Here is a 144,179-nt window from a genome sequence, read left to right as displayed (position 1 = left end):
GCCGTTTTTTTGTTTTTACGAATGAAACCACACACACATGCCTGCAGAGAACAATACGCTATAAACAATAACAAGGGCGAGTCGGTGATATTTGTGTGGACAGACGACCAAGTTGGATTGTTATATAACTCTGAACCAACAAGTCCCAGGAGAATATGGACGGGGAGGCATGGCGCTCTGGAGGCTGCCTTTGTTGCACATCTCGTCATGCATGTGCAGAGCTATTTACGAGAACTATTTCATAGAATGTTGCAATTCCCCCTGTTCCCATAGAGACAGAGTGCTTTTTGAAAAGTTCCATCATGGGAGCCGTTTTCAAAAAGTAGCATTTTCAGTGGTTGTTGTGTAAACAGACACCTAAAACGCGACGAAAGTTTTCCGTTTTCACTTGAAAACTCTGCCTCACCTGCGCTAAACCTCCACCCACACCAGCTGGAGCCGGGAAGAAGCTTTACATCCCGGCAATGTTTGAGTATTGACAAAATATTATTCGATGAACATGAATATATGTCTAAAATTAGACTTTCTTCTTCAAGAAGTGAAAGGTTAACCTAATTCGTCACTGAAATAATCTGTGAAATCCTGTGCTCATTTATTCAGATTACTGGGTAGCGCCACGCGGCCATGAGGCCTTTCTGTGTGGCGATTCCGTATTCTCCCCGTGCATCTGTGGCTTTCTCCCATTCTTCTTCTCACGGTCCAAAAACAAGGCTTTTAGGGTCACTGGTGACTCTAAATGCGGCTGGCTGGTTGGAGGCGTGTCCTGATTTCACCTATAGCTGGTTGGGATCTGCTGCAGTGCCTCAGAGTTAGATTAAGCCGTAAAGAGAATAAATAGTTGCTGGTCTGTGAGCAAAATTGTTTCTGATTGCTCTTTTTTTTTTTCTTAAAATCCAAAGTGGCTTATATTAGTTACTCGGAGTAAGTTTTTCTTTCTTCCCTGCAATAAAAGTGAACAAATCCAGGATGTAGTCATGTTTTCTTGCACTAAAACTAATGCAAAAGCTAATATGTGATCACTCATCATCATACCGGTCCATCCCAACTCAAATCAATCCAGGCTTCATGTGGCCATGAACCAGCTCGACACCCCGACTAAAGACCGCAAAGCAAAAACTGCCAGGTCTCCTTGGATTCTGCTGAGCAGCAGTTTAGCTCGCTTAACTTAAATAATACGACGAGCACAGTGCACACCATAACAGGTTAATACCCTCATTTAGCCAATTCTATAAAAGAGATGTAGCCTGTCGTTTGTCTTTAATAAACGTCTGCCGTTGGACAGCGATGGCATGCGCTGGTGTCTGCACAGCTGATTTCGGAGCTTCTCTCGTCATTTTTTCCCCGCAGGAAAAGCCTGGCTGTGTCATTTGCAAACCCTCCAGACTTCTGCTGCATCGATATGAACCCCGCTGACTCTTTCCCTCTCCCTCTGCTGCAGCGCTGGAGCATTTGGAAATCGTGTTTCTATACTTGTGTTTATACCAACATCAAAAGCAATAAGATCACTACTTCTACTTTATTGCCCTGTCTCTGAATTGCCTTTCTTCTTCATTTTCTTTTCTTTTTTTTTTTTTTAGGTAAAGCGATATCGCTGATGTGAATGTCTTGAATTTTGTCTTTTGCCTTTGGGGTTTCTTGCCTGACCCAGCAGTTTCCCCCCTCCTCTACGTCCTATATCAAGTTGCCAGCCTTGGCTGTCCACCATGTGGGATTCATGCTTTCGTTTTCCCATCTGTCTCTGTCTCTCTATCTCTGTTAATCCGGCCCATTTCCATCTTCTTCTTCTTTTTTTTTCTCTTCCAAACATTCTGGTATTAATCTACTTCTGCAGCAGCTCGCCAGCACAATAGAAGCTTTGAAATCCAGTTTTTTGTGGCTTATTTTCAAGTAGTTTCACTTTAAGAAAATAGGGATAAATCCCAAAGTCAAAACCTAGAAATTGACTGATCGTATTATGAGGGATCTACACTGAATGCCGATCATCTTCATGGTTTAATAGTCATGATCAAAATTCCAACTGTGAGTATCTTATATTATAAATTAGCAGGAAAAAAAAAAACTTCAAGAAAAATAAAATCACTTAAACTGTAGCCAGACTTAGTCTGCATGACTCAGACTTTCCATTATCAACGGCGCACAGGGCGAAGGTTTGATTTTTGAACTGAATACCATTATTGTTGAGGACCCACCAGTAACCCCTCCCCCACTCTCTCCTATTACTTTGCCATTAGTCCAATCACATTATTGGCATTTCTGCTAAAGTGCTGCAAAAATGCAGCTTCAAACACCAGTCATCAAGTTTTTCCTCCCCCCCTTTTCCAAACAATAGCTTGTGTGGATAGACAATGTACAGCTGTCATCTAAACCCTCCTCCTCCTCTCCCGTCTCTCGTCTCCACCTCCACTAACATCTGTTGTGTCCAGTCAGGCTTTAGGAAGGCTGGTGAGGGGGTGGTGGCTGAGGTCAAACCAATCTCTGTGCAGATTATTGTGACTTCCTCTGTCCACCCAACCCATGCTTTCCCCGGTCTTCTTCGTCTTCTCTCTATTGATAGAGCCCCCGGAGGGATTCTGGGGAAAGAGGTCTGAGAAGTGAATGGCTTTCTGTTACTGACAAACTGTTTTCCAGCTTGATTCCCACCATCATTACCACAGAGAATGAGGATCGGAACAGGATGTGTGTATGCAAGAGTTTTCTGTGCAGAGAATGGCCTTGTGTACAACTGGCAGGGCTCCACCTCCCTTTTCACAGGGCTCTGAACCATATGGCCATGACAGTCAGCACAAAGTATTTGGTGTACACTAAGTATCAGTTGCTGCCTGATGGTCAAGGCAAGCATTTAAATCCTCTTTGAACAAGGATCAATAATTTGTACTAAGCAGACTGTGTTTCCTGAACCTCCTGGGACGGTCACCGGATGTTTGTAGCTTCAGCCGCTGCATAGTCCCTGTGGAGCTTTTGGTGATACATGTATCTTTTGTAAAGCGGAATAGGCCTGAAATGAAAACAAAAGCAAAATAACATCTGTTGGGTGTCAGGCATAGAATTTGACGATTGGGGACAGCTGATATACTTCTGCATATTTAGCAGTGCCCCTTTGCAACTAATGAATCCCACCAACGTCAGGCCTTTGGTATCAATGTTGGCTATGCTCTAATTATCTCAATTATTTCAAGGACGCAAGAATAAAAATGGCAGCACTGTAGTGCAGTTGTTGACACTGATAGGAAGAGGTCTGGGTTTGAACTGGAGGCATTTCTGTGCTGAGTTCTTGTGCCCATGTGTTTATTCTTTGAAGCCCAGCATCAACATCTTCTCACAGCAAGAGACAAATTTGTTTGGATGACTTGTTGGCTCTCGGTCAGAGATGGCCAACTTCAATCGATGTATGAGCCAAAAAGACTTTGTCCTCACTAACAGGGTGGCAAACTGTGACCAAGCTGTTCAACCACTGATATATAATAATCATGGCTACTTTTTCATAAAACAAATTGTGTATTTGTCTTTTATTACTATAATTAATAGATGTTTTTCATTCTAAAGGATGAATAACTTTCCTCTCTTAACCAATCAATGCAATATTTGATTCACTTTTGAAAATGGTCTCACAGGCCACAGAGATCTGGAGGAGTCTGGATTGACAATAGTACTTGTACAATGGCCTTGAATGGACTGATGATCGAACCAATGTCAGACAAATAGAGGAAGTCAAAGTGCAATATGGACATTTACAAATAGGAAACTAAACTATATATATATAAAAAAAAAAACTTCTGAGAAAACTGATGTCTACCCAGGCTACATTCTTGATCAGCCCATCATAAGGCAGACGGACACAATCACAAATAAGAGGAAATTATAGACAGCAATTACACCAGAAGAGGAATTCTTTGAATAGACTGGAACCAGGGGGCCAAATATGCTCAAGTTTATTTTGGGAAAGTTGTTGTTTTAATTACGTCCTGCAGTCAGACTGATGGAGTAATTCAGAATGAAAAAGACCTTTGGATGACTTGCTGCTTCAGTGTTAACTTTATCTCCCTGGTGTACTTTAACTTTCCTTGAAGCACCTTACCATATGTGGCGATCCTTCTTAGCAGGCTTCAGGTTACATGACTGCGGCCAACCCGTATTCGCTCCAACCTATCGGTGTCCCGTGAGGTTGTACCAGTAGCCACAAGTTCAATTTAGGTGTGACGACAGACAAAGGCTCCCGGAAATCCTCTCTCAGATTTTGATAATGTACCTCTAATGGACAAAGATCTCTTGCAGAAGATTCTCTCTCAACATGAAAACCATCCTCGGACTGCAGCTTGTTGTGATTCCACCTCACTGCTCTCTCACTGCATCCCGTCATTCGGCGATCTGATTGATTGAAGTTGGTCTGTGATGGATGGTGATGGACAGATGGTTCATCCTTTGAAAGCGCTTGCCCTTTTTCAACTAGTTTCCAAGGACGTCATCTCTGATGGTTCAGAGTAACTGTCCATCTGGTGAGTCAGTTTATGTAGTGCCACCATCAGGCCACAATTTTAATTTGACCAATTTGTTGAATTTTCACTAAATGTCTTAAAAATCAAGACTTACTGTCAGATTTTCAGCACAGCAACAAGTTAAACTCACATCATCGCCATACTTACAGACACACACACACATCCAAAGTAGTTCACACGTCCAAGAAAAACACCTTTTGCTCCCACAGCTTCTCTTTACTCCGACAAGACGTGTTTGGGTTAAACCTGTCATCTCATTAAGAGAGAAATGAGAGCCCCAAAGGGATCTGGCTCAACTTAAGCATAGTAATCTCTCTTAAAGATACCCACAACCTCCCGTTCTCCTCTGAGCCTCGTCTTTAGTTGTAGTGACGCCTGATCCCCCCCCCCCCCCCCCCCCCCCCCCCCATTTGTCTGTCTGGCTAATCAACAAGACCATTCACATGGCGATGGCAGCTATCCACCAAGGCTCCCCAGCAAGGGCGACCTGCTCATTACCATGACTCCTTCTTAATCAGCCGTTCTTTTTATCTCATAGTCTCTCAATGTCTTTTAGGAGTGCCTTTATTTCTCTAGGTTCTTTCTCTTCATTTTCATTCTTGCTCTGGCTCCATTACTCTGTCTGGCTGAAAAACCACGGAGGACCTGCCAGTTCTTGAAGCCATTCGGCTGCGTCTTATTCGTCTGCCTCCAAGTCCCAGCTTGGTGGGGGTGAAGCGGAGGACACCGTGTAACATTTGAGTTAACAGCCAGTGCTGGCGGGACGCATCGCCATGGGCCCTTTCTGTAGAGCAGCCACTGTTGCTTAAGTAGAACTTAAAGTATGAATGACTGGTGACAACATTGAGATGATACCACCATGGATACTGGTTAGCCAGCTGTGAGGGCTGGCTCCAAGCAGTGTTAGTGTCTCAGGTCTGCCACTACACCAAGATGCTATTGACCTTGAAATATACTGCTGGTTCTGCTAATGTTGTGTATATGGCGGGGGGGGGGGATATCAAGTTGAGTCCTGTTGAGGCAGATGTTTTTTTAATCAGACACAGCCTTTACACAGATAGTTGTGCTCTTGCAGCTTCGCACTGCCGCTATGTGTGCGTGGCTGTGGCGGAGGGTTAAAGTGTACACGCTCGTCTGGTGTCACCCGAGGACTGCAGGCTGTCATCCAGGAACTGTCATAAAAATTCAAGTTGTCTGTGAGCCTGGGGTGACGAACTCAAAATAAGATCACATTGCTCCGGTCCTGGAAGTTCTCTCCTCCCCGTCTTTGTCCCATATCGTCCTCAGCATGGCTGAAGGACATGATGCCGTTCTTGCAATTAGAAAAAATTAAGTTTAGACTCAGAGGACTCAGTGATCCAGAGACACGGTGACCCTTTGTTTTTTTCTTCACTAGTTTAAAGGTTCTTCCTCCTGATTGACTCTTTTTGCTTCTGCTCAAAAAAGAGGCGTTATCATAATGACTGATTCCACGTCCACACGAGCCAAAACAATTTTTCTTTCTCCTCGGCTTATCAAAAAATTATTCCGTCCGCATGTCACCATGAACACAATTCACCATGATGCCTACGGGCATGTAGTACATATGCCAAGCCTTTAGGGGCGCTGTGACTCACCAAATACACCAAAAATGCAGAAGAAGACACGGAAAACATAGAAATTTAGAAGTAGAATCCGGCTCATAGACTTGTATGTAACTCTGACTTACATAATTCTATCAGTATCAGTAGCTTATGCGGCGCCACCTTGAGCATGTAGTCCGCCATTGTTATGGCTATTAGGTGACATTGTGTATTGTAGTGGGGGTGGGGTGGGGGACAATGTGATGTTAGATTGTGGGAGGGCAGGTTGGGTGGTGATAGGTTATGAAAAGTAAAATGGATCGCTTGTAATGCAAATGATCATTCTATATGCATATGCTCCCATTAATAAAATGGTTGGAAACAAAATAATGCTACTTTTAAGTGAAGTGAAATGCGTCATTTACACATTGTTTATATATACCAGGAGTGTCAAACATAGAGTCAGTGGGCCAAAACCAGACTGAATAAAAAGTAAAAAAAAACCATAGGATTTTCAAGATTACAGGAGACAAAAAAATAAGAGATGCTCGAGAACTCCCAACACAGAAACATAGAAGAACCTTAAACCAGAACTCACAGAAGACGGCCAGCACGAACCAAAGCCACTAGGTGAAGAAAATCAAAAACACCCAGGTGAAACATATCAGGGCAACAAGCAGCAATCAGACACGAGGAGGAGAGTCAAGGAGCCTGAGGGCCCGTTTAACGATTTCAAGTGAAAATGCAAAACTTTCATTGTACTGTTTGATCTCAGTTTACATGACAACGGTGCTCAAGGTCACTAAAAAGACAACTTTTTTAAATCGGCTCCCAAAGTGGGACTTTTCAAAGCAACTCGTTTTCAACAGGCATCATTTCCAGAATGTTGCCATGGAAACGTGATTCTTTTTGTGGAACAAAAACACAAAAACAATGCGTTTAAACTTGAAACATTGTGTGAACGGGCCCTGAAACAAGACAGAGTTAGAATCTCCAATATAACACAAGAACAAAATATGTATCGTGACATACAGAGGAGTTATTATCAATTTTTTAAAAATACTTTTAACCTTAATCAATCACGGTGAGAAAGGTCAAAGAAATCTCTCAGAATTTTAGGGTACAGAGAGATTTCATGTAGTTATATAATTAAAATTTCTATTCATACTTAAGAGACAGAGAACAGAAGAGGTAATTTTGAGTAAACTTTGAACATCATTAAAGTATCTCGAGGCAAAGCTTGCTCTTTTCTTGGACGTGAAAATATGGTCACCCTGCTGAAACTAATCAGATGATTAGGGAAAGTATTTGTCACATTTCTACAGTGAATGATAATAAATGGGTGATTAACAGGAAATAAGACTGAAACAAAAAACAGTAATATGGACAGAAAAAGATGGTTGTAACCATAAAAAGCGTTCCTAGCAAACTAAAATAATTCACAATATCCAAACTGATCAAAACACCACTAATGATCAAAAAAGGTGAGACATAATTCAGTGAGAAGATTACCTAAACATTTTTTAGGACGTCATAATGATCATTACTGATACCACTTTTTTTTTTGAAAAAACAAGTACAAGTATGAATCACCTTTAGTTACTTACTACTACTACTGAAACTCTTTAGCATGGGGCATGTAGCATGTAGCATGTAGCATGTAGCATGTAGCATGTAGCATGTAGTACAGAATCCTTTCTTGTGCTCTCAGGATTTCTGCTCCTGACGTTGCTCACGTCATGTAATAGACGTACGTACGTCACGTACTAGAGATCTGTAAGGAGCGGGACTACGAGTACTCTGTGCAGTATCGGATTCAGTGTCAGTATCGGTGCATCCCTAATCGTTACCGTGTCTTTACAACCTCTGAGTGTGACACTGTCATTGTTTAGAAATTGTCTAAGAGGTGCCAGTTTTCGCAAAACCAGCATTTCGTTCATTATTCATCCTCTACCGAATCTCAATAGATGTTATTGCTGCACAGCCTTGTTTAAAAATGAATCTTGTTCAGCATTGGTCATGGCCTTCTTACCATCATTCAAAGCTGAACAAGATTTTGGTAAAGAGTCATTGCCTTTATAGCTGGCGTATAAAGGTCTGGGGCATTTCGCTCACTGAAACATCGTCAGCATGGGATTAGGACAGAAAAAAAAAAAGAAAAAAAAATCCCATTAGCGGTGCCTCATTTGTTTTCTTGGCTTCAGAGTCAAATGTGTTGCGATATCCGTTGTCCGTATGAGCTTTCTCATGGAAAAGGTCTCTGTATGTAAACAAACCCGGCTCCACTGCCAAGCGTTGACTAAAATTTGTGGGCAGGTGTGTTATGTGATGTCTGACAGGTGTTAGCATGTGTGTGCAGCGTGTTCAGCAGCTTGTCACAGCGGTGGGCAGGCAGATAGCGGCATAACAGAGCAGAGGAGACTCCCAGTTGTTTACTCCAGAAGAAAAATGGGGATTTCAGAAGTGGTGAGGGCGGATAAGCAGCCGTCTTCTTAATTCCTCGCTGAGAAGGAGCGTCTGCCTCTGCGAAACTTCTCGTCAAAAGCCCCTCTTACCCTGCTGTCTGGCCAGCTCTGACTTTGTAACGTCAGGAGACGGGAGGAAACAGATTACCGGCGAAAAAATGGGCGTTGAAAGGAAGGAGCGGGACAAAAAGATAGGAAAAGGAGACAAAGACGTGGAGAAGGACACAAAAGGCGAGGTGTGGCTGTATCACTTCTATATGTTCATACAGGCATTTAGAGTGAGAAGGGGGATTAGAGAAGACAGGAAAGTAGGTTGGAGGATGAGGACCGAATTAGAACAGGACCCCTGAGAAGGAGGAGAGAGAAGGGAGAGACTGTGGGGGAGAGAAGGATGGGATGGAGGAGAAAAGGGGAGACGTGGCGGAGGACAGAAATAGAAGACAGGGAAAAGACACCGCTCAGCCTGGCGGAAGAGGAAGGACAGAAATAGAGGGAGGAGGGAACAGATGGATGGATGAAGGGAGGGTGGAGTGGAGGAAGCAGACAAAAATAAGTATTATTATATCCTGTAGTATTAACATTATGCGGACAAAGATCTGTGAATCATTAAACTTCGTTGCGGTTTCAACTTAAATAAAGGAAGCACCAGTTACTTTTTGAAGACTTCCTGCGATGGACAAAGCTTCAAGTCCCTCGGATCATCTGACCTCAGTGAGGTTTTATGCACATTTCATACAGGATCTATGGACAGCTTACTTATTACAGCTTATTCTGGCCACACTGTATTGGATATGGCATATTTCAGGGGTATATTGCTTTGTGTATTGCTCATTTCAGTTTTTTAAATTCTATTTTAAGTGTGCATTTTCTGTTGCCTGCGTTCTCAGACGTGTTTGTTTTCTTTCCATTTTTGGCGATATGATTTGTCTGTATTCCCTGATGTTTTATTTTGTGTGACGTGTGTCTACATCAGAAGAGGGAAAAGCAGAAGTTTTGATTTCACTGTGTGTCAGAAATGTCAATGACGCTCACATTGACTTTGACTTTGTATTTCAGACAAGAATAAATAGATTTGTCTCAAATTCCTTGCAGTTAACATGCATGCAACACTGAACTAAGTATTGTGTAGCAGAAACATATCAAGTGAAGATTCACTTGGGTACAGCAAAAATAATAAATTCTGAGTTCTTAGCACTCCCACCTGAATACCAGAAGACCAAGTCGGGCTTGGAAGCCTTTCTGTGTTGAGTTTGCATATTCTACCTGTGTGACTTTTTTCCACCTCCTCCTCTACATCCCCACAGTCCAGAAACATGCATTTGACCAACTGGAGGCTATAGAATTACCTATAGTCGCAAGTGTGTGTATTTGGATACATACTTGGTAAAGAAGATGAATGAATGACTATTCATTTAATTCATGCTCAGTGCAAAGCAAGCAGTTATAGCGTCTGTCCCTTTAAGTCCCTCTCCCTCATTCTATGTTATGAATTTCAGCTATTGTGGAAGTAGGCGCTCAGCACAATCGTCCATTTTCACACCCACAGCCAGCCACAATAAATAGATCTGCTGGAATGAAGTGCAGTTTAACCTTTACAAGTGATAATGGCTCTTTAAATGCTGGTAGCTCTAATTTATCACATATATTTCATCACATACATTACAGTGATGCTATCTCAGTCATTATTAACCTCTTGCTGCAGCACCTTCGGGTAAAGCGACTGTAGTGTCAATGAAAAATACCCTTAGCTAAACCTTAGGTTTACACAAAAAGCTTCAAAATACAAATTGCGATCCTGGATGAGTGCAACGTGGCCTGATGAGGTCATTTATTCATAAAGTCAGGTGAGGGAGCACCTGCAGCTGCAACACTTCACTGCACTCATCTCCTCAACCATGCCAGCTACCAGTAGTGGTCAACCCGGCGAGTACTGAGCAAATTGACCATCCTGCCAAATTGATTTTACAGCTGTCCCAAACTGCCGGGTCCACGGGTCAGCCTGTACTCATGCCGACAACCCTCCGGGTCGTCACGTTTTTACAATTCCTTTGGATTTAGTGAGGAAAAGACAAATGTGTTAAATCTTTTGCTTCCTTTGCATTTGAGTTCCTGAAACACATTTAGGGCCGTTTACACCAGAATACCAATCAGAAAAGGATTTATTGCCAAGCATAGTTTTCACAATATGAGGAATTTATTCTGGTGGGTTGGTGCCAAACAGTAAAACAGTAAATTAGTGCAAACAAGAAAAAAAACTGCAAAACATTAGTAAAAGAAATAATATATAATGACAACGTTCAAGTGGAAACGTATTGTTTGAGTTTTTCCTTCAGAAAAACTTTGCATTTACACAGCAATGTTTTGAAAATGATGTCTGTTTACACAGAAAGTGCAGAAACACTGAAAATTAGGTAGTTTTCCTGTTGGGCCACTAGTGGGTGCTGGTGTTTGTTTTTGGAAGCCGCCATTGTTGTTATTGTCCATCTACTCACGCATGTGTAGAACTATTTGCTACGGCCGTGGTGCAGATGCGTATTGCAGCGTTTTCAGACTGTTTTCAGAAAGTTGCGTTTTTGCCCGTCTACGCCGAGACGGTGCTGGAGCGTCTTCAAACATTTTCTACCTGGGGAGCAGAGTACCGTTGTTGTGTAAACAAACACCGAAAACACTGTGAAAGTTTTGTGTTTTCACTTGAAAACCTCAATAAGACCAATGAGAACAACTTGTGGGGTTGAATTGCAGAATGTCGCCTGGGATATCAAACATCCCCAAACTCTACGCCACACCGATGAACTGCGTCGTTATAGGAAACCCAACTCTGAACGCTGTTCTCCCACAACTAGCCGTCTTTCCTGGTGGTGCTGTCACAATGGGTTTGAAGTGCGGGACATGAGGGTATTAACCAGTAGGGAAGATTGACTGTCAGATAGTTGCTTTGTAGGATGAGCGTAGAGTCCACTTCTCAAACTTCTCTGTGAAATCACAGTCAGAATACCTTTTCCTCTGCCGCTTTGATTCTGTCCATTTTTTTAATTTCTTTTTTACCACTGTGACTCTGCCAGCTTTATGGAGGTGAAATTCAAAAACCACTTTAATGTTATGGTCTGAGGCAATTCTCCCAAGTAGCCTACGGCCTCCTCCCCGTCAATGCCAATACATGGGAGGGTTGGACTTAAAAAGTCATCACGTCAACATGTTGAAGAATGTAGAGGCTGGAAATGAGGTTAATACAGATGATTGTCAGTCTCACTTTATTCATATTGTTGTTCTTTGCTCATTTCAGTTAAACTGCCTCAAGGAATTCTTCCTGTTCGCCTCAACTACTCAGATGTTTTCATGAGCCACACTCAAACAGCTCTTTTTTTTCTTCTGTTGCTGTCAGTTTTCATTTCAGTATCAGGCTGATGCAACAGACCTTCACTCCATATTCCACAAGTTTCATCAGAACGAGCTGACCATTGGGTCATCAGAAAGGCTTTTCTGCAGTCTTTGACCAGTACGAGTGTCTCTTACTCAGTCCTGTGTGGGCTACTGTGTGACCATCAATCCACTCTATCAAATATGGACCAATATATAGCCAGAAAAACCCAACAATACATGCATACACCAAGTTTTTTTTTTTTTTTTTGTTTCTTTTTATCAAGAAACAGCCAAACTGTCATGTCTCAGTATTTCCAACAGTTCATTTGTGATTTTTGAATTAAAGACATTAGCAATAATAAATCTCATCCTTCAATAGTAGATGTTTCAATTCTTTTTTGATTGAGCAATATAATTCAAATGCAATTAAACAGGACAATATATTGTCTAAGCTACGTCTTCTGAAATGTAAAAGAAAACCCCACCTGCATTGGGCTATGGCTTAAGCTTGGTATTGGATTCATTTTCTGGTGATTTACAGTCGAGAAATTATTGTTTAGAGATTTCTACCACCCGTTTTTCACCACAATTTAAAAAAAATTAGAAATGATTTATTCCCCGCGTTTTACAGGGGACACATTACTGTGCATGATGGGCTGTTTAAAAGTCATGTGATTACCAATAAAACCTTCCTGCGTGGAAACCATTAAACGTTTCAAGTGAGAATTTACAGTATTCATGTTGGGCCACTAGTTGGTGCTGTTTGTTTTTGTTAATAAGACCAAAAACACATGCACACAGAGAACAATATCTCTGATAATATCTGAATTTCATAACAGGAGAGCGTTTGCTGTGACGTGTAGCGGCGACATTTTAATAAACCGAGTAAAAAAACCAACCAGTGTGCACAAAGATGCTAGTGTGAACGATTACCGGAGGGTTTACGGCAGATAAGATATTTGAATATTGCGAGCCAAAACTTTTATTGAAAAGATTGAACTGAGTCATGCGGTGATAAAATATTTGTAGGAAGCTGCTTCACCTGTGTAGTCCAGTGGTTGTGATTCTGATGTGTGGGGAGAGTTTCAGTCCTCATTGGTGCATTCATTTATTTAGATATGTTCAGTTAATTTTAAAGGGGCTGTTTTGTTTATTCTTTTTATTTTCCATCCGTCAGTCCTCATCATTTTTGGCGTAGCGTCCAAGTTAAAATAGATATATGCAGTATCGTCTTCATTTTGACGTCAAGAGGGTTTTGCGGCCTCCGGTGTTTCTGTTCGGCGGCAAACGGGTCCAAATGGCTCTTTGGGTGTTGAAGGTTGCAGACCCTTGCTTTAGCTCAGGGGTTGCCTTACCATTGCCTTACCGTCCCGTCCCGCTCAGAGACGTACTGCAGTGGGACCGAGGCTCAAGGAGCCGCAGCAGAGGGACCAAAGAGCCGTGGGTTGCCGACCCCTGCTCTAGCTGCTGCTCCACTCGTGGCTGACTGCAAACAGGCCACAGGTGGGACACCATCCTGTCTCCGACTTCCCACAGTCACACAGTACTACATTTATATTCCAACATGACTTTTCAGTCCCCTTCGTCTTTTGAAAACAAGTGAGAAAATAAATCCTTTGCAGTTAAGACAGTCTGTACTTCCTCTGTCGGTTGTGTAATAATAGTCACCTACCCCCCCCCCCCCCCCCCCCCCCCCCCCCGCAATGACTTTGCTTATAGATGTTCTTACATGTTTTTGCACGGTTATTGTATGAAACCTTGGATTTACAATCGGTTTCTGGCTCAGGTTTGTGGGTTAGGCCTCTGTGTGTTGACGGCCGGAGTACAGAGCTTCTCCTGGGAATCAATGTAGTGCTTGTAAAAGTGACAGAAAGTTGGTGTGTGACAGAGGGAGGGGAGCAAATAAAGCGAGGGTATATAAAAGTAGTCAAGTTGAAGGATATTACTGAAACTGCTGGTGTGTGTGTGTGTGTGTGTGTGTGTGTGTGTGTGTGTGTGTGTGTGTGTGTGTGTGTGTGTGTGTGTGTGTGTGTGTGTGTGTGTGTGTGTGCACGCGTGTGTGTGTGCGTTCATGCATGCGTGCGTGCCCACAGAAATACTTTTTGTGAGTGCTGACAGTGAATGGCCTTTTCCCGTAGAAAGCACAGCTCTCTCTGCTTTAAAAGCCATTAACTGTTGGGGGAAGACAAGGTCAAACTGGGGTTGTTTGTTGCCGAGCGCGCCGCAGCACGAACACCTGGCGTGAGTTTAATAGCAGGTGATGGAATCCAGTTTGAAAGTTCTGATTGAGAAAGTAAATTTTCGCCTGGTTTCTCGTCATCGTTTTAACTCGGGAGGTTAATGTGCTCTCGCACAGCCTCACACCATCCAAAATAAAACTGGCGGTTGCCAAAATGTTGATCATGGATCAGTAGGGGGTCGCCCACAAATTACAAAACAGACATTTGCAGCTTCAGAGTTCAAATCAACTGTAGGAGAGTGACTAAAACAGAAACACTAAACAGGACTAACACTTCCAACACTTTAATTTGTGCACAGACATTTACGATATGGATTGATTGAGTGAATATGAAGTCTTATTGTGGCCTTCTTGGCAGGATGATGTACGTATGACATGCCCCACTGACCATCCTCCAGAGAATAAGGAGATGGGAGATGAGACAGCTTGTTTAAAGCAGCTCAATTAGCGTCCTGGTGGCAGGTTGTAGTAAGAGACACGAATCCTGCTCCGTCTGTTTGCAAACATGACAGGAAAACTCATGAGTCAAAGTCCAAGTCACATACAACTTCCCAAAGGTAGTACAAATGTGGGTTTGGAATTATTTGACCATAACGAAGGAAATGAAAGAGTAAACTTTAAACCCATGTTAACTATGACACTGTACATGTCAATACGTATGTAGTTACCATGCCAGGTCACGAGTTGGCGCTGTTGGTTGTTTTTGTAAAAATCAACTACACACATGTTCAGAGAACAATATCCTATAAACATTAGCAATGGTGAGTACATGGACATTCGTATAGACAGATGAGTCAGATTGTTTTTATGGCGACTGTCAAAATAAAACGACCAAGTCGCAGGAGAATCTGGACTGGGAGTCACGACACTCTGGAGGAAACGTTGTTCTGATTGTCCATCTACTGAGCGTGTGCAGAACAACTAGTTACTCCGGCATTTCAGAAAAGTTGTAATTTCTCCATCGACACGGAGAGTTTTCAAAAACTTTCACCTTGGGAGAAGTTTTTCAAAAAGTTGTGTTTTCAGTGGCTCCGAGCACCGTTGTCGTGTAAACTGACCTACAAAACGCACGAAATTTTTTTTAAAAAACCTTTGGAATATACTTCCCATAAAAAGTTTTACTTCTGCACAGAGAATAAACCAACGGAATCGATCTCACCAAAGGTGATTTGTTTGCAAACAAACCAGAATTTGTGGCCATCAAACTGTGTTTATGTTTTGCTTACCGACGTCATCTTCGAAAACCTGCCGCAAGGGTTTCTGGGATATCAAAGATGGCGTTGTGGCAGTTTAAGTGAAAATATCAACATCTGACTGATTCAGCACGAACCAAGAAATCCAGACTTTCTCAGAAGAAGAGTCTTCGAGTCACGAGAATAATCTGAAATGTTGTGAAAGTGATCATTGATGGGTTTTCCAGCACCAATGATCCAGATCTTGCGATGTCAGGTCTACAAACGGGATCTTATAAACAAAGTCGTGGGAATTTTCGGGAGTTTATGTGCCGGCAAGACGTCAACCAACCTTCTTGATGTATGTTCCATGAAATGCATAGGCAGGAAATATGTTTATATGTGAGTGGAATGAGGAATCTTCTTCAGAGAGGTGTTGACAATGTATTAGAGATGTGAGTTAACAACTAAACCTGGGTCCTAAAGAATTTCATTTGTCCTGTGTGGATTCTGGTGGAGTAAGTTTAAGTTTTCCAGATCATTAAAGAAAACTTAATCCCCCCCCCCCCCCCAAAAAAAAAAGGCTAAGGAATGTTGACAACGCCATACTAGCACCATATAAAGTCAAATAAATTCAAAACGAAGGCTGGATTTTCATCAACTTTCCATGGTTTGATGGTTTATAAACATAAAAAACAGACCAAAAAAGACCAAATTTACATCTTCAACTCAAGCAATTGATTGAATCGCTTTGACATGTTTCCTCCACTGCAAGGAGACAAATCTGTAATCGCTGACTCAGACTGAAGCTGATTTGTACACGAGGTTACACTTACTAAAACTGCATTTTTCCTTGGAGGTTCCTGCTCAGACGACACGCAGGTGGATTTGGTCGTTTCAGGAGCTTTTTCAAAGCACGTCAGCTCACAGTCGTATTACACCTCTTAATATAGATCCACCCTGAGTATTCAGCACGAAAACGCTGACTAAGCAGTATTGTATTTGTGGATAACATGGCATAAGCAATACTTTCAGGAGTCACACTGCTAATCTGAGCATTGAGAGACCGTCTCTGGGTTCAACATGATGCTGCATTTCACTCAGACATTCACGGAGTTTGGATTTCACCCAGAGCATGAACAGAACTATCAAACACTGTGTTTTTTGGAGGGATTTATACCGTCAACAGTGTGATGGATGTTAGTAAAGCAAACTAGAGATCTCAGACCTTTTGAGCCTACTCCAAAATGTTCTAGAAACTCGACATACATTTTCACAAAACAAGAATCTGTTTAACAGAAACTTTTGATGAGGAATTTTCCCTCAACTGGTGAATGGAAGTGTACAAAGCAACCTCTTTCCCCTTCGCTAGTGGAGATGCAGGCTCTAAATTGCCTCTTTGTGCCGTGACTCAGAGACTCCAGGGTTTTAAGATTTACAGTTCAATGGGCAGCTGTGTGGAGCAGAGGGCTGGGTGGGAGTGCAGGCTCCAGTCAACAACAGGTGAATTCAGGAAACAGGCAAATGGGTTCAAAGAGCAAATCCCCAAAGTAAAAAGAAAATAAACTGGAAACTTTGGCGCATGGCACTGGTGTAAATGAGGGAAAATGGTTTGTAGAGGTTCAATGCTGTAATCGGAGAATGTGAGCAGCTGTGTAAGACTGGGTTCTGTATTGACACGAGAGTAAAGTAAGTTCTGGGCCCGTTCTTGACCCAAATTCAAAGAGGATGAAGCCAGCAGAGGACGGCCAGCGGGAGCTTTATGACAGGCAATTAAGAATTTGGAGATGTTGGACAAAGCAGAGGCAATACCTCCAATACAATGTCATTCTGCTTTATGTGTCAGTATGTAAACTCTAACCCTAACCGAGTGCCATCGCTCTGCCATCAGCACATAAACCGAGCTATGTGAGACCAATCCACCAATCTGCACAGCTTCTCCGCCTCAAACCTTCATTTCATTGCACAGAACTGGAGAGCGCATGTACTCCTGCCTTGTTAGCATATGATCCCTCCACATGGAAGGCGTTTGATGCTTCTACCGGTGCTTTCAAGTGCACTACAGCCACCCACTTACTCACCTGGCAATAATGAACAAGAAACTGCCTGCCTTGAGGAAGTCTACAATTTACTGGCACAGGAGGGCAGGGCAACTTTGATAAAGGTGAAAACCACAAAAAAAAAAAAAAAAAAAAGTAATCCCTTTACCTGAGGGCCAAATTGCACTAGATTGTTGACAAACGGAGCTATATTAAGCTTGCTCACTCAAAATGCTGATAACGTCCACCTTGAAATGTAGAAAGTTTTACAACTTTCAATGAATAATTGTGATTTATATCAGGTTCAAATGTGGTAACCGTAATTTCCGGATGATCAGCTGCTACTTTTTTTCCCACTCTTTGAACCCTGCGGCTTAAACAATGACGCTGCTCAGGATTTTTACGGGTTAACGAGCTTCATGCAGCCAAATCCTGGGTGATGCGTTCAGGTGCATCACGTAACTCAGAACCTTCATATTTTTCTTTTTAAATTTGGTGGGTGCAGCTTCTATTCAGGTCTGCTCACTTGTCTGCAAATGATGGCAATCAACATACTTACACCTCGGAAGACAAACAGGTGGTGCCAGTCGGGCCTGGAAAACAGCGGATCACAAACACATGTACAGCCCATGCAGGGCCACCAACCCAGAGACCCCCTGTCCTGCAGACGTCAGCTGTGGTCCTATTTTAACACATGAGTTCATCGTCATCGTCAAGCTGCTAAGAAAGCCTGAGGTCCTGTTTACATCAACAACGTTTCACATCGTTCATCCATTTTATTTCAGAAAAATCTCACCTGAAAGGCACGAAAAACGTCCTTGAAAACAAGGAGTTGGCACTGATGGTCGTTGTTGTGACGAAACCACACACATGCGATAAAAAGGGAAAAGAACAACAATATATGTAGGATTGAGTTTGTTTACCACAAGTCCTCAGTGATCGGACACATTTTTGGTTTGACATCCGAATCGACCGATGCCACGAAGACGAGAGTGACGCAACGCCACTTCTCTGTCGCTGAAGCGTGCTAAACAATAAATCAGATCACGCTGGAGGTGGTGTATTCTCACAGCATCCGTGCACCACTTCATCCAACTATTTTATCAACACCTTCCCAGCAAATCAATATGTTTGCAGAGTAGCTGCTTGCAGAAATCTTTTATAGCGCTGGAAATTACATCTCTTTCTTATCGACCTCGGCCATGTAGACGCTTTGGCGCATGATTACGCTCTCAACATAAATCGCCGTGGACAAAGTTATCAAATTAAAGTGTGTCGTCTAATGTGGTGAAAGTCTTGGGGTGGCAGGAGAAACAGCCTGAGATGGTTTTTTTGTTTGTCTTTTCAGAGTATGGCTGGATTTATAACACTCGCCTTTCCGTCTGCTATTGGTATGTAGATAGAAACCTCAGGCACTTCTTTTTTTTTCTGTGTTGTAGCAGTGAGATAAAAACATATCTTGATGAAAAATCAATGAAAGATTCACGCTCAGCCTTGAATCTCTAATATGTCTGCGCTTTATAATAACTATGTCCTGGTGTACTATATTTTCGAAAACACCACACAGGATTTTGTTTTAAATGTGATTATTTGCTTGTACCTTTCTGAGGAAATTGGAGCTCAAAAGTTTCCAAGGTAATGATAGGAAGGAAGCAGAACAAACTCCGCTGGATAATACTGCAGGCTGAGAACTCAAAGAAACCACAGAAAGACAAAGAAACACAAAGAAATCACAAGCTTTTCCTCGTTCCAAAACAAAATGGCAACATGGCAACAAAAAAGGCTAAAGGAGGAACTACACAGGATTTATTTCCTGCAATGTCAAAACATACAATCCACGCAACACAATTTCTCCCAGTCGTCCTCCGACAACGAGAAACAAACACATCGTGCTGCAGTTTATTTAGATTTAATTTTCCATATTTTATTTAGGGACTCCAGATACAGTTTTCAGTGCTCCGTGTACTTTCAGCTGTAGTTATTGTCTGTTTCCTCTTCCTTGTCTTCTTTTGTGATTCTCAACTTTTATGTGGAGCCCGAATCACCAAAGTGATTCCCTTAAGTGTCTCCAATTAAAACGATTATGCAAGTCAAGTGAACGAGATTCCATTCAATGAAGAAGCAGACGATGAGAGAGAAAGTCTTAGAAAACTGTGAAACGTGGAAGCAACAAAAATAGAAACACTGAGAACAAAATGCTTGATAATGACTTCATAGTTTGGGGTGAACGCGCTGTACTTTTGAGCCGAGTCACAAAGTCAAGTCCCAACAGACAAATGAGTGTGTGAAGTTAACCCTGGCTTGCCTTCAGCGCATCAAGACAGAACCACTTCTAAGGTTTTACCATTCATCACAAGGAAACGGTCATAATCATGATTGACGGTTACACTCAAGGGATTTTCCCCAAATTGAATGGGTGCGTGTGTGTGTGAAGCGATTTCTCACATTGTTGAGCATATCTTAGTCAGTATTTTCCAGATGATCTTATTCAAAGTACAGTGCTGTGAGAAAGAAACAGACCCCCGCCGATTTCTCCTATTTTTGAGAGTATCTCATGCAAAACTGTGTCAGATCTCCAAACAAATGTAACATGAAACAACCTGAGTAAACACAATACACAAGTTGAATTAGAGATGTATGAATTGGATGAAAGGTATTTGATACCCAGTGGTCCTTTATAGAGACATTTTTGGCCTCGTCGTCAATAAAAGTAACAAAAATAAATAAATCTAGATTAAATCCATTGATAACCATTTGCAGCGAGAACAGACACAGACCCTGTTTCATGAAACGTGAGACCGCATCGTATTGGCCTTTCTGTTTCAGAAAAATGGAATGTTTTCATGGCAACGCTCTAAAAACAATGTCAGTTTACATGAAGATGATGTAGTTAGCATGCCAAGCCACAGGTTAGTGCTGTTGTTTGCTTTTGTAATGAAACCGTTCACACTTGTTTACCAGAATAAAACACTATAAACATTAACGATGGTGAGAACACGGACATTCGTATGGACAGACGACAAAGTTGGATTACGAGTGACATAACTATAAAACCACCAAGTCCCAGGAGAGTATAGACTGAGAGTCATGACTCTCTGGAGGAGACGTTGTTGTTGTGGTCAATCTACTGAGCATGTGCAGAAGAACATAGTAGCAGCGCTTCCGCTGTCTACTTGGACAGAGCCTGAGCATTGTCAGAAAGCATCATTTTTATCAGTCTACATGCCGACGGACAGTATTATGCGTGAACGAGTTCAGTGAACGCTCGTTCATATTTTGGGCGACCGTTAACTGAATGTACTGTATTTTTGCCTGATGATCGTCACTGTGAGCGGCGCTCATTCTGGCGTTTGTGAACGGCGCTCTCACAGTTCAACGCTGTTTCAGAGGGTACCAGATTTCCATAGAGCCTTCTAGTGGAAAACCCAACTAAAGCTCATTGTAAACGGGGCTTATCATGTAGATGGAAAACAGCCAATCTGGCAACAACGACCACCAGAGAGTCGCAGCGCTGCATACGTCATCAAAATGCGAAGCGTCGCGGCAAAAACAAATGGAAGACAGCAGCACTACCTCAGATTCATCTTCGTATGGTTACCGTACTTTCCGGACAAGCCGCTACTTCTTTTTTTTTTTTTTAACATGCTTTGAACCCTGCAGCGGACGACTCGGCTTTTTAAGGGTTAACGAGCTTCATGCCGCTCAAATGTCGGTGATGCGTTCAGGTGCATCACGCAACTCCGAAATTTCTTTTTCTTTTTTTCCTTTTGAAATTTAGTGGGTGCAGCTTATAGTCAATAGTCCGGAAATCATGGTACTTAAAGTGTAGGGGTGGGAAGCTGCAGCTGGGTACTAGTGTGGACTGAATGGGTGGCAACAATGGGGAAAGGCCAGTATTCTGAGAGTAACAGCTCGCAGCAACATACTGGAAAAAACAAAGGAACTATGAACTAGTTCATTTTTAGAACTGTGAATTTAGTTCCAAATTTTGAATTCTGAACTATGAACTGAACTAGTTCATTTTATAATCTGTGAACTGAACTTTGAACTAGTTCATGTAGAAACTGAACGTTCCCAACACTGCAGACGGAGTCAAAGTACGGAGGTATTATTGGTGAAAAAGTTTTGAGCACTTGCAAAAGTGGAATTTGTAGTTGTGTACCATGAGTTGTGTATTAGTAGATTTACATTTCTCTCCATAAACACAACACAGCACATTGACTCATGGTGAAGAACCTCACATTGATTCAGGTGCACAAATATGTGTTTCACCAAATTTCAGCCATGTTTCTTCTTTACTTCCTCTCTGGTCAGTGTTTGTGTCAGGTGACAGCGCCCCCAAACTAGCAGCTGTTGTAATTGCGTGACATTTTACAGATGGTTTGGTCACAAAACTGAATGTGAACCACCAAACCAAATGAAGGTGCGAAGATTCTTGGCTCACCCCTCCCAATTGAACCGAGTCCCGAACTATCCAATGTGAAAGGCCCCTTAATTTCTTTTCAGGGTTGAAGGGGTGTATGTATGTATGTATGTATGTATGTCTGTCTGTCTGTCTGTCTGTCTGTCTGTCTGTCTGTCTGTCTGTATGTATGTATGTTGGGAATTGGTGGGTCTAGATTTCCGGTATGCATAAAAAACAGTACGTGTGGTCGTCTATCACTTTGTGTCATCTGATCTACCGAGGACCTACTACTTAGACACATGTCATGTAGGACATCTTGTTTAAGGTGAGTTGAAAACATGGTGGGATGGATGGAAGGATAGACACAGATATTCTTTCAATTGACCCAAGTGTTGCCTATGACGAACTCTGTTTAAAACTAACAGAAACCCACCAGACTGGAAAGAGTACCTGGTATCGTGAGGTCTAAACTAAACACAGGACTCAACAAGAAGCGCATTGTACCTACGGCCAACCATCAGGGAGTCAGTTTAATATTGCAGGGATGTTTTGCTCCTTGAGGCCCACTTTCTACAACTGAGGGAAACATAAATTTTCTTCTCTGACAGAAAATCCTGAAGGAGAATGTCAAGTCATCAGTCTGTGAGTTAAGGCTCAACCACAACTGGGTGACGAAGCAAGACAAAGATTTCTGGCCTGTGAGCGTGTCCATTTCCAAATGGTGCAGAAGGAATAACATGGAAGTTCTGGGGTCGAAATAAAGTAAAACCCATTTCAGTTGATTTAATGTGAAAAATCCAAAAGGTGGTAGTTCCTGCTATTGAATCCAACTTGGTAATTACTTTTTCTCAATGGATATCTCAGTATTCAATAACCATTTTGCTTCAAAGAAAGCATTTTAGCCGTTAACGTGCAGATTTGTGAGATTTTTCTTGATTTGTCCCTGGGTGTCATTAAGATTTAGTCTGCCCCAATTCACTATGACACACAAATAGAAGAAATCAAAAGGGCTTGAAGACTTTCCAAGGCCCGGTAACTGTAATTAAGTAAACAAGCAGAGGCTTTAGCATGTTTTCAACACAATGAGAAGCTGTGTGTGTCACTTCAAAGGGTTTTTTCTTCATCATACAGTTGTGGAAGATGGAAAAGAGGCAGGTGGTGAAGCACGACCAAAGTCATGAGTCAGATAAACATAAGTACTACAAACACATAGCCTTTAGTTCACCCTCCAGAGGATCCTCCGCTTTAATGAAGAGGCTGACCGAGTCCAGGCAGCCGTCACAACAGTGCTATTCATCTGCCAATTGGGAGAGCAATCTTTTCAGCTGCCCAATAATTTGAAGTGGATTGTACAATACTATGTTCGAGGTAGGGATAAGATGTTTTAAAAACACCTATCTTTGGCTATTTTCAACATCACATTTATACTGGCATTTCTCAAAAATAAGCTTACTGTCAGTCATACACTTGGCGAATAGCATCTTATTCTATTATATAGTGAAAAAGCACTTTTTCCAAGAGGTCAAACTATTGATTTACATGTCTGCACAAACTTTACCGTCCAGCCAGGAGGTTTGCTCGGAGCAAGGAAAGATGAAAAAACATACTTTATTGATCCTAAGGGAGAGTTTAATGTCACAGCAGTGCAGTCAACAACCGACCAGGCATTACGTCATCCATCCATCCATCCATCCATCCATCCATCCATCCATCCATCCATCCATCCATCCATCCATCTTAGAGTAAATCTGAAAGGTTTTACACAAACAGGTATACATTCTAAATATATTGTGGGAACCGAAGGATCATAATATTTTGACTAAGCCTACATCACTAACAGATTGAACTCAAGACTCAACTTAAGTAGTTTCTTTGTACTTCCACGCTCTCCTTCCATCCAACCATCTTGTCTATGTTGATATGTGACTGTAAATGGTCAAAATCAGTCTAGATGTTTGATATGTGGATGGATGTGTAGACTACACACTGTGTACACTGAAAAAGACAAGCTGATATACTGAGAGAAAATGGGACATTTCTCCAGATTTGAACTGATTAAAGGCTGAACCTTCGGAATGAGTTCCTTGATCCTACTTGAATCTCTGGCACTGATGCTGCTCCTTTAGAAGTTCAGGATTACATGAGTCAGGACAACAGATTGGTGAAAGATCCTCAACATCTTGTTGCACAAGCTGAAAGATCCCGGCTTCCTCAGACAGAGCCTGCTCACCCTCCTCTCTTACACAACATCGGTCTTGTTTACATGTATTACACCATTATAAACCTGGATTTATTTTTAAATTTTTTTAAATAACTACAGATGTGATACAGACATTTTATACCAAAGTCTATTGCCTCAAAACTATATTAGTCGTCATTAATATTTGATATCCTCTCCTACATCTGAGGCATCAGCATTTCCAAGACCTCCCTTTTCTGTCAGTTGAGATTCTGTTTCTGTTTCATATTTCAAAAACTTGCTGAAACACTTGCAAATGTATGAAATATGTGGTTAGTCATGCATAAAATAGCAAATGATGGCAGAAAAAACATGGAGAGAATGCCATCCTTGGTGTGATCGCACATTTTGAAAAAAAGTATCTTTGATCGCACTACATGTGAAATGTATTATTTTGCATTAATGAAACCATTAATCACAGCCTTCAAGTGAGCGGAGGAGTGGATGGAGAGGTGTGCAGTGATACAGCTGATTCACATTATAGGAGGCAATGGAGCGTCTGCTCAGCCCCCGCACATGCTACCATGGCAGCCGCACGCCGGGAAATGATGGATACACTCAGCCCATGAGGTGTTAATGTGATAAATAACATGAGAAATACACATGTGGAGTACACACATGTGCAAACATGGCTGAGTCTTGAAAGACACGCCGTCTCTCTGAGACTGGCAGACAGCTCTGTTGAATCCCAATCGCCAGCCGTCAGTTTGATAAATAGTGATGAGAGAAGTCGAAAGTGGCGCCGGGAGCCCGACTGTTCACAGAGCAGGAAGGCTTCTTGCTCCCGGTGATGAAGGATCAGATTTTTGGAGGGTTAAACGTTGTGGGACTGGCCTTTCAAGGGGATTCTGACTCACTGCACTGGCTTGCTGCTCACAGCCACGTTCCGACGGTCCCGCATCAAAAACACTGACTGCGCTTGCATACCACAGTTTTAGGCAGCGAGCCGTCCCGCACTCATTTGGACGGTCATTTTTTGAAAAAGACGGCTGAGAAAATAGCGGAGGTGTTGCTCAAAGCCTTTAAAATATGTGTTTATATGTACTTATATGTATTTGTGTTTAAATATAGAAAATGATTGACTTGAGTACACAACTCGCAGCTGACTTCCGGTTAGCATTACACCTAGTAACGAGCAATGTGATCGGTCAATTGATAGTGTTATATTTCTTTTGAAAGGCGGCCTCTGATTGGTTCGTAATTCTCTGACATTCTGATGCGCTCCGGGGCAGACGGGAGGGATTTGGATGAATTTTCTTTTCAAAATGCTGAGGAATTCTATCTGCAGAATCCACACAAGTAGGACTAATTCTATGGACCTATGATCAATATCATTTTTCATTTCCAAAATGTTGACACATGTCTGGATAACTGCACATCATACATGCTTTTAATAGAAAAATAAAATATTCTTTGCTGTGAAAATGCTGATTTTGACACAAGTATTGACAATCATGCTTGTTCCATCAGCAATTTACGTGTGATTGTGACATACTAAAGTCTTGGGACTGAGCTGAGGCCTGCAGATAACAAATAAAAACTAATGAGGATAATAGAAACTATTTCACAGATCATAGTCTACAGGTGCTCAGTTTAGGGGTGCAGGCGGAAGCAATGTGAAACTACCGGGGGCATAAACAAGTACATGTAGTGAAGTTTGGAGTGAGGTGAGTCAGGTACAGGTTCAAGTACAGATACAGGTAAAAGTGAAAACCATCACCAATGAAAAGAAGCTATTACCTTAAAAGAAAAACTTTTTAATAAAGAAAGAAAGTATATTAGATGCATCAGCAAAAATGTCAAGGAGAAAAGGAAATATATTACTGTTAAGATGCAAAATCTACATGTCACAATGTAGTATTAAGTACTACAGAATGCATTAGAATGACACCCCCCCACCCCCCACCCCCACCCCCATCCCTGGTCACTGATCCCCAAAATGTTTGTGATGGACACCCAAAACATTGATTTCTTCATAAAAACATGTTGCGTACAGAGCAATATTACTTGAGATTTATGTTCTTAGCTGCTGGCACATGGACTATTAGAAGAGCTCTTATTTGACTAACTGTGTGGGAAGTGTTTGAGTAAAATAAGGCGAAAATCAATAAGTGAAGTTATGAAGTAAGGAAATTGATTTCCTTTAAAAACTCAGTGAAATTCCCTCACTGATAACTTGTTTGAGCATTTCTTCTACTTCTTCTTCTTTAGGTTTTTTTGCTTTGTAGAAGCTATTTTTAATTTTTTTTGGCAGGACTAGAGTTATGCAACACTTTGCAAATCACACTGACCCGAAGGCAGAAGGTTCGTACGCAACATTATTACTTGATGCTGCCTATAAAACAGCACCAACAAACAAACAAAACAAGTCCACAGAAGATAGAGCTGGCAGCTCAACATAGTCAGGATTTGTCTTTTGAATTACAAATCATTTCCAAATTAAAGGACTAATCCATTAACCTTCCATATTTAATTCCCCCTTGGGTTAGGAATCCATACTTTTACCTTAAGGTGATAAAAGGGAGATGTCGATGAGCTACATTGGGAGAATGATAATGCCCGGTCTTTTAAAACTGCTTTGGCTTCTACTTCTTTTATTACTGTGTCTCTTGACTCAGCTGATTGACAAACAATTCAAGATTTGTTGAGTATAATTGCCTTTTCACAGCCTACATAAGCAATCAGGAAGGTATTGTTTCCAGGTAGGCTGGCAGGTGTGTGCATGTTCTTCTGTTTATCAATAATAATGCAGTCTGCTGAACTCATTTATACATAACATCATGGTTCTTTGTAACAACACAACGGGGCTGGAAGCTTCTGAATTCAGGAGGTGTGTATAATAAACACAGAGCAATACTTTCTTCATCCTTTGCTGATATTCATGAAAAAGACTTTGATACGTTAACATTTGAGGAGAAACAGTGAATTATCCTACTGTGGTCTCGAATTGATAGCAATACTCGAATGTATGGATTTCATATTTTTTTTGTATGCCATTGTGCATCTGTTGTAGATTTGAGCCCTGCTCAAGATGATCAAAATGATTCAACTTAAGTGCAGTGGAACAAGACAGAAGGCAGGATGAAAGTGAAGAATAAACCAGTTTACAAAGAATAGAAGAACAAAGACAGTTCAGCTCTAGTTGGGGAATTGAAGAAAGGACAGTGGTACGATGAGACTTTAATTGATGGCGACAAGTTTACTTATGAAATGTCCTTAAATGCGACAAAAAAGAAAACTCTAATCGAAAAATAAATGGCAGAACATCATGGATTGAGAACCTTTGAGACACCTTTTTATTCTGCTTTATTTGTTGATAAAATAATACCACTTGGACTGTATAATGGCGTAGTCGTCTTGATTCACAGTAAGAATATCCCTGGAAATAGTATTTTCCCCTGTGAATTCCAGTGTCCTGGTTTTCTCCAACAGTTTGACGACATGTGTTTTGGGTGAAATATGAGGTTTTCAAGTCACAATGGAAAAATGTAGTTGTTTGTTTTCCAGCACCTTTTTGAAAAAGCTCCCAAGGTGGAACTTTTGGAAAATGCTCTGACTCGATCTCCATGGAAACTGGGTAAAAGGCAATTTTCAACTTTTCTAGTAAATACTTTTTCTGCAGATGCGCAACAAGATGGACAAAGACAACAATGGGGCAGCAAAACCAACCCCCAGCGCCAACTCGTGGGCTGGCATGGTAACTACATCATTTTCTGTATTTCTGCAGGTCAAAACGTTGCCACGGAAAGTTTTCTGGTATGAAGAGGAAAAATGATGTGTATTTAATTAAAATGTTGTCTTGTAAACAGAGCCCAAGCCTCTTCTAACTGCATTTGGTTATCAATGGATTTTGTATAATGTATTTTTATTGACGAATAGGCCAGATATTTCAGTATACATGCAGGACCATTGGGTATGGAGCGCCCTTCATCAGTCTTGTATGTCTCTAATTCATCTTGTATATTGAGATGTAAACAATGTGTTTTCACTTGAAACATCGTCATGAAAATGGGACCTGGCATCACTTCTATTCACTCATGCTTTATATAGTCAGTCGCATTCACCCTCAAAATCCCTCACACACTCGAACACCAATGGCACAAAGGTGTTCGTTCACCATGCAAACAATTTGGGGTGAAGAGTCCAACCCAAGTTTACTTGTACACACAAACGTCTTTGGGTGAGATATCAAACAAGCAACACTGGGATTGGAAAAAGACCAAGTCTACCAAGTTGAGCCATTTCTGCCCTAAATTGAGAATTAGTTCCTCTGGATTGCCGATGGGTGTGTCCAGGATGTACCTCGCCTTTTACCCATTGTAACACGGGAACGATGCCAGTACCATGTGACCCTGAGTACTGAGAAGAGGATTAGATGATGGATGGATGGATGGATGGAAATTAGGTCCTAAACTTCCTGCAAGATATTTTAAACACTATTTGCCATGAGAGGATGAGGCCGTGACAAAAAACTTTCACTTCTGTTATTCTGTAGTGGTTTAGAGGTTTATTGAGACTGAATAAAAAAAGTGTTCTTGGTTGGAAATGGAAGCATGATGGTTAATGGAGGTCAGTGGATAGTTTGTACTAAATAATATGATCAAGGTCATGATTTCACAGAAGAATGAACAGAAGTATGGAACATTTGTAGAGAGATTTGTAGTAATTAAAAAAGGACCTGCTGGGAGCATGTTATAGTAATAGCCTGCTCAGTCTTTCCATTCTTAATTTCTCTTTTGATGGAAACAATGAGATCTTACCCAAATTTAATTCAATAAAAGACAGTGGGAAAGCTTTAGGCCACAACTAAAAAGCTCCAGCATATGAGTAGTTTGAAGCTTTCTCAGAGCTGGCCCTGAAATGCCGAGCATTAAAACCAAACCTCACATTCTATGGGTATCACTAGAGAGCTGGTTTCTGTCAAAACAGCCAGAAGGGAACTTTTATTAAGTGATTCATCTCGTATTAGATTTTATGACTGTATTTACCCATTTCTTTTTCCTGCTTGCTTCATCCTGTTTATGGAGCCTGGGTTTAAATTCTCCTTTTTCTGTGTACCTGGCTCTGAAAACCCGGGAAAACCAGACTGCAGCTGACACTTTCTTACAATTTGTAACTCTATCTTTGTGTGGCTTTCTATGAGACCGGACTTTCAGATGTAAATGCTTGATAAATCATAGATTACATTTTGGGCATTACTTTCCGGAGGGAAGATATTTCTTGGCTGCGATCGCTCACGCGCTGGATCGTGCTGCTGGTGGCGACGCCGACATCCGAGTGCGAAGCGGCAGGCAGTGTGCTACAGGTGCAGCTAATTAGGTTAATAACCAGCACGCTGATTAGTGATTAGCTCCTTAGTGGGTTAGAAAGAGGACTTTTAGGTTTACTTGACTGGATTATGTGAACCAGGAGGGAGTCGCCACTTGAACTTTAAGCCGATGAAACTGTAAACTCTACATGAGACTTTCTTTCATCTCAAAACTAATTATCATCTTAATAGTAATTAATGTAATGATAAAAGATAATAATGCTCTAATCTGATTATAAATGAGACGCGTGTGTCTACGAGCGTGAGTTTGCATACGATTTGAGGCTCGCGGAATCAGACGTACACTCATCAGTCTTATTATTAGGTACACCAGTTCAACAGCTTGTTAACGCAAGTATCTAATCAGCCAGTCACTCAGCAGCCAATAAATCTAAAGCAACTCTATAATCTAGACACGCAAACATGGCAAAGATAAACTTTTAAACTCCTGCCTATCAGATATATTGAGAGAAGTTGTTGGAGTACATTTGAATGTTTTTTTTTTGGTTGTGGGTTCGAGAGAACCCGATTTGAGTTTCTTTAAAAAAAAAACTGTAGCTGTAAGTGTATATTTTCATTTGCAATCATCCTGGGAGTTTATAGATAAGGGTCAGGAAAACAGAATATATCCAGTGAGCAAAGCTGAAGACGTCTTGTTGACGCCAGCGGTCAGAATCAACAGCCTGGCTGGTTTAAAATGAAACAGAAGCAAAAGTAACACAAATAATCAACAAACAGATGCAGACTGAATGCCCACCATGACATTCTGAAAACAATGTCCGCTTACACAGGAATGGCAGAAACGATGAAAACAATGCAGTTTTTTTTTTGTTAGGCCACTAGTGGGTGCTGTTGATGGTTTTCGTAAGGAAACCATCAACACACACGTGTGCAGAGAACAACACGCTATAAACATTAACAATGGGAGTAGACAGACATTCTAGTGGACAGACGACCAAGTTGGATTGTTATTACGGTGACTCTCAACTATAAAACTACCAAGTCCAGGAGAATGTGGACTGGGAGTCGTGACACTCTGGAGGAAACCTTTTTCTGATTGTCCATCACATGTGCAGAACAACTATGTACTATGACAGTAGTGTGCATGCACAGTAGCAGCCTTTTCAAAACTTTCCACCTCAGGAGCTATTTTCAAAATGTTGCGTTTCTTGTGGATCAGAGCACCGTTGTCGTGAAAACGGACACCGAAAGCACTATGAAAGTTTTCTGTTCTTACTGCTATATAAACATAAACAATATAAACATTCACATAACAAGGGTAGAATTTTTAACAACATGGGAAAGATCTTTCCGTTATGCCTTGAATCGTTGGTTCAGGCTTCTGGTGGCGGCGCACTGCAGTGAAACAGACTTTACAAGCACAATATGAAGTCCTCATCATCAACCCAGCACCATTTAAGGACAAAAGCCCACTTGCGTAGGCTCTTGTCTGCCTTCAGTCAATAGATCAGCAGGCTTGTGGTGGTACAAAGGTTTGAAGGACATTTTCATTTCACAGCTTGAAAGCAACTCGGTGTCATCTAAAGACCTTAGCTCACCTGGACATGACCACGAGCAATATTGTACCATGTTATGCATCTTAAATAATCTTAAAAAAGGTTTTTTTGAACCTTGAACATAACTGCCACAATCACCACATTGCAATCCAATAGTATGCCTTTGAGATGTGGCTGAATGGGAAATGATGCAATGAAACGTCTGAGCATCGCTTTCAGCACCTTGTTGAATCAATGCTAATAATTAAAATGGCAGTTTTCAGGACAGATGGATTCTGATTCGTTACAAGCATCTAATGGCTGACGGGTAAATGTAACTCAGGCTGATTTAAAATAAAAGCAATGATGGGATTCTGTTCTTCATCCTTGGTTGACAGCTGAACTGGGCAAACAAAAACATGAAAGGTCCAATAATTCATCCATCTTCAAATGTGGGTGAAGACAGGTTACACCCTGGACAGCTCACCATTTCATCACAGGGCAAATACAGTCACATCTATAACTCCACACTGAGGGAGCTTTCGAATACTTACCCCAACCTGGATGGATTTCTCCTCACGTTCCCTCATGACGCAAGGTTACAGGGCTTTCCTGGACACACGAGTGAAGTGTGTGTAACTATATTAAAGAAGGAGTATCCCTCCATAAAAATGTCCCTGGAAGTGTGAGGTGTTTGAATATAAATCCACTTTACATCATCATGTTACATAACGTGGTCACGCTTATGAGAAGGAGGCATGACGAGGTTGAAAATCAGTCGGAATAGATTCTTTTGAATTCTGACCTGAATTTTTAATAGTGATGATATGTGTTTCACAAGACTTTGGTTATGTAACTCCTCCCAGTCGTTCACACCTCGAGGGAGTGGGTGAAAGTGCAACAAGCATCATTTGATGTAGGCTTGTTATGTAGTCGGAGTGGACGGCAGAACAATTTGGTTTTTTTTTACAAGCATTAAATGCTTAATTGAAGCTTTTCAATATGACACTGATGCAATGGACTCAGAATGAACAGCTGAAGAAATTCACTTTTTTTTTTTTTTCCCTAAGTCCACCAAAGTGCCTGAGGCGGTTTTGCTGCCCTGAAAGTCATTCTGCGCTGGGCCTGGAGGAAGTGGAAGGACCATCAGTATTCACTCTGGACAAGTACACTGGGAAGGCAATGGACAGCTGAGAAACAGTGTGTTCCGAAGAAGGGTATTTACTGCTCAGCGGATTAGGGCGGCGGCAGGCGGAGAGATTGAAGACATGACAGCAGGGGTGTCGGAGAATGATTAGACTGCCAATAAGCCAATTGGGGAAATAGGACCATGGCCAGGAAGACATGAAGAAATGTAGAGTGTATGAGTTACAAAAAAGAGCTTTGGTAAGCAAGAGCGAAAAAGAGATGTGGACAGAGGAAACAATAACAAGCTTGGAGGAACGAGCCGAGGAAAGATGACGAAAGCAAAAATGAAATAAAAAAACGAGAGAAAAGAGACATAGTGAAGCTTCAAGGTGGAGGAGGAACGCAGAGCTTCCAGTCGTTGTTTTTCCACTTTGTTCTCTCCAAACACCGGGATCCACGGTCACCTCTCCGACGCACTTTCCTCTCGTGCCAATATGTTCTCCAGAAATATAACTGTGGAGGATGAAACGACTGAGGGGAGGTTTTTAGGTCGTACTGCCTTGCCTTGGACCGCTGGCAGAGGTCAGAAACCCTCTACATCCCATCTGTCATTTTGTGAGCGGAGGGTCAAACCTGAGGACACTTAGAGAGGGCGGATAGTTCTGGAGGTAAACATGTGGGTCTTTATTTGAAAACAAACGATTGCAACAAACACTGAGTGAAAATCTGCAAACTGGCAATTCAAGTGCTTGAAAGACAATTTTGCACCTGTGGTTCTTGAGCGTTGGCCTGCATACTTGAAATAATTACACATATTTTGCTATTGCACAAACCCTCCAAAACCTATCACCTAGTTGCAAATGCAGTAAAGTACTTCAAGTGCTTTTGCATTTTTTAAATGATCCAGATGATACAATTGCTTTCGCTTAATGACTCCAATTCAACTTTATGTTATGAGAGTTAGAAAAAGGGGGTTTTGTTTTAGACAGCCTGAGGCGTAGCTTGTTGAATGTTTAGTCAGGGAATAAGAAAAAAGTGGTTTCCTTCGATTGGAGCCTTCTGGCAACTTAATCAATTCATTGTAAAAAACGAAGACATCTTGCATTCACAGCTGGGCGACATGCCATTCGAATAGCGCGACAGACTGTGTGCAAAGTCCCACAAGAACCATTAACTGTCATTTGTGTCCAAGTGGAACAAATCTTAAAACTAATTAAGCTGCGCCCCATGACGAGAATGCAAAGACAAATTTTGCCATGGGGAGAGGGTGAATGAAGAATCAATGGCCGACAATTCCCAAAGTCTTGTCCGGAATTCAAGACGTGGGTGTGTGCAGTGGCTTGCAGAATCAATCACAGAAAATGGAGTCCCCCCCGTAAACACGGACAGCGTGATTGACCAAAACAGAGTGATTCAGACCGGCAGGGGGGCGGGGGGGACTTATTGGCTGCACACTCTATTCTTTTGGAGTTTTTGCCAGGGAAACGGACAGCCGGTGCCATTTCGAAAGGTTAGCACAGACTGCAAGTGACTGACACCGAAATGAAAAAAAAAAAACTGAAATTCCTACCAACACACATATACACTGTTTAAGGTATTACGTAAAAAAAAATGCAGCATATGCAGTCATGCTTATTCGCATTCCGTGTCTCTGACATGCACTAAGCACAGACAACCAGTTTAATGAGGCAGACAACAGTACACACACCCTGCGAGAATGAAGCCAATTACGTAAAGATTTCCTGTCAAGTCATTCTCTTATAATGATGTCTTCAGGCATTTATGCAGGAAAGGGGGAACACCGAGCTCATGTAAACTCCAACAGCAGGAAACGGTTGCACCTGTCACAGGTGGTTGGAGTTAATTGTGAGTGTAACATAAATGCGTGTATTTTTAAGGCAGCATCTGGCGGCGCTGGTTGTTTGTTTACAGTGACTTTCGGATAACAGCATCCTACAAACGGCAAACTAAATTTGAGGAGGTTTATAAATACATATGGCAGTTTTTGTCACAATAGCCACATCTTCCAGCACGCGGTTAATTCGATGTTTGCTTCCCAGAATCAGACCGGCTCATTAGTCTGGAGTGAAGCTTGATGAGCAAGGTATGGTTGCAATCCCCATTTGTTGTCTCGTCTGGAATGTGTGTCGGAAAGTTGTGCTGATTGGAGACACGTTGTTGTTTTGTTCATAAAAGCACGTGGCGAAGAGGACAAAGGAAATGTGAAACGGCAAAATAAAAACAAGCATTAAATGGCCTATTATCAGTGACCATCTGTGACCTATGTTTCTGATAATGGAACTGGAGCGTTTTAGAGGTTTTAAGTGCTACATTTGCAGGAAGTCTTTGTCAATCAGCTTTATTTGTGATTACAGTCCTCAAACAGACGGACGTTGAAAAACCTGACATTTTTCAGTACGTGCGAGTCTAAGAAAGTCACGGTTGTATTCTGTATACCAGAGAGAATTAAAAAAATAAATAAATTGCAGAAAGTGACAAAAACAGCAGGTAAGTACAAACGGTTCATCCCACAGTGCATTAGTGCCGTTGGCTATAAGCTCAGCCATTCTGTGTCATCAAGTTCAGTGTAGTGGAAGATTGCTGCTGAACCAAGGTGACGCCTGAAAGGAACACTTCACTTCAAAATGATCACTTCCATATGAATATCCTCCCATTTGTTGGTGGCAGAGCCGGCTAAAAAGGCCGTATTCACATTCTTCGCTGGTATATGACCTTCGTAATGTGGGAAATGAGTTATTATTAGGACGGTGATCATGATGAGCAATTGATTGGAAGTTTTGAACCAACCTTTCTCTGGTTAAAACTTTCTCTGTTTATTATATCAGTCAGTAATCCTTTGCACTTAGTTGACCCTTCTTGTTTCAATAGCAACATCTATTTACAACATTTACTAACTTATCTCCAAACTTATTTGACTTTGCTATAACGTGGGCGATGCATAATGAAGATTATTTTCAATATCGCCTGAATTCATGTAACAACTTATACATTTTATGTTGTTATTATTAATAATTAAAAAGACAAAATGTTATTGTCATCTGTGAGTGAATATCATGACAGAACAGGTGAAAACCTGACAAGATGAAATGTATGAATGGTCCTTCCACTGTTTCTCTGTGTTGTTGTTCTGTCGCTGTCACGGATGGTAGAGAAAGGATCCAAGGTACATACGTCACATGGCTATAGACCAAAAGCAACTCCTCAGAAACAAACTCCAAACTAATTAAATAAGAACCCCAAAACATCCAAGAGGGGTAAACAACAACAAGAAAAATACATAAATAGCTGGCTGTTTACAAGGTAGGACTCCAACTGGTGACCGATGAGTGTGAAGGGAGAACACAGAGAGATAACCAGACCTGAACAGACAAGAATAAATAGACAAGCAAACAAAGAGACAATGACAGAGTGAGGTTTCTGTACAAACACCAGGAGAAGGTAAATGAGACCCAGCTAGCAACAATCAAGAGGTGTAATCAAGGGGAAAACGTGAGAAACAAGAGAGGAGACAACACATGAGGACACAGAATAATACGACAAGATAGAAACTGGAATTGGGAGTTGAGACAGTTTTCAAGGTTTGGTGTATGTCATAGGGTGTAAGTCCAACAGGCAAAAGTACAACAGCACAACGAACTATGAAGCAAACTAGCAGCTGAATATATATATATACATACTGTATATACATCCTGGTAATGGAGAGTAACTGAAACACAGCTCGCAACACTCAAAGGAAATAACAGTAAGATGTGTAAAAAGCGAAGCCATAAGATTCTCGAAACTCGGGGGAGACAAAACACACAACAGGCAAGGAACATGAACGTGGCTAAGCTGACATAACCAGGTGAGAAAACCGTCGACACGACTCAAAGAACCACGACGGAGAGAAAAAGCAGAAAATACTAGGAAAACAAACCTTGAAGACAGAAGATAGGGCAGAATATAAACGACTCCAGCTTCTTGACAACTGGTAACTATTGATTAATGCTGGACTGGGGAGGAATGTAAAGCACTCAGTGTCTGGAAAACCAGTTGGAATCAGTGCAGATGAACCAAAGCGTCAATCTACTGTTCAGTACAAGTCTAGTCGACCTCAGCAGAAGTGCATGATTGTGATCATGTCATAGAAAGTGACAGGCAGCCAACAGCTGTTATCCCATATTGATTCAAAGACTTCAACACCTTTCCTCTGCTGACTTCCACCCACCTCAAACTGGAAAGGAAGTGGGAGCAGCGTGAAACTTCAGAAATTTCCCATGTGCAAAAAGACAACAAAACATCACAAACTAATGGAAGTTTAGGAGAAACTTTCTGTTTTCTTGTCAAACACTTTTCGTCACGACGAAATGCTGACGGGGAAATCAAAATCTCAGGATCTTTATTGGTGATGGCAGAGGTATGCAGTTTATAACTGTTTTGCTACCCACCGTACAAAAAGGGACAGCAAATCAAATTAACTTTACTTACATTACAGAAACTCTTATCATTTAATCCCTCTGCTTCAATATGAGTCTTTCATTTCACTGATTGAATACAGATATAGATTCCTCAGCCCGGAGTGCCTGTGAAGCCGCTTCAACCTTGCTCTTGCCGGGTACACAATAAAAATGTCACCAACCATTTACGTAATGCTTGTCTGAAAGTATCAGTTTGCCGAGGTTATGAAGTCTTACTTTCCTACTTGAAGATGCCAGCGGAGTGAGACGTGGAAGAATGAGGCACATCATTCCACTGGCGGGGAGCAGCCATAGTCAGCCACACACCGCGAGTGGAAAGAGCGGCATTGTTTGTCTGCTGGGGGTGTCGGGCCAGTCGGAGCCTCGCTGAGCTTTTCCCTCGTCATCTCCACAACAGTGGATTGCACTCTAGTGGAGCAGCACAGCTCCTGCCATTGTGCCCTAATGGACTGCTGATGACAATGACCTCCTGCTCAACCGGGGTAGGACACCGGGGGGGGGGGGTATTTGTGTGTGTCGACTTTGCTTCTGACATGGTGGATGGGTGCATAAAGGAGACAGAGGACATCCAACTCATAAAATCAAAATAGTGATGATAGAGAGCGAGAGAGAGAGGTGCTGGGTGGAGGGAGGGAGAGGTGAAGTGAGTGGCTCTGAAGAGAAGTTAAGTATGATGGAGGCAGGGTCCCTGGAGAGGAGCAGAGCGATGGAGAGAGCAATGAGAGGGGAATGAAACAGAAGGGAAGGAAAATATTTTGTTTTTTTTCACCTGTATAAACCAAGATGTCTACGCTGGTGAGCTAATGTTCCATAAGTCATATCCATTACGCTGCAACTTACTTAGATTTTGCAGGAAAGCGACGGTTCCCCCTGTAAACGCATTATCAAGAAGTGAAGGAAATTAAGCAGTTTTCATATAGAGACGGGGATTAAGGGAGCTCAGGTTGCCTTTTGAAACAGGAAAAAACACATCGAGACGCTGAATGTTTTCGCCACTTCCTGGCGAGAGATGCAACGAGATGAAGCGATCGGTAACAGACCGAGACAAGCCTCGGTGAGGGGAGCTGAACCTGCAAACAAATCTGCTAATAAATATAGCTCCCGAACCCAGGAGGAGGAGAGCGAACGAGAGAGTAAGAGAAGAGCGAAGGCAAGGGGGAAAGGTGTGGATTTATTCAACGCATTAGCAGTGGACCCATCGAAGCACTTGCCTCAAGGCTCCTACAGACTGTGCGAATTTAACAGTCTTATAAGTTTATTACCTGCTAGACTATGGAACAAGGATTTCACAAACTTTGGTAAGTTTGACGGCACTGTGTCGCTCCAAACTGTGTCGGAAGGTGACACCATCAGTACGGAGGAATAACAACCTTATCCTCTACATGAGGTATGTACGCCACTGGTGCCTTCAGGAAATAGTTAATTGCTGCGACCCAAGAATTGAGCTGTCATTCTCACAGCCTTTATATTCAGGGAAAAAAGGTTTGGCACGGAAGGAGACAGAAGATGTGGGCGTGGTCCAGCAGTATCTGTATGTGAAATCTGCTGCTTTGTCCCTTGTATTTTCCTCATGCGTTTCTATTGGTTGTTAGAAGCAGTTCCACTGTGTGCTGTAGTGATACTTGTTGAATTTCTCCCACTTCCACAAGATGATCTCAGGCTGTTGTCGGTCTCGCAACAGCTGTCCGCGAACCCATCTCCCGAGAAACTATCAAAGATATCATCGTGATTGCCAGTCTTGTGCCTTTCACTGAAATCACACAGCCCCAAACAGACGGTGATGAAAAACAAAAGATGGGCAAAACAGACTCTCCTCTTCGTGACCGAGCTGGGATGGAAAGTCAGCGGGGAGAAAAAGTGGGAGATGCAGATTTGAATTAGATATGACATTCCAGTGGCAAAGCTACAACCACAAACAGGGAGGACCATTAATGACCAGGTTGAAAAAGAAAATTAAAATCCGGCATTTGATTGGGAGGTGATGCATATAAAATGTAAAGCTTGCAGGTGGGTGATGGCTCATCACAGCCCTCTTTGATGCCAAAGCATAGCCAAGGCATGGTAATAGCCACATGATGGTGATCACGGCTGATGGATTACACTTGACACCAATTCCTTCTGGCCCGTGATGCCACTCATGTACCTCACAGAGGCCAGAGCTTTTTTATCTTTTACATTTATTTTCTTTTTCTTTTTTCTTTCTAGGCAGCCGCCACTTCAGTGAGCCGAACTGACGAGCCTCAGTGAAGTTCAAAAACGTCATCTATGAGCTCGGATTTGACGGTAAGTAATTGAGACCATTTCTGTGGGAGAGTGGCGAATCAGCCGAGAGTTAGGAGCTGTAAGGAAACACAGGCAGAGAGAGAGAGAGAGAGAGAGAGAGAGAGAGAGAGAGAGAGAGAGAGAGAGAGAGAGAGAGAGAGAGAGAGAGAGTTGAAGAGGCTGGATCAAACACCCCCCACCTCCCCGCCCGGGGATGTGCTGACTGGCAGAAAGCGACCGCCGAGGGAGGAAGGAGGAAGGAGGAAGGCAGGGCGGGCCGGCGGGGAGAGAGGCGGTGGTGTAATGGGAGGGTCGAAACAGCAGGGAGGTGGAAACATAACAAGAGGCAGCCCGTGTGCCGATGTGGCAAAAAGTGACATTTGTTGGAGGTCTGTGGTGCAGCCAAGTTCAGACAGACCAAGACAAACATTCACGTCAATTTCAGGGCTCAGCGCTGACATGGTCAGGGTGACAAGAAAAAAGACATATTAAAAAACAGGACAAAGGTCAGCTGTGAAAAACATGACAGATATTGCAGAAACATCTTCATTGAGGTGCTGCTTTGGTCAGACACATTTATGTTAACCTGGAGGTTCTATTTCTACGGTTTACCACAGGACTCTTGATTGACCTATTTATTCCTGTAAAATCCTTTTGCAAAGAAACGAAAAACATGTGTGCTGCTTTCACACAGCGAAATAGAACTTTTTTTTTTGTTTTGTAGAATGTGAAATTATGATAATCTAGGTTTTCTGAAGAACTCAAGAAAAGCTGGTCAAAGCCGTGGGGGTCTGGCGCCATGGCGAAGTCCGGTTATAACCAGCCCAGCAGTCCATCACAGGGCAAACACTTCTTCACAAACACAGACAGGAATCCTTAACTAACCTTAAATGTCTGTTTTTGTGAGTGAAGCCTGGAGAAAAACCATGTTCACACAGGAAGAACATGTTAGCTGCGTAAAAAAGAAAAAGAAAAAGCCAAAATAGACTTAAGCCTCTCTCCCCCAAACCTGATCCAAAATGGATAAGGCTGGGGAAATAAAACTATTTCACGTGGACTGGAACAACATGGCTTCAGGAAACATGAGACTGTCTGCACGGCCACATACAGGTGTCGACAGCCACCTGTATTTATTTTGTTTTTGTCAAAGAAAGAACTTTGCCAGTGAAGCGCTTGATAGCGCCCAAAAGCACCAGACTTATAAGGTCGGCACGGTTCAGAAGAGAGGCATTTAACGGGTCATTGAACAATATCATGGATCAACATCTGAAATCTACTTCTCTGCTTCGCTCCTGAGCCCAGAATTGAGGGAAGCTGTGTTCAACAACTTTCTGATGAAAAAGTTTGTTTAAGCCCAGTCACCCGTACGGGTTCAAATTCTGGTAAAGCAACATTTATTATCACTGCGATGCTGAACAGCACCTCTTTAAAATCCCCTCGCAAAGCAAAAAAATAAATCCCTTACTTTTCTTAACCTAACCTGATAGTATGTCATTCTAAATGGAGGGGAAAGTGATTGTTGCAGTCGATGGCTGCTCAACCAAATACCTTTAATGAAGCTGGAGATGTCCGATCATTGTAGTGAAAATGTACATTTTAATGGATTGGCATCAATGAAATAATATCGTTCCAATGTCAGCTTCCCTACTTTTCCCCTCTGTATTCTTATTTACTTTATCCACCTCAGCTTTGCACGTGTTCAGAACTGCTCGTTTGGCCCGCAGAGCGAACGCTTTGTCTCTCATTGGAACAATTAAATTGTACTTTATGTTTTCAGGCTGGCAAAAATTAAGCAAACCTTGATGTTAATTGTGTAAGTAGGTCCAAAATGAAACAGGGCTGTTGTTTTGGCTGGTGAGCTCTCCAGCGTGAGTCTCTGTAGTTAATTAAAGATCATTTGTAGGGGGAAACGCTTCATCCCTCTCCAACTGAGTGATCGCTGCTCTGCGCTCAGGATTGCATCACCGCATCACTGTCAGTCGCCGCGGTAACGCTACTTCAAATCAGTATAATGCACGTGCAGCGTAACTGTACAAACTTTTGAAGCTTTTAAGCAGCAACTGGATTTTCTTTTGCTGGATCAAACGACTCAGAAAAGTGGTCCGTAAAAAAGAAGCCAAATCTGGACACCCTCAATGGAAACAGGAGCCTGTATAATGGAGCAGTGGACAAAGACCTTCACAAGCACCCTGAAAATGTTACTGTGGAGGGTGAGCACCATTTTTAAATGCAAATCGACAGCTCTTCTCGGGAGCTGTTGGAAAACCTGCCACATGTAGCGTAAAAGCTCCGTGTCACGGAGGAAGGACCCCGGATAGCAGGGAAGGATTGGATGTATGGGGGGAAGGCAGAAGACAGACAAGGGGAGGGTGGGGGTGAACGGAACGGCTATTATACATTTTTCATTGCGTTTCCAGGCAGTAAGCCACATCAAAGCCTCTCAGAGATAAAGAGGACGGGGGGAGAGAAAGGGAGAGAGAGAGCGAGGTAGACACAGGATGTTCTAATTAACTTCACAGTTGCTTGCTCACCCCCGTCTCTCTCACAACGCAGTCATTCTCTGTGTATAAGAAGAGTGTCCCAACCCGGCCCACTGTCTGTACTCTCGCCTTGTAAATTCATCATGACACCCACCCCCCGTCGACTAAAAAAAATAAAATAAAAAATACAGCAAGTGTACTGGAGGGAGTGAGGAGGGGGGGATCAAACACCTAGAACTGGGCGAGGGGGGGGGGGGGGGTGGGGGGGGGGTTGGTGGACGGAGCCGGCAGAGGCAGGAAAGGAGTATCAGAGAGAAGGGAAAAGGAGCCCCAAGGTGTTGCCTCTGCCACGCCTGAGAAGGGAGGGGAAGAAGAAGAAGAAGAGGCAGAGGCAGAGGCAGAGGCAGAGGCAGAGGCAGAGGCAGAGGCAGAGGCAGAGGCAGAGGCAGAGGCAGAGGCAGAGGCCCAGCCTTTCCTCCCTCCCCTGTCTCGTGGTGCATTCAGGCCACAGGGGGAAAATCAGAGACAAGAGGTTTTCTTTTGTTTTTTTTAACTTTTGAAATGTCTGGACCCTGAACTTTGCAGCTTCTTATCCAGCCGAGGGTAGAGAAGCAGGGAAGAAGAAATTCAACATCAGTGACGTCTGAAAAAAGCTTGGAAGGAAAATGTTTGGTCACAAAAAAATGATCAAGGTAATTAAAAGTTCACTTGTCAAGTTTGTCACGACAACTTTTGCCTGCTGCTCCTGAAGGCAGCATGTTATCCTCCCCCCCCCGCCCCATCACACTTCCTTTCCCTTTTCCACTTGATTCCCGCTTTGGTGTGAGTCAACAGGAAGTTGAGTGCACTCTTCACATGAGCAAATTGAACAGCAGCCTTGTCATCTTAATTCCGTCTCTGAGAGGTGTTCTGGCAGAGTGCTGAAGGAAATGAAGCCCATGTAAAAGAGAGTGATTACACAAGTCCCTACAGAAGAGCATCTGGCTGCTTGATGAGAGAGAGAGAGAGAAAAAAGGAAGAGTAAAAAGAAGATATAAAATTGAACCCAGAAAGTGCTTGCGAGAAATAAACAGACATGAGTCATTAATCTAAGTAGTGATGGCTTCCCGGTGATTAGGCTTCGATCGCCCTTAAATATTTGTCAATAAAACACAGCAAATTGACCACTAATCCCTAATGTTTCATTGATGGAAATACAGGCTAATTCCTTCAAACTCTGCAGGCTTCTTTAATTGCCGATGTGATTTCTACTGGCTCGTCTTTATACGGACGGCGACTTTTTACAGGACTGCGTGCTGTGTCGTTATCATTAATGCAATAAAGTTAAGAGCTTTTAAGTTGTTGTTTTTTTTTTTATCTTGACACCTTCCACCGTGAGCTTGGAGTACGCAACCAACATCCACAGTCATTTTAAAGAAGATCCAAAGAACATTCTCTACCTTCACGTATTCATGAGGGATTTTATTCATTTAAGGGCTGAAAGACAAAGTTTAAACTACCTGCTGCAACACATTGAACTTTATGTTACCATCAGTTACAGAGTACAAGGCTGAATGAAGCTGGTGTGACTGTGCAGTTCAGCTCAGTACAGCCAGACATCTGTAGATATTATAACCCTTTCAGTATCTGCACCTCCATGGAGCCATCCGAAGTGACCAGGGGTTGCCAGATCTGACTGACAGTTTCCAGCTCAGACATAAGATCCATCCGAACTAAATGAAAAGCAGCAGAGACGACCTCCTCTACACCAGCTCGTGGTGAAATCATAAAGAGAACATCGTAAGCACACAAAGACTCACAACTAACCAAAGAAGAACGGAGCACAGATCAGATAGGAGTACAATCATGCAACCACAGAGCATTTCTCCAAACATGTCGCCATGGCAACCAACCAAAAGTAATCCAACAGCAGTGTGAAATATAAACAAGCAAACACACACACACACACACACACACACACACACACACACACACACACACACACACACACACACAGAGTTAAATTATTATGGTGGCTCAGTTGGTAGAGCGGTCGTCTCTCAATCGGAAGGTTGCAGGTTCAATCTCCCATCTCGCCCCGTCCACATGTCAGTGTCACTGAGCCCCAAACTGCTCCCAGAGGGTGGACAGAGCACCTTGCATGGCCGCCGCCTCCAATACCGTGTGAATGGGGGAATGTGATTAATAATGTAAATCGCTTTGGGGATTGCTCAAATGGTGGAAAATCGTTATATATGTGAACTCAGTCCACCAAAATACTGCTGTTTTTGTCTTCATACCAATGTGTTACCAAGGAGATTTAATTTTAATGTTGACGGTGTAAAGCTAAGACTTTGTAGGAACTAACTGAATAAATAATCAGTTTATAACCTTTCAATATTCTATTTAGAGACTCAATTTTACCTTGAATGTTTCATCACTTTCAGGTAGAGCTCCATGTTTTACTCTTGGTACCCCTCCTGTGCCGCCACCCCCTCTTTTCTGTCTGCCTTTGTTCGGCTTTTTTGCTTCCCGATGATCCAGCATGAGTTCGGATCAATAAAAACACCACGTTTTGTCGTACAAATGCAGTTCATGTTAGTTCTCAAGACCAGCAGCACAACCGAGGGAGGCCGCATTCAGAAAAAGGTCTGTTGTTATCATTTAATGTATTATTTATTGCTTTGGCTCAGTTACATTCTGAGAAGAATCAAACAAAATTAAAGAAACAGCAGGTGAATGGAGGGTAGTTAAACTGCAACTGCAGCAAACCTATTCTAAAACTGTGAAAGATCTATTTTGGTCAATTCCATGTTAATATCAATAGTCAAACCTTGCTTGTTATTCATTCTTTGATGCAGCTTCAAACCATGAATCAATCATCAATTTAGATTTAAGATCTTCACAAGGCAAATGGTTAACAAACGATATGATAAAAAGAATTCATGCGTGCATAATAATATTTAATCAAAGACTCAAATATTCCACAGAAAAACACGGTTTTGACATCATCAAGGACAAGGTTAATTTGCTTGTTTCTCCTTCTCACTTGAGACGGTTTTCATTTCATTTTACACGGTAGCAAAAGAAAAATAGAGATGTCATTGCTTTTTAGAGGAGCAGGGTACAAGGTGTGTCCCTGGCCAAATAAACGAGTACATATTTTAAGGTATCCTTGCAAAAGTTCAGGATATTGTGTTCGGGAAAACAGAAACGCAGGTAATTAATGGTTCACATTTGTTGTGTTAAAAATGTGGTTGTTTATTCATAATAAAGAACAAAATCCCTCATACATAGGGAAAATATTTACTTAACCTTCAGCTTAAGTCCTCCTTTAATTGTGAACAGTGATCATAACTCAGACTACTTTATCATTTTTAAAGTTTTCAGTTGTTTATATATTAGCTTCTTTATAAAAAAAAAAGTATATTGGATGTATATGTTATTTCAACATATGACAGTGTTGCCATTTCTTTTTATGAGAGAAAAATCCAAGAGAAAATATCTGGTTTTCAAGGCAGTAACATTTCATCTTCTTCACCCACTCAAACTCATATCCATTGTTACATATACGATCCCCACTCCCACATACAAATCACTGCAAGCAACAAAATCACAATACCTTGAACTGAGAGAAAAACAAAAAAACAAATCCTTTCATGTGATTTTTACAGCAGCAGTCAGCCTATAACCCTTCTTAAGTTGACCTGCATACCTCTGATTTCCTGATTATCGTTATCTTGAAGGTTTTAGTGCGGGGGTGTCAAACACATCTTAGTTCTGGGGCCACATACTGTATAGCCTAATTTCATCTTGAGTTGACTGGTAAAATAGTGCCATGATGTGGTGCAGAATATACATTATATTAATGTCTGTGTTTTCACAAAAATCAATCAATTACAGCTGAAAATGACTACAATCTCTACAGAAAGCAAATTTTACTGAAACCTTGCGGTGGAAAATACAGTGAACTGTCACAAAAACCTCTCCTATAGCTGTTGCATTATGGGTGTTTGTACAGACTCACCCTGACAGCATGGCTTTGAGGCTCGTGCTAGTTTTCATGGCAGAATCACTGATATCTCAGTATCGCCTCATGTTAAGCCCCGTTTGTGCAGGGATAGAACGGAGCGGTACGGCAAAGCCAAATCTGTGGTGCGTTTCCACTGCAGAGAGTATGGTTAAAATGTAGGCGGGGTTTAGAGCTCCGCAGATATGTGACGTTGCAACAGTAATCTCAGCCTAAAGCAGCCGACCTGGAAGTTATGAATCTTCTGTTGTTGTTTACATAGTCCGCTTTGCACTTGTTGTTTCGTTAACTTTTTTTTTTTGCAGCCACAGAGCTGCAGGTGGAACTTCTGTGTTGGTTCCGAGAGAGCGAACGCAGGCCGGCCGGCTCGGTGACGTCACCCCGGACGGAAAAGTGTCAACCTTTGCAGCGGGTTTTTCAGTACCATACACAATTCTTGCAGTGGAAACGCACGAAAACTCGAACCGTACCGAACCATCCCGACACTTTTTGTGCAGTGGAAACGGGGCTTTTGACACCTGTTTAAGCACTTTAGTGTTTGTTTGAGAATTCAAGTCAAATAGTTGCTCATCTTTTCTTTAAGATTTTTAGATTAATGTCTTTATCAGAATGTTAAAATGTAACAATGCATTGCAATTTGCTTAAGACATCTACCAATATCAACTTTGAAGGGGTCATATTATGCAAAATTCACTTTCTACTGGTTTTATAACCGTACTAATCGTCCCCATACCTGGACTGATGCCCCAGAAGTGAAGACAGTCTGTCCTCTCTCTCCCTGGCTTGTTTCAGTTTTTAAAAAGTGTGTCGCTCCAACCAGCCAATCAGAAATCAAACCCTATATAGTGTCATCGGGGGTTTAACCAATCCAAATCAAGGTAGGCCCTCCCTTTGACTCCTCCCACAATTAGGCAGCTCTGCTCTAGTACATGGCACCATGAGAGGAAGTACTTCCTCCTCTTCCTATAGATGTGCATGTGTGGGCGGAGCCAGTCCAGCTCACACAGACACAGCAGATTCTGAATGTAGCTCCTATGATCCGATATTCAAATGGTTTGATTTGAGGCAATAAACTTTGAATACAACGTTTCTGTTCCAGAAACGGTTCCAACGGGACCATGTGAAAGTGTTGAAAAGCTGGATAATATGACTCATTTAAACATTCATATAATTCAACCGATGGAGGTGTCGTGGTTAACACAGGCTTTGGGTTGACTCCGGGTTTGACACCTTTCTGTGTAGAGTTTGCATGTTGTTCTTGTGTGTGTAGGATTCAAATTCTTCCTAATTCTGGTCCCACCCACACAGACGACAAAATCTAGATAAAATGTCCATTTAGCTGTGCATGTGCGTGGCTGTGTCCTCTCTGTAATCCACGGCTGACCTTGTCCAGGGTGCAAACTACTTTCGCTCACAATCAGCTGGGATCATCTCCAGTGACCTGTGACCACCAGTTCAATACTCTGGTACAGAAGATAGATGGTAGCCCTTTATGAGTATTAAATGTGGTTAATAACTAGATATTAGAGCACACAGCTCATACGATGCCATGCCTGTAATTACTTCTTGCTCATGGGCAAATGCATAGATTATATACGAGTAGGATAAATCTGTTTAACCTCATCCTACTGAATATCATCATCACGATTTTCTTCTTTTGTAGAAATAAATTCTATGTTTAACTAGAACTAGCCCCAGTGCTACCACCCAACCTTGTTTCCGCTTAGTACTTTTATCCATTGTTCCACACATATAAATCCACACTTAAAAATCAACTCAATGTTGGAGTTGATTTGCTTCAAAACATTAAAAAAAAGTTGAAGATACCTTGATGCGATCTATTTCTTCTCTCACATTAGTGGCATTCAAGTTAATCAGCGCTCACCACATCTCCATTAATTACAAAGAAAACACAACAAAGATCTCAGTCGCCATCAGTGGACAACTGATTATCGCGGATAATGAAAAAAAACACGGGGGATGACAGCTTGAAGAAGAGTGGTTCATCTTCCCCACAGGGGTCACACCCACATCTCTGCACACAATAATTGGCAACGCAACCTTGGGTGTGAGTGAGAAAAACATTTCCAGCTTGTTACCATGATTCTTAATTAGATTCTCTCTTTATTTTTGTCATTTTAGAATAAGGCAGGGAGGATGATAAATAATTTGAGCTGTCATGTCATGTAATCCAGATGATCCGCGTTGGCTTGTTGAATCCATACTGGTTCATAAACTACGCCAGCGTTCAGCGAGCACCTAATGAAATTTGTGCTTCTTCTCGATCTGGTAAGTGAATTTTTGTTGTGTCTCAACCAAATGTCAGGACCTCGGTTCTGTGCTGGTGGCTGCAGCAGTTGGAATCCGTCTAAAAATAAATAACCTTTGATGAGACAAAGTGGAGGACCAAAATGAGTTTATTGCTGGGATCAATGCAGAGGTCTTTCAATTTGGAGGCAGTGATGAAAAGAAACACACTAAATATGAAAGAACAAAGAAATACATCTGAAAATATCATGAGTGACGCAGGGGATGTGAAGGATTATTCAACCCAAAGAGTAGAGAGCAGCCACTGGGACTGGAAGAATGGATGGATGGATGGATGGATGGATGGATGGATGGATGGATGGATGGATGGATGGATGGATGATGAGGGGAACAAGCGAGCTTCAGAAGGTATTTCAGAAGGTAAAAATCGAAGCTGTGACTTTTCCCATTATGACTTCTTTCATTTAATTTCTAAAAGAAAATATGACAGAAATGAATAATTAGAGGGAAATAAAATAATAATTCTGTGACATATATTGTTGTAATTGTAATTTATTACCTTCACCAAGGAAAGTTGGTTGAGAAGGTCATGTGTTCGTCTGCATGTATTTATTTATTGGTATGTATGTATGTATGTATGTATGTATGTATGTATGTATGTATGTATGTATGTATGTATGTATGTATGTATGTATGTATGTATGTCTGAATTTGATCAACTTTTCGCAAAAACTACTCAACCGAATTGCATCACATTTTCAGGCATGATTGATCATCATCCAAGGACCAATCGATGTGATTTTGGGATGTTAACAGCGATCCGTTTTCAAATAAATCCCCAAAATAACCTGCAAAACTAAGAAAAACAAAATGCCCCCTTCATGTCATCACACTAAATTTCCTTTGAAATGTTCTAGTAATAAGAGCGCTAATACATCTCCCAGAAAGCCTTTGCAGCCTCTCCGTAACCTGGTACCTGAGCTGTTTCCATAGCAACAAGTCATGTGTCACACAGTGATGTACCTACCTAGTTGGCATCGGTATGAGCTAACGGCTATAATGCTAGCAATGCTAACTCACTTCCGCAAACAAATGTGACGTTGGCGAAGGTCTGCGCTCCACCGAGTGACGTTCTAGTTATGAATGTAACGGAGATCAATTACACTTATAAAATAGGCTTTAATGCAAAACCGTGCTACAAGTTGCATTTTATACAGTGAGACTTTATTCATCCCACATGGGGAAGTTTAGTGATCACATCAGCTCGGCATTACACAAAGATATAGAAATAATAATATTAAAGATTAATACATATTAAAATATTATGAGTATTTAAATAGAAGATTAACAATTTACAATAAAAATGCACTGAGAATGTTCTCAAAAGAAAAGAAAAAAGCATATTTACAGTAATTTTCGGTGAATTATGTAAACATAATTGTCATCTCACAAGCATTGGAAGAGTTTTGATTTTTATTGCTTCTAAATCCAAATAGATTTTAACAATAAGGACTTATAAAGTGAACAACATTGAGTTGACTTGAGTCCTTGATGTGAGAAAAGCATGAGCAGATTGAGAGTTTGGGGCTGAATGAATAAGTGGACACCCAGAACGCAGCCAAACTTTTCTGTTTTCGCTTGAAAACGTTGTGTAAACGGGGCCTGAAATGCAAAGGACATTAAAGTCTCTCTTTCTTTTTTTATTCTGAGTGAGTTTTGTTTAGTTGGGGCACAAATGGCTTCTTTTCTCAGAAGCTTTATTGACAGCTTGCCAATTATAGATTGTTGTTTACACCCCAAACAAACAAGATCTCTCTTTGTATTCCGTGTGAATCTCAAGCTAAAGATCTAAAGTTTTTACCTTTGTTCTCCAGCAGCCATCCTCCCAACACGTACAAAATTCAGATCTGAGGCAGAAGAAATGGGGCTTTCTTTCCGCGGCGTCGTAAGGGTGCAAAATAATTCTGTGAACACAAAGTTTACTTTCTTGTCGGGTCTTTAGATACGTGAGGTAAGATAAAATTGTAAAACTGCAGTGCTGAAACTGTCACAACTCACCTCTAATAAAGCACAACGCTGCCTTTGACTAGTCTGGTGCAGAACTGGAGCGAGCGGTGCTGTCAATATGCTTCGCAGATGAGCCCATTAGCTCGTTGCTACTGTCAGCAGCAGCCTGATAAGTAGGGCTGACTGCATTTGGCCTTCAAAGCCCTGCATGGACTTGTACCTTTTCTTTTTTAATCTGTCAGATTTGCCTCTTCCTTTAGAAAAAAGAAGTAAACGTGTGTACGCTGTTCTCAACATGTCTGCTACCTGCTTGTTCGTGTTGTATGAAAAACAGCCAGCCCCGGAGTGTGTGTGTCTCTCCCACGGTTCATCAGTGACAAAGCTTTGGCCTAGCAGGCAGCAGGAAGAGGGCTAATGATTAGATCGTGTTACTTCGCCTCCAGACAGACAAAGATAGACATCCACACAGAAACTCGAGACGGAGACAGTCAACCTGTGGCAAATGCTGATGATATGAAATTGCTATGCAGAGCAGCACTGAACAAAAAGATGTGAGCACTTAGGACAAACCTTAAAGTTTAGTCTGTGAGGCAACTTGGAGCACATCATCAAGTGGTACAACAGAAACGTATAAACTGGAGACCAGCACAGTGGAGTATTGCCTTTTATAAGTGGGTCAACACCCGGGGAATGACCAAGCAAATTGTAAACATTCTATCTACTTTTTAACTTCATTTTCTTAAGAGTAGTGGACATAACAACCGACCAAATACAATGGTTATGGGAGAAGGTTTATGGACCTTTTCACTGTATTTCGTATCAGAAGTTTTCATTAAAATTGTTTTTATGTTGGAATCATAGCAATTTTCTGAACTTTGTCTGGTTTTTCCCCCCAAAAAACAGACTATTTCCAACTTGTGCGCTGCACCAAAACAAAGAACAACTTCAAAGTTTAAATCTAAAAGTTATCACGGCACTATTTTACTGGTCCATCCTTCTCGAGATGTTATCTGCGTTGTATGTGGCCCTTGAACTAAAATGACTTGGACACTTCTGGCGTATGGTAATGTGAGATTGAAGTAATACAATACTTCACTTATATTTTCATTGCAAATCGTTATTTTACACGACAATGTTTTGAAAATGATGTCCGTCGACATCGAAACGGCAGAAAAGTGGAAAACACTGTAGTTAGCACGCCAGGCCACCAGTTGGCGCTGTTGGTTGTTTTTGGTATGAAGCCACACACACATGCACAGAGAACAATACGCTGTAAACATTAACATGACACTCTGGAGGCAAACTTTGTTCTTATTGTCCATTTACTTATAATTTTGTTTTCAGTGTCTCCGAGCACCATTGTCATGTAAACTGGCCCCATAATGCAAAGAAGGTTTCCCATTTCACTTGAAAACGTTGTGTAAACACGAGCAAAGTCTTAGGAAAGCCATGTGACGGAGGATCATGTGTTGCAGAGTGCACACTTTGAGCATGCATGAGAGAAAAAGCAGATTGCACATGTACAAACCTTATCATTACTTGGGTTACAAGCCTGTTATATAAGGAGTTACATAAATAATACCGACTGGACAACAGTACCATATTGCATTATTGTGTGAAGACAAAAGAAATGTGCTTAAGCCCAGTGCTGGTTATAATCTACTAGATATAGTGGAGTATATCCAAGTAATACAACATTACTCAATCTGCTGAAATCTATTGTTTTCTATTCGCAGTAGTAGTTACAAACTGCAACCATCTGATAACCGCTGTACACATGAGAATATGATGTATGTTGAAAATGCTGCCGTTTGCATGCCAGGCCAGTGATGATGTATGATACTCGACCACATGCAGGGGCATGCAGGGAACAGCCAAGTGGAATGCAGTACCATAGTATATAATTGTATAGTAGTCCAGAAGGGTAAAATAGTAGATCAGAGCAGTACAGGCAAGTTGAATCTAGTATATTAGAATGCAGTGGTATCGTGTGGCACTCTAGTGGTCTGGTCTACTTGATTGGAGAGGAATGAAGTAGTGAAGTTGATTTAGAATTGAGTTTGGTGGAGTTGACAGTGAAAGAAAAGCAGTACATTAACGGTTAATATGGATTACTTCCACAAACCTGAGCAGAATAAAGGATAAAGTGAGTCCGTCTTTGGCCCCTAACTACGTCTCTGAAGTGTCGGCACTCTCACTGCACCGCGTAATGATCTTAAACCATATTGTACTACAGATCAACGCACTCAATGGGTCAAAGCTAGAAATGTAACACACAACCCTCCACTGACGGCTCTGTGGTACTGTATTTTTTAATTCTTTTTTTTACTGCGGTATGGTGATGTATGTCACTAAGCGTCCGGTTCTGTAGTAGAATTAGTCAGAGCTAACAATCTGTGAAATGATAAGACCTCTGCTCTTGAACTTTGGAGTCGGTTTCCTCTGCAGCTCTCTGCTTTCTCTCAACGCTCCCCGCCGCCACTCGTCTCACGTCTCCACTGGAGGCCGGCTGCAGACGCCCTCATACACGCCGCTGCACAGCGACCCGTGCACAACAATGAAAAGAAACTCGCGAGAGGAAGGCCTAATTGGCTTTTATTGACTTTAGCGGCAGCAACAGATATTGTGTGATGGTATAATGGCGAAAGATTAGCTGCTCATGTGAGGCTGGGTAATAACAGCTGAGGTGGAGAGCGGCTCCACAGAAAGCCATCACTGCAGATAAGCACTGTAAGCAATGTGATTAGGTGGATAGTCGTGTAATCTGAGCCCTATTAATATGTTTAATTGTTACCATTTGCAACAGCCCCGGAGCTCCTACCCATGATTGCCTCGCCATCGTGCAAAGTGTTATTTCATAAAGTGCTAAGCCCAATTCTCTGCAGGCGGGCAGAAAGCGTAATGCTCTTATACGTACATCGGGATGCTAATACAACATGCATTGTGACAGAATTCAAAATTCAATCAGGTTGAGGCAGAGGGGCGCTAAATGCATCCTGAAATATGAATAGCTGTCTTGAGCCTTTTCCTCACTGCCAAATTGTGCTCCGAGTAATTTCTTTTTTTGAAAAATTCTCATCTTCTCACCTTATCTCCCCCGTTCTCATTCTCATCCTGTCACTCTTTGTTATCGCCCCTTGGTTGTTTTTTTTCTTTCTTTCTTTCTTCCCCTCTCGGCTCTCCTACTCAATTTCTAATTTTCTACATTTAATATTGACAATGTTACTCTCATGTTTCTAAGTCTGCCTGCCTGCCTGCACACAGCCGCCCCTCCCCCCTCCATCCATCCATCCATCCATCCATCCATCCATCCATCCATCCACCTCCCCCCATCTCTGTCATCAGATAGGGGAGCTCAGAGAAGAAAAGCCCGTCTTAACTTCAAACGCCCCCCTGTCTTTTTGTCTCCACCCCATCTCAACTGGCAGGGAGGCACAGCCCCAGAAATCAACTCTTTCCTGCCCCCCTTCCTCCCCACCCTCTTTCTACTCATCTCCCTCCTCCTCTGCTCACCACTCCTTACTCTCTCCTGCTATCGATCTCCTCCTTCCTTTCTTCCTTGCTCCTCCTCCGTTCCTGTTGTCAGCCCTCTTTACCCCCCCCCCCCCCCATCGCGCATGCAGGACAGCATTTCGCCTGGAGCTGTGGATCCTGTATTTATTTCTCTCTGTTGGTGAGAAAAGAGAAAAAAAGCACACTTATATCACTGTTATTTATTACTCAAACCAAACTGTCTTTTGCACCAATTTGTTCAGATCTCTGCACGACGAATTGAATAGAGCTTGATATCAAGGTGACGTGATGTGAATGAAAATACAGATTTTAGTGAATGTGCAGAGAAAAATACTGTACTCTGTGGTTGTGGGGGAGGAGTAAAAAAAAAAAAAAGACATCCACAGAAATGTGCAAACATGAAAGCAATTACGGCGTATTTAAAAAATCAGCCGTGAGCATCATTAGGACGATCTGTTTTTGTTTGGTTCTCGCTCGTCTTTGTCCTACTTGGCAGGCTTTGTATATGTTTGCATGTTTTAGGGTCTCTGGTAGAGAGCAAATGATGCAACCCGAAGAAACCATTAACAGGGGCAAGACAAGTTCTGCCACGCCAAGTTTTCACTGCCATCTCTTCACTGCAGAAGCTGGAGCTTTCTGGAGGCTCCCACTGAAGCCAAGGGCGGCCACGCCAACTGCCAGTGTCTGTGCTGCAATATGCCACAAACTCTAGATGCGTGTGCATTATTAGATTAGTGGCTATCTCAGGGCGGCTGGCCTGTGTGGGCATGGGTTGTACACAAACTGATTTTCTTCATACAGATAAATAAAGTTTTTGAGGACAATGCACTTTGCAAAAGAACGGCACATTAAAAAAAAAGAAAAAAGAAATGCGCTCATGAAATAAACCCACAATTATCCTTTGTCAAAATGTGTATGCCTTTTTGTCTCCATTCAGTGCTTTTTGTTGTAATCCTTTGATAGGAACAGGACAATGTTCCCATGGATTATTGCAATTTTTTCCTTTGTTAACAGGAGTTTTCGATTCATTCAGCGCAAATGTTCATGTCTGAATATGAGGGCAAATTTCATAAATGTGTTTGTGGGAGCTCATACCTCTAATTATTTCCTTGTTTACTCAGACAATTAGAGCAGAATTAGAGGGGGGGGGGGGGGGGGGGGGTCAGGGGGTGGAGAGTGATGGAGCGTAAAGTATCTTTCACGTTATCTTCCTTATTCTGACAGGTGGCAGAGAGAAAGAGAGAATTAATGAATGAAAACTTTGAATTTCTTCAATCAAGATAAACATCTTTGAATAAGGAATAGAGCATCTAAAATATATATATATATATATATATATATATATATATATATATATATATATATATATATATATATATATATATATATATATATATATATATATATATATATATACATATTTCATCTTTATTGGAGATCCTGTGATTCAGTGATCCTGTGATTCAGACAATTTGTGGACGGTATTGAAATTCTTGTTCAGTTAGAAGACACTACTTTACATGTTTTTGTGAGAAAACAGCATTGATTTTCTTTGAAATTGCTTCCCTCAGAGTACAACGTCCTGCTGCAGATATATGAGTGCATCGGTGATGATGGTGTTGTGTTGCAATACTCTACAATCTCCAGAGGTGTTTAGTCAGTTCAGCCTTCCTGGAACAGACTTCTCTCATCGGTATAGAAAGGTTTTAAAGCATTACAGTGATTACGCGGCACCACTTTGCAGAAATGTTCTCATCATCCACCCCTTTCAATGGGCTTCACCCACGATACAGAAAACAAGCTACCAAATCTTTCTCACATCAGGACCATTCAGTTGGACTGCACTCACGCAGGACGTCACACGTAAACCAAGAGGTGTCGCGACCATAATAGCGTTGCATCAAGAAGCAGCAGCCTTCTTTATATAATTGTTGAAGCACTCTAACTGCTATTAGCCTAACCACCCTAATCACTAGCCAATTCAAGGAGCAAAGCTTCTTTTTTACTAAAATTTTCCCCAAAGTTTCTTAATCAGGAGTCGCCCACCACCATTTAATTTTTCCTCGGGTGTCTATTCGGGCCATCTCTTTTTCCACCGGAGATTATTTTCTGTGGTGCTTTTACTATTCGGTTCTCAATTACGGTAATGATACAGGTCTTCCTGTGGCACTGTAGCAGGATTCTGTTGTCATACAGTGGCATCTAGTGGCCGCAAAGGGTACTAACCAGTTTTGTTTTGTTTTTTCAAAACTGGCATCTTAATAAAAGTTGCATGACCTTCCAAAAGACGTATAATCAGGAAAATGCAGTACTTTTTCCATAAGGCCTTGTTATTATAAAATCTGAATCAATAAATATTTCATGAAGCCACAATTTGGCAGTAATTGCATGATCAAGTAGATTTGTCTGGAAGTCTCTAAATGTGATAGATTTCTCTGCTTATTGGCACAGTTTTTAACTGCCACACTGTATTAATCATCTATCTGCTTCTACTTAGGCAAAGACTTTGAGTATTCTGCTTTACCAAGAAAGGACATAATGAAGCATAAATTCAATAACAGTGTCAAATAATTTTTGCCCCAAACTTGTTGCCCACTCAGAATGCATTTGCTGAGAGATTATGATGTATTGTAGCTCCAGCAGCTGGTTTAGCCTCCAGCTGCTGTCCTCAAGCATCGATATGAAGTAGTCACACAGGTACTGTGAGCTCACATCTTTTCAACCACTCAACTCTGGATTTTTTTTGTTTTTTCTTTTTTGAGTCTTCAGTAAAAATCTTCCGATTTTGCACATCTCTCCCCGGAGCCCCAAACGGCTTCACAAAGCTTTTCTAGGATATACTGTAGCTCTCCCAAACGACCGGATGTGGACATTTGTCAAAATGCTACTTTACACTTTTATCTTTACTTTTTTTTCCATTTGCAGGCAGCTGGAACTCATATATTACACATATCACTCATTGGCTTTTAAATGCAGAGTTTTAGAAATGGAGACTGCTTATTGAACGATGCGGAAAAAAAAAACGTTTCCTCGACGTCCCATCAACAACTAACAAATGCCTCGATTAACTTGAGAAAAAAGAAAGTGGCTGTGATGTGGGTGAAAACACTCATGTGTTCACAAGGTAAGAAGGGTTATAAGCTGTACAGGCCCCCTTGCAACCATGAGTAAGATATTAGAATAAATAAATAAATAAATAAATAAATAAATAAATAGTCCATTGTGTATATCTGACACATCTCAAAATATACACAAAATACAAACACATACAAAGAAGAAAAAAATGATCTATTTATTCTAATATGAATGTCTCCATATATACTGTAGAGTACTGAGGGCTAGAAAGAAGTCAAACTTATTCAATCCTACCCCGTCTACAATATTATCCAAGATAAAGTGGTGATAAAATATGCATGGATGTTTTTTACCAGCAAAGACCTTCTGGATTTATCTGGAAAAAATGTTTGATGGGTTGCAGTTCATTGATTATTAATGTTTTTATTTTGACTGATTAAAAAAAAGTTTAAATAAAAGGATTGGGAAGGATGTGTGGCAAATTTGCTAAACTTCACACTTCTCTGTGTTTATTTGTAATCAATAATTGTAAATGCATCACCAATATTCTTAGAAAATGGGAAACTATTCATGCTGTACAGGAGATACAGTAGGTGTTGCTGTTATGTTCTGCCCGTTTATCTTTGATGAAACATGGCTTCCTCCAGGTTTTTCATTTCATCAAAATTTTCAACTTAAAATCATACAAGCAATTTTACTGAAAAACTTCATTTAAATTCAGCCGAATCACTGTTTAATGTGTTAAAACACAGTTACAGATACAGTGTAGATTTGTTTTTTTTACAGAAATCCAGAAAAAATATATATAATTTGGGGGTTTTATGTTAAAAGAAGCTGAATTGTACATCAGTTTGGTGAGTTTAAAGCATTACAATACATTTATTTATATATTAAGTACATAAATGTAGGTGACTTTACAGTATTCTGTATTCTGACTTTAAAGTCCTGAAATCCCTTTTAACGACTCTCTGAGATTGAATAGTTTGATTTCCAAGTATTTTGATGAGAGCCGGACGAAGGATTACAAAGGGCTGACTTGAAGAATGGTAAAAGGAAAGGTTTGCTTGATAAAATTGTACTGTTTATTTAAATATATTAATCCCTGATACAGCATCATTGCAGCACTTGACACCAGCATTTCTCCATACCACTTTGTTAAGATCACACAGTGATTTTACTGCACGAGATAGTACCTCTGTTAAGTATTTTCTACACAGAGGGTTTTTTTTCTAAACGTGCTTCGTGATTCAGTAAGTGTGATAAAACTCCACAGTATCTATGCAACCATGTTGGCTATTCAAAACTCCCTTTATATTCCAGTTTCAGGATTCAAATCATAGCTCTATCTTGGATTTCCTTTCATTCTTTTTTAACATTTAAAATGTGAGAATAGCTGCTGCTCTTGTACCTTATTTAGTCTCTATGGAAACATGTGACCTGTTTTGTTTTTTTTTTTTTTACTATTACAAGATTTGAAAAACATTTTATCTCAGGCTACAGTAGCAGAGAAAAGAAAGGAAAGCATGCATTGTTATCTACACGCTTCATGCATGCATTAAATCTACCACACCCCCATCACCTATTTGTCAAGGCTGCGTGAGCTCCCACAATGGTGATTGTCGCTTCTAATATGCAGCGTGATAAAGACTGTGTTATTTATTAGGAGCCTGCATTTAATACATGTTAGCCCTAAAATTAGCGCTGTCTTCTTCTTTGTGTCTGACTGGGGAGTCCCTGGCTGCAGCAGCAGCGCACAGGCAAGGCTATCAGTGGCTCAGCTCCGCTTCATGCATGTAAACACAAAGGACCGAGGGAGCCGTCGTCTCATGTGCACGTCGGCGTGGTTGAATGTCGAGATGCAGGAGATTTCTGGCGGTTGCAGGAGATACTGTACATCCCGAAGAAATATTATATTGTCGATGTGGAGCCTTGGGAGAGAAACTGGGGGTTTTTCAAAATGAGATTTTAGAGTCCTTATTTGGATTTTTCTCTGCAAGACAAATGACAAAACTAGTTTTCCCTGAAAGAAGTGCCACAATCACGCCACTGTTTGTACGCAGCATTAGTTAGTGCAGAGTGGGTGTTAAAGTCACTCTGACAACAGAGGAACTCCATCAATCTCCAATGCATAGCCAATGAGGGCTTCCTGCAGCAGGCCTTTGTGTGCCACTGGAAACAGATTGATCTCTTTGTATGCAGTGCACATGTTTGCCCCGAGTCCCCAAGGCCCTCATTGTCTTCTATTTGTTTAACATGATGGAATATGCTAATCAGGCCAGCACCACTGGGATAAAACTTACATTCCAGTGCTAACGCACCAGCCAATCCCACCAAATCAAACTATAACCCTTATAATTGAGTTTTTCCCTGGTTGCAGGAATATCGATGAAAGCAAATTAAATAAAACAACAATCTATAGATTGAAAATCTGTTTGTGGTGAGAGTCTCCTTCTTGGTGGACAGATACATGCACATCTCCCACTCTGAGGCGGAGAATTAAACATCAGCACCAGGGCATGTTTTCATGTTTACCATTGCGGAGTAGCAATTCTATTTGAAATTGCCATGTTTTCTTCATTTCACAGGCGCGAGTGGAGCAGCGGCACGAGCCTGCAGCTCCTGGGATCAGCGGGGTGCCGTACAGTGCTCAGGTTTATTAAACATGCTACGGAGACACATGCAGAAAGACCCAGAGGAAGCTTCCACACTCACCTAAAACCAATCTGCACATTCAACCCTGAACACAAAGCCCCGCCCACACCGGGCGTGCCTTATGCTGTTTTTCTGCCTTTCATGTTCTTTGCTCAAAGTTGTGATTGGTCCCAACAAGCAAGCAAGGGAGCACTTGTTTACTTCCGAGCAAGGAGTAAATATTGTACAGTGCCGTCATGTTGAAAATCTGAGCTATGCATGGGAGATATCTCGTCGGTCCAGACAGTAAACAACCTGCAAGTTTGCAGCAAGAATGAGGAGCTCTGACAGACAAGATGTTATTTGCTCATAAAGATATAACGATTTGTATCCCGACTATGTTGTACATATACACTCACTAAGACACACTCGCAACGTGGGGATGATCAGAGTCTGCACATTGATTCTGCAGGTGGAATTTGTCTCCAGAGAAGTGCAGGTTAGACATGCAAAATAATAACAGGGTAAAATCAAAACAGCCCCCCCCCCCCCCCCCCAAAAAAAAAAAAGAAGGGATGGTGGTGTGGAGGTTCTGCCTTCATTTCCACATGAATACGCATCTAATGTAACCCGAAATCGAGAAAACACACTGAAGCTTCAAACTGTTCCCTGTTTGAGGTCATGGCCGGGAAACTGACCTCGTGTAGTCGGGTAAGGCTGCCTCTGTGAGGACGGCGCACACAAACAGACACATTAAAAGCAGAACAAATAGACGGTGGAATGAACGGCTTGGCTGCAGCCCACGGGTGTGTGGACAAACCCAAACAAGCCGCGCGCCCCCCCGCCACGTAACAGCCTTTTAATTGGAGGCCTTGCGTCTGCTCGCACACCAGTGGAGGAATCTGTGTCATTTGCCTCCAAACGACACGGCTTTTATTCCACCGCTGGGACGGAGTGGCAGGCTTGCCAGGGATTTTTTATTTGACACCGACATGAGAGCCGGGCTGCTGAACTAGCCGCAGAGGCTGTCTTCAGGAAGATAGGGAGAGACAGAGAATTAGGGTGAGAAAGAGAGGACTGGGGGGGGAGAGATGGAAAAATGAGAGAGGAAGTCGGGAGTTAGAGAAATAGAAGCACAGGAGGGGGGAAAAAAAAATCAGGATTGTGGTTGAAAGAGAAAAGGCAGCGGCATATTTGACACTGGCGTCATGTTCCGTTGAGCTGCAGTTTGACATTGAGCGCAGCGTGGGGTCGGACATGTGGGTAGCATGGCTGCAGATTCCCCTGAGGCAAGCAGAAATGTGAATGAAAAGTGTTTGTGTGTGTGTGGCAAAGGAATATGGGCTGAAATACAAACAGGACATATGTTAAGCCACTGTACAATTTCTGTAATGCTGCCTCTAAACATAGACGTTCTGTCAAATCCAATTCAGCTGCCGGGAGGTGATTGGAAACAGAAAGACTGGAGATGCTCCTGACACACATTTGAAGGAATTTATAGTGTTAACAGGATGAAACGTGAACAATACAAAGCTTCTGGTATCCTCTATGTGTGAATTCCTGTAAATGACGCCCGGTTAACACAACGTTGTGAAAACGCATTGTTTGCTTTGCGTTTTCTTTTCAGAAAGGTTTTACGATGACCGTTCAGACCGAAATGACAGATAGGCTGATGTAGTCATCAAGCCAGGCCACACTGAGCATTAACAATGGGAGAACACGGACATTCTTATGGATGAAGTTGTTATTACAGGTGACTGTCAACTATAAAACCACCATATTGAATTTCAGAGAGAACTAATACCAATCACACAGGTTGCCTCGGCGTAATGATGTTACACTCACTACATATAATGCAAAAACATCCAAACCTGAATTTCTGAGGAAAACCGAAGCATAAATAAAAATACACATGCAGCAGTGTCAAGCTTCCGGGCTATTAAGGCATTATGAGTACTTAATTTAGTATGAATAGGTTTTTGCATTATAAATAATTGAAATTGGTATAAATTAACAGTCCTAGTCCCAGTAGGGTGAAGGGGTGAGTGGAGGCTCCTCTGTTGGCGGCGCATTACACACAGCTGGAAAAAAAAGAAAAAAAGAAAAGAAAAAGAAAACAGCTGTGGAAAAATGATGCCCTAAGTTCAAAGCAACTTCAATCAGGATACATTTCTCTGCTTGATGAATAATTGAGCAACAGCCTTGAGTCCCAGCACTTTTCTGTGACGGCTTTTGCATGAATAAAACACAGTTTGGCCTGCAGAGCTGTCTGCGTTGCAGGGATACGGCGCTGTGTAGTAACATGGAAATTGCTCCAGGTATCTTTCTCTTCGGCTACTCCTTTTGGCTCACTGTTCTCTGTCCCTGCATATCTAATATGTCTCGTCTTCCCCCTTGTATTAAACTGCTACGTGCGCTTCTGCTTTGCTCTTTGCCATTCTCTCTCATTACCTCCTTATTATCCTCTCCTTCTCAGCCGGCAGCGCCTTAGCGAAACTGCATTAATGGATGAGTTGCCTCCCGGTGAGCCAATAAAAAAATGCATTAAAGAGGCAAACCCACCATCCTTTAAGTAAATGTATTGTGATCCAACTGATGTTCCTTCAGATGTTTCATTATTGCAGTACTGCTTAGTCTGATATGACGTGTTTCGATAGAGATCTAAACTTCAGCGCTTGTATAAATTACATAGTATCACAGTATTAGCGTCAGCTTTAAATTGCTGCTTGGTGTTTTCCATGCTATTGCAGCATTCGATTGCAGCTGAACGACACCCTTACGAGCAATTAGCCGGCTTTAACGGGAGTCTTCGTTTTACCTTTTGTTTGCCGTCGTGCTCGATTGCAGTAAATTATTTCTTCGGCTCTTTGTGAGCAACAGAAACTTCCCGATTCACAAGGTTAACGGGGAAAATAAGTTAGTGTGGCTCCCAAATAATTCTTAAAGCCCCCACCTCTCGCTTTCTGCAAAGTTCTCTTTATGTTTTAGCAGGACATTCTTTGCAGAAACCATTGTGAATCCCCCCTTCAAAGTTTTTTTTAATGAACAGAATCCAGCTCTTCTCATTATTTTTGCATCACATGGGAACGATCATGCCGAATAATTTTAGTCTGTGAGTATTTTAAATGTCCCCTGACAAAAATTAATTTTTCCCCTTCATCTAAAGAGATGCACACAAAAGATGCTGAGGGACACTAAAAATTGGGTTATGGCTAAAAAATGTGAGATATAACACGTTCAGTGCTTCTGCGACGGCAGTTTGAGACTAACACTGTTACCTCGCAGTAGGAGTCGGGCCAGCTTGCAATATGTGAACCCTCCACTCAGCAGGTTGTACACATTTTATCTTTGTAAGCACTGATGTTCGCGCTGCCAGGGTCAAGCGCTTGTTTGAACAAACAACCAAATGAGGAAATCTAACTCATTGACACTGAAAGTGGATTTGTCAGGCTTACGTACAATACATAACTGGTTTCGGTTTTCAGACGGAGCTGCAGCAGCTCTGAAGCAACGGGAAAGACAAAGTGTCCGAGACGTGCTCCTTACGGCTCGCAGTGAAAGCTCATTAATGGCAACGAGGCCGTCGCAGACAGGGGTTTTTACAGGAAGTGCGCCGGGCAGAGGGAAAGGGATTTGCTTACAGTCCGACATGAAGAGTAATGGCCCGTCAGAACGCTGAGAGGAAACTCCTAATGGTCTACACTTCAATATTTAATGCCTTTTTCTGACTCTTTCTGTTTTCTGCTGAGGGCAGGTATGAATAGAGACTCCATATTTCACGGCAATAACAGTTATTATATTGGTGAGAGGGAACAGCGGCTTAATAGGAGTGTGTTTGTGGACAGACACATGGTGATTTGTTTGGTGTTAACTCGGTACACTAGTTTGCGAGCGTACCTGGGCTTTATACTCTGATTACATGAGAGCTCGCTATGAGCGTTTGTTAGTTGAAGGTTGAAGAGCAAGGACGGCACAGAACAAGGCCGTCTGGACGAGATGCAGTCAAAGAAGGAGAGAAGAAGACAGAGTGAGTTTGCTTATTGCATGCCGACGTGAAAGCATGCACTCCTCCACAATCCTCCACACACGTACACTCCTACTCTACATTTGTCAGCACCTCCCAGCTGTCAAGGTTTTGCCCCTGCGATCCATCTCGCCAAGTTACGTGCAGTTGTACAACAGTCATGGTAAGTCGCGCAATTTGAATTTGCAGGGAGGAACTCGGCAGACTTTTTTCCACTTTGTTCTGTTTGACTGTCGTCTTGTTGCTTTATCTTCCAACAAAGGGAGCAATTTGCTTCATTTTGTTAGAAGCCACATGAGACAATAGTGGAAAGAATTGAAATTATTTCACCCCACAGTCAGGACTCAACGCTGGAAACAGGATTAAACATCTTGCTGAAATAGACGTCGGCTGCCCATGAGAGCGGGTGGGAGGGAGAGCGGCGAGAGAGGAGACGAGGGGAGGATATCCTGCTAGTGCCGGGCCACCTTTGACCAGGGATATCCGACTTAAGATACCAGTCTGTGCTCACCATCGTCAAGGCCATTGCATTTCCCCGCCTGTCTTCAGCGAGAGGCCACTTCTCAAAATATTACCCAGGGACCGACTTCTGGTTCTTTAATATAACATGGTCTTATTGTGTTATCCTGCACTCAGGACCTTCAGTGGGCAGCTGCAATATGGGAGGTTTAGAACATTTAGTCAAATCCTTCCTTCAACGCAGACCCCTCCCCCCCACACCGCAGCGATAGGGACTTAATCCTTCACCCGCTGTGAACAATGTCTTCTGTGTTTGCTGGAACCTGCAGGCGTCACGGATCCATTTTGTTTTGAGAACCAACACATGACCCGACTTGAACCGGGTCCAAACTGAGCTCGGTCCGTGAGTCGACTCCACGGTCTGTGCGTCAGTCTGTCCCTCGTGAACTCACATTAACCCAAGTTGTTTTTATTTCACATGACTCATCCGTAGAAGAAGTTTGCTGTCTGTTGCCATGCCTTTAGGGTCATCTTACAATTGCTACGTTGGTGTTATGAGCCCTCAGTTTGCACTGTCCGTATAAAATACTCTGAACCCCAAATCACCCCCAAAGGAGGTGAAGCACTTAGTTGGGCTGCAGCTGCCATCGTGTGAAAATATGCCTGACCAGGTGAACAGAATGATTTATGCACAACTTGCAATACACGTACACAGAAGCCCTTCTGTCCTCATTGTGTATTCATTTTCTCGGTATTTTGGTTTGGAAGCTTGTGGAAATGGACCAAAGGAACACGAGCAGCAGGTCCAGTTTTGAGATCAGAAGTGAATAACAAAAGGAAGGAATGGTTTTATTACACCTCCAGGTATTTAACGAGACCATGCTACATGCAATACTTCTGATGGGGCCATTTTTCTCAATATCAACACAGGTACTACCTCCTGCCATGTTGATTATCTTCTTCTCTTCTAAAAAAGAATTGTACTCTATATAAGCAGCGTCCTGTTGGATAAAATGCCTAATGCTCATTCCAAGGCAGTGATGTTTACACAGTGTGAAGTTTTTATTTTTCAAATGTATATAGAGCATAAATATGGTTGAAACACTTTCAGACTGCTGAAGCTGTGATAATGTTCAATATGAGGTATAGGCATTCCGGATTTGAGGGGTATGAATATTGCCCCAGGACAAAGTGCACGCTGCGAGGCGTGAAAGCCAAGGGGCTTAAAGATATAATTAAAAACAATTAATTTAGAACAGAGAAAGTGAGGGTGTCACATCACTAATTACACATCAGAAACATTAGTCATTTGCGAGAAGCAAAGATTAATTTGTTTTCTTATCAAGCCACCGATAACGCTGCAACAGATTCGAAGGAGCCCACACTCTCGCGTCACTTCTTAGCTGCTTGCCACATGGCGAAGATGCACACCAGTTCGACTGGAGGCATTTAAAAACCACTCAACGGTTCACGTGTCGGTGGATTAGAGTGTTGCTCTACCTCTGGGGTTTCACATTCTCTAAAGTCTCTTTATCGATACATTTCAAAATGTGAAAATGCTGATTTTTAAATTTCAGTAGATGGAGGGTCAAAGGTAGATTTATCGTCCCCTCAGAGAAAATGGTTTTACAGCCAACAGACAAAAAAGAAAAAAAACTGTATTGGGTGGGAGACCTCATACTTAAACTGAAAGAATGAAAAAGTGTGTGAAACACGTCATAATAAGAGACTTTTATTTGTCATTGGTGTCAGAAGTCATGATTGGAGAACAGCACAGGGGCGTCAAACATAAGGCCCGTGGGCCAAAACCGGCCTGCAAGGGGCTCCAATTTGGCCAAACCACCAAACAAACGGTGCCAATTTCAAAGAAAACTGAGATTTTTTTATCAAAACAAATTACTTAAGAGTGGCAGATATGTCACAACACTAAGACCCAAGCTGAGACGTTGGTGATGCTGCCATGAAAATGCAAACGAGCATTTGCCTCAAAGCCATGCTGTCAGAGTGAATTTGCAAAAGCATGCATAATCCAACATCTAAGAGAGATCTTTTTTGGACATTTCACTGTATTTTGCACCAGAAAGTTTGATTAAAATTGGCTTTATTTTGACATTGTAGTAATTTTTATTAGTAATTGTATATTTTTTGTGAAAATACCTTTAAAGTTCAAATTCAAAGCCCAGTCAAGGGGAAATTAGGCTGTATGTGGCACCTGAAGTGAAATATGTTTGACGCCCCGGGTGTCATTCCTCTGGTCAGTCAGTCATTTACAGACATTTACAGGGCGATCCAGTAGTGGGAGTCCAGGGAAAGACAAAAGTCACGAGCCACAACATGAAATATGGATCCAAAAGCCTGTGTTGGGAGTGAAAATAGATACCCATACAAATAAGATGGATTCATAATTTTCCGCCAGCTAGTTACCAGGGGAACTGCAAATGGGCAAGAGTGAGAAGAAATAATGGCCCTTGGCAAACACGGCTTACAAACGGAAATTCTAATCAGTGAATGCACGTGTGATAAAATCAGCAGCTGACCAGTCAAACCAGTCAAATTCAAGTTAAATTCAAACACTCTGTATGACTACATGTAATTTATTTTAATATTGTTCATCTTCATCATCCTAGAATAGTGTTTCACACAGAAATTCTACATGCATCGCCCTATAACTTAAAACAAAGTGGAGAAATCACATATTACATGTTTATATCGCTCTCTTGTGCATCCGCTAATCTGCAGCAGCTTGATGACGGCTTTATGTCGTTTATACTTAAGATGGATATGCAATATATGCTTGTGATACAATTTCAGGGGCATTTATATTTCATCTGGAGCATCTATTTTTCAGTAGGCTGGAATGCTTTGTGACCCACAGGTATTGTTGTTGTGGCTCAGTGAAGGTGTTTGGAGAAAACACCACGCTGGACCCTTTCACCTATGTCTGGCTGGCAGAAGGTTTAGACTGGGAAAACAGATTAATCTTCATATTTGGATTGTGCTGCCGGGTGCTCTTCCTTTGTTTGGAGTTTAAAATTTAATCCTCTTTAGATATGCAACATGGCCTAGAAAAAAAAAACATAATAAGTACCAGTAAACCCAAGTTCCTCGTCATCACAGAGTAAATTCTTTCCATAATACGTGATATAATTTCACTTGTTTGTTGTCTTGGGGAGTATGGCCGATCTCGCACCACTTGTTTGAAGACGAGCTGAATTAATCTAAAACATATATAGCGTGACGTCATCTCGGTTTCAGTGAAAATGAAGCAGCTAAGTGGTCTGAGATGGCTCACATGTTAGGGGCTGGCAGCAGGACGTGTGAGTGGGGAAATGGATGAAGTGATGGGAGTGAGTGTGAAGTGCTTCTCTGAGCTCGGATCGCTGCTCATCGTGTGTCACAATCCGCTTAGTTGAGCTCTTGAGGGTGGCGATTACTATCATCGTCTTTGAGTCGGTGTCAAGATTAGATTCCACTATTTAGAAACAAATGAACTGCCCTAAAAGATTTCGCTGCTAAGGAGATAATGACTGAATGAACATACGGCCAACGTGGGTAAGTGTGTGTTTATTTGGTGTGCTGTTATGTCGCTCCAGATTTAGATTCTTTGCATTCAGAATAGTATCATAACAACTCTGACTAATTGACTGCTTGTGTGACAATGAAAACCTATTATGAAACATCATTAGAATTAATTAACTGAAACATCTTAAGACCCTTGCATGCAAAGTGATGACAGCTTGATGAAATAGTTTGAGTATTCAAATTGACGCATAATGAATTTTACCTCACAAGTAATTGTTATCGCAGTTTGGAGCCTTCCAGGTCAAAAAGAAAGTTAAAGATCTACTGAAATGGAAGACATTAGTTGATTGCTTTGTACTTACAAAAAAAAGGAGTCATTTAAAGTGAACAGGCAACAGAAATGTCCAGAAATAGCAAACGCAATCCAATAATTGAACATATATGTACCAGTGAATGACTTTACATACAGCAAACGAGAAATACAAATAAAAAAACACTTTATAGAGGTAAAAGTGTGCATACACAATTTTAATACTTTCAAATAGAACCAATCTTTCTGCTTTTATGGAAGTTACGCAAACACAGTTGCTTGAAGTATGCTATATGAACTGAACCCATAAGCAATGATGATCAACTCTAACTTAAGGTTGCAATAAAAACAACAATAAGGGGAAAATAAAAAATAAACAGTAAAAAAAAAAAACCGTGTTGCGACAAAACTGGTAGCAGGTGTATATATTCAACATTATCAGCCAGGCAGCTATTTGATTCCTCACTTGCTCTAACTGGGTAATTTGAGAGCGTTCGCTTATGATACCGCTGCAATAATAACTAACTGCAATTACTTTCCTTGTGCTGAAGAATGATTATTTGTAACGCCTGACCGAGAGTATTGCAACGCGGGTGACACTGCTAGCAAACACAACCACAGCATCATCAGCCATAAAGAAAACGTACAGATAAACAGTTTCCGAAACCGAGCAGAGTTGCACAGTTTCACACCTGCAGAACGTCTCCGACAGGGTCAGAGGAGATTCACGGTTGCTGTTTATCATTTAAAGAGACTGGAGCCTCCATTCATCTCCAGTAATGTGACTGAGACTTAACAAAAGTGTTCTGTGGGGCATTTAATAATGCACACTGCTGGCACAAAAGCTGTTGGCTTGTTGATTTGCAGCAATGGTGTGAAAAAAAAAAAAATAGCTTTGAGAATTGTTTGTCCCTTTCTTGAAAGTATCCGTGTTCTTGTCCTGTAAACCTGCACAATGTTTTAGGTGTCTGTTTACACAACGAACACCTACACACGTTTACGCAACCTTTTGAAAAGGCTCCAACTCTGACTCCTTGTAAACGGGGGAATATGCCACTGAAACACTGCGACTGCGACTGCGTAGCACGACTGTGATAAATAGTTCTTGTACAAACGCACGAGTCGATAGAAAATAACAAAAATGGCGTCCTTCGGATTACGGATGTATGTGTGGTCGCCATCTACATTGTTTTCTACTGCCCTCCGCGGCCCTGATGACTGTTTCCCTTCTTCTTCTTCTTCTTCTTCTTCTTCTTCACTTGGCGTCCGTGAAGTTACACTACCTACTACATCTGCTGGTTCCAGTTAGTCCCAAAAATGAATTAAAAAATTACCCTATTTATGTTTACAGTATATTGTTGAGGTAGATAGTTTCAGATAGTTTAGCCGATTCAGACAAAACTCGAGCCCAATAAATCTTCTCTCGTATTCATGAAATGGGATCGAGCGGTTTTCATCTAGACCTCGGTAAGAGCAGTGATCAGTGTATTTCTCCGGCGGCTGAACTATTCCTGTAACATGCATCATGTGACTCTTCAGCACTGTGATATTCACGTTTCATTGTGCAAAGCTGCACTTTAGCCAAACAGCTGAGAGTAGGTCAGGAGTTATCAAGTTCAGAAGGCAACGCTTCCGCCAGATGAATTCCTGGAAGTGGCGATTGACAAAGGCAGGAAGGCAGCGAGTGACGGATGGCCAAGGACGGGGGGGAGAGGGGGAAGGCCGGAAAGGAGGGAGGGAGGAAGGAAGAATGGACACGGAAACACAAAAGACGTAGAGAGGTAATGAGGGGTGAGAGAGTGGCAAGAAGACACTCTGGGGATGAGCGGTGTAGCATCGACATATGAACAGAGGTGGAAAGGCAAAGAAAGAGATGCAGAAGTGAAGAAGAGTGGGCGGGAGGAAAGATAGGAAAGGTCATGCTGAGGGGAAAGGGCAAGAGAGGCAGCAGTGAGAGACAATGAAGGAATCAAAGATGGAAAAACACAAGAGGAAGGAGGCACAGAGAAAGTGGAAAGAAATTCCAAAGATATAAAAGTTCAAGGGTGAATGTGGAAGTTCAGCCTCAGGACCAGAAACAGAACACTGGCCTCTCTCACGTCTCCCGTTTCACTCTCTGCAAATGACACTCATTTCTGATCTGGAAGACATGATCCGTCCTCTGAAATGAGTCTCGACGAAGAGAAATCCATGCAGCGCAAAAGTCCGAGCCGTTTCTATCCAGTTAATACATTTTTATCAACAGCAGCAGGAGATGGATGCCTGCAAGCTGATTTGTCTATCTGCTTTCAGGGTTTCAAGAAAAAAAATGCAACACTGCCAGCTCTGCCTCCCTGGTGGAATTGCAAAGGTCACAAACACACAGAAGCAAACACACACATACCTTAAATGCATGAAAAAATGCCACACACTCCTATTCAACGCACACACACACTCACGCTCATGTGCGTTCATACCTGAGGTGAACAAATTGAGTTCAGAATGAGTTTCTTCTGTATCCGTAGGAATTGTTCAACCGGCGTGTGTTGGCTTTATTCGATGCCTTGAATCTGTCTTGCTGGGTAAGTATCCAGGCTGGAAATCTGCCACGAGAATCGACTTTTTTATTGTGAGAGCGTAGGAGTGAATGGAACTCGTCAAAACCCAGCGGGTCTTTCTAACAAGACACGACTGACCCTGACATGATTCCATTTATCAAGTAGTCCCTGGTTGTTTTGAATGTGTTGACTCTCATGCTCACGTCACACACAAACCCCAATAATCCATCCATCTATCCATCCATCCATCCATCCATCCATCCATCCATCCATCCATCCATCCATCCATCCATCCATCCATCCATCCATCCATCCATCCATCCATCCAAGGAGAACATTCCAACTGGGAGCATAAAGGACCAAATATAGAGATAATTCCACTCTGAGGTTATGTTGAGCCAGCCCTTCCTAAATTATAAAATAAAATATGCAACAAACTTTAGGAGAGTGGAACTTTGTTTTAGAAAAGCACAAAGGATCTGTTCATTTTCTTTGAAACGAAACAAAACTTCAAAACACGAATCTATAGGTTGCACTGTAACACTTAAAGCTACCATAGATATTCAGGACGTGATGATATAAGATGATAAATGATTTTAATGATACTCCACAGCAACTGCAATAATAAAGCATTTTATATGTTTTCTCCAGATAATTTGTGGTGACAGTAGCATCTGACTCTGCCTCTGTGTCGACGGTGGAAACCTTTGTGCTGCACATGCTGGAGTGGAAGGGCAATAACAACAATGGCGGCCTGCAGAGTGCCGTGGCTCTCGGTCCAGATTCTCCTGGGACTGTTAGTAGTTTCATAGTAGAGATTCAGCTGCAGTAACAATACAACTTGGTCATCCCTCCATACTAGTGTCTGTTTACTCTCATTGTTATTGTTTACAGCGTACTGTACTATTGTAAAACAAACAACAGCACCCACTAGTGGCACAACATGTTAACTACATTTCTTTCAGCGTTTCTATCGTTCTCATAACGCTAATATGTAAATGTGGGATTCTTCTGTAACTATTATATGTAAAACCAGCAAGCTCAATCCTATTTTCCCATCATGTGAAATTACTCTGTAGTACTTTCATCACTCAGTTCAAATTTCATTCATGCCAAACTAGCCCAGAAAGATAGACGATTGTGTTTTCAGTTGAAAAGCTCTCCAATTGTTATTCTGTCTATAACAACCGTGTCAACGACTTCCCCCCTTCATCCTGAGTGGGCTCCAATTATCCACTGATTTTCCAGGGCACTCGAAGTCTGTCTGATAATTCCAGTCCGGTCTGCGGAGAGAGAAACCTCTTTCTGTGTATCATTTGGAGATGATCCGAGTGTCAGTCGATTCTGCAATGTCACTTTTTCTCGTGAGACAAACTCTGATACACAATCGTTTCAGGAGGCGTCTCCTAGGAGTGCCTCCTGTAGTGGGAGAAGTAGGAGTTGTTTGAAACCAAGTGGGTCTTTTTTCTTTCTTTTTGTTTTGAGACTCGTTGGTCAATGCTTGTCAGAATGTGTTGTACTGACTGTAACAAAATTTCATTGCATAATTAAATCCACCAATTATGAACCGAAGCTGGTCAACCGCACAGCAGGCCCATCAAGCTGCAGATTCCTCCACAAGCCCCGGTGGTGTGGTTGGACTTGTAGTACCATCAAATTATTTTGATTGATTTATGGTCTGTTTTTTTCTTTCTTTTTAAACTAACAACATAAGTAAAAGTATAAGTATCTGCTCTTAAGCGAGCTGCGGCCATCAGGGCCCAATAAATCGCCTCGGGCCTAATATTAACAGACAGTGTTAGTTTGAAAGGTTTAGAGACGGCACTGAATCGTTATTTATGTAAAGATACTCAGTTCTGCTGTGGTGTTTACAGTAGGGTTGCTGAAATACACACTCGTAAAACTACCACACATGGGTGAACTACTGCTGTGCATTCTGACATTTTCATTTGGCCAGCTTTGATGTAGCAAGGATCCCATTATGAAATGAGTTGGGGGGTGAAGCCGTAAACAGACTGCGACAGTGTTTTTAACCAGCGCATGGAGATAATGTTGGACTAATGATCTCACTTGCTGTTGGGGGAAAATATATGTCAGACACGGCTGGTGTTCGGGTGAACAAATTAGACTTGACTGAAGTTTTCCAACAGGGTTTGTTTCAAGAAGAAGTAAAAAAAAAAGAAAGGCAGAATTTAAGAGCAGGAAGTCATAATTGCACAGGCAAAGATTAATGAGACAGACGGGAGTCAAAAGGTCAAAACTGGGTACAAATAGAAACACTGGTACGAGTCTGAGAACCGACGGTGCACCGCTTCACCACAGGAGGTTAACAAGACACAGGCGGACAAAGTCAGACTGGCTTCAGTTCCCAGGATGACAGGGACACAACATCTGAATCAAGACATGAGTAAAGAGAAGACACTTTGTAAGACTGAGCAATTCTTACTAGTAAAACTTAAATCATTAAGTGCAGGTGAACATATCTCATTCCTCCATTGCATTTTCTACATACAGCCTCACCCAGTTTAAGATCTGATCCCTGCAGACCAAAGTCGAAGGCAGGGTGCAGACTGGAGAGATCGTCAGTGGATTACTGGACAAACACAGAAAACCGCACAACAACCACATTATTTATTTGATTGTTTTTTGTTTATTTTATCTAGGTTTTTTTATGAGGACCACAATAGAAATAAGTCTTATTTAGGACTTTTGTTGTGTCATTGTCAAGTTTTTTACATGTCATCAAAATAAATAATATATATTAGTTTGTTTTATTTTGTATGCACATGTAGAAAATCCATATAAATTCATTCATTCATTCATTGACCTATACCAGGGGTGTCAAACACATTTTAGTTCAGGGGCAACATACAACCTAATATCATATTGAGTGGGCGGAAATGGTAATATAGTGCCATAATAACCTTTAAATTTAAGCTTTAAAGTTTTTCTTTGTTTCTGGTGTAAAAAACAGTGACTATTCAAACAACTTCCATTATAAATGCGTCATTATGCAATTTCATACACTCTCACTATGGCAGCATGGGTTTGCTGCTATTCCTAGTTTGCTCGCTGCCATGGCAGCATCACTATTGTCTCAGTTCAGGTCTCTATGTTGTCTTGTGTCCGCTACTTTTAAGAGATTTGTAAAAAAACAACAACAAAAAAATGTTTCCGTAACATTTTTTATCATTTGCTTGGTGGTTTGGCAGCCGGATTGGAGCCTCTTGCAGGCCAGTCTTGGTCCACTGTCCTTATGCTTGACATCACGGACTTGAGCACACAGGAATACTGGGATAACCCCAGCATGCACATTCAGAACTAATCGGGGATCGAGCAGTCGAACCGGGAATATCGTCACTGTGAGACATGAGTGCGAACCGGGACACAACCTGTCGCTCCAACATGTTTCATTGGGGTTGCGAATGATCATTTAATGTTCTGGAAAGTGAAATATTCCCAAGTCTAGCAAGTGTATAATTTCAAAAGAAGAAAGTGTGAGTACGTACAAAACCGTCACAAACATAAATTAGACGTGGAACAAATCAAAGTAGGTGCTATATTGGAAAGTGTCAAGCTGTCAATCTTCTACAAAGTGAAATTGTACCAGCTGTGCTGTAAACACGGTGTTGATTTTAATGATCCACACTCTCTTTAGAACTCTGCCCTTCACTTCAGCGTTGCCATGTGCGCCGTCAAATGAGCTCCAGTACTGTCTTATTTGACCTCATTTACGTTGTTTGGACCATCTTGAAGTGACAGTTCATTGTTGGATAAGTTACAGCCGGGCAGAATACTGCCTGTAATTTGGCAACAGCTAAGATTAATTCCTTAATTAGGAGGAGCGTGGCTAATATTTTATTAACCTTGTCTTCAAGGCTGTTATTCTAGGAAGAAAAAAAAGGGTTTTTTGTTTGGTTCCTTTCCTCGTCCCTCTAGTCGGACGGAAAGGCTGGGTCAACTTTGTGTTCCAGTGGCCAAGACGAGGAACTCGCTTCCCCCCCCGTGTATTGCTAATGACGTGAAAATAAACACAGGAAATGGCCAGGCCCAGCTTCCTGCAATTAGGTCACACACACACACACACACACACACACACACACACACACACACACACACACACACACACACACACACACACACACACACACACACACACACACAAGCAATTTGCAATTTGTACTGCTGACAACATCATGTTGCGTATATTTACAGTAAAAGCGGCAGCTGTTACAGGATGGGATTTCAACAGAGAGGAAGGAATAGTAAGAAGGAGACGGCAATCCGATTCCAAGGCGTGTAGTCGCAAATCAAAAAGAGCAGTGACTGCATTGCATGTTGCAGAACGGGCAATAATAAGATTGAAAATGTGATGTTAATTAAAAATAATGAGCTGTGTAGGCTGACTGCATTACAAGCCAGATCAGTGAGTGATATCACAAATTCTCCCACAGTTGAGCGGAATCATTGCAGTTCATCAGCCTTCAGACAAATAAACCTTGTGTAACTGCAGCTCCAGATATCTGACAGAGAACACACAGTTCTTATCTACTGCACTTCTGAAATAAAAAAAACAACATCATAATTTATGATACGTTCTGACTTCCAACTAAAATATTCTGCTAATCCGTATTGCCTTTATATGCTGGTGCAGTTAGATCTACTATTATTAAGAATTTGATTAAAAAAACTTTCAATTCACTCATTTTGATTCACACATATCTTAAGTGATATCTTGATGCATGAGGCATCAAAAATCAGCTCCTATAGTGGAAGAATCTATACATCCCCCAATCTCTAATGACACCAAGGTTTCATCTGAACATAAACATATAATTTAGATTACACTCAGTTCGGATACACCAAAGTGGTGTTTCGTATCACGTGAAAATCCATAGTTTTTGTGTTTTCATTGCAGATAGGTTTTGTGTTTATACGGCAACGTTCAAACGCTGAAAAGGATGCAGTTCGCCTGCCAGGCCACGCGTTGGCGCTGTTGTTTGTTTTTGTAATGAAACCACACTGGCGTGCGTGCAGAGAACAATACGCTATATAAACATTAACAATGGCGAGTACTCGAACATTTGTATGAACGGACGACCAAGTAGGATTGTTATTAGTATTAGTTCTAAGTCCCGGGAGAAGATGGAGTCACGACAAGAGGAAAGAAGAAAACAGTGGTGTTGCTGTTCTGCTCACGCATGAGCAGAAGAACTCTTTACTCCAGCCATTACTGCAGCCATTACTGCAGCCATTACTCCAGCCATTACTACATTTCTGCAGCAGCTTCGGAGTTGGAGCGTTATCAAAACGTTGCATTTTCCTCAGTTTCCACGGCAATGGAGCGCAAGCATTTTTGAAAAGGTCCACCTTAGGAACAATTTTCCAAAAGTTGCATTTTCAGTGGCTCCAAGCTCTGTTGTGATTGCGGTTTTCACTTAAAAACATTGTCGTGTAAACGAGGCCAAATAGCGACTTGAACTTTCTTGTTTTCAAAACAAATTTCAAAAGGTTGTTGGTTTATTGAGCTCATGCATCATGATGCATCATGTTCACATGTTCAATAAATGCGGCAGTAAGTTGTTAATCTTTCACCTTTAAGCGTTGAAACTTTCCAAATCTTGCACTTACAAAGTAAGAATAAAAATGTGTTTCATGAGATTGTGTGAGTTTGTTGTAGGAGGAGCTGTCGGCTATTATGAATTTAAATGTTGAAATTTCTGCTTCCTTTAAAAAAAATAAAAATAAAAAAAGATTTGTTTGTTGTGACACGTTTTCCTCAATCCAACCCTATTAAGACTAATGAGAAAATAATGGTGCATGAAAAATGGCCATTTTGGATTTTTTTTTTTTAAAGGTAATAACTCAGGACACTTGTGGGACATGAATATTTAGTTCCTAAGCTTGTGTTTCCATCAGTGCTCCGAAGTGAGGAAGGCCTGAGCAGAAGTGGCTGTAGCACATGACTGACAACTGGATGTATCACTGGCTGCATGAGGTCAACGACTCGAGTGTAGAACACGATGGCATGACATGCAACGCAACGTGCGAGTGTCCTCGAGGGAACATCCGACAGTGATTGTGTCCTGTCTGTGCCGCATGAATATTAACCGATTTACCGCGTCCAGGCTCTTTTCCTCGGAGAGTTTCCGCCACGTTGGTGAGATCAGGAGGAATGCAGAGACACTGTGGATCAATTTGGATGCGCGATCCCACTGAGACGGGAATGAGCACAACACCGGGGCGGTGTTACGGTCCGTTTCGTCCGCTGTGGTGAAAGTGGAGGGCCGGAGAGAGCGTGAGACGGATCGAGTGGAAGCGCTGCAACAGCTGGCACCAGGTGCTGCTCCCACTTGGCCCTTCATCTTTAAACGGCCGCGTTTAGATTTGGCACTGTTGCTCGGACCATGACTGAGCCCATTTCCCACCAACTAACTTACCCCCCCACGCACACACACCCACACACACACACACACACACACACACACACACACACACACACACACACACACACACACACACAAAATCAACACGCAGCAGGCCGCCCAGGCCAGAATGGCGGGGGCCAAAGCAGCAGTCTGATAAGCGGTGATAGCGATTGGTCATGTCTAAAGCCAAATGGCCATGTCAGAAATTCAGAGAGAGAGAGAGAGAGAGAGAGAGAGAGAGAGAGAGAGGAGGGAAAGAAAATGGATACATCTGGATAAAACAAAGCGACAGGAGGGATTGATCTTAGAGACAGAACTGTTGCCTGAGAGAGATAATGAGCAGCAACAGAGGCTAAAATAGAAGACACAAAGAGAGAGAAGGGTGGGAGCCTACAGGGGGGTGACGGAGAGTGAGCGATAGAGTTTGGAAGGATGAGAAATAAAGTTTAGCCGTGTGAGAGAGAAAGAGAGAGAGAGAGGCTGTCAGTTTAATTGATGCTGTGACAGCCTGACCATTTATTTTAATGGCGTTGTTTTGCAGCGCTCCATCACGGCCCGACACACACCTCTTATGTTGGACAAGTTGCTGCGTTTCGTTTGGCAGAAGGGAGAGGGTGAAAGTCACAAACTGATGCGCGACTACGTGTTCGTGTACGCTATCTGCACGCCTCGCTGTCTTTGCTCTGGGAAGACAGGAATGAATGTCTTTCTGGATGTGTGTGTGTGTGTGTGTGTGTGTGTGTGTGTGTGTGTGTGTGTGTGTGTGTGTGTGTGTGTGTGTGTGTGTGTGTTTTGTGTGAAGTAGTCGGTGAGCGCATTTGTTTTAGGCGTGTGTGTGTGTGTGTGAGTGTGTGTGTGTATATCTATTGTGTGAGTGTGTGTCCTTTGTGCTACATCCTGGAGGATGGATTGTTTCCTAGTTCCTTTCCTGCTTCATCTTATTTTAACCTCTGGACACACTCTCACAGCTGTCCACTCTGCACACAAACCCACTCATACACACGCAGAAACACACACCGACAATGCTTATTCATCTCCTGTACCACACACTGACATACCACAACCTTTCTTTAGATATACACATAAACCTTGTGTGTGTGTGTGTGTGTGTGTGTGTGTGTGTGTGTGTGTGTGTGTGTGTGTGTGTGTGTGTGTGTGTGTGTGTGTGTGTGTGTGTATCTGAGGTGGGGCAGTGGACCACACAGGGACAGCAGGGTGGGGCTGGTAGTGGGGGGTTACTGTAACTGTATTATTCTAACCAGCCCATTGTGGTCTTTCCTCCATGACAGATCTGCTTACACACACACACACACACACACACACACACACACACACACACACACACACACACACACACACACACACACACACACACACACACACACACACACACACACACACACACACACACACACGGAGCCAGGTCAGCTATCCAGGGACCAACCTCCGACTGCCTCTGCCTGTTTTATTAATGGAGCACCCTGGCACTGTCGGCTCCATAATAGCTACTGTGCCCACGGATCTGTCTGTCTCAACAGACACACACACACACACACACACACACACACACACACACACACACACACACACACACACACACACACACACACACACACACACACACAAACACACACACAAACACCCACCCACACAAACACACACACACACAATGACGCCGCCACAAAAATACATAATACAAGTAGTGGAGGAAAAGAGAAATGCACATATTGAAGTGAACAATACATTAAATAAATGGTGGTTCGCATGGAGATCTTTATGTTAACACACACACACACACACACACACAGCGACTATAGTCCAGCCCTTAAACAAGTCTACACTTAAAACATTTATGACTTTTTTGGTGGGGAACACAATCTTTTTCCCCATTAGGACATGTGTCCACAGGGGTCAGTGTGCAATCAGCTGTCCCCAACAGTGCAGAGAAATACACACAATTGTGTGGCCAGGACCAGCTCATTGCAATTAGGTCACACACACACACACACACACACACACACACACACACACACACACACACACACACACACACACACACACACACACACACACACACACACACACACACACACACACACACACACACACACACACACACTTGTCATCAGAAGCTGGACCTTCAGTTTTTCACTTTTTATTGGTTTTACTAACTGTTTTGACAACTAAAGGATCAAAAGTAAGACATTCTCAACATTAAAATCGATTATAATTAATCTTTTTCTTATTAATATTAATATTATTATTATTATTATTATTATTATTATTTAAAGATAAGCAATCACATCTATTCTGCAGTAACTTGTAAGCGTATTTTAACATCTAAATTCACTGGGGTGGAACTTAAAAATCTTAAGAGTTAGGAAAGTTTTCCACAGACGGAAATGACTGGTATATAATCATTGGGCCACAATAATTTGATGCAGGGAGAAAATCTGTGTCATGGTTCACGTTTTGTCTCTTGCACTATTTTGAGATTGTGAGTATGTCTCTCGTTTCAGGCCCCTCCTCCTGTATGATTACTGTTTCCTGCCCTGTGTTTAACCTGTTACTGAGCATGTGACTGTCTTCACCTGGTGGCTTTGGTTTATATTGGGCATCTTCCATTTGTCCGTCCATCTGAGTTGACTGTGTTCCTGAGCTCCAGTGTCTCTGTTTCTCTTGTGATTAACGCTCCCAAGAACTTCTGGACTTTGGTTTTTGGACTTTTGGATTTTTGGCTCAGCCGTTAATAAAATAAAATGAGCTCCTTGGTCATCAGTGGTGGTGTCTGGTGTTTCGAGCCCCCTCCCAAGTCATAATCTAACAATGCGTCTAAAACAACGAAGCTTTGTCTGAAGCTTTTGATGTATAAAGTTCTGATGCTCCTGAGTAAGATAAAGCCAATTTGATTAAAGAAACCAATTTAAAAATAAGGAATTATTGTCTGAATGTTGACAAGACTTCACCTCAAACATACAATCACATTAAATATTCAAATTTTAGTTCATACATGGGTATGGAAACGAGACATTGCAAGACACATTTGGAGATTACCACAGCTGTTTGTCGCTTTTGAATGATTCAGTGAACAAAATGACAACTGTGTATTTTTTGATGGGGAATTCTTTTATCTGCAACAAAATCTCAGAGTTAATTGCCATTTTAAAGATGCTCAAAGCTATTAATAAGCTCCAATCGACTGCCCCTGTGGCAGTCCTCCATTAACCGCTCTGCAGCTACGATGCATCCGTCCCCAAACTGAGGGCAACAGACGATCAGCGTTCCTTAAGAGATCAAAACGGCTGAGGAGAGGAGCGAGAACGGGTAAGAGAAGGCCTCATTAAGAGTTCGCTTTCCATTAACAGCAAATTACTAACTTTCAGTGGTGTGTGTGTGTGTGTGTGTGTGTGTGTGTGTGTGTGTGTGTGTGTGTGTGTGTGTGTGTGTGTGTGTGTGTGTGTGTGTGTGTGTGTGTGTGTGTGTGTGTGTGTGTGTGTGTGTGTGTGTGTGTGTGTGTGCATGTGTGTGTGTGTGTGTGCATGTGTCTGTGAGGGTAGGTGGTTACAAAGACGCTCGGAATGGCTTTTTAATCACATCATTAAAAGGACTTTGAATTATGAATTTGTCACAATGGATGTCTATAGGCGTGGGAGCAAAATGAAAGAGTAATATTTTTTTTCATTTTTTCTTAGAAAATGAGGCCAAGGATGGGCAGAACTCTGCAGCCAGTCTGTGTGTGTGTGTGTGTGTGTGTGTGTGTGTGTGTGTGTGTGTGTGTGTGTGTGTGTGTGTGTGTGTGTGTGTGTGTGTGTGTGTGTTTGGGTGGGTTGTGTGGCGGCGGGTGACAGCATGTTAAAACTAAAGAAGGATATCAAAGAGACTTTGATCAATAAAAGCGAACGTTCAAACCGGTCGATGTTCATTAAAATGTTTCCCGGGAAATTGCTCAGGATTATAAAGTTATATTTTAGGCAGAGTCAAAATGTTTCTCTTTCCCCTCCAAAAAAAAAAAAGAGAAACGAGAAGTGTGGGAAATTACCAAATTTTGAGGCAGAAGATGAAAAATTCATTAAATAAAAAAAACAAACAAGAAAAGGGCTGCCTCCTCAAAATGAGTCATGTAACCGCTCGCTATAATTAGCACATTGCTTTTGCAAAATAATATATATTTCACATTCTCTCGTCACAACATGGGATCCAAAAACATTGTGAGCTGCAGCTCAATCAGTTTTCCATCTCCTCAGCTGGAACATGAAAATTTCATCTTGTGCAACAAAGCAGAACTCGGGAATTATTTTGAACGGGAGGTGAATCATCTTCAAAACTCAAGCAAGTCACGGCTCCTGTGTGACACAATTAAATATTCTACAACCTGAATCGTGTTGTCAGGTTGAGTTTGTAAAAAGATGCAGAATGCGACAGGTATAGGAGACGTAGGTGTCGAGGTAGAGGAGACATTTTCACTGTATTTTGCACTAGAAGATTGTAGTAATTTTCAACACCAATGGTTTGCAGCGACTTAAAGTTTGAATTCAAAGGTTATTTTGGTTCTATTTTATGGGTCCAATCCACTCAAGATGAAATTGGTCTGTTTGTGGCTCCTGGATTATTCTGGATGAAGTATTTCGATCAAATTTCAGGTAATCCTGCACAATTTAGAATCACAAAAAATGTATTTGGAATATTGCTGTGAGACAATCAGAGAAAATAACAACCTCACACAAATATGACAAAGTCTAGTTTGACTTGCTAATTATTGCAGAAATTAGAATAAAAACAACAAGTTTGTTTATAATATAAGTTCTCCTACAGGGTTATATGGGATAAGTTATAAAAAGGGCATAACATTTCCATTTATTTGTGTCTATTATGCATTAAATTATTACATTCAACTGATAACTGATGAGAAAACAATCCGTCAACAAGTTTTCCTCCAAACTCATGAAGTCAATGTTATTCAACTAAGCAGTACGGCTTTAGATGGTGAAAAGAAATCTGTTTCAAAAGTTGTGCTGATGTCAAGTGTCAGATTTTTTCGTAGTAGATTGGAGTGCCTGTTGAAAAAGCACTGGACAGTCAAGTGAAATGATAAGGTGATGGTTGTAACTGGTGACAAACCGCGGCCACATTTATATGGGTAGTAAATTGACAGAAGGACGGAGGAGATAAAGGAAAGGTGAAGGAAGATAAAGAGCAGTTGAGGATCAGAAACAGGGCGGGAAAAAACAGGATAAACATCCTTCCTTACATCTTTTTTTTTTTTTTTTCATCTGTCTCTCTCTCCCATTGCTCTCCGTGCTCTCTGTGCTCTCCGTGCACAGGACAACTCACTCTGTGGAAATCAAATGTTGATAAAAAGAAAATTGCATTAGATGAGGGCGAGGAAAACAGGAAAGATACACCCAGTGAAACCCCAACGGAGCAGTCAGGAGGGAGAGAGAGAGAGAGAGAGAAACTGTGGGAGGATGAAGAGAGATGGACAAGAAAGCGATGTGGGGAAAGAGGGGAAGATGAGCAGATGTGGTTCGATCTCAGAAACAGTTAGAGCCCAGACCAGCCAGCAGAAGAAGAAAAAACATCTGAGTAACACTCACACACATTTGCATGCACACCTTCCTTGTCAGACACAAGAAAATGACGATGCTTTCTGCAGACACACACACACACACACCCACACACACACACACACACACACACACACACACACACACACACACACACACACACACACACACACACACACACACACACACACACACACACACACACACACACACACACACACACTGTCTTGATGTGCTGACAGTATTAGGAGCTGACACAATGAGGAAGCAGTTTGGGGGAAGAAACACAAACAAATTTGGAGAGGAGAAATTGGCCCTCTTGTTGCACTGCACTACTCCTCCGCAAACACCTCAGCTCTCTCATTACACTCCATTATAGTAACCTTCCACAGACAAAAGACTTTCCTCCTGCACGGGCAATAGGAAATCAAGCAAGCACTCTATTGTCCATTGTCCCCGTCACTCCCACCGGGCTGAGAGTGGGAGGACATCGCCGGCTGAACTCATAACATGACAATGCATGAGAGGTAGAAATGGGAAAGAAGAGCTGTGGCCTAGTTGAATGGCTCCTAATGGATGGAAATCATTTTGCCAATGTCAAGTCAGTATAACGCAACAAAGCACAACACACAATTTACTGCTTATTGTAAACCTTTACACAATGGTGATATGTTTCCCGTCCATCCATTAACATTAACAGATTAACAGTGTGAAGCTCTTCGGGGACTGCTCTGTCCTCACGCTCATGTCTACAGGCAATTTGGGAAAACCTCACACTCATGTTTTTAGACTGTAGGAAAACACCGACGTACCCAAGAAAACCTTCAAACCACACACAGAAACTTCCTCCAAGTCCAGCCTCAAACCGAGGATATTCCCGCTGCGAGCTACGATTGCTCACCACTGCATCATCGCGTGGCCTTATCCGTCCGCAGCCTACCTACTTTATCCAACTTAAGCGTTGCAGAGCTGGTTGAAGACCATCAAAGTTGACGATGGTGGAAAGGAGATTGCCCGTCTCTCACACACAAATTGAAGTCACCAATCAATGTGACTTCACAAGTCTGAATTGTGTGAAGAAGCTGGAGCAGCTACAGAAAAGCAATGAGAACAGAGGAATCACCAAACATGGAGATAATTCCACTGAGAGGCTGACCAGTACGGCGGTATGCGGCGACGTGTTGATTTCAGTTACGTTAAGTTCTCATGTTTTCTTGCTTTCAGTGAATCTGCCCATGTTGAGACAGCTGCTTCCATTCTCCTTTCTTCACAAATTACAATATGCAACCATTTTTAGGAGACTGGAACTTGCACCTTGGTGTTAGTCGAGCGTGAAGGATCTGTTCATTTTCTTTACAGCACATTACCTCTGCAAGTGTAAAAGGAAAGTGAGGTGTTGAACCGTGGGATAAGTGAGATTCCTTGTGAGCCTGCGGGACTTAACGCCGGCTTCCCAGGGCTGCATCGAGCATTAAGTCCAGTAAGAAAAGAGCGTCAACGTCGGCAGGTGGACTTCCTGAATTCGCTTTAAATGTCACAAGGCAGCAGACTTGATTTACAGGAGATATAGAAAGAGGCGGAGACACCACTAAAGAAAAGCAAAACAGATGGCAGGAGGTAAAGTTATGGGTGTTTGGAAAATTCTGGCTAATATTTCCATGACTTTTATGTGATCTTCTATATATTGTCGACTATATATATTTTGCTGCCACAATCCAAGGCATACGCCAGATAGTTAAAGCATTATCACCTTATAAATTTAATGTGGCTCTCTGTGCTCCACTGTGGGTCAAATGCCTGCTGTTTGAAAATGGGGTTGATAAAAGAGAGAGAGAGAGAGAGGAGAGTTGGAGGCTGGAAATTTAATCATGGTGATGCTTTGACGCTGAGAAAAAGCGCCGTGAATTAGGTGATACCTCTCCGTAGCTCAGATTAGTGCAGGTTTAAAAATAGATTGTCTTCCATGTAATTTATCTCACTAGAATATTAACCGGATGAAAGTTTGCTTCCAGCCGTGGCGCTCCATCTACTCAGATCTCGTACCTCAGTCGAGTGCTCAGGTACTTGGGTACATCTTGTTTCTCTTAAATATTGACTACATTTAGTGAAGAGCCTTTACAAAACTTTCTGTCATATTTCAAGCAACTAAAATTGTAAGTTGAACCAGAAAGTTTTACTTTCACAAAAAACTTCTTAGAAAGCTGGATTCAGACCGTTAAAAAAATTGCTGCACCTGGAACAACTCAGACAGCAAAACGCTGCTAAAGTATGGATGATTCAAATCTGTGATAATGCATTGGTCGCAGTGAAAGACCTTTGGGATAACACACACTTTTATTATTGATATGTGAAGCAAATACAGCTGAATGTTTTTGGATGGTGAGAGAGGATACTGGAGAATTTCCCAGTAAAAACTTCAAGGAGACAGAATACACAGGAATCAGACTGACAGCGATTTAAAAAGTTTTAGACAGTTTTATTAAATTATTCTTGCAAGAACAGACAATGTCACAGTACAACCTTTGCATGATTGTGGAGGAGTTTGTCTCACTCTGAAGTCTGAGAGCACCTTCCTAACGGCTGGATTGTTTTGAGAAAGAGCCACGTGCTTCCTGCTCTGTAGACACCGAAGGTTACAAAAAGTAGCACACAGGTTACAAAAGTGCTGGCACAGATCCTTGAAACGCAGACGGCTGAATTACACATCATTCTTTATCCGATAAAAACTAAATTTCCCTAAACAGATGCGATTTTTCAATTCAGGATTTTTCAGTAGTAAAGACATATTTCTGATGTATTGTGTCGCTCAAGAATAGTATATTCATTGTACAGTAGTATTAACAAACACAAAACATTTATTATCGAATTGACATGATCAAACCAGCCTTGAGATGCTGAAATTATGTCTGCAATTGTATTCAGTCAAGGTCAATCTTCAACCTACTCATGCTCTACAAAGCAGACAAAGAGATATTGTGTGTTTCAAACGGTGTAAAGAATCAACACGCACAAAAGGTTCTGGTTTCACCTGAAAACATGTCAAATCACCCGAAAACTGTAAGTAGAAGTCCACAACACCACTAGGAATTCCTCCTTTGCATACCAACACCAGCAATAAACACATATATTCTGTATTCAGTCGTATTAGACGTCTTTGGCCTGTGCTGCATTCAGACCTCCGCTTAACCTGATCAATGTTCCTGGGATCATGTGCCATGGTTCAGGATACATAGAAAGAAAAATGGATAATGATGAAGTCACTCAAATTGGCTTGTAAAGTAAAAAAAAACTAAACAAAAGAAAGGAACAGAAGTGACTGCAATGGTTGAAGAGTTGGTGGTTATTTTTCTTTTTCTTAATCTCTTCACCATATTGTAACTGAGGCTAAAGGTGGCAGAAAAATAAAGTTCAGAAATTTCAAACAGATTTTTCTTCCAAAAAAACTAAACTACGGAGGATTTAATTATTTTTCTTGCAAAGAGGAGCACGGAAACTTGTTGAGAGCTTGTCTATGTTTATTTCTTTCAACTGACTATAGACCTAGTGTTGTTTTTGTTTATCTATTTCCCCATAGTTTTGCTGTTTTCCTTGTGCAGTACAAAGATGGCTAACAAATACCAAACAAATTAATTCTACGTGCAAACTTGGTGTCATTTTGTAGCTGCTTTCACTTTTAACGGTTGTAACAAGAGCTCTAAAACCTCATTTCACTTCATATCTCTGTTAATCTCAATGGCCTTCTAAGTCCTCTTCTCTCTGCAACTCGCACTTATGCACACCACCAGATTGACTGCAAGATAATAGTTTGGAAGTTAAAATTCAAAATACGCACATAATTCACTTCTGATACATTATTAGACGCGTGTCATGACTACAAAGGCCTCTTCACCACCCTGATAGGTAGTTTATTTGAGCGGGCGCAGATGATGGGGCTGCAGTAGATAAGCAAAGAGGAGGTTAAGAACAAAAGCAACTCACCATTTTCTGATGACAGAGCGTTTTAGTGGTGAAAGTGCCTGGCGAGAGAGAGTGGTTATGAAAGCAGCGCTAAAAGCTTCAATTTCGCCGCGTATTACAGAGATTACTGCATCTCGCTCCAATCCTCTCTGAAGACAAAGTCAAACTGCTTCAACCATTGTCACATTTATTTATTTATTTTTCATATTGTTGTGGCTTTTTGCCGACATATGGACCCGCTGCTACACGGCAGTCCGTCTCCCTGTTGAGAAACAGAGCAGGGAGTGTGCAGTAGATGTATAGACCAATCTGTAGACGTCTTTTCTCTTTCAAATTGACACTTTCTCTATCAGTTGTGAAAGAAATAAGCTTTCAGTCAGGATCAATGACACTGAGATGACAGGGCTTTATTTTCACTGATATTACCCACTGAAGTGTGGCTGAAGAAAAATCTAGGCTGTTTATGTTCTTATATGGTATGTTCATCTCTCTCTCTCTCTCTCTCTCGCTCTCTCTCTCTCTCTCTCTCTCTCTCTCTCTCTACACACATATATATATATATATATATATATATATATATATATATATATATATATATATATATATATATATATATATATATATATAAATATAAGGAGAGATTGGGAGAGAGTGGGTTTGGAGATTTGAAGAGTGGGGGATGGGGGTCATTAGCAGCGAGGAAATTGAGAACCTTGAGATGAAGTTACAAGTAACTTGAGAGCACTGGGTGAGAGTGCCAAACAGAGAGAAAGAAGATAGTAGGATGAAAAACAAAAAGTCGGGAGTGGGAGGGCATGCGGGTGATGTCGGTCGATCTTATACGCGAGGGCAGAACGGCGAGAGAGGAAACGGCCGAAGTAAGAAGAACAAAAAGAAGAAACTTAAGTTGTGCTAAATTTAATGGACGAGGGAGCATCAAAGAAAGTGAGAAAAACTGAGCGCAGGAAAAAAAACAAAAAAAACTGAAGTGGAGAGAAAGTAGAGGAGCACAACAGATGGCCAGGAGCCAGATGAACGAGTCATAACTCAGCTTCATTAGCAAGCATGTCTCTTGACCTATCGACATCCACATCGCACCAAGTAATCCTCGCACATCGATCCGCTGACCTCCGCAGCGGCAGGATTGTTACTGCTCCTCATTGTCTGAGCTGCGATACATCCTAAAGCTCTCCCATGCTGCCTCCCAGCCAGCCACAGCCACATTCTACCCCGTCTTTAACATTAATATTGAACTTCCACAAACGAGTGCAAAGGTCAGATTTGTTTATGCATTCAACAGGACGGCAGCGCTCATGAATTCAACTTGGCAGCCAAATGCCAATTCAGTAAACCTGAAGGTTTAGGATCAAGTTGTGCCGTGTCGAAAGTGGAATATATGTGTTAATATTGTATAGTGTTAAAGTAGTCACACGAAGCGGTGCAAATAGTAAAATATCCTGCAGCCCCCCACCCAAAAAAGCCGCAACCCATACACTACCACCACCACCTCTCAAAACGTTGTAAAAAATATACCCAGACCTGGAATCCAGTCAAGTAAATTATCCATCTATCTTCTACATCGATGTTCGGGTAGGGAACTAGAGCTGGTCTTGCTTTACTGTGAAAGAAAGGCGGATGTTCATCAGTAAAGCGCAGGACAAACACTGAAAGACAGACACTCACAGACAATATACTGTAGTACCACCAATCAACTTAACTAGACACACAAGTCCACGAGTGGTGGGAAAACACTGCAGTACCTTAAGTAAGCCCATGTACTCACTGGGAAATATTTCAAAAATCAATTAATTTTGAAAAATAGTCTTCTGGGTGTGAGGTTATTTAGATAGTATAATATGAATTTCTGTTACTTGACTGTATATCTATATATATAAAATCTACTCCATAAGCTGGAAATACACGTGCACAATGACTGAAGGTTAGATAGTCTTCCTGTTTGTGTGAGCAGTTCTCACGGACGACTCCATCTCAACTCAACAGCTTCAATATTATGATAATTCTGTTTAAATGCAATATATGTCATCTACCAATCACGTGGTAGTGATATTACATATTTCATCCTGTAGACACATTAAAGACAAGCCGCTGAAGTCCAAACAGAGCAGAGGTTTGACGAGGACAGGGGATTGAGAGGCGCCTGAGCATGACATAGTTTTTGGTGTTACAAAGCTTAGTCAAGGATTTTGCCATATAGGAAAAAAAAATATGCCATAAGCAGCAGTTCACTTTTCAAAGATGTCTCCTTGATGTTGCAAGAGTGGCTTGAAAAATATCAATAACTGGGCTATTATCAAAACACAACCTTCCCATAATGATCATATAGAAGTCCCGTCTTTGGTTGATCACATCCTTGGCTTCTTTACGCTCATCAGCACTACTTGTGTGTTATTGCAGACTATTTGTGTTCATTGTTACCATCTTCTGACGTTTACTTCCAGCATGGTAACAAACCATGTCACAAAGCTTGAGTCATGTCAAACCATTTTTTCAAACACAACGAGATCACAAGAACACTAAACCCAGTTCAGCCGGTTGTTTAATGTGTCAAAGAAAAGAAACTGCATTATCAGTGTGGAGTCAACCACATCAGCTTTGCCACGCGTTTTTCCAATATGGTTCAGAATTTCTGAGGACCACTGCCAGCTCCACGTTTAACCCATGCTAAAAATAATACTGACTTAAGAGAATCCAACCCTGTACTAGTAACATATACTTATTGTTGAAGCCAGTGAGTGTATTTGCAAGTTTTATGGGAACAAATTATTTGTGTTTAAAGGTGCTGTGCAGACAAATTAGAGTTTTTTCCTCTAAAAATAAGCAACTGAAGGTGGAAACAGACTTGGAGAGAGCAGTAAACTGGGATGAAAGCTGTAAAGCTGAGGGTCATAAAACAGAAACACAAACTGAACAAAGCTAAAACAGTCCATAAACCCACGGAGGTCTGCTGAGTTTGGTGCTTCTTCGTAGCTATGGCTGAATTATTTCACTGTAAAAATACCAATGGCGTATTGCAAATATTGAAATATTAACTTGTCTACCAGTAGCTTTTATTTGAAATAATGAAAGTAGGAACATAACATTCTGACATTTCATAATGTTTGTTTGACGATTTCTTTAAGGTTGTGTAGAGTAATTTCCTTCATATGATAGATGGATTATCTGTAATGACAGACACTCTTCAATTCCATCTCATAAGCCAACTGTCATGTTTCTGTATATCTCCATGAGAGAGAAGATTAACTGTCACCAATGAATGTCAACACAACCTCGCTGGTTCAATTAAAAGACAGTTTCATGAAGAGGAACATCACTTTTTATTGTCATCTTCCACATGAAAGCTTCTAATCTATGAAGAATAAAAAGGTTATTTACACGAGAACTGTTTTGTTTTTGTCAGATTTTCAGGAGAAGTAGGCTATTATTAATGGAAAAGATCAGACGACATGGTGTGCACATGGAGAGGGGTCTCCCATCCGTCTTCTCATACTGTAGGTATAACTTCCAGGAGCACTTTCTTATTTATGTTGTAGACGGTTCCTGGCGAGGAACATACAGATTCAATCTGGCACAAAGGTTCTTGTCTACAACTGAGTGGGAGGATTGTCTCGCTTCTGAATCAATGACCAATTCAATTTCATGCACCATGCTGACATTTAACCAACAGAGCCAGAAAGGTTAATGGAATTCCATATGTACGCACAGATGGCCTGTACAGTGGCTGATTGTATCGCGATGCTACTTAGCAGAAAAGCCAAACGAAAGGGAGAAAATCCTCCTTTAACTAATCCCTATATCAGCACATTTTCACACAAGGCCCACTGAATCAGAGTGCATTAGATTAGCTCCTTTGTCTGTCTGTCTGACACCTACCGTCTCACCAACTACAGTGTCTGAGTTTCAAATCTCTTTCTCTCTGACTGTCATTTTTCTTCCAACTTTCTTTGCCGACCCTGTGTGTCTTCTGCTTTTTCCTCCTTCCCTGTGTCTTTGTTTTCTGTATCTGCAGCCAATCCATCTTCCTTGCCGACTTTCTGTTCGTCTGTCTGCTGGAGTATCGTCCTGTCCTTGTATTCAATCTGTCTGTCTGCCACCTCAGCGCCTTTCCTATCTGTCATGTCTGCGCAGCAGCACAGGAAGCCATAACACCCACCCCATCATGATCTAATCACTTTGGCAACCTCCTCCTCCATCTTCTTGATCTCTGCTCCTGCCTTAAGTCCTTTCTTGGAGTATGAACTCTCAATAAAGTACTGTATCTCTGATCTTATAGTTACACCTCACGCAGTTTCACGTCCAGCATCGGAGAAACGGCTGAAATCTATACAAAGGAGAAAAAGAAATGGAAGCAGATTTCTGCCAAACCCCTGTAGTGGTACTGATGAGAACAGCGTGGATCCCCGGTCCTGGGTCCTGTAATGCGGCTGGACAGCTTTTACAAAAACACAATTACCGAAAACACGAGGGAGGGATGCAGGGATGCCCACCCTGTTGCTCTCATCCAACTGGCTGCCCGCAGAATGGACTGGACACCGGCAATAGAGTGTGAAACACACAAGCACGGCTGCTTGAGCATCAGTGTCGGTTAAAGATGGAGAAAGTGTACTTCAGGAAAATACTTCATGTGGCAAAGGGTGGAAAAGGAAACAAATCAGCGCGGGCATTCAGAGGGGAGAACGGCATGAAGCTGAGGATGTAGAGCAGAAAACCCAGGGGATGCACTACATGCAGGAGGCGATTCGGAGCCTTCAATCTGATTTATAGGGTAAAAGTGAAGACCTGCCGGTTGATGAAAACACTACAAACAGAAACAAGACAGCTGAATAAAATCTTTTGTCAAATCTAATTTGGTTTGGAGTGTTTGAGGAAGACATTTTGCAGCAGTGAAACAGTGGAAGCATGTGAATGATAAGTCACCTCGCTGTAAATAATCATCTTCATCTGGCAAGTGCTTCTATGACTGGCAGGCTGCAATATGTTTATTCTATGAAACTGCTATTTCAACGTATTTCAGTACAAATAACCGAACTTGTACCTATTATTTACAGCTCTCAGATGATTTCTGTAACTATGAGTGAAACACAAATAAATATTGCAAACTCACAATCAATGTTATGTCTTATAAATAGACATATCTTAATGAAAATAGTCAACTATTGTTACTTTGCCTGCAACCTATCGATGAATGTAAATATTGGAATTTATTTTTAATAACTGAACAGGAAGTGCACATATGAGTCAAAGGTAACGGCAGCTTTTGTGTCCCTCCAGGTAAATTTTTTATTGGCTTCCATCGGAAACATAAACAGACAAATAAACATGAATGAAAAACATACGAATGTGAGAACATAACAAAGGTCCTAACGTGTGATTGTTCTATAGGTGCCACCTCTGGCTGGTAACATGATGTGAAGACCCTCCTCAGGTTGCAGGTTTGATTCCCCATCTACCCTGTCCACACGTCGAGGTGTCCTTGAGCAAGACACTGAACCCCAAACCCCAAAGCACTTTTCCATTGGTGTGTGAGTGAGTGCAGCTTTGTTTATTGTAACCAGGTAGCATTAGCAGCTTTTAGCAGCTTTTAGCGATAGACACCAGGGGGGGGGGGGTTATCATTTATCCACTGAGACACTCAGTTGAGACAGTAAAGTCTCCACATACAATGTGAAAGTCAATTACTAATCTTGAATCAAATGCCAGACTTCCTAATACATCCTATCCAAAGTCTTAATGTTAATTTGATCTATTTAGAAGAAGAAATCACATTATTTTGCAGATTTGATGATGTGATTACCCCATTAAATTTTGTCTTGAACTCTCTCATTTGCCTGCTGGCTCTGACATGGTTTCCCACTCAGGTGACCTTTTTATTTCACTAATGCACTTCCTGTCTCACTTTTCGTTAAATGATAGTTAAAAAAAATAAAAAATCAAAAACAGCCAATATCCTCAGATGAAGTGAATTTCAAGGAAAGCTTAAACATCTGGCTTGGCCAATTTTGGAGAAGCCTCAGAGATTGATGGCCAGCCTACTTCTACTCTGTAAGAATCTGCTTTCACTCATTTCTACCCAGCTCTCAGATTTAATTCCATACATTACAGACATTGAGACAGTATTGAAAGAACAGGCACTTGGGTATACATTGACTCACATAGGTCCTGCCAAATGTAGTGTTTTGAATAGACTGAGGATCAATGCACACTCCATTAAACATATTGTTCTGTTGCTCTAATGAAGTGAGCCGTCTTTGGATGGTTGATTAATGTAATAAATATTTCTAAAGCATCAGAATGAAACGGCAATATGCCGTTCACATGGAACAACTGTTTTTGATTTCAACAAATTCATAGATTCTTAGATGTATATTATAGATTATTTTATTATACAGCTAGTTTATGTCAGATTTGTTCATGAACATTGATGTAAATAAAATATTAACAATTATTGAATTTCTGCACAGCAACATGCCAAACACAGACGTGAACCTGATGAAAACAATGAGGGTTGATCAATGAAAAGTAAACTCCCAACCTAGTTATTTGCCAAGCTGTCGGTGTTGCATCAATCTGAGAACGAAGGGTTTTATTACGAGCACGTATTTGCACTGTGTTGTTATGCCAGCAAATTTATGAATGGATTTTTTAACAACCGTTGCTTCTTTGCATTTAATCTTTGAGACAGCGTACAGGACACTATGTGTGTTTTGTCTAAATTTATGACATCCTTACAAAGATGAGATAAGCGTGGTTGTGGTGAGTCTTATCTCAGATAGCAGCTTGTGGTGCTTCTCTTTGTTAAATGCCACTTTGAGTTATACTCTTTACCCCACATATTGTCCTGCAACTTGCCTTTCTCTTTCAGCTGCTTTTAAACATTTCATCCACTGTTGATTTGTCAATAAAGATAGCAGTCGTTTTTGGGGGTTTTCCATACGCTGCATTTTCAGTCATTCACTGCATGCAGGGCTAATTTACCGTCTGTCTCAGATACTTGTAAAATAGGAGATAAGAAATACAATGTCACGGTAGAAGGAGAAAGGAAAAAAATGCAAATAGAGGTCAAAAAAACAATAAAACAAAAACTGTGAGTGAAAACTTACAAAAGATGGGTTGTTTGAAAAAAAAAGATGCATAACAGAACAAAGAACAATTAAATATCGGAATTTCAGAAAAAGCAGGCGGAGCTGCACACAGAAGGATTAAAACGAAACCAGGAACACCTGGAACAATCAGTAGCGGGGCTTGTGAACATGAGGAAGGTGCACAATGCCACATGAACACACTGGGAGAATGAAAGTAGTGACACCAGGTGATCCGACAGAAATTGAATGGGAAAGTACTAAAGAGACCAGCAGGAGAGAGTTTCACACGGACATTTCAATACACCCATTCTCAATATGAAACAGGTGACACAAGGGAATTGACAAGACCTGAGGCAAGAGCACCAGAAAACTACAAACCACACCAGGAACGATATGGGAATCAGACACATAAAACACACAACAACACAAAAGATTTAAAAACAATCTTAAAAACCAATACAGTGTACAGATTTCATTCTGGACGCACCAAATACAGGTAGAATTTCTTGCGAGGCGACTGGATAGCAGATGTGCACGGACAGGTTTTTAACTGTTAACACAGCTAAATAAGCAAACACCTTGCCAAACGTGGACACCGGAAAGGTTTCCTTGTCAAATTCCCAGCCAAGCTGACATTAAAGCAGCCAAAATACTTACAGTTTCAATGTCTGTTTTCCCGGTTTCCATCATCTTGTTGGTTTGTATGTAAGTATTTTTACCAACTTTTTGCAAAAAATATTAACACAAATTGCATGAAAACTTTAGGGATGATTTGTCATCGTCCAAGGACCAATTGATTAGATTTTGGGATCGACCAACTCTTGGAGAGGTAAGATATTTCCTCCGTTGTGTATACACTGTGGTGAGCGACCGGTCAGGGCTGCAGCAAGGAAGATGCCATTAGCCGCCTGCTAGCACACCGCTACCTCCACTACGGAGCTCGCAGCTAATATCTCGGTTCAGCAAGTATCCAGGAACACCAGTGTGAGCGCATTGACTTAGCTAGTGGTTTATCTGTGAGTCCTCGCTCAGTATTTTGCTCAGTGGTGTTGCTACCTGACAGCCTAGGTAGCATTGATATGAGCTAATGGCTAACATGCTTGCAATGCTAACTCGGTAGAAAAGAAGAAATGTGGCGTTGGCAAAGGTCTGCCTGAAGAGGGGATGCCTGTCTTCAGGAGACACTTGCATTTTAGGGTGTCCCTACATGAGAGTTTTCACTGTATTTGATTGTGAGATAAAACTACATGTGAGCGTCTGCACTCGAGAAGCACTTTACCAAAGTCGACAGGGTTGAGATCTTCAATTTCCTTGGCGTTGATGTCTCAGATGACCTCCACTGGACTCCAAACATGAAGAAGACCCAGCAGAGACTATTTCCTTTAACGTAAGACAGCCTTCTTCATTTCCTTCTGATTAATTAATTACTTAATTTATCAGAATATAAAAAGAAGTTCCTTTTCCAGGGTAAACTATGACTCTCATTTTTATTCAAAAACAGGAACAATGCATTCAGTCATCAGAAAAGCTGCTCATTTTGAGAGGGACATACGTTTGCTACTGGAAAACTCCAGATGTGTGGCATATCCAGAAGACATGAATCATGTAAGCTGATATGAAGGTCACTGACTCATCCTAGAAGAGACAACAAAGCAGCTGAAGAGAAAAAAAGTTCAAGAAGAAAAGATGAAGAAAGAAAGAAAGAAAGAAAGAAAGAAAGAAAGAAAGCAAAGCAAAGCAACAACCCAGAGATGGGGGAGGACGGAGGTTGGATGGCCTTTCTCTTTCAGGAGGAGCTTTTCTGTTTATACTATACTCCATCTGTATCATGTTACAGTTTGGTGCCTGTGTCAATGGGAGAGCGGGAGCGGAGGCCCAACAGGGAATACCAGGTCACAAAAGATTTACCTCACCCCTGTCCAGAAACCAGTTTTTCATTCAAGAACAATGCTGGCAGTAGAAAAAGAAATGGAGAAAGATAGGCAGGACCAGGCTGGGAGATGGAGGGGGGCTGGGTGGTGGATTGATGACACAGTGAGCAGGGATACAGAGAGGAGAAGAAAGGGAAAAGACTTCCACAGATCGACGAGCAGGCTTGAGTGGGGCGAGGCGGAGGGGAGTCTCGTGGCTGGTGTCGGCTTCAAAGTGTTTCAAAATTGAAAAAGGGAAGTGAGAGCAGGATGGAATGAGAAGGAGAGAGACTCAAGGAAGAAGGGGAGGAAAAAAGGGAGAGACAAAGACGAGAGGGAATAAGGCGAGGATCCCCAAGGAGGAGTTCTGTATATGAATGTGAAATTGGAAAGAGAGTGGCAGGTCACTGCTCAGCACTGCGGCTAATGCTATCCTGCTATGAGAGTGATCTTTCTCTCCTCCTCCTCCTCCTCCTCCACCCTGTTCGGAGCTGTGCAGATGGTGCAGTGTTCGCCCGCAGATATTAAGAAACCCAGGAGACTGGGAGCATGAGACTGTGCTTCATTCTCCTCTACCCTTACAGTCACTCGGCAGTGCGCTTGTATTCACCAGAGAGCCATGCATGCGCGCTGCACGTGTCGCCCAAATTGCTTTGAGGACGAGTCCCATGATCTCTCCTGATTCAGGTGCGAAAATGAACATATGCCGGTGGAGACGTACTCCAGCACAAATGCCGTGCGTGCACAGATATATTCTCGCTTTCTCCTCCACACAAGCATGCACACAGGCGCTGGGGTCTCGTGCCTCTGCTGGTAACGTGCAATTATGTGGCTATGATGTCATTGATTTTGTGCGTTGGTTAGAAGCTGGGCGATGCAGTGCGATTAGAGAACGCTGGAAAGTGCCTCCCTGTGTGGAATACTAATATGCTCATTTGCCAAGAGTGGCTAAAAGAAAAATGTTTTTCCATGCAACACCCCCCCCCCCCCCCCCCCCCCTTTAATGTTTACCTCCACAGAGTTGAGACTGATGGGAAGACTGGCCGACTGAGCGATTGACAGTCTGACTCAGCCTTGACGGATCTGTCGGATCCTGGCCGGATGACAGGCCGGTGGGCCGGCCCCGGGGCCCCGAGTGGACGGAGGGAAGAAGGAGAAAATAAACAACAGGGGGAAGGTATGGAGTGATATGCCTGTCTGTCTGTGGAAGGCAATGATGGGTTTCATTCGAAATAAGATATCCACTATTCAGGGGGAGAAAAAAAAGTGACAGCTACTCCCACAAAATGATTGATAGGGTGAAAGCTAAGCAAATAATTGGATTTTCTAAAGGGTGGCAGGTAAACAAAAGTCCCAGCATGTCACACTCTTTACATGAGTGCATGACCTGTATGTCATAAACAACAAAAACATACCACAAATGTAAATACTGCTTTCTTTTGTGAGCGCAGCTCGAAAAACCTAAATAATTTAAACAATTTTATTTGTACTGACAAATAAAAAGGCTATATGAAGTCCTCATAATTAATCATGACACTCGCGATTAAGCTTGCACTCTAATTTTGGCAATTTAGACATGGAAAGTAACACCCTTATGTATGAAGGAGAAATAAAACACAATTCAACAAAGACTGCAGAAGCTTGAGTAATGCACTCATGTTGAAACCTTTTCAGTATGGGAAGATATTTTCTGTCAGCAACAACCTCAAAATAGTGGAACTTACACTTCATAAGACGCACCATCCATTACTTTATCAAGACTTCTTGTAAGGGTACATCCACACGATGAAAAAATGATCTTTGTTCTCCCTGGCCTTCTCCCAAAAAACTTCCGTCCACACCTCACTATGAACACGGCTCAACACGAGGCTTCAGGGCATGCAGTACACATGCCAGGCCTTTAGGGGCGCTGTCACTCACCAAACACAACAAAAACGCAGAAGAAGACAGACCACATAGAAAATTAGAAGTAGACTTCTGCACATAAACACATAAACCACTATATAAAACTCTAGTTTTATAGGTCTATGGCCCCGCTCCTCCTGCTTCTTGCTTCTGCAGCTCGACCGGAGCTTGTAGTCCCTGATTGTTGTGGTTATTAGGGGACATTGCGGACCGCAGTGGGGGGAAGAGGGGGGCGGTAACGTCATCTTTTTTCCACAGTATATCGTCTTTGCCGACTTTGACCAGAGGTTTTAGAATTTACTCACTCTGGGACCCGTGTTTAAAAAACCCTGTCTTCGGGCTCCTAAACATCGCCTCATGTGGATGATAGGCCAGAAACAGCTCGTTTAGGTTAACCGGTTTCCTGGTGGGGACGGCCCCTGAATATAATATTACTTTTTGGAACAGCTCACCCAGGGGTCCTCGGCTCCGGAGCCACATGTGGCTCTTTGGCCCCCCTATAGTGCCTCCCTGAACCTTTCACAAAGTTATTCCTAAATAAACATTTTATCTTGTTTGTTTTTATTTCCGTACACAAAAGTCATTTTCAGAATGATTTTAGCTTTTGGTAGTAAATGCTGGGGGAGAATGCCGCTAATAGAGCTTTAAAGCACCTAAAATGACTAGGATTTTTTACTGAATAAAGCTTAAAAATGGTGGAAAAACACAGAACTACTTAAAAAATAGCCAAAGAGTGGAAACTCTATAATCAGAAATCAAAAACATCGGATAATGTAATGAAATGTTTACTGTCCTAAATTGTAATTGAAAACTCATAAATCCAACATAACATATAGTTTAAGTTCAAATATCAAAACATTTTTCTACTCTGTTTCTCTGTTGAGTTAACCATTCAGCCACACGTTGTCAGTTAAAGTCTCGTCTGCACCAACGTTCACTCACAGCCACGTTGGCTCCATTCTGCCGTCGCACATGCTTCCACTGGTCAACGTGTTTCTGAATTCTTGTCTCGTGTTTTGCTGTTTTACCACTCGGCGCTTCAGAATGAGACTCAGCGTGCGGCGCTGTAGACTGAGATTGCACGTTAGCTGGCCACTGTGAATTGTGTTGTCTCTCAAAGAGCAGAGTACTATCAGAAAAACAGTAGATTGTGGCTCTCAAAGCCAAGTGTTTACCTGGTGAGGCAGAGTGTAAACACTGTTTGGTTTTTGACTACTCTTTTCTGTGAAGTTATTCCAGCCAGCTTGGTCTGAACTTCTTATACTAAACTATGCAAAAGTTTGAAGCCTCATATTCTATGGACCACAAGTCAGTGGGCAAATATCGCAAGATGTCGAGCTGTTTTTGTAAATTCCTAAACTGTTTTGAGTCAGAAGTATGTCAGAGGAAATCCTAACGCAGATCATCACACTTGTTCAGTATCCAAGGTTCAGATTGTTGTGGCTGACCAACCACAACTGAAATATATTCTGTTTACACCACAGAGGGCCCAACAAAGTTTGCAGCTCAGAAGCAGAAACCACAGACTTGAGTTTTTTTTTCTTTTTTGGCCTTAAAAATAACTTGAGTTCTGATGAGAATTTTAAACAGCAGAGTGGAAATAGTGAGCTAAATGATTCAGGGGAGAGCAAAGCCACAGATGGCCGGAAAGGGCTGCTGAGGAAGAGGCGATGAAAACAGTCAGGAAATAATTGAATTAAAGAGATTAACCCGGAGGTAAAGAGAGGATTGTCGAGTGTTTGAAGGAAAGAAGAAGGTGAAGCAGACTCGAGGCGAGGGGAGAATGACAGAATGATGCTGTTATTTGTGAGAAGAGAGAGGTGCGATGACGACCAAATGTCTATCTCCAGTTGAAAGAAAGTTTCTTTCTTTTTTTTCCCGAGCTGATTTCAAAAAGAAGGGTAGAAAACAGCTGAAGTGAGACAAAAAGCCCAAAGGACAGGAACTGGATGCACAGTTCTCCAGCTCCCGTCAAGCCTCGCTTTTCACAGCAATTATGTGATGAGACGCGAGGAAGGCTAGACAGAAGTACGGAATGCGGTTTCACAGAGACAAACAGGAAACCGGCGTTTCAGTGGGAACCGTGCTAATAGAGACGGCTGGAGATGCAAAGTGAGGCAGGTTAAGAGAGGTTTAGTGAACGGGCGTTGGACAGAAAGGCGGAAAGTGAGATGGAGAGAGGCTGAGTGTGAAGTCTTGCTCTCCCTATTACAGGGGAGCTTTTTGTGCCCAGAAGAGCTGGAGAGGAGCGTTCTGTCATAACAGTCAACGTGGCAGGAGACTCAGAGACATCTAGTATCCGAAAATCCACTGCAAGAGCAATTGCCGGCGTATGCATAGTGTGACCAACTCGTTTTTTGGAGAGCAAAAAGACTATGTGATGTGGAGGAGACGGGCAGAATGTATTACCAAGAGGAAGAGTGTGGGACCAGCGTAGGGAGTCAGGGTTCACTTCAATAATATCCAGCCACATCTGAGCCTGTCATCCCTTTCAAAAAGAGCTCGACAGTTTATATGGGAGGCGAGTCCAGCCTGGCCTCTCTGAAGAGAAAAGTAAAATAATCAAATGACTCAGAAAACCACACAGGCTTGAGCAGATGAGGCTGGGTCCTTTGTGTGAAAGCATTGGGACCTTTTGCTGCGGCATTCAGGATTCTGATCAAGCTTATTGTGTTTTCAAGGCGCAGTCATTTAAATTAGCAGTTGCTTGTATTCACACTGACATATCTGCATTTGCTTTAATTATGCTTGGTAGATGTCGGGGACGTGATTGCAGTCCACAGGTGGCAAATTTTAATGTGACATAGTTCTCAAAATTCACATAGCATGCCAGGCAAAAAAAAAAAGAATAACAATACCCAAAAACATAGAAGTTGAAGCATGTGCCGTCAGGATTCCACAATACAACTTCATCGGACATTAACCGAGATTGCTGGTGGTATATCTGCTTGCTCTTTTGTTTTCTGCTTTATTGTGCTGGTTGTTTTCATAATTTGTGTTATGTTTGATGATTAATACAACATGGTGCCGTTTACACGACAATGCTTCAAGTGAAAATGCATCTCTTTTACATTTTCGTTTCAGAAAAGTTTGGCGTTTACACAGAAACGGCAGAATCGCCGAAAACTATGTCGCTCTCCTGTAGGGCCACTAGTGGGCGCTGTTGTAATGAAACGGACATTCGCATGGACAGACGAACAAGTTGTATTGCTATTCTCCATGACCGTCAACTATAAAACTATCAAGTCCCAGGAGAATATGGACTGGGAGTCATGACACTCTGGAGGAAACATTGTTATTATTGTCCATCAATGAAAAAGTATCAGGAGTATATCAGGAGTATTATACTACAGACCTGGTGCACATATATATAGTCGCTGTGCTAGATGGAGACTGAGCTCAAGCACTTTCAGAAAGTGCTTCCTCATTTACACGACAGGTCTTCTGACTCAGCATCCAGGTTTGACTTGTTTCTAAACTCAACGTGTGTCAAAAAAGACCGTCCTCACTGTCATCAGGGGCCAGTTGTTCAAAGGTAATCTGATTGGATTTTGATTATCGGATTGGATCAAATCTTGGAAATGGATTGTTCTACAGGGAAAGAAGGATTCTGAAATCGGAGTAGATCATGTAATCCAATCCTAGTTTTAATCTGAATCAAACCTTCAGTTTGAGTTGTTCAAAACATTTCAGAAGGATCTGAATAACTTTGATCTACAAAACAGGATTAACTTGATCCCAACAGGAGGAAGGATTTCAAGGTGGATTTCAGGAAGAAAATGTAGCAAAACTTTAAAATTGATCAAAAAATCAATTTGTAACATTTTTCTGTATATACTTTTATTTATATTTTGCACTTGATTTGTTCAACTGTTACAGTGAGGAAGTAGACCAAGTAGACATAGGCTACCAATTAAGCCTTTTCAGTATAGTAAAGTAAAAATAAAATAAAAATACAAATGATCTTGTCCCCATGAAATAAACCCCCAAACAGATTTGAATACTAAACAGAAATGATATATTCAATATTTCTGTCATTCATGACTGTATTAACTTAAAAAAAAAGAATCAGAGATAAACCTGTCAAAAATAATTTCTAACAATTGCATCCCTTACTACACGCCCAGTCAGTCCCTGATCCTGGCAGAACGCCAGAGGTTGGTCTGGCTCTTCAACAGAATCAGGTACATCATAAACATCACAGAGCCCACAAGTGGGATGTTGATGCTACGCTTCGCCTTTCAGTTGATGTACTCCCAGTCCCTCTCATGAGGTGCTTTGATATGCTCATGAGTGCAGTCAATTACTCCAATAGTTTTGGGCATATTCCCCAAAAGAAAAAAAGCTTGTTGCTTGCTCTGGGCAATCTGGTCATCCTTTGGAAGTGAAACACACTGAATGACCAGGCTGACCAATGACACTGACACAGCTTTCACTACATCACTCACAGTTGATTTGTCCGCTCCACTATTGTCACCAACAACTTGGTAGAAAGTCCCAGATGCATAGAAGCGCAGAGCAATGAGGACCTGTTCTTCCACAGACTGTGACTCTTTTGTTCTCCATTGAAGTTTTGGCCTGACAAGGTCTGCAATGTACTTAATATCAGCATTCGCTGATATTAGTAGGAAATAGTAGGAAGTTCTATTGTGGGTGGAATGGTGACGGACAAAAGGAAGAAAGACATTTGGGTTGAAATCACCCAGAATGGGAATGCAATGGGCTCTGGCCAGAAGAGGATCTTGGAGCAGGTGAACTTTAGATGGAAGAATCTGCGGGCCAGAGCCACAAAGGACAAAACAGCCAAACAGGCAGCAAACCCTTTAAGAAAGGTGAAAACACAGATGTGCTTCTGGACATTATTGGAGGTGAGAACTCTAAAGCTCTGCATGGATTCAAGGTGTTGTTGGGGATGGTGAGCCTACGATTGTAGAGGAAAGTGAGCCGGTTCCTCCTAATGCTGAGGAAACATTGATTCTGGATCTCAGCCCTATTACCAGAGAACAACCTGGATCCTCACTGGGAGAACCAGCAGTCACAGGAGTACAGAAAACAGGCTTGAAGCGTCCTTTGCCAAATAATAATGATGCCGATGAATCACTCCTTAAAGGAGAAAGTGAAGGAGCAGAAGCACAGACACTCCTGGCAGAGGAACAAATCAAACTGGTGAAACTTCAGATCTGCCTCCTAAAAGCAGGGCTGGAAACTGCTGGTCTGTCCTCGGGTGAAGAACCCTGAAGATTCTTTATTGTGTTAACTATTGGACATTTAGCCTTTTATTTTTAATGTAAGACTTTTTCAAAATATCCACACTGTATTTGTTTATGTACATTTGTTATTTGTTGTGGCTCAGATGAGTGGTCATAAAATAAATCATCAATAGAAGTGGATGTTTATGTTAAAGAAATAAATCTTCAAATCCCGATCATTTTGATCCGGATTACATTTTTTGAACAACTGGCCCCAGGCGCTAGTTTGTCTCTCTGTTTTCCATAGTATGTGATGTCTCCCTAACATTCCTGCCTTCATGTAACCATATCAGTTCTGGTTTTGGACCTTTGACTAGTCCTTTGTTGTTGTTGTCACGCTGGGAGCTGAACTCCGTCTGCTTTGATAGCAATATAACTGCCTAAACCAGGGGTGTCAAACGTGTCATTATGGGATCCAGTCAACTTTGATGTCCAGTGAACTCGACCAGTAAAATGATTTAATAGTAACTAATAGATCTGGCAACTCACAATGTTTCTTTTCGTTTGGGATGTCTAGATTTAATCAAACATCTTTTTACTTTTAGCTTTCAAAAGAAAAAAAACAACTTGCAATTTCAACATTGTTTCATTTTTAAAACTGTCGGGTGCACATTGCAGTCACATGACCCAAAACAGTGTCATTACTTTGTGGTTTACATTTTCACAGTGACTTTGATTGAACTTAGTCAAATTTGCTGAAAGCTTTTAAATCGTCTCTGCCATGATGCCTGTTGGTTCTGAGGAAAAATGATTTACGCAGCCTTCAGCACACCTTTACAAATTCACCTTCTTTGGCTTTGATTCTGATACTCACAACCAATCAGGTCACAAGCTTTCAGTCAGGGCTCAGTGTCACGTTCTGTTTTCTTTTAGAACTATTCGATATAATGGTTACTTTGAAAATGTTATGGCCTGTGGACCAGAACAGTCTTTGGCAGTCTGGTTTTGGCTGCATGTTTCACACCGTTGCTCTGAAACTTCGTCGCCTCTTCAGTCATGCGTTTGGTTCCTCTGCCTGTCTCCCTGTCAGACATACACTGGGGCGAAGGGATAGCACCATTTCTACAGCATGCAGTGCTCCCAGAGGTGTGGTGGCCTCAATAAGTGTGAAATGGAAGGATTATAGAACCCCAAGCTGAATCCCAGAGCTGGTCATCCAATAAACTCCAAACTAAGAACCCAACAGCCACTCGGGGGTTGATGGTCATTGTGTGTTAAGGATGGCAATCTAAGCATCTGGTGTGGATGAAGCCAAGCTATAACTGCCGCCGTGCTGCTTCCACAAAGAACCAAATTACCCATTCAGTCCCAGATCCACATTCACATGATTATCCCTTCAGAGCTGAATGTTACGCCAAAGTGTTTATATGACGCCATCAAGACTTGTGACTAATAAAGTACCTCATGAGCTTCTGAAATACACATGCTGCAAACAACCACGGAAAGATGATGCAAATGTTGCCCCAGGTGTGAATAGCTTGGTGGTTTAGGTATGTTTCTAAGTGTGAGATTTCAGTGTTTGGCCATCCATAAAATTTCAAACATTAAAATAAACATACTTCCATTTTACAACCATGACTGAGTGGAGAAAGAGTGAATTCACACATTTATTAAAGTAGCCTTTCAATTCTCTGTGGAAAGAGAATGAAATGCTTGTTGCTCTGGGAAGCTGTTAATTTTCTCTCACAGAATTATGTCTGCGCCGTGTTTTGCAGCCTGACTAGAATAAAAGTCATCAATGTTAATAAAAGTCTCAAACTAGATTTGCTAGATCTCATTTCTGTCTGTGAAACATGTACCTACGGTGTCTCACACTCGCCAACACAGAAATCATCAATATTTGATTTGAATTATTTCATTGTTAGCCCAGCTACTCATACCTGTCAGATTGAAGGCTGCCTGCTCTCCCACTTTAATGAAATGACTCAAAAAAGGTATGGCAAGTCTCTGAATTGAAGAATTAAATTAGATCTAGAAAATTGATGCTTATTTGTATAGATCAGGGGTGTCCAACCTCGGTCCTCGAGGGCCCCCGTCCTGCATGTTTTAGCTCCTCCCAGGTGAAACACACCTGATTGCAATGAGGGGCTCATGATTGGGCTTCTTCACAACCTTGGTGATGACATCATCATTAGATTCAGGTATGCTGAAGCAGGGAGGAACTAAAACATGCAGGACAGGGGCCCTCGAGGACCGAGGTTGGAGACCTCTGGTATAGATTCTCTCTCCTCTCCACTAACGTGATTACATTCATCAATCCATCAATATTATTTACTTCTTTATCCAATTCAGTATCATGGGGTGTTGCAGCTGGTCTCGGCTGACCCTGGACTGGTTCTCAAACACAATCACTAACAGACAATCGAAAGTCACCAATTAGCCTTAAATTGCATGTGTTTTGGCTGTAAGAGGAAACAACCAAATGGAGAAAACCTACACATTCACAGGGAGAGCATGGAAACTTTAAGTCCATTTTAAATCAATCCATCCTATCCTCTTCTATAACTTATTTTTTCATGTTATGTTCAGTTATTGACAGGGCACAACCGTTAACTCTCACATCTGAGGATGATTCAGAGTCACTAACCTTTTCAAAGTTTGAGGAAGCAGAAAGGCCCGAGCCTGGAAAGATGACGTGAACAGCATGAATATTTTGGATTATCTTAGTGAAAGGCAATCTTGTTTTCTTTTTTGTTTTGTTTTTTGGCAATTGTAAGATTGTTTTCACTGGAATGCAGGTATTAGCATTTATACAAGTTTGTGCATGTCTGCAAAAAAAGAATCCACCACAGCACATATTGGAGGGAAATATTGTGATAATTACCAAGCTAAAGAAAAACCTGTTTAATAATTCCTGTGAGTTTTCTGTAAGTATAATTTGATTATATACAGGTAATAGTGTTGGGAAACTTTAATAGAACTTCTGCAGCAGAAACCTGCAGAGCATGCAAAGCACGTAGTTTTGTAATAATGATTGGTTGGGTATTTCCCTTAATAGAAAATATATACAGATATATGCGAGCCATTCTCTAAAGCACATCAAGTACAGAAGAAATGAAGGGAGTGCAAATAATTTATGTATACTTATGCCCAACAAACAGGAGTGTTGGCATGGATTTCGAGGCCTTAACTAATTGGCTGTCTGTGTGATCATAAGGTGAGGGTCAAATGAGCAGCCCCACCCCCCACCACCACCACCCAGCCCGCCCTCCACCCGACAAAACCCCACAACTAATCCAATTCCAAAGAGTTAAATAAAAACGTAAGAATACTGTACTCAAGGTGCACTGTGACAATCAACTGCCATCAAAACATCACAGCACGTCGAGAAACGCTGACAGACACACTTTCATCAGAAAAACACACACATTGGCAAATAAGCCATACAACCCCCCCCCCCCCCCCCCCCCCCCCCCAACAAAAAAACCCCCAAGCACATTGAGACACTCTCGTTCCATCAGCACACACACACACACACACACACACACACACACACACACACACACGCACATTTGTTCATTCAGCACTTTAAAGCAAACCATTAGTCGCTCAATCAAGCAGACCCCACTAGGGAGGGAGAGCTAATTAACGGCCGTATCGAAACGCCAAGCCGCGCACTTCATCAAGGTTTTCAGGAAACACGATGGGCCCTAACAAACACCGCATTGTTCACCCACCCCCTGTCTGTCAGTCTCTCATTCTCTTTTTGCTCTTCTCCCTATTAATGCTGTATAATTCATCAAATTTAGGTTGAAAAATAAATAAATATTTATATAATGAATAAAGTAGAAAGTCATAAAACAAAGACACAAATTGGATGGGTGGTACATATAATGAGTTTAATTATTATTTGAGAGGCACACAGTAAATGTTCTTTGATTGTTTTCTAGTCGGGGAATAATTCTGAATACTATAATAAGCCCCCATGTGGCCACCTCTCAATGCTGTGGAAGCCAGAGGGTTTTTGTGTGTGTGTGTGTGTGTGTGTGTGTGTGTGTGTGTGTGTGTGTGTGTGTGTGTGTGTGTGTGTGTGTGTGTGTGTGTGTGTGTGTGTGTGTGTGTGTGTGTGTGTGTGTGTGTGTTTGGATGATGTCATTCTTTCAACACACATCACACAACTCTCTCTGTCCTCTCCTTTTCTCTCCTTCCATCCATTCACCCCAACTGGAACAGCAGAACGTCGCCACCTCAGAGTCTGGTTCTGCAGGTTTCTTCCTGTTATAAAAAGAGTTCTTCCTTTCCACCATCGGTTCTGCTTGCTCAGGTGGAGTTGTTTGGTTTTCCTCTGTGGAAAACCTTGAAATTACTGTGTCGTATTTGGTGCAACATGAATAAACTTTCATTAAATTGAGCGAGTGCAGTGGGTGCGAGAACGGTTTTCTCTAGACATGATGACAGAGCCACGGAACCGTTTGAAAGCATATTGGAGTTTTATTCACCACCGAATGACAAGAGACTCAGACCCTGTTTACACGATAACGCTTCAAGTGAAAACACATCGTACTTACATTTTCGTTTAAGAAGAGTTTTACATTTACACAGCAACTGTAGAAACACTGAAAACTACGTAGTTTTCATGGTGGGCCACGAGTTGGCGCTGGTGGTTGTTCTTGTAATGAATTCTGTGGCCAGCGATCGTTTTTAAAGCGTTGCTGTCTGAAAGGTGCGTTTACACATCGGCACAATGAGTTACCAATATCATTTTCCCGGCATTCCTGCCACATTCCTGACATTCTTTATGTGAATTAATGCTTCTAAATAAGGTTCTTAAATGGTCGTATTGATATTCGTGGATTATGGTTTTGGAAAAAGAATAACAAGAATCGCCTCGATACGGGAAGTTTGCAAATGAGCATGTCGATTAGTTGTGATGTGTAGTGATGTGTTATACAGCGTGACGGCATTCGCTCCACTGCCGCATCCTCCTCTTAGGATGTGGAACAAACTGGAGTGATATGAACTGTTCAGCAGCTGATGGTAGTGCGCCGTGCGTTCCTTTACAGATTGAGCCCTGGGCGGCTGCCCACATCGCTCCTAGGAGAATCCACCAGTTTTCACAAAATCCTCCCGATTCGCCACATTCCTGACCGATTAGTGAGAGAAAGTAATGGCGCACAACTCCACGAAACAATATTGGTGACTGCGTTATGACTCATGAGGATCCACCACTGTTTCCTGCTCTTACTTGTGATGCATGATAACAGGTGACGACGCGCGACGCCTCGGCCCTGAATCATATCATTCAGGTCAAAATCGTGATCCACGCTCAGGAATTGAGATTCGTGCCAGACTTGTCGTCGTTATGTGTAAACGCACCTGAACATATAAACTCAGTGAAATGCAAGGACATTTTCAGTTGATTGTTGTTGTGCAAACAGAGCGGATAGGTTTCCTAAGAGTCCAGGAGCTTCTTTTAGCTCCAATGTCACACATTGGCGTTTGGGCTTTACGTCTTTTGAACAGGCTCCTTCAGGGGCTATGATGATTTAACATCATCTCTCAATCCAGGGGTCACCTCACATGCTAAAATTGAATGTTGAATAAAGTGAAACATCCACCATATTCCTAATATTTATATGTCTTTTATTTGTTAAGGAAAAACTCTGCAGTGTACATAAGCCTGTCCATTACGTTTGCCTTGTGCTCCTGGCTGCTAATATTAGAGATCATAAACTGCCCGATGGTGTTTTTATTGTAAAAGAAAATCCATTTCTGCACATGGAACATTAAAAATAGACTTGTTTAATACAGCATTTACTACAAAGCATGTATGTAATTTCCCCCCAAATAATGATGCAAGCTTCCTTTCAGCCAGTGCAGTACAAGTAGATACCTATTTAACTCATGTAGGCAGAAGATCCCAGAAAGGCCAATTAAAAAATATCTATGAGGAGAATACACTGGAATATTAGCGGGATCATATTCTCTTGTTGCCATTTGAAAGCACACATTATTAATCATTTGCAAATTTCCATTATGATGCGGTAAAAGATATTTGTTAAAAGGAATATGTGTTATGTTTGTGGAGCTGGGCAGGCACAAAGCCAGCAGAATGAGTGTGAATTAAACCAATACACAGATATAATAGAACATCTTGGTGAAATGCAGCTTCCTTTAAGCAATAAGTATTTTCATTACCTACAAAGAATATTTAATGAAGACTCAGGACCTGATCTACAAACGGTCCGTGTTGCATCCTTCAAGTGAAACATGTCCATCCCGGCTTTCCAATTGTGATAATGAAACAAAGTCATCCCAGTTTAGTTCCATTGTACATTTGTTTTTCTCTGCTGCAGCCTGCAACATCATTGTGTCTCTATTTTAAAATGAACCTCTCTTCTCTTCACAGGGAGTTAGGTATACAGGTCTCTATATTATTCGACCCACAAAAAAGCTAAAATAAATGTGAATTAACTTGAACTCTTAGGCCCCATTTCCTCAACAACATTTCAAGTGAAAATGCATCGTTTTTGCGCTTTCCTCACACGGCGATGGCCGATATGCTGCACACGATGTAGTTGGCATTCCAGGCCACAAGTTGGCGCTGTTGGATGTTTTTGTAATGAATGGTGAATGGATTTCACTTAAACAGCACTTTTCCGACGCCTGAGCAGGCCCCAAAGCGCTTCACACTGTTAATCACATTCACACACCAGTGAGGCGGCTGCCATGCCAGGCGCTCAGCCCGTCCACATGGACAGATAGGGAGTCGAACCTGCAACCTTCTGATTGACGGACGATGACGAGTTCTAAAACTGCAGTCACTTCCCACACCTCCGAAACAAAAAACAAAAATCAATCAATCAAATCAGAAAATAACAGGGATGAAGTCCAATGCAGTAAACAGAGAAAAATAATTCTATTATTTCCTTCATCGATCAGATCTAAATCCTTAACATAGTTAATAAAGGGCGTCCATATTCTCTTAAAGCTCTGCTGTTTAGCCTTTCATATGCATCTTATCTTTCCTATTGGTAAGGATGACAACATTTACAGTTGTCCATTGATTGGTAGTTGGTCAATAATTTAATTTCCATAACAATGCCATATATTGTTTTTGCACTGATCAGGCTGAAGTCCATCGTTGTTCTCTCACTTTTATTGTGACTCTGATTTTCTGAGTATAAACCCTACCAGAAAAACTGGGACCCAATAAAATATGTTAGTAGTTTATTTAGCTTTTATGAATCTTGCATTTTACATCCTCAACCATCTATCGTCTCAGAATTTAGGACCAAATGAAAGTTGACCTGCATCCTAAATCCTAAATCCTAAACCCACACGTGCTCGTTGATTTGATCTCTCTGGTCTTCTGCGTCTGAGTCATCTTGAGTTCATTCTTTGCGTGGAAAACAGACTTTATGACTTAAACCTGACTGTTTTACCGGAGTATATATTTTAAGGTTCGCCGGATCTGGAGAGAAGAAAGAAGAAAAAAAAGAGAGAGAGAGGACCTAATTAGAGTGCAGAAGTGAGTTGCACAGCCTACTTGTATCTTTTCTTAGAGTCAGGAGTTTCTCAGCAGGGGTCCTGCATGTTGCCTGAGTGTTCAGCTGCATCCGTGAAACCCAAGCAGCTGGTGGCTCCTTGGACTGGAAGGCCCGTCGTCCTGCTTTGACATGTGTGCTGGTGAGCAGCTGCGGGATGACTCCAAGCAGCCAGACACCGTCTGACCATTGTAGCAGCACACATCTCTGAAGCTCACTGCTCTGTGAAACAGGGGCCCATGTGCTTATAAACCTCTCGGTGCTTGTAATTATGTATTCTGTTTTGGGATGAACATTTCCCTCTCAATTCATTTGAGATCTACACAGTTTACCGCAGCCCTCTTGTTACACTGCAACACTAAAAACCTCAATTATCCATAAATAGCGTTTACGGGTAGACGGTCCCAAGTGCTGCTAAAAAGTAAATGTAATCACTGAATACAGACTAAATATGTACACAGACACAGCAGATTGGGTGCATCCAGTATATAGCTCTAAGCTATTAAAGCAAAATGGTGCGGCGTGAAGTTTATGGACGTTTAAGATACTTGCGTGGATGGCTGCCAATGTTTACTCACGAGTGAAGCGCCAGTCAAAGTCACAATCATTCCTATTGCATGTCAATTACTGAACAGTACATTCCAGGTTTTCTCACAATCTTTAATTGCTTCAAGAGTTGAGGTGTAGAAGAAAACCTCCCTTGAGGTGGGAGTTTCAGGTTTTACCGCCGGTATAACAGGGATGTCTGGATATATTTTAGTTTATGGCTGTAGAGTTGTCGAAAACTGTACAGGGAGTGAGTGCTCCTGCTTCTTTGCTCCAAGATAAGTTTCAACATCTGGCAGTTCTTCAAGAGGCGCTCATGTTACAAATGCGTTACGCACCGGTGAATCTGTCTGTGATTGCACAGTTCCTGGGATTCAAAGACATCAGTGCATAAGTTTGCATTTGAAATGCAGCATTGGGACAGTTTGAACTGTTACATCTTTGCAGGCTTCGAGACTTCAGCATGGCTGCAAGCCCTTAAATAATATATGGGATCATTTTAAAACTTGTACAAAAAAGAGGTGATTCACACGAGGCCGCCATGTTTTTTTTAACTGACTTATAATGTGATAATCTAAAAATGCAACAGTCTGTTTTGAGACATGTTGTCATGTTGTGACTTTGTGGATTGCAGTATAATTTAAGGACATTATAAAGTAGGTCAATCAGATTTTTTTCAACATGCCAGCGGCCAGTCTGCTCTATTGCTAACAGTAAAACACATTTTCTAAGATTCCATTCACACCACAGCCAATGTCTTTCAATTGTCTGCATTCTAAAGGCTGAGAATCTACAGAAACTGCCCATGCCAATAAATGACACTTTCAGTTTTCCTGCATTTTTCAGTGATTTACAAAGAATAGTACCATGAGTGGCATCAAACCCAAACAGGACTAACAAATGAGGGTGACGCCATGAGTTTGGACGAGTTAGTGGAGAAAGTTGTCAAACATATAGAGGTGTCAACATTTGAGGTACAACACAAAAATATATTCCAGTAAAATCCCCAGAGGGAGGTCAAGGAGAACCAGTTGAGGAAATGCATCTCTGGCTGTTTTTCAAAACAGAAACAGTTTGAAGTTTTCAAAGTAGCAAATCACATCGCCTGTTGTATACTAATGTATCAGCATGAACACAACCACAGTATTTTATGCAGTCTGGGAAATATTCCCATTATTCTATATTCAGGACAATAAACAGGCTAAATGGATAAAGTGCACTACTTCCTGTGTCTCATGCCCTGTGTACAAGACAACATTTCCAAGTGAAAAAGTTAAACTCTTGTTGAGTTTTGGGTGTCCATTCACAAGACAACGGTGCCCGGAGCCACTGAAAATGCAACTTTTTGAAAGCAGCTCCCAGGATGGGGAATGGGGCAGAACACAACTTTTTGAAAATAATGCTACTGCACATGCTCACCACAGAAACGGTGTGTTTTCACTTAAAACCCTGTTGTGTAAATGGGGTGTCAGTGTGTCCTCATAGTAGCTTTTAAAATAGTATTTATCAGGATTAACACGTCCGTTTGCACAATATCACATTTGTGCCCATTTTTAAAAAGGCAAACCTCAGTAGGTCCATTGTCTTTCAGATGCAACACCTCCACCAGGAAAAAAGGAAGGGCACTTTAAATTTAACATCATCTTCTTTTGTTTCAGACTTTCCACTTCACCTTTGCTTTAAAAAGCTTGGACGGTTTGGATGAAAGCATCAATTACGAGTTCATAATGTAGCAATTTTCAAAAGCAGTCCCCAGAAATAGATCATCCTTGACTGTTATTCTCCATTTAAAATTCTATTTTACAGCCTCCACCTCCTATATGCTCTGTTTTTAACAGTTTTGACAGGATTAACTTCCCAAACAGTCATTTTCTTTATGGTGAAACATCACAAATAGCAGGACCTGTGTTTTACCTCTGTGCTTTTATTGCCTCTATGAGAGCACACCTCGTTTTCAGTCACTAAAATAGCCGAGGCTGATCCTGCCAAGATTCAGAAGCTCAAAGAAAGAGTAGTCAAACTTAAAATGATTCCCCGGGGAAATGCACAGCACACTGAAATTGGCCTCCAGTGGCAGAGCGCGGTGGTGATTGACACAACAAGGGAAGAGATGGAGTCATGTTCCTTCCTCGAGTTATTGGACTTAAGCCTTGGACAAGTGAGAACACACCAAGAGCATCGTTTGGAAAATTAAATGTAAATGAACCTCATTTATCACAAGTTACACAAAAGATGTCTGCTCTCCATCATGTATTCAGTTAAAGATCCTCCCGGAGCATTTGTTAGAAACCGAGTCTCCACACGAGTGGAACAACCAAATAGATCTTTAAATGATCAAATTGACTTTTCCCACATTTCCCACCTTTCCCTCCCAGCGGACCCCTTAATTATATGCGACAGCACAGACAAGCTCTTTCTGTGTGCTTCAGAGTTCATTTGGCTGCCATTATCAGTAACATCAGTGAAATCCGGCGAGCCGGGTCCAGGAGCAGCCGCGCATGCCGCAATCACTCGGCGGCTTCCCCGGCGCTTCGCAGGTGAGATGACGCGCTCTGCGGTTCGTCTCTTTCTTTGTGTTCGCCTCAGCTTTCCGAGCCGATGAAAGGCCTGCGTCCCGGGGTCCAGCACTGCTCTCCTCCGGTATGACTCTCATCCTAATGGTGAATTATTACCGTTTCAGCCTTGAAATTAGAACGTTGCCTGCAGATTTTTTTTGGTTTGTTGTATTTTTTATTCACAGCTGCATTATATTTGAAGTCATTTTCCTTCAATTCCTCAACACTACTGATTGCACCTCCAGCAGTTTTTTTGCTTTCCAAAGCATTCACTTTGACTGAAGTCAAACTCTTCTGCAGAGCACTTCTTCTGAATTTTAAAAAAATTTTTCTTCTTTTTTTCTTTCAAGACTGCTCCTTTGTCATCACCCTACTTTATATCTTCTAACTTAAAAGGCAGACTCCGGAAATTAAAACCAAGCCAAAGCATTGAATGCCTGTTGGAGCATGTGTAATTACTGCAATATGGAACTCCTGAGGTACGAAAACACCTGTCTCTTGTTTGTCCTAAAATTTATGATCACTTGAGCACAGCCAGTAACACTGTTCCAATCCTTTGCCGGAGAAATAATGAGCATATATTTATCAGCCCAATATTGTGTTTCAAAATAATGGCGACACATTAAAAAATAAAATCTTGGCAGGTGGTGAACTGAAATAGTCCAAATCAATGTCTGCACATAGTTTATAGCATATTCATCAACGAGCCGTTTTCAAAAAGTTGCCATTATCAGTAGCTCCGACTCCTGTTGTTTTGTAAACGGACCCAATAAACACAACAGAAGTTTCCAATTTTCACTCGACGACATTATCGTATAAACGCAGCCTTGATAGTAACTCTGTGAAACGGTGTGGGAGCTGATTTATGTGCAGGATTTTTGGGAATTCCCACAAATTGATCACCCTGAATGAAACCTATGCATTATTTTTCCCTCACTGGTTCAGCAGTGCATCTCTTACGCCAAGTTTGTCCAACTGATCAGTGAAAACATGTAGAAAATACCAAAACTATGCTGGAACAAGCTTATGTGTGACCCGCTGTCCACGTGTGGTGCTCCAGCCAATGGGAGGCCAGTTAGACAAAAACAAAAAAAATCTAATAAAAATGAATACTCATAATAATTATAAAACGTGCTTTGCCTTTATAGAAAACATAACTACTTTGACATGTATAAATATGGAGCAGAAAGTGGTTTTGGGATACCATAGAGAAGTTCTTATGAGCCCCCTTGGGAAAATTCTACTTGTTAAGTATTGTGCTCTTGCGTGTGTGTTCCCTTTACAAAGTTATCATTATAATGTCAGACGTTGTATTCACACTGTTTTATCAGAAGATTTTAATGATCTTAAATAGCAGTCACAAAAAGTGAGGAAGCATTTAAAACATCAAATCTGCCTCATCAACACCCTCTGGGATTCAAAGGTTCAATTATCCAGGGTCTCTGTTAGTCCCTGAAAGGGTTTTCTGAAGAGTAACCCTGTTCCTTTTAATTGAGGTTCCATGTGACCACATGTGAATAAAACCACAGATTAAAGAAGCTTTACTCACAGAGAAAAATCTTTTGCTCTCTCAATAATAAAAATCAAATTCCAGGGAAACAAACATTTTAAAGGCGTGAAGAAAATGTTCTTGCACTTGTGTATGTGTGAGTATTGCTGGGATGACCCAGCAACCCATCTGCTGACGGATTTCCTGACCCCCAGTCTCCCTCCAACCCCCTCGACTTCCTCGACCTTCTCAGCTGCTGCGACATGACAGACGGACGCCTCAACGCGGGAGGAAGCTCTTAATGAATACTTAGCGGATTACCCTTGATGAGGGTAATTTGTCTCTGACAGACTTCTGTGGGACGTCAAAACCGCTCAGACACTCAGTCTGCTGGGAGGACGAGGACGACGACGGTGACGAGGCAGGATGGGAGGGGGCAGGGAAGGGAGTGAGAGGAAACGCCGGCTCAGGCCAGTCATCGTGACACAGTCATTTACTCAGAGGACTCTCAGAGCAGAGCTGTTTGGAGCTCCGTCACAGGAGACTTCATTAAAATGAACACGCATGTTGAAGGGAAATCTATTCCACCACTAATGGTAGCTCTAAGCACCCAGTAAGGAGAGAACTACAGACTTCAAATAAATAAGGAAACCACTAAAACTATCAGCTTGTCCGATGTCAGAAATCCTTTTACATTACATTCAGTGTATTTTGCTTGAAATAGAAAGAAGTTGTATTTGTTCCAAAAACAAAACTCTTTGCCAGAAATGCTTGAACTGAAACTGCACTTATATAGAATGTAGTATATATAAACGCAGGAGCAGCATCTCATAAAAGTTGCTTCAAGGAGTCAAAGCATTTTTTTTAAAAGTTCCACTTTGGAAGCCGTTTGAAAAAGTAGCATTTTCTGTGGCTCTGAGGATCGTTGTCATGGAAACAGACACCCACAACCCTACAAAGGTTTTCCAGTTTCACTTAAAAACGTTGTAATATTGAAAAAGGTATAAACAGGAGCCCCAGAGAGCCTATTTCATCCTGCAGGATGACCCTTCATGCTGTAAACATTATCACAGCTCAGACAATACACCGTACATGTAGACACATAGACATGTAGAACGAGACGACCGCTGTCTACTCCAGGTGACGTATCGGCGTTGTCGCCATCTTGGATGAGGACCCGCTTCTCTTCCAGTCCTTTCAATCCTAGAAGAAGGTTTACACAATTAAAAATATAGGGTTAGGTTAATCACAACTCGTTGAATTTTCAATCCAATGTCAGGTTTGGTATAGAGGGCTAAATACTAAAATAGCTTATGAAGCTGCACATAACTAATCTTTTAACAATCATAACTACATTTCTGCAGCTTGTGAAAAATCCAATTGCTTGAAAATGTGATGAAACTTCAAACGGGTATGAAGAGGCATCTGCTTCTATAGTCCATGGTTAGAATAACATTACTGCACCCAACTCCCATTAGGAAGGAGTGTGCAGAGAACCTGGAGAGTTCATTTAAATGTTGTTTTTTTAGCATGATGACTCAAATGTTTGTTTCTCGTGATGACATTTATTGGAGCAGAGTTCCTGTGTTTTCAGTTATAATCACAAAAAACCCCGAAAGAATAAACACTGCTCAGCTTCCATCGCAACTCCCACAAAATGACTCGTTTTTCACCATCAGTATTAAATCGACTCATTTTGATAATGTTTGTAACGTCTTGAAGATTAATGGCGGCGTCTTGAGTGCATGTTCTGCTCATGCACCGTGTCCAGGATGCATTCATCTGGCGAGTGTGGAAATGTCAAACCAGACATCGGATTTAAAAACTCAGTATAGTGTGAAATACAGGGAGATTTACCAGGTGATGATGGGTTTACCCGGTGGCCTGTGACTGTGTTTGATAAGTACTTGAATGTTATGAATATTGATTTACGTTTAAAAGATTCACACTATGTGGTTTGAAGGTTGACTTGTCCGGCGCAAAATCTATTTGAAGGAAGTGGCAATTTAAGTAACATCTTTACTCTCGATTCTCTTTCAGCGAAGGAGACGTGATATTATAGAGGAAAGTAGCTCAGTGGAAAAAGTGAGTATGTGCTTGTCAGCATTTTGTGTAAGTGTCCACTTCCATCTGACATCAGCTCACTGAAATATTTGACCACTCTTCCATTCCAGGATGTTTGAGGCTTGTCTTGCTTGGGCCTCTCAACTCAAATCTCCTCACAACTTCACTGGGATTTAAATTCTCAGCTTTCACTCCCCAGTTCTTTTTTTTTTTTTGAGCCAATACTTTCTGGATTTTTTATTTAATTTTTTTACTGACTTCAATAAAAATGTGATTTAAAGTCTTCATTCACATTTTCTTAGGAGTGGATGGGGAATATATGGAAAGTATCTTTTTAAAGTATCAAAAGTATAAAAGAAAGTACTTGCACTCATGAAGAAAAGTGTTATAAATTAGTTCATTGTATATATTGGTTTTATTGTCACGGATGATCATTCGATGACTGAGAACAATATACTATAAACAATAAAAATGGTGAGTACACAGACATTCATATGGCCTGACGATGACAAGCTCTGTCTATAGACGAGCCCTCAGGTCTGCTCGCTGTGGGAGAACCATCAAATGTTCCTCAAGTCAAATATCATTCAATCAAATTATGTCAAAATCAGATCATCAAATGGTCAAAAACATTCAAATGTCAGCTTCAGAAACGGACTCTACTCACATTTAGATTCATCTCTCTGGTCTACTGGACCATGAAGCAGCTGTGCCTCAGCAGCTCAGGACCAAAATATTCATGGTGGTGTGGGAGGATCGAAAACCTATAGGGTCAGAATTCATCTTAAACAACGCCAGCTGGTGTTACGTGTTCGTCTGATTAAGATCAGATCTGATTAAGATCAAGTCATGTAAACATATCGATATGTGCACATACCTGGAGGTCACGAAGCAGCACTCTAGGATATTACAAGATAGAAGATTAGAAGATGTTAGGTTGGCAGGGAGGTATTTAACCAAGTCCATGAGGTGCTAACAGAATCTGGAGCAAACAAATCTATCTTCAATGCCAGCAGGTAAAAAAGCTGGATGTGGAATCATGTGACTAACCCAAACCCTCGCCGTCAATCTGATGACCTTATTCACTGACCAGCACATTTTGATCCCACTTGGGAATAAGACAGTTTACACTGACTTTGTAAGAAAAAAGTAATAAACAGAACAGTAAGAGATTGGAAAATATGTTTAGTTTTTTTTTTCTTGCAGATATCCACATTAATTAACCTTAGCATATATATATATATATATATATATATATATATATATATATATATATATATATATATATATATATATATATATATATATACAGTGTTCCCAACTTTATATGGCGGCTTCCTGCATGACATTGCGTCATGTCGCCAAGGTTCAGTCATCTCAAACTGTCTTTGTGACTGAGTCCAGATATACACTGCCTCTCACAACAATAAAACACGTCAGGAATGTGATGAAACAGTAATGTGCAGCCCCCCCCCCCCCCCCCCCCCCCCATAAAAAAAGCCTGCTGCAGCTATATGATGCTCTTGTGTATACATGGACGAGAGTAATATTTCCAGGGTTTTGTTGGATATGTGCTATGATGGCTAGAGGTTCTAAAGGCTGATTTTGGAACCAGCAAAGCTGTACACATAGTAATTCTGGTCTGAGAGTGGATATTACTAACTGTTAAGTGTACTGCAGGACGTCCACCATCTAAAAGAAAAACAAAAGATCAGTATTACCACTGTGGGCTCTTCTGTGCTTCAATAATTTATTTCACCTTGCACTACCAGGCAACACTATACCCTGGTTGTGAATATGAAAGCTGTGATTGACAATTTTAGGCTGCAATAATCAGACATCACTTGCACATTGTCCTCTATAGCCTTATAAAAACTGTGATTATCACAGCTCTATTAAAGCTAACACATACTGCTAATTGGTATTCAACTTTATATGACTCATTTGTGTCAAATAAGTAGGAGAGCTATAAAGCGCTTAATGTTTTTAATGAAGAGTCTGAATCATTTGAAATGGCGAAAGAAAAACATGCCACAGTTGAGGAAAATGCAAAAAAATCTCAACACAGTCTCGGCGCTGTGTTACACTTGATTTGAACCTGATTTCAATATCGCCTGTACTACAATTTGTCATACATATGTTTCCTCTCACATTCCCAGTGTAGAGGTCAAAGTTCAGTCTCCATTTGATCAATGCCCCTGCAGTAACAGCAGCTCAAAAACATCTCCTGCTTCCAGAGCGTGTCGAGTTCACCGACACAGAACTCCGACATTAGGAGGTCCTCATTTAGCCCGACATGTCAACGACTTAGCTGAATCAAAAAGTGCCTGTCCTCCTTCAGACAGGCTGGCTAATTGGACTGCTGTGTAAACCGGGCCAGAGCTGCTGCTGCTGCTGCTGCTGCTGCTGCTGCTGCTGCTGCTGCTGCTGCTGCTGCTGCTGCTGCTGCTGCTGCTGCTGCTGCTGCTGCTGGAAAAGCAAAAGGACTCAGAGAGAGAGAGAGAGAGAGAGAGAGAGAGAGAGAGAGAGAGAGAGAGATAGGGTCAAACACTAATAAACATGTGACTCGCAAAGCAGAGAGCACATCCTGAGTGAAAGCTTGTCAAAAGCCACTAAATTGTGTATTAGAGACAGAGTCACCCAGAGAAAGCTGTACAAAGTGTGAGAATGTGAGACAAAGAGAGAAGAAAATCTTCATGACATAAAACAGAAAGCTTGATCAATGGATCCCTCAGTCACCTCGTTAATAAAGACTAGCGCTTTTATTAGATGCAGAGCCTTGCAATATTTATACCATGAATATTTCAGAGTCCCTCGCAGGAGCCCAGACACAGAACGCAGCCGATCTGCAGTGGAGACGGCGTCGCAGCTTTCCTTTCCACCCAGACGGCCGCGGGAAAATAGTTTGGGTCCTTCATCTTACTTTCTTACTCCAGGATAAAGCATGGGGAAGTTAAAAAGTGGGTGGATTTCTTCTGAGGAACTATTGAAGGCTGTGATCATTCTTAAGCAAGTCATGTAGATGAGAAGAAAAGGTGTGTGCACGGTATATTAAAGAAATACATTTATAGAAAATTTGATCAGTGAAAGAAGAAGAAGAAAGAAATCAGAAGAAAAAAATTAGTGTGACGTTCAAAACAAATATTTGCTTGTGATTGCTCCAAGCAGCTTCTTAATTTTATGAGTGCCATTTGTGCTTAAAGTAGACGAGATGTTTTTTTCAGAGAGTGAGGAGTGCTGTTGGAGTGATTAGAATAAAAATCTAAAAGGGCAATAAATCAAGAGTAAATATGATTAAAACAAAGCTGAACAAAATCACATTCGTCCCCAAAACATTATTATTATTTCTTTTTTATATTTGTTGCCACAATTTCAGATAATAACCAAATTAATCATGAACTTTGTAACTATATTAATCATAATTAGTCACATTTTAATCACATCTCAGTATTTGAAACAAATACAGCTGATGACAATGTAAGGCAGTTTGGGACAACAGAAGCAGTGAAAATGAGTATAGTACAAGTAATATAGTAATATAGTACAATGCCAAACAAGTATGTGTTTAGCATTGAGCTGAAAACAAAGACTTGAACTGACTCGGTGATCCTGTAGGTAAATTCTTTGCTGCGTATTTCCCATGGAGCCATGCTCTACAGTAATCCAGAACAGTCTTTGACTCGACATCCCAATTTCAAGGTCTTGCTCGTTACTCGGCTTCGGTTCCTCAAAGTCTTTTTCTTGTCTTGGTCTGACGTTAGGTGGACCTGACAACAACACTACCATGATTCTGATCCACGTTTCCATCCGAGAGTTTATCACATCCATTAGATATATAATAAACTCCTCGTTGAGCCTTGTTGCATATTGGAGCTGCTGTATCAGGATGGCCACCATCTTCTTGGGTGAGCATTCGCTTTACCTCTGTCATTTCTTTAAAGTGTTGTGGAATTTCATGAACTAGAGCCAAAGATAAGGAGCCAGGGTTTCGACGCTGCACAGGAGGTTTTATTTAGGATTGCAAAGGATACACACACGGATCAATTGACTGAACTTCGGCTGAAATCTCTGCCATGAGCTCAGTGGACCTGCTTTATGTTGCACCAGCTACCAACATACTGCAGGAGTTCAGGACTTCTCTCAATATGAAGGCCGTGTGAAAAGCACACGTTGCCCACGGTGACACGGAAGTCAAAACACATTGAAGTCACAATATTCCATATCATAAGGTACGGAGGTCTTAATAATCAATAGAATAATAACTCAATCAACCCTCAATCATTTTCAGGCGGTTTAGTTTGTGACAAATGACACTGATGATAAATGCGCTACAGCAGTTAATGATCAAGTCTCTACTTACGTATACGTATATATGTCTGTTTGGTTTGTCATGAACACTGAGGAAAGCTCCTTGTTGGAGTGTAAAAATAAAACAACATTAAGTTGTTCCCAAAAGTCTCACTCCTGTTGATAAAGTTGTAATTTGTAAAATATAAACAAAAATGTAATGACACAATAAACATCGCATGGGACACAGATTCTGTAGACTTCACTTCACCCACCACTGAATGTCTTGTATTGACACTGGATATCTGGCATTTAAACAAACCACTTGGTTGGGGCATATGTGTGCAGTATGAGACCAGAGTATTACATGACTGACGTGTGAGACGCTCTGCGTTACCTGCAATTCAAAGACTTTTCTTTGTCTGCTGGAGGAGTGCCTTTTAAGCCTGTAATCACTATACAGGCGAGATCTTCTCCCACGCAACAATAATTCAGCAAAAAGGAGGATGTGAAGGCTGTTAGGAGGGCGAACCCGACCCCGCCCCCACCACCACCAAAGCTCACTTTGCTTATAAGGTTTTCAGTCTAGAGGGATTCTCGCCTTGAATATTCAAAGTGTCTACCTGCTCCAACAAACCTAATTCAAACCAGCATTTTCATTAGTTCCTGCAGAGGCCTAATGAGGGCCATTTCACTTCAACGAGGAGGAGATTTGCAAATCACGAATCCCCGCTAGAAAAAAAGACCAAGGCCGTGTGTGAACCTATGGTGAGAAATAGAGAAACCAGCACACGTCTGGTTCATTTTGCAACTGCAATCCAAAGGATGTAAATATCACAAACCCAATAAAGCCATCGTGTTTATATCTACTGACTATATTATGTGACATATTTTTCAATGCAATGCTGTGCGATTGTTACCAGCAAAGAATTCAATGAAAGCCAATAAAATGTAAGAAGGAATCTGAACAGCTGCAGGAATTCCTCCATGTTACTCATCCATTACAATAAACTGCAAAGACACCACACCACTGAAGACGGTCATCTCACATCCACGTTGTTTGGTCCAGTCACAGGTTCTTGGTATGTGGTGAGTTCATATTCCCGTCAGACTTTATGCTTTGAAGCGTACCGAGACTAACCATCATTAATCTTGTGACCAATGGATCGCAGTCCCACGGCGGCGGCATTAGGATCTCGGGTTCAGTTTTTCAAACCTGTACTCACCCTGAACCGTCACCCTCACATCCACAGTGTAATCACATTACGAGACCTGCGATCCAACACCCGGTTAAACACAATGTCTCTGCGATGACTCACTTCACAGTATGGATGTGTAGACAGTGTAATTCATTTGTTTATTAACTACCCACTATTTTGTTGTGTGTGTGTAATATGCAACCTGCTCCGGTTGTTTTTACCCGTGCCCGTCCATTCATGCATTTACCCACAGGTACCCGACCCGGAGCGGTTTTAATCTGCCCAAACATAAGCAATGTCAACACACCTGCAGAAAACTCAAAGTCTGCAGCGCTTCCTGGCAGCTTAACGAATACTTATGTTCTGATATTGTGTTACCAGCTACAAATGGTATACTTAAACTACCCTCATGGAAAATTAGCTATCTTAAGTCACATTTTCTCCAAAATGTATGAATATTGACAATATTATTCTTTTGAAGAGCATGCATTGAATCAAAAATGAGTTTTACTGTTTCAATATTTTTAGGAGGAAGAACCTTTTATATGTGTTGTTGATGGACGTCTGCTCATCTGCTTTCAATGTGACACTCAAGTGCTCCCGCTTCAAATGAATGCATCACTTTCTACAAAGTTTGCTTATGATTCATTGAGTTGGATTGGACTTGTTGGGTCTCTCATGCAGTTTACAGCCTTGTTTGTGGAGATCAATGCAAAAATCAGTCTGTCCGTCCATCCAGCAGGTTTTGCTCAGTAAAATGCAGCTGGAGTGCAGCTGAGCACGTCAGTAATCGCTGAGCTGGCAGGAATGACCTCCTTTTCTTCACATGTTGCATATCTGCATAAAAGTCCCACACAGATGCACTAAGATCATCAAGTCAGAGCCTGAGATGCATGTTGATGATGGCAGATGATGTGTAACATTTCTTTTTGGTTTTGAGAATAGTGATGAAGCTTTTGAAATTGCAAAAAAGCCTAAAAAGAAGGAATAGTCTGTCTTGGTGTCAGTGTACAGATGGAATATTAAATAATTGCCTTATTGGGTTGGTGGTGGCCAATGGGTTGGAGATCAAGTCAGAAAATAAATAACAGATTTTGGTTTAGTGAGTAAAAAACATTGTTTGTAATGTCCTCATGGGCCCTGAATCAACTCTCATAAACCCCCTGAAGGGACAATAGCTGCCCACTGACAATATTTCATTTGACATGTGACAAAAAAAAAACTGTATTAATTAGCAATCCCTTCCCTCAACAAGTGGATTTATACAAGAACTGGTCAACATCAGTTTGGTTTAACTGTTTAACTCAGTGTAGGATGGAAATGACAATGAAAACCTTAGCAGTTTAACAACAAATGAGAAAACATCCTGAATTTAAAGGCTAAAACTCTTTAAAAAAAAAATAAAAAAAAACAAACATAAACAAAAACCCACAGTTACAGCACAACCTTAGACTTGAGAAATCAAAACAAAAGAAAAAACCACCTTCAGCAGCAGCTTACTGAGCAACAACAGCAACAGTTCTTCTTCTCATCCCTGGAAACCAGTACTTCATTTTCAAGGCTGCTCTGCTCCATCAGCTAAAATAAGGGATGTCAGAATTTTTTGAAAAAAGCTCATGTTAAACCAATCCCTGTCTCATCATCGGCACCTAATCTTGAAATCTGAACCCAGCTTCTTGAATTTGAATGTGTCACAAACATGGGCAGCCGCTCCACTGCAGTGAATCACAATGTTTACTTGTCCAAGTCTTTCAAAACGAGAGGCACTTCATTTGTCACCCAGCTGTAAGTACAGAGGTTTTAAACACACACGGGAAACCTCCCCCAGTCCAAGAGTCACAAATTAATTCAAAACCACAACAGATGTGATCTGAAGGAGATCAGAGGATAGTCTTACCCAATGCAAAAACACACTAAGTTAATTAGCCCCGATCCAGAGGGTAGTTGACTGAACAGACCCTAATAGAGAGAAAAACACTGGCATTGACAGTGGCGTGATGAAACACTTAATTAGCTTCACATTTTAGACTTTCCCATTCAGATGTGTGCCATGTAACAACCTTTGCAGAAACATTACAATGGGGGCTTTGTCTAGTGAGGGTACTGTCACGGTTTTCCTGGGGGTATGGCTTTGTGAGACAGGAGAGCCATATGCAAAACACATTTTCCATAATGTGTATGTTGCACAGTGATCTAAAGCATTGAGTCCCTCTGCATTGGCTCACAATGTTAATTAAAAGGTCAAGTGACTTATCAGTGTCTGCTGCGCTGGCAGTGCGCTGGTAATTGGTCCTTGTTTGTGCCACAGCCTTACTTATTGTTCTCATTTTCATCCAGCCTCATTCTGGGGGTTTATAGACAGCAGCGAGCAAGGACAGCATCATGCGCCTCAATGAGGTGCACGTCTTGTTTAACACTTAGCCTCACTTTTTCCCTCGTACTTTACTGAACAGATCCGCTGATGAAGGGAACTTGCTTCCCTCTTACTTTTCCTTTGAGTCGTGCATGCTGGCCAAATTGACCTTAACACATCAGCACAGTAAAGTGAAAAAACACCTCTGAGGCCGTCATTATAGCACTCTTTCAAGGATACCGACCTGACCTCACACGTGCCTTACAGGAGTTTAAGCTGGTGTTGTTGGTGTTGGTATGAATCCTGTCCAGATTAACCATGTGGTCAAGCTGCTTGAGGGAGGATTCTTGCTTTCTTCAGGTCAAGATCTGAATTCATGCTTACTGGAGCAGCATCAAAGGAATGTTCACTCCATTGGCTCTTCAGGACGCAATGTTCAAATAGCTCAGGTTCACCCAGTAATCCATACACTTCGATTTTGTCCTGATTGTGTGTTTTCAGATGAGTGTGCTAATTGAACTTGTTGAACTTTGGATAGGTTCTACCACCACTTGTGAACGAGTGTCCTTAAGCTGCAGGACATTCAATGAACCAACAAGTTACTTTAACAAGGTTAAAGACTTTAATAATATGTGAGGTGGAACGAGGTTCAGTTCAAAGCAATGGACAGAAAAATACACATTAAAACACTTTCGAAAACAGGGCGATGAAAATGTAGACGCACATTGACATGATAAGATGTGATTTGGATAAAGATCAGCTCGTTCTAATGGGTCCATATGAGCTGTTGGACCATTTTGGAAACAGTATCTGAGCTGGTTGGATGGAGGTCTTTCATGATGTTAAGGCTCCTCCATTGTGATTTTAGCAGACTTTTACTGTAAGTTTATTACTTGATAGACTGTGTAACATGGATTTCACAAACTTGGGTACTGTAGGTTTCACTGCATGATGTTAAACTTCACTAAACCAGAGGTGATGTCCATACACGTATACATCGATACACAAGAACAAGGATGTTTCCACCTCATAATGTTGGTCTTTGTATTTGGTAGATGATCATTTCAACCCAATTGACTAAAATCCCATGATCTTGAATATATTGGTGCTCGGCGCCACCGTCACTTTATCATACCAGCTGCAAAGATGGAACTTTTCTTTGATACTCCTGACTCCTCCCTGCAGAGACAGCCAGAGGGTACAGAGCGCCTTGTTGAATAGTTCTTCTGCTCATGCACTAGTAACAAGCATGGGGGCCTCCGGAGTCACACGACTCCCAGTACATTTGATAGTTTTCTAGTTGGTTTTGGTGGTTTTATAGTTGAGATTCACCACTAATAGCATCAAATTCAGCACATGTCCATACGAATACCAGGTACTCTTAATTGTATTAACATTTTAGCGTATTGTTCTCTGCATGTACAGTATGAGTGGTTTCATTACAAAAACAACCAACCCCACCACCTCGTGGTCTGACAGGCGAATATCGTTTTGAGTTTCTGCCTTTTGCCGGCCAAACATGAAACCTTTCTGAAATGAACGAGGTGTTGTCACTTGTAAACGTGGTCTCAGAATAATGAAGTTACTGACACCACACCACAGAGAGAAGTTTTTATGATGGTTTTGACTGCATTACTGCTTGTTCGCCAGGGTGTGACTGAACGAAGCGCTGAGCATCCATACACTAAACTAGAAACGTATTTACCAGGAAGTTTAACATGTTGGTGGGAGGAAGTTATTAAACGCCTCAAATAAATGTTATACCGACCAAAAAAGTCAATTATCTATTTTTCTTGTCTGTCAGACGAGAAAAAGACGCGTTAATCTTTAAGTTTTCACACATTTTCAATTCATCAGATTATCAAACCAAGTCAGGTTGTCTGGTGGTTGCACCAACACTGAGTTGGTCATTGCACCATCACTTGTTGGTGAGTAGCTGTAGCTGGTAGCTCTGCGATGTACTGAGGTGGAATTAGTCTGCTCACATGGGATTTCTGACACGGCCATCATCTGATGGCAGATTTAACACCACAACAGCAGGTATCGTCACAATTGCCCATCTTCAACTGGAGAAGGCGAGAATCACAGTGTGCGGTTGCCTTTAGAGGCTCAATTCCTGCTTCTACTAAATGTCTGTCGTTCAGCGTTCACCGCTCAGCAGGGCCTGTGTCTCTGCCACACTGTGACACAACAGCAGTGGACACTCTTAACTGATGTGAACAATGTTCCAGGTCTCCAACCTCAGACTTGCTTTTCATAACATTTGAGGGATTTCTAGTGGCAATAAACACATCCATGGTAAAACCGAGTGAAATAAGATCACAAAATTCCCTTACAGCTTTAAATCGGTGTAGAATGAATGAAAAGGAGGAAAATATAATTAACCTCTCTTTCAGGAACAGACAGTCGGTAACAATGGCATTGTTCTACTCCTACTGTCTTCTTTTTAGTGTTCCTGTTTCATCGTGAACTTTCCACCAAAGTGTTTCTTCTCCTCTGGCCGTCTCTGAGATTACCTGAGTGAAAGCAGGTGTGTTGGCACAGGAACAGAGTCACACCAGCTGCACCTCATCGACTTCTGGAAGTGCTCAGCTCTGCTGCTATTAAGCCACCAGATCATAGCCACCACTCGGTCCGTACACATGTTTTCACCTCTCTCCTGATCTATTTTTTTGCTCATGTACCTGCAGCTGTGCCTCGACTCGGGTCTCCTCCCCGTTGCGGTTGCAGTTGCAGCTGTTTTTACCGCAAGACCTCTGCTCTTTGTCTCGTTCCCCTCGATCTTGTCTCTCTTCTCTGTTTACACGGCAATGATTTCATGCGATAACACAAAACTTTCAGAGCCTTTTGGGGGTCCATTGTGTTTTTCCACTGAAAACGTTTCGTAATGCTGCTACTGCAGATGCACACCACATCTGTAGTAAATAGTTCGTCTGCACGTGTGTGAGTAGATGGACGATAACAACAACGTTTCCTCCGTCATGTCACGACTCCCAGTCATTATTCTCCTGGGACTTGGTAGTTTCATTTTGACAGTCACTGTAATAACAATCCAACTTCAAATGTCCTTATACTCCCATTGTTAATGTTTATCATAAATCATTCTCTGCACGCATATGTTTTTATTACAAAAACAACCAACAGCCTAAACTTGTTTGTGAAAATGCAAAAACAATGTGTTTTCGCTTGAAACGTTGTCGTGTAAAACAGCACATGATTTAAATCTTTTATGTGTGGAATTATCATGTTATCGCTGTGCTTTGTGTTTCCTTGAGTTTCTCCAACATTCCAAAATACTGTAACGTTTGGTGGCATCAAATTGCCAATATGATTTTCTCTCTTTGTGTGTTTGACTTGTGATGGATGGCGACTGATCCAGGGATCTGATCCAGAACCTCATGACCTAAATGGTGAATACTAATATACAAAACAAATAACAAGAACAAAGATATTTCCTCTCTTTCACTGAATTCGGGAGTTCTTGGAAATCGTTCTTGACATATCTTCCGGACAGAACTTTTTTCTTAGCTGTAGTGTGATTTATCAGAAATTCAAAGTAGGTGAACTACCTTCTGGCCAATCTCAGGACTTTTTTCATGTCATCTCTATAAACCTAATTTTCCCTGTTCTTGCAGATTATCCACCTTAAGCTGGATGAAACAGTACAGAAGATACATGGATTGGTGGATGTCTATTTAATAGAAAACGTATTTTAAGTAATTATTTAAGTGAAACTTAATTTAATCAATCAACAATTCATTGATTAATTTGAATTCATTTGAGTATCAACCCCTACACAACCCTTCATACAACAACACTGGTTGTGAACAATTTTTGTTTGTTCCAGTGGGTTTGTGTGTTTTTTTAAGGCCACAATCAACAGTTTAAACTGAACAAAATAACCAAGGTCACATTGTATTTTCACTGCACTGCTCCATTTACAGACATTCCAGAGAGTTATTTTTCTTACCTCGCCTTAAAATCCACCCTGACATGTTGGTGTGTTTCGCAACTCCACACGGAACCGGAGGAGCTATTTGATTTCATGTGCAAATTGCAACGATTACGTAATAAATGCAAAACCTCAAAAACAAATATATCTCAAAGCAATACTCTTTAATAGGAAACTTGTGAAAGTAGCAATGAGTTGTTTCAAAGTTTTTTTATTCTGTACATGTTCCATATATATTTTGGACTGCTCCATGCAGAATTGACAGCAGTCACCATTTCTTGTCTAACAGTACATCTCGCTCCCATGGCTGTGTAATTGCATCGTCACCTCGGAAGGTTACTGTGGTTTATATGAAGGTTCTACTCCATTTTCACCCTTGGAAACTATCACTGTGACTAATAATGGTTAGTTGTGAGAGAGATTAATTTAGATTACACAATATTTTCACACTAAATCTGTACTTTGTTGCAGAAAGGCTGCAGGAATGTCGACCAAACTCCAGAGCAAGATGTTGAGTTTACATGCATAATTTATGTAGCTCATTCAATACTCATTAGATAAAAGAAAAAAATAGATAGATGCTTATGACTGTGTTACAATGAACATATCATATAAGGCCTGTTTATGCGATAACATTTTTAAATGAAAAGGGAAAACCTCTGTTGCATTTTGGGGGTCGGTTTGGATGACAAAAGTACTGGGAGCCACTGGATTTTGCCAAAGCCAGAAGTTGTTGGAAACATGATGACCTTGTCTCTGTGTAGATGGGGAAATATGACTTTTTTTTCCTTTTTTTTTTAACTCTCTTGTCCTGTTCAGCAGCTTGGGCAAACAATATGATGTGACTGAGAGCCTTCCAGTGTCAGAACAGTTTGTGCTCCTGCAACAGGAAGAGACCTGGAGTCTCCTCCTGCTGCTGCCTTTATTTAGAAGTTGGCATGGCTGCCGTACATGATGGGGGGAGGAACGCTCAGAGAGAGAAGAGAGAAGATGATATATACTATACCTACCGCACTGATTCAAACACTTTCCAACCGTTGTGAGATCAAACGAACCAATAAATTGATTATCAAACAGCTACAACAGATTCAGGAGTACATTATTTTCACGTTTCAACAAATGATGGCAGCAAACCAAGCCAACAGCAGCCTGTCCCGCCCCCAGCGGCCCTGCTCCCCGACCAGCACGACACCAAAACATGACTTTCTGAATTTGCTCAGATGGGGGGGGGGACCCATCTTTCTGAAAACGCTGTTACTGCACATGTGCACCATGGCCATAATAGTTTAATCTACTTACAGTTTATCTTTCTATATATGTATTTTATCTTTTGTCTTATTCTAGTTGTACTGTGCACCACAAAAGTCTTTTCATTTCGTTATACCTGTACAATGAATAAACTATTCTATTCTATTCTATTCTATTCTATTCTATTCTATTCTGGTAAACAAAGTCCTCAAGTTGCTGGAGGAAGACTCCAACCTGGAGGAAGACCAGACTGACATTTCCTGCACTTTCTAATTTGTAGAACCTGAAATGAGAAACATTCAAACAGATTTGAGACGTCGATGAGACGTTTCTGTGAAAAGATTTTTTTTTTTTTTTCTTAAACATTTTTGTGTGGCCTCTTCGACTCGGGTAACAAAGCTGTGACCAAATGCAAACATATTGTTTGGAAACTCCTTCACAAAATTCCATTAGCAGTTCGGTTGCAGCCCTGGGAGCTAGAAGCTTTCCTAATAATCTTGTTGGAGGCTTAAGTGACTGTTTCTCCTCTCTGGCTCTATTGAAATGCCCTCAGATTAACAGTGATGTGAGATCGTATTCACACACAAGTACAGCATGTAAAATTGCCCCTGTAGTGCGTTTACATCGTGAGGTGTGTGTTTGAAAAGGACTCTCCAGTGGAGCTTTAAGGATCTGGCTCATTGTCGCAGGAATGGTTCCTAATATGTGCTACACAAAGTCTCTTTCTGGAGTGTCGACGAGGAGCCTTACTGCTAATGGGGTGGACATACTGAGATCAAACTACTTGTAAAGCTTCCCCGATCAACAGATGCACAGTCATTGAGTACTTCAAAGAAGAGCATTATTACTGCAGTCATTCAATAAAACTAAAGTTTCACTTGTTAAAGGAAGGTCTAAGATGCCCTCATCTCATTATAGGATCCATTGCGCATTAATTCTTCTTTGATTTGCCACATTGTTTATATGTCGGCTTTTTTTTTTAATTAAGTGAGATGACTAATTATCATCACATTATCCTGTTCTTAACCCATTTCCATTTTAAAGGGTCGGAAATGCCTTGATGATAATGAAGGGGAAAAAAAACAGGCTGACACAAAGTTTCTTATCTTACTCTTTATGCAGAGGAACCAAAAGCTTTTCAAGGCTTTGCACTAAATGGAGTGTGGTGAGTCCCACGGCCAATCTCTGGCCGCTCCTTCACCTCCCCCTCATCAGTATTCACCTCCTTTCCTCTCCTCTTCTTCATTCTCAGCGGACCTAAGAACAACCTGCAAGGCTGACCGCTTCGCTTAGAACGGAGTCCTTGGAGGGCCAACTGCCGTTTAAGGTCCAAATGGACGGATGTAACAGTCTCTCCAACTTAGTTCCTTCTTTATCTCTTTCCCTCCCAATTTTTCTTCATTAATCTTGTCTTCCACGTTCCCTCCGCCCCCCTCGGCTTCCTCCCTCTCACCTCTTTCACTGCATTTCTGTCTCCCTGCGGACCGTTTCAGGCCTGTTTAGGTATGCATCATCAAGTGCACATTTAGAGATGTCAGAGATTTGATTGTTCCTCCCTCGCCTTCATCCCCACCTTCTACTCCTGAGCTTGTACTCACGCCTCCCTCTGCCTGGGAAAAATGTAGAGTTCCCCAATAATTTCTTCCTTCATTTATTGCTCTCGTTTCCCAGAATCCCCTGGGGCGTGACAGTCACTGCTGACATCTGTGACACCTTCCACCGTCTTCATTCCTAGAAAAATGGGCTGGCGGGTGTGCGACTATGTAATTCAGTCATATTTAGGATTTGTGTTCATGGGCATGCAGCAGAGATACATTAAGTTATCTATACATTCGTGTGGATATCTGTAACCCAATTCACGTAAATACATAAGCGTGGCTGGATGACCTTGTTTCTATTTGCACATGTGAGCATTTATGTGGAATATTATGGGTATATTTCAAACATATGCATGTGTGCATTATGTTGATGACTTCTCTCTCGCTGTCCTTCACATATATGTAGGTCTGGGCAACCCGTATATATGTGCTTCTTTTCAGTTTCTCATTTTCTTCAAGGATTTTAAAGGTCTAAATTGAAGCTGTGTGGCTTTGTGGAGGGCGGACAGAGTTTCCTCTGTGTCTTCTGCTGCTCAAACAGGTTAAAACAGACCAACTGAGCTCAGGCAGTCGCACTCGTCCACTAAAGCACGAGATCCAAACTTCCAAGCGACTGTGCGCTCATTCTCAAAATGCTGATATCCATTTATATTTCATCTCGTTGGGGCACAAGTACTCATACTTGTAATTCTCAATTTTCTTCGTGGAATAAATTTCCATTATCTCCCACCCTCAGCCTCTTCCTGATTTAATTGCTGCATGCAGGAGATGAAGGCATAATTAGTTTTAAGGAGCAAGAAAAAAAAAGGAATGACAAATTGGGCATTTTAAAGAATTGCTGCTGTACAATGTACAGAGCAGGCCACTATGTGAACTATGAAATGTAACTTGTCTATAGATACAATTTGGTTATTAATGGGACATTCAGAAAAGTACAATAAAACAAGGCATCATGATTTGTATTATTCATGGAAATTATTTCAAATCTCAAAGTTATAAGATATTGACACTTCAACAATTTTTGACTGATAATATAATTAAATAAAGTTACATTTTATGAAAACACATTTAGAAAGTATGCACACATATAAATACATAAGTCCTATTGCCATGTGTGAAAAGTGGTAGGGGTAAGAAGACATACCAGTGATCCTATCAAGGAAAAGACAAAAACCTAACTTACATGTCTGTTTCTGGTGTTTCTGTTTCTGGTGTAGCTTTTCCCAGCCTGGGGTCTCTGGGGGCCCGGGATCTCATGTGATTTACCTAGAAGCCATTACACATGTATGTAGTACACATGCAGATTAGCGCTGTATGTTCGACCAGCAATAGGCTGGTAGTTACTTAAATCATTCATGTTAAAAAAAAAAAAAAAAAAAGACCTTGAATGGAAATAAAATGTCACCTTGCATGAGTGTCTTGTTCATGTTCAAGTTCACAGTTAACTTATCACATGCACTTTTTCCAATAAATCATCACTATTGTGTCCGAATGCTTCCATTGTTGCTTTATTTCCATAGTGTGAGGGTGAGGGATCCCCCTGCCTGGATTTAACTTGTTCCACTCATGCTCCTTCCCACTTACTCGTAAAATATTCAACATTATAGAAGGATATGATGAATGTTTTCAAAGTTCTATAAAGGTTTTTTTTCCTTGGTTCAGATATAATAAACTACCTCATGCCATGATGTAGCAGGCAACCACAGTTGGAGGAGAACTATTTCAGAATGCAGTGAAGAAATAAAGTTATGAAGTTCTAAAGAAGTGAACATAGAGGCCAAAGGTGACTTGCTCGTTATCTGTGCTCAAGGACAGAAGCCCCGGGCTTCATTAGCTTCTATTAGCATAACACACTAGAATCCGCCAATTATACTATCAACCGCTGTTCAACAGCCAACCGGAACGACCGCAGCGTCATGGAGACTGACGCTGGTCAGCTTTTTTGACAGACATCTATTGTCATTGTGAGTATGCACTTATCAATACCTATCAGCCCCATATCAATGGGACTATTGTAATTGATGGAACTGCCCAGAGGCCACATAATATCAACACGGTTGGCCTCCAACAGTTAATACCTTGGAAAACAATGACTGGCTGCCGGGTTTCTATCACTTTTTAATAATAGATGGGCAGGTCAAGGGACCAACCGTCAGAATAAAAAATTTGTCAGAGTGAAAGGGCCTCATACTGTTTGTTATTTTGAAAGTAATACTTCTAAATAACGGTTGTATAAGCATGCAGGAAAGGTGTGAGACCAAACATGCAATTCAGCCCAGGTAAGCGTCAGCTTGGCTCCAAAATGGTGGCAATTTTGTAGAAACAAGTGCAGACTGTGTCCGCATAAATGAGCCGGTGCAAGATAGAAAGTAATAGAAAACACGTGCAGAATTCTGATTCACTTGTTCTTTCTAGTCAAGGTTCACTGGCTTTCCATATGTTTCCAACTAATATAGTCTCTTCTGGATTTATGGTTTTTTCAGTCATTTTGACACTTTTTTACCCCAATTTTGAGATATTTTTGTCTTAATTTCTTGAGTGGAATCCAAACAAGATTTTACTCAGTACCCCAGAAGATTGTTTTATATCACTTTCATCACTTGCAGAAATTCCTTGATTTTCCAAACTTCCCCTTTTTAGAGTCACAGAACAACAAGTCTGTTGGATTTGAACTAAGCTGCTATTTTCCAAAATATCCTGCAGGGACAGATCCTGTGTATTTGTTCAAAAGCAATCAAGTACAGAAGGTATTCACGGCTCAAAACAAATGCATAGTAGCATTATAATAATTACAATTCTGTACTTTCACCCTCAAGGGATGAGTCAAATAAAACTGCTCACAAAGACATTCTCTGCAAGTGAGGCTGTCAGGTAGGCGCCCAGAGAATATATGCACTTTTTCTGCTGTGTTTTAGTGAGAATACTAAATAGGACTTATTTGTGTTGGTGTGAAATTCTGCATCTTTTGGCAACAGTGACTGGAGAGGAAAGTGTGACGGACATACACCTCCTGCATGGAAGGCAGGCTGCCGTGTGTGACTGACTGGGTGCCTCCTGCTTATTTAGTTGGACTTACTCACAAACAACACACACACACACAATTTACTCACACCAGCCAGTGTGTGAAACGCAACACACACACACACACACACACACACACACACACACACACACACACACACACACACACACACACACACACACACACACACACACACACACACACACACACACACACACACACACACACACACACACACACACACGCTATCGACTCCAGGTTCAACTTTATTTGTATCCCAAGGGGCAATTTGTTACACAGCATTAGAATACACCGACAGACCTAACGAGAGGAGCAGCTACACACATACACACACATCTATGCGTCTCCTCTGCTCATAAACAACACCGAATGCTGTAAACTTTTAAAAACATAAGCAAAACATCCAGTGCATTCAGCCAAGGCAGAAAAGTATTTATTTTAAATATGTGCGACAAAACAATTATCTCGATGTATGGGAAGAAAAAACAGTTTGTCATAGTCACGATGGTGTAGTCTGATTCAATTCAATGCATTTATGATGCCGCCTGCAAGTATTCAAGGTTGTCACTTCATAACATATAAACAGAACACATTTTATTTTTGATATGTTCTGAAATCCAGTCCACCACAGTGTGATTGCTGCTGGCCAAAGCAACAATTTCTGCAGCCTTCAGAGTGCAAATTTAAAAATACTTTTGATCTCGCTTACCCGATTTCTCAAGTTTTTGCATTTTCATTTTAGAAAAGTTTTGAGGTTTTGAACATGAACTTTCTTCATATGTGCTCCCAAGCTTTTCTGTCCTTGGGGAAACCTCAGGGCTGATGGTAGGGCCTTCTCTTTTCTACATAAGCAGTTTACTCCTCATGGTATCACAATTTTACTTCTCTCGGGTTCACTTGCTGCTAAAGGGAAATAGGCATTTTATTTTGTAGCTCCAGAGCTGTGGAAGTCAAAACTGAAGAATTTAAGTTAGCAAAGTTGACATTTTCCTTCATTAGACCATTTACCTTTATGTAACATTGTCCTTTTATAGTAATGTGTTCTAAAGTGTAATCTAAAACAGAATAAACAGAATGTTCTCCACTAAACCAGCTCTGGTTTACTCTCACTGTCATTCTATCCACCTACATGCAGTCATGTTAAGCTGCAGCTTATCTAGGTGGGCTTTGGGTGTGGTACAACCGGTGATACCCGTAACGCATTAATTGGTAATGCGTTACTCTGTTATGACCTTTTTTCAGTAACTAGTAATCTAACGAGTTAGTATTTCCAAAGCAGTAATCAGATTAAAGTTACTTCTCCAAGTCACTGTGTTACTATTGTAGCGTCCAGCAGGACGAGTTTCTTGTCCACAAAGACGCTTTATTATTAAACTGAACCTGGCCGCTCCTTCTTTCTCCTCCAACCTGACACAGACACAGGCAGCACATGATGCAGTCTCTGCACGTTCACCTGACCCCGCCCCCTTTTACACTCTCAGCCAATCACATGCCAATTCGCTCTAATTGGCCTGTGATTGGTCTGTTCCTATTCTTTTGTGTTCAGGTGACACAAAAGAATAGGAACTAATCAAAAAGTCGCATAGAGCAAGTAGTGCAAATAAATGAATAGATAAATAATACAACAACAAACTACAACTACATCACCTAGTAAATAAATACCAGTAATAGTAAAAGTCTGATAATAAAACCAAGAGTCAGATATAAATACAATAAAGAAATGAAGGTCAAAGGTTAAATATGTATCAGCAGGAGGCAGGGATCAGCAGAGTTTTTAAAACTGCTTATTTTATGTTGAGATCAGGGGGGGCGTGTTGTCGAAAGCAGCTGAAAGTAACTGAAAAGTTACTTGTAATGTAACTTAGTTACTTTTAAAAACAAGTAATCAGTAAAGTAACAGAGTTACTTTTTAAAGGAGTAACTAGTAATCTGCAATCGGATTACTTTTTCAAGGTAACTGTGGCAACACTGGGTACAACAAGGAAAAGTGCGAATAAAAACAAGTGAGTGTTATTTCACACAGCGCGAGGTTCAGATTCAGGAACATGCAGCGCTCAGGTATTCATGGTCATTCTCACAATGTCAGAACCAATTTCGTCCAAGCTATTCTTCAGGAGAACTCTATTCATCTGTCAGCTGTATGTGTTCATCCAGAACATCTCAGCATTCGCCATCAGTGAAAATATAATTCAGTTGTAACCGCAGCAATAATATGTATATTTGAGGAACATTGTTCGTATGTGCTCCCAAGCTTTTCTGACCTTGGGGATACCTCAGGGCTTATGTTCGGGCCTACTCTTTTGTACATAAGCAGTTTACTCCTCATGGTATCACAATTTTATTTGAGTCTTTTCACTGCGTGCACTCTTCAGACAGGAGAGTCTCTGGGGTTCACTTGCTGCTAAAGGGCAACAGGCATTGCATTTTATAGCTCCAGTGTTTGTGGAAGTCAAAACCTGAAGAGCTCAAGTTAGCAAATTTAATGTTTTATTTTTGAAACCATTAACACTTACGGAAAATTGTCCTTTTACTGTAATGGCGATCCTTACCCACTGTTACCTAGGTTACATGATCCTTTTTCATATATGTATTAGGGATGTCCCGATCCGATCGGTAGATATCGGATCGCGGCCGATATTGGTGATTTGTGAGTGATCAGGGATCGGCAAATCCAGCCGATCACCCCGCCGATCTAAAAAAAAAAACACGTCAGCTGCCATAAAGCGAGCCCCGTTTGCGACCTGCCGTAAACTGACGTTAGCAGCCTAAAGCCATTGAGAGGATAAAATGTCAGCAATCTGGAGGTATTTTAATGTTGACAACGAAACCAGTCCAGCGGCCGGTTGTACTATTTGCTTCACCACAGTCCCGAGAGGTGGAGCACCAGAGATTCGTTTAACACAACTAATCTGATAAGAAATCTAAAAAGTAAACATGCAGCGGAGGACGCTCAGCAAAGACGATCATCCGTGGACAAAAGATCACACAATCGCACCCCTCCTCCCCCCACCGCGGTCCGCTACGTCACCTAATAACCACAACAATATGGGACTACAAGCTCCGGTCGAGCTGCAGAAGCTAGAAGCAGGCAGAGCGGGGCCATAGACCTATAAAACTAGAGTTATATATAGTGGTTTATGTGTTTATGTGCAGAAGTCTACTTCTAAATTTCTATGTGGTCTGTCTTCTTCTGCGTTTTTGTTGTGTTTGGTGAGTCACAGCGCCCCTAAAGGCCTGGCATGTGTACTACATGTCCTGAAGCCTTTTGTTGAGCCGTGTTCATAGTGAGGTGTGGACGGAAGTTCTTTGGGAGAAGGCCAGGGAGGAAAAAGATTGTTTTTTTGTCGTGTGGATGTACCCTCAGTTTACAACAACAAGTAAAGAAAAAGCCGCACCGAAGCAGCAAACTCTCTACTTTAAAATAAAGGATAAGTCCCCACAGGGGAGCGATATGGCGAAAAAAAGAACCCAGAAGGTTACACTAGTTTGAAGGCGAGACTGGGATATTCTGAATAAGTTTTTGAGAGTACTATGTTCAGACTACTTTTATCAAACAGGTTTTTCCACTTTGAAGTGGAATTAAGTGTTTATAATTCACATTGAAATGTAAATGTTCTGACAATTCAGGTCAAATCTCTCATACTGCTTTAAGTGAAACTGAAATTTAATACACAAAGAAGTTACATTGGAGCCTAAGAGCATTTATGTTTAAGATTTATTTATTTTTATTATTGTATTTGCACTTTTTTAAGGACTTATTTTCAACCCAACCAGTCAAAGACACTTTAAAGTGGATTTGGTTTTTTTCGGATTGGTTTAACTGAATACTGTTTATGTTGTAGTTTTTATAGTTTATATGTTCGTCAAACTGATTCACTGGGTTTCATTTTAAAAAAAAATTATTTGCCACAAAATCCAGGTGAAGTTGTTTAAATGAACATAAATAAGAGATACAAGACTGCAGAGTATAATTGTTTTTTTGTTGTTGTTATGACTGAATAAAGTTTAAATAAGTTCTTAAGTCATTCTGAGAAGAATTTTGATTCAATAAGTGAGTTTTACAATAAATTCTAGCTAAAAAAAGCTTCTGCCAATAGTGCTTTTAGCTTCAGACATATTAGTTGCTCCAAAAATAGACTATTGAGTATATTTGCAAGAGCAATGTAAGTATCGGATCGGGAAAGCATCGGTATCGGCCGATACTCAATTCTGAAAAATCGGATCGGTATCGGGGGCAAAAAGTGTGATCAGGACATCCCTAATATATATATATATATATATATATGTTTTTAATCTAATGCAATGTATTTGTAGTGTGCGCTTTCCACTTTTTATATTAAATTTTTCTTTATTTTTTGCTATTCTGTTGTCATGTCCAATGTAATCCACTTTTTTTAAATTTCATTGTTTTTCTCCCGTGTCACCCCTCCATTGTGAGCCTGTATGTGGTGGGCGGAGATATTGCTTTCGTCTGGCAATGGCAATTACACGGCAGTGGATTAAAAGAATGTTGTCAGTATCATATATATATACTGTATATATATATATATATATATATATATATATATATATATATATATATATATATATATATATATATATATATATATATATATATATATATATATATATATATATATATATATAGTGCCTGAGCTGCTAGATTGTCCATTTACACATCAAAGTTTCAAGTGAAAATGGATCATTGTGGTGTTTTCAGTTTAGAAATTTTTTTTCCAAAGCAACGTTTTGAAAACGATGTAGTTTTCCTGTAAGACTATCCTCAGCTCCAGCCGCTTCCCTGCTCAGATCACAGTCTAACAATCATTCGCTCATCCACTCTCCAGCATCAAACTCTCAAAATACAAATTCAAAACCCTTCATTCACCTACCTCATCTCTGAGACAGGTTTTGGGTCCCACTTGCACAAGCCTAGCACCAAACCCCTTGTTATTACATTTTTAGAAGCGCTTCAAAAGACGATAATGATGACGATGATGATGGAGTACTTTGCACTTTCCTTATAGCATAATAAAACTCACCTTGCCTGACCAAAGTTAGCCGTACCTATATATCATATAAAACTCACACTGAAAGTCAGTGACCGAGAAGGGGGGTTTCTGGATCACAGCTTGCCTTATGCTTCAGTTCTATTGTTGAATTGTCTGTCTTGTGCGAGTGCCTGGCTGCTCAGGGGGTTTCAGTGGTAATCAATGCGGCTGTCGAGACAACCAGTGCAGCAGGTCATATTGTCTTGACCACAAGTACATTATCAGCCTTTCAGAGTCCATTTTTCATCTGCCTTTTTCTTGTTTATCTTGCTTGTGTTTCAGTCTATCATTACATAAAGGGACTTCAGAAATGTTTGTGACCCACACTTAAGTCTGTACTTGAACACCTTCACATACAAAGAAAATGCACTTCTGCTTCTCCATTCGTGATGATCAGGCTTCCCTTATGGTCTAGAAATGGGCCAACCTGCTCTTTATCTCTATTATAAGTTAGTAGGAGGTAGAAAGTACCGAGAACTTTTGCTGGTAAAAGCTGCCCTGGCTCTTGGAAGCCATATTCATCATTGTATTCCAGTGTGGATTGAACTCACAGAGGACCTCAGTGGGCTGGACAGCTTGAGTTTATACCACTGGTGTTGGACATAATGTTCCTGTTCTTGTGTCAGCATTGTGTGTGGTAAGTGAGAGAAGAAATAAATGGTCAAATACTGCAAATATAATCAGCACATTGATTTGACATTCAAAGTTGAAAGTTGTTGTGGTGCAACTGATGAAAAAAATCTATAGATTTACACAAAACTCAACAATTACTACCAAAAACTTACAACATAAACCCAATTTTAATGAAATCTCTTTCTGTTAGAAAATAACGTGAAATGTCCAAAACACTTCTCATATAGCTGTTTATGCCCCTGACAGCTTGGAGGCCACTTTGATAGCAACGATGAAGATATCTTTCATGGCAGCATCGCTGATATCTCGGCTGGGTTCTCGGTGCTATGTTGTGTTTGCTACTCTTAAGAAACGTTTTTTTTTTCTTTCTTTTTTTTTAATCAATATTTTCCTTGAAATTTTAAACATTTTCTTGGTGGTTTGGCCGGAGTGGAGCCTCCTGTGAGATGAGTTTTGGAAACCCCATGGATTTTTCTATGTGTGACCGGAAAGTTCAAATCCATGTTGAGACTCCATTTATCATGTGGAAGTCTTAATATGACAAGGCCCATCCTCACATCTGTCACCTCCTCACACCATGGCGATACGGAGTAAATCCCACATTCATCCACAGTGAATCAGCGACTTTAATACTTGTCAGTACGACTCATTCTGTTGAGCGATATCAGGTTTATACGGTCTTAGCCCAAGTTCTTCATAGTTATCATAACTTGTGTAAAGACTCTTATATACCCTTCAAACCTTTTTTCAGTCATTTTTATGGTCTAGGTTTTTGTTTTCCATTTATATATTTTTATACAAAAACCCTCATTCACTAACTTACCAACCTTATTTGACTCTTTTTGTCATCTCAGCAGTGCAGTAGTGTATACAAAAGTCAATTTAAAGTAATTTTCTAAGCTCATATGGCCATGTTTTTCTGCTGATGCCGTTGGTTTGTCTCATTTACACAATAACTTGGTGAATTTTCTCTAAAGTAAGCGTAACTTCGCCGGGTCAAAAAAGCTTCAGAAAAATCACAGAGGCAGCCTTGGGACATGAAAAGCCAGTAGACATTGAACAAAACGCTTGATAATGACAGAAATGATACAGACAACATAAGCCTTGTCGAAGCACTCTCTCTTCCACACACAATCGGAGCAGTATTGATGAATTATACAAGACCTTGCAGGCAGTGGCGAGAGTGGAAATCTATGCTTGAGCTGGAGAAAGAGAAAGTCACAGCTTACATAAGAGTTTCCAGTTTGGTGTTTGTCTCCACACTTAATTTTAACAATTAGGTAGCGCCTACTTAAAATGCCACTTAGGAGCAAGCTGGAAAGGTTGGATCAATCTATAGACCTTTTCTGCAGAGCACAGGTGCATTGACGATGGCTGCATTCCACTTTTGTGAAGTTTGGTGTTTGCGTGATGGTTTGCTGGAGTGCTTCACCCAGACTTAATTAATCCGAGACATCTTGAATTTCTCTTTTGCTTTCAGTGTTATGACAAGTGTGCTTTCACAAAGATCAGCGTACAGTACAGTTTCATTATGAGCAAAATCTTAGATCTTCATCACACTTAACTTAATCTTAAATACTGTTCTGGCTTCTGCGTTGTTTATTTTTTATACATGCGGGAACAAGACATGATGATTTATTCTTGTTGTGTTTAATTGGCATCTTAAAACTATGCTTTATATTTCATTCACAATAGAACAATAGCGAATAGCGATTGCAGGGGTAAGTTTTGCAATATACGTGTTCTGTAAAACGCAAAAAAAAATAAAAGAAATGCATGTAAACTTCAATAAACACTTATTACAAAAATTACAATCTCTTGAGTATCTGTAAAATCGCCCTTATTAATGTAATAATTGCTCGTTTATGTTATGCATGTCTATCATTTTTACTGCTTCATCCAATCAAGGATTACAGATTGCTGGAGCAAACAATGGGCGGCTGCAGGGGACAGATCACAATCACAGAGCAAACGCAAGAAGAAATAACAGCCACACAAACTCAATTCACACTTTTTGGCTCACTGATATATACTCACTCCACATATATGTGGAGAAAACACACAAATAAGGGAAACACACAATTGAATTTGCCAAGATTCAAACCACGATTGATGACCTCTGCCATGGTCCAAAAGCATGCATATGAGGTGAGGTGAGGCGATGTGTGTGTGTGTGTGTGTGTGTGTGTGTGTGTGTGTGTGTGTGTGTGTGTGTGTGTGTGTGTGTGTGTGTGTGTGTGTGTGTGTGGTAGTCTGTTTCTCTGGGCTTGTCCTGTGATGGACTCCTGACCCGTCCGGGGTGTATTGACATTGCATTCACTTACAGTGAGGTGCTGGTGCCTCAAGCCGCTACGACCCCAAGATAAAAAAAGAAAAGAAAAACTCCTTATAGAGATGATTAGATGGATGCCGGTTAAATAGATGCTGGTATTATTGCTTCTCCATATTTAAAGTTTAGTTGGATTGTGACAACATGTGCAAATGGAGAGGATGCCGCCAATAGACATTTCAAAGCAATAGGAGATGCGAGAGAGAAACACAAAGGTTTTGTTGCGTTTTCAAGGTCTGTTTACATGACAAGTGTGCTCAGAGCCACTGAAAATACAACTTTTTGAAAACACTCCATGACTCCATTTCAAACGGGGGGGAAACGCTGCTACTGTGCCTACATGCGCACCACGGCCATAGTACATAGTTCTTCAGCACATGAGTGAGTAGAAGGACAATCAGAACAGTGTTTCCTCCAGAGTGTCACGACTCCCAGCCCATCTTCTCCTGGACTTGGTAGTTTTATTTTGATAGTCACCATGATAACAATCCAACTTGGTCGTCTGTCCACTAGAATGTCTGTGTCATTGTTTATGTTTATCGCGTATTCTTCTCTGCGCGCATGTGTGTGTGGTTTCATTCCAAAAACAACCAACAGCACCTCCTAGAGGTCCTTCGTGAAAACTACAGTGTTTTCAGCATTTCTGAAACGAAAGTGCAAAAACGATGCGTTTTAACTCAAAAGTTATCATGTAAATGGGGCCAAGCATGAAGTAATATGATATAATGCAAATATATAATTTAAAGTATGTTTTCAAACCACAAGGAGACAATCAGTAATTGAAATTCCAATTTTCATCTCGATGTGTTTGACCTGACATATTGCTGGGATGGGGATCCCAGTGGGAGGCCCATTGACTGCTCCTTATGGGGTCGATTCATCCTCTGACGAACATAAATGTACTTGCATTTTTTTTATTGCAGTTCCATAGGATGCAGTCCATTAGTTAGAGAGCGCTATCTGACAGACGGAAATATAAATCAAACAGTCGGGGTATCACCAAAGTAATTACAGCTCATCCCCGGGGAGCCATTAATGCCTGTAAGAGGTTTCATGACAGTCTAATCAGTCGTTGAAATATTTCACTCCAAAAACATAGCTGGACGGGGAAAACACACAGTCTGGACATTTTATGTTTTTGTCCATATGACAGATTTTATCCTCAAGTCATTTTTTTGCTTTTTTCATAAAAGACTAAATTAAAGCATTACTAGGCAGCTTCATCCCTTTGTCTTTGCGATTCATCCCACTTCATCCCCTTTTTCTCATCCCCACATTTTTCACTTAATCAGACCTCCACCGGAATTAATAGATTATTTGTCCAACAAGCAAATAGAGCAATTAATCTGTATTGGAGCGGCACAAGTTCTCCACAGCTCTATTAGAAGCTGAAGAGCCTCTGGAGAGGAGCATCGAGACCTCGCCGAAACGTAATAATGGCTGAAGATAACACCAGCCCGGTCCAGAGAGACACACGCTGTTTGTTCCGCTGATATTAGTCTCTCAAAAAAAAAGACGAAGGTGTTGTGTGTGTGTGTGTGTGCGTGCATGCGTGCGTGCGTGCGTGCGTGTGTGTGTGTGTGTGTGTGTGTGTGTGTGTGTGTGTGTGTGTGTGTGCGTGTTGTTCCCGTAAAGAGAAGAAGAGGGTGATTATGATGGAGAGGTGGGTGCTGGCTCAGTGTAAACAGGCCACAGAAGCGAAATTTTGAAGGTGTTAAAAAAGTGATGGAATAATTTTGTGCTTGGTTTTTCTTCATCCTCATCTTCCCACTCGCAGCTGCTGCAGGAACAGAACATGTTGTGCCTATAAGTGACATTTCAAATTTCATCTCCACCGACGTGACAGCAGCAAAGAGCACTAAACTTCATGAACATTGGACAACTCTGGAAATGTCCCAGACTGTATTATTATTACTGTTCATGAAAATCACAGGTTTTATTTCACCCTTCAATGCATTTCCTTCTCCCCCCCTTTTTTACCATTATCATTTCTCATTTTCGGTTTCTTCACATTTCTGTCATCCCTCCCTTTTCTACCCCCATCACCATCAATCCGCCTTGCCCCCGTTTCCTGTCTTTCTCTCTCACCTTATCATCTCTTCTCCCTCCATTACAGTACTTCATCCTCCTCTTCTCTATCATCACCTTCACTCCTGCCATCACAGAAATCACTACTCTGCATCGACTCCCACTTAACCATTCTGTTTACGTTTCCCTCTTCGTCCTCGCCGTCTCCCCGCCGCCGACCCCTGGCTGCATTCCTCGTCTTCATCATCCCCATCATCACCCTCATCATCTTGCTCCCAGCCGCCGCCGTCGCCGTCGCCGCGCAGTATTTGTATGAGCTGGATGTACTGTACTCTATAAAAGCCGTATGCTAATGCGGCAGAAGGCTGCAGAGCATTACGTGGAGTGGACCAATTTCAGGAGTGCTTGGGTACGTTTTATTACAGCTCATAAGCCCAAGGTCAGCTGCGTAAGATGAAGAGGCAGGAGCGTCCCGTGCAGCACTTGAATCATTTATCACCCGGCTCCGGTCGGCTTTCTTTCCTCTTTCTCATGTTCAAGTACAGTCCACATGCGATCCTGCACCTCTACTGTAATTTATGCATTATAGTTTCCCCCCTGTCATATTCTCTTCACGTCTCTTTTTGTTATTATAGATTGTTCTCATGTTTCTTTATGCAGTGATCATTTTCACCAAATTCCCATCTTCCTGTCTTTTCTTCCCCGTTTCTTCATGTGCAGAAA

Source organism: Lipophrys pholis (assembly GCF_963383615.2).
Source record: "Lipophrys pholis genome assembly, chromosome: 7".
Taxonomy (NCBI): domain Eukaryota; kingdom Metazoa; phylum Chordata; class Actinopteri; order Blenniiformes; family Blenniidae; genus Lipophrys; species Lipophrys pholis.
This window is presented reverse-complemented; position numbering follows the sequence as displayed.